This window comes from Coregonus clupeaformis, chromosome 31 (genome assembly GCF_020615455.1).
Source record: "Coregonus clupeaformis isolate EN_2021a chromosome 31, ASM2061545v1, whole genome shotgun sequence".
Lineage (NCBI taxonomy): Eukaryota > Metazoa > Chordata > Actinopteri > Salmoniformes > Salmonidae > Coregonus > Coregonus clupeaformis.
Window position 1 is genome coordinate 13222930 of NC_059222.1, and position 144179 is coordinate 13367108.

Genomic DNA, 144179 nt, shown 5'->3' on the forward strand with positions numbered 1-144179 from the left:
TAGTTAAAACTGTATTTTTGATGAGGCAGCTGCGAAGTCCACCCGCTGTGCTATTCCCTTTTTTATCTTAGCGCATTATTTAATATGTATACTAACTAACACATTGGATTGGGTAGGGGGCTCTTTTCTGATTCTGTGTCATATAGCCTTAGGCCTACGACATTACATTATTTATTATGCATATCACTGAAGCGCATACTTTTGAAGTTATAGGCCTATTTATGACCTATCTGGTCATCTCAAACTCATTATGAATAAATATAATTTTTGCTCGTAGAGATCTTCTTCATTGCCAAATATATGGGGCCCTTGATTGTGCTAAGCACGGTATACAGGCTGCATTATAAGTTAACTATTTTCTTCCATATTTTCAAGGAGAAAAAATATTTTCGATTATTGTGCTTTTCAAGAAAGCTACATCGAGACATAGGCTACAAATGAGTATTCATAACAAAAAGTAGTTTTAACAATGTCGTTTGTTTGTTTTAGCAGAGAACTTGGAGAAGATAGTAGCTATATGCTTGACAATAATGAAGTTGAACTGTTGGTGAAATCAACTTGCAAGTCATTTTAGATGAAGAAATTAGCGGTTGTTATCAAAGGAATAGTAGCCTTTGCCACTTGATTTTTTTACAGTGAACGTAAGTTGTCATTAATTAAATATAAAAATGATTCATACCTTTATTATTGATAATAATAAATTAATTATCAGCAGTTGAATGACAAAAACGACAAGATTATTATTATTAGCCTATTACTATTATTATTATTATTATTATTATTATCGAAAACAACAACACAATGATTCCAATTAGAATTTTGAGTTATGTAAGTCTTGTAAGAAAAAATATGTCTTCATTCAATTGAAGAGGACTTTGGCCTATCAGTTTGTTATTTGTTAATATTAAACTACTTTTATACCATCGGAAATGACCACGTTGGCCTAAATTCAATGTAAATATGCAGAACAATGTCGACTGTAAACGAAAACAGGGTGTGCTGGAATTTCGAACCAGCTTGCCAACAAGTCCCCAAACTTTCTGATCGCGCTGAAGGTGTCTGGCTATTTATGAGGAAATAAACGCATTTGTATACTTGAGAACTTTTTCACTCTCACATGGATATGAATGTTATAATGTGTATTAAGCATGATTTAAGGTTTTGGAGCAACATATGAATGCTCATTCATAAAGGTAGATATTTGTTATTATTTCTTATTGAATATGTAAACATTTTCTTCATAAATAAGTAAATTAGACAAATATTTGGTCAATCAATCAATTATTTTTTCGTTAATTGCAAGGGCAACTGGTGTAGCCTAGTAACATACAGACTGCAGCGCCGCCCAACAGCCTACAAACTCAGTGATGCACGGTACATGAAAACTAAACCCATTCTCCGAGGACAATAAACTATTCTATTTCATGCTTTTAGCATGTTTTTTGTAAATGTTTAAACTATCAAGAAGGACAAACATCAAAAAGATCTTAACAGTGCTAAATTACAGCAATGTTTTAACAACTTTGCACGGCAGACATCAAGTCAATGACAACCCAAACATTTATCAATTTAACTTCAAAGGACATCTAAATTCTATCTAAAATCACATTAATTAGGGGTCCCACCACGGAAGGTAGTGGAAACCTTATTGTAGAATATATTTGTCTTATTCTGAAAAAGAACTGATAAACCAAATGATAAAAAAACGACTGCCAAAAAAGACTAGCCTACTTTAGCCTGAACATTTTGACAAAGACACTTCACATTGCAAAGATTTCAGTGATGTTTATGCTAGATAATTTACAGGCCACTATAAAAAGACATAGGCATAGCTATACAATTCCATACTTTCGAGTCAATGAAATCTTTACACTACTGTGTGTTTTTGTGTCTTGAGACTGAATATCTCACAAGTGAAACATAATTTTCAAAGAAGATCAAGTAATGTGCGCAGGATCTGTTAAAAGGCCCCAAAGTGACTTGAAAAGTATGCTACTTTACCGAGGCATTGGAGGTAAATCCACGACACCAGGGGTAGGCCACTTTACATGACTGACCAGACAAATAAGGCAGCGCGGGGAGAGTCGGCCAGATGTTACCGTCAAGAATCAACTCGGTCCTCCTTCGGGAGTGCATCTCTTTGTAGGGCTGTATGTTCTGTTAATGGAAGCCTATATACGCTAAATTGACTCGGGTTCATTCTTTCTTATGTGTTTAACATTGGGCCCTATAGACTAGCCCTACTAGACAATATTCAAATCAAGAAATCGTTTAAATATTTTTTCATATGTACATTTATATTTAGGCTATACAATTCTAAAAAGTCAAATAATTCCAGAGTCCCAAAATCATGCGGAACAACTACATCCCGTTTAGCATACGCTAATATAGGCCTAACAACCTATGGTAGGCTAGTGAACTTGATCGACCAAATAACATTGAGGGATCGACCCCATCTAAGTTAGAAATGTACAGAACATGAAGAGCCTCGATCTCCTCCGATAGTAAAGTGGAAGACAAAAGGCAACTATTAGGCAAAGTCTTTATACGATCCATCAGCTAGGTTGTCGTGGAATGTGAGCCATTTTGTCGTTTAATTCTCTGAGATCAGAGCCCAGATGTCGGGTCACTATTGACATAAACGCCAGCATGCGTTCACCGTGGATGGCTGGATGGAAAGTTCCTTCCGCGTGTTTATCAATATTTCACTCTTTGTTGTTGACTCTGGCAAAGGCCCTGCTGCCTGACGCTCTGGTGCCTTCAGTTGAGGAATAAAATGTGATTTAAAGGGTGATGTCACTGCACTGAATAAGGGTTTTAAGTCCCAAATGGCACACTATTCCCCATGTAGTGCACTAAATAGGGTGCCAGTTGGGACAGATAATAGGAGAGACTTCCTTTAAATTAATTATTATGCATGCATAACTTTGGGATGAAATAAGGGAATTCTTCTTATAATGAAATACTGCTAGTTCATGAAATCATACCAAACAACATTGATACATTTTCCCCGCCTTATTCCAAATAAAGGGAATAAATAGTGCTGAAATAGTTATATGAAATAAAAACACAGACAACGAGGAAAATAAGAACTTTTATATTTAAGACTATTACTCAAATATAAAACTAGGCTACTTTTTAAAGATGGAACAATTGTTATCCTTAAAGGAGGATATCATTTACCTGTTAACAAGACAGCAGGTGAGGAATCAAGGCTTCTGGTGTGACCAGATCCATCAGCGAAGGGAGCTCCAGGACTGTAGACATCTCAGAGTGGAGGCCTGGTAATACGAGTCATAGTCGCTATACACTTGTCATATTTGCAACAGGCGAGAGCTGTATTAAAAGCCTAGCAAGTTTGTACAGCATCTGAGATTGGAAGGGAGAGCGAAGCAGAGGTCTGTGTATACGTCCCAGGTCAAAAGTAGTGCGCTATGTAGGGAATAGGGTGCCATTTGGGAGGCAACGAGAGGCGAGGAGGAACCCCAGCAGGGGAAAGGTGAGAGGGTAAGGCAGGGGCAGACCCCCTTGCCTCACCGTGGATGGAATCGAGTGAGGTCCAGTCTACCACACTGCTTTCGCAGCCTCGTCTGAGCGGATGTTGTAAACGTGACAGGCAGGCAATCACACTGACTGAGCCCTCAGAAGGTTGGCAACTGACATTTAATCTACACAGAGATAGAGAGCTAGACACAGAGAAACACACACAGACACACATAGGTTGCAGTGGTGTTTTTTCAGCCTATACAGTAACAGCTGTGCCCCAGCCCTTCCCCTCCCTGATATGGAACACTGTATCCATTCTGAGACCTTTAGGAGGATATTACACAGTTCTGTTCCTCTCGCGGCATGCATGTGACAAATCCCACAACCCCCTTTGTTAAGTAAGGAAGGGGAGGAAAATAGATTGTGCCCCCCAAATTGCACACCATTCCCTATATAGTGCACTACTTTTGACCAAAGCCCTATGGGCCCTGGTCAAAAGTAGTGCACTACATAGGGAATAGGGTGCCATTCGGGACACCAACATTGTTTAATGGAAGTGGGTGAGGTTAAATGTAAACAAGCACCAAAACTAGGGGTAAAGAGTGGAAGGGGAGCATGTGTTGGACTAAGTGACAGGTGCAGCAGTGGGTTGGTTGTTGCTAAATAGAAGGTATTGGGTGATATTGATATTCATGTAACTAACTAACAAGTGTGTCTACTGAGGCTATGATTAACCTGAATCTTGACATTACCAAAGTTTATGCCCATGCCAACACAATTATCTAGCTGGCATGTAGTGGTTGTGTATGTGTGGGTGATGAATATCTACATAGATGTAAGACTCATCCCTCTTATGTCAGATAGCGCGAGGACGCAGTCTGCACTGATATGAATGACGCCCCCTGTGGGAAGGACTTGGTGTCAATAATGAAACCCGCTCTATATTGGCTTTAATATGGATACCACAATTATTTCTATGCTTGAAGGACACACAACACACCTTTGATGCAGTATGATGAATTAATTAGACAATCAATTAACTGGCTCAACTCAACAAAAGTAAATCAAATCAACTGGGTAAATCATAAGACGTTTATTGTAAGATAACATTTGTAACCCTTTTTATGTCTTACAAAAATGGTTTACAGGTCAACTATTCTCTTGTGTTTTGGTGCAGGTGAACCATGTAGAGTTAAAGCAGTATGTTGCAGACAGAATAATACCCTCCACTGAGTTTGCTGAACAGCTAACATCAATAGCCATAGGCAATCGTTACAGTCAAGTAACATAGGCAGGTAATAACTTATCATTGCATTTCAGTGGCTAGGTTGCTTTAAACTTATTTCCTTAAATCGATTTAAAAAATGTATGAACAAATATTTACGTAAATCAACGTACTGTTGTCTCTCATTTATCTTACACGTCTTCATTGCCATCACAGTTGACTCATTTCTTTCTTTACGTCATCTTGTGTTGATACAATGCTTTCCTGATTGTGGCAATATTGCGAATCCATAGGAGCAATTTACACTGTACAACTTTCTTATTAATAACAGTCATATAACATGGACAGGGACTATAGTGCAGCCTTCCTTTATAAATAAATATATACACACATTGAAATGATTAATTACACCCTGAAGTCATTTCAGGAATTCACAATATGTGTGGTTTTCGTTGATCAACCATTTCAGCCATGTTGTTGTTCCTCGTCGCCTTGTCTTGAGGGCATGGAGAGCGCAGTCAGTGAGCACCACAAGTCCACACACACTCAGATCAAATGGAGTGTGTCCCTAGTACTCCCCTCTCTCTGGATACAGATAGCAGAGGGAGGAAGACATCGTAAGGTAATATCTCCATTTGTGTGAAGGGCGGGTGGAGAAGTAACGGCGAGTGTGTTGGGAGTTGGAGGTTGGAGGTGGTGGTGGGGGTCTAAGGGACTATCCTAGTTCTGCATGGCGAGGGGCAGGGGTGCTGGGGCTAGGCTCAAGGTCTTCGCCACGCCCTCTTTGTCGGTCCGGGATTTCTTACAGGTGAGCGCCAGCAGCAACAACATAGGCAGGTGCCACAGACTGCAGAAGAAGAGCTTGCGGGCGGAGCTGCGGTCTCCCTTCTGGTAGAAGCGAAAGGCCAGATAACTGATGTAGAGGTTGATGGGCAGGGAGACTAGAGGGAAGGTCCAGGTGGTGACGTCCAGCACGGGGCCCAGGACCGAGAGACCGATCAGTCCCAGGCTGTGGCGCAGGGCCACCCTCTTACACATGCCCGGGTGGGTGACAGACATCATACGGTAGCCTCCCCGGGAGTAGTCCTCACGCAGGTTCCAGCTCAGAGCATTGAAGTGGGGGAACTGCCAGCAGTACAGGAAGCCACCCAGCAACAGAGCACCTAGAGAGGGGGAGGGAGAAGAGAATATATTGACAATGACTAGATAGAGAATTCACAAATCCCTTGGTGTTGCATTTCCCAGTTCCTCTCGCAGGGATTTTGCAGGGATTTTTGGTGATATTTGTGGGCAGAAATTCTTGATTTTGCTGCAGCAATTCTGACATTTTGTATGGCAATGATTTTGTCCAATTCGTCATGAAAATGCGCTGAGGAGGGGAAAATTTGTTGACATGTGGCTTGATTGAACCATATTACCTTCTTTTTGTACTGCGGTGATGGGTCAGTTGTATGCGATAAAACTGCGATGATTTGACGGAAAACAGTGCGGTGCATAATATGCAGGAAATTTTTGATTTTGCTATTTTTTTTGCCAACGCAGAATACTGGAGGGACTGATTTCCTTTTTGACAGCATCTACGTCTTTCTTCAATCAAATTCTCCTTTCTGGACATTTCGCTGCCCTGACCCCTATGACACAGCCTTTGTACAGGATACAGGAGATGTTGTGAGGTGAGAGAGTGAATGAGTAACTGAATACGAGAACATGGATGTTGTAGACACTAGACAGAGAGGAGGAATCCCCCTGTCATTCTGTCTGTTCTGTTCCTCTCAGACCTGTGGTTAAACAGAGCGAAAGAGACCCATTCATCGGCTCGCCTTGCACATCCTGTCTGTGTGTGTGGGGGCAACAAACAGCCCGGGGCCACGTGTACGGTGTGGCGTTGTAAACGCTCCACCAGAGAGCAAGTAGCGGCAGAGAGAGAAACAGGAGACCCGCCCGGTCGCCAAGGCACAAAGACTCACTCGGCAGCACTGCAGAGGCACCCGAGCGTTACATACAGGGTTTCCTTTTGTTTCACTCCGCTCTTCTTGCGTTTTGTAAACACAAGAGTAGCCTAAATCCCCTAGGAAAACAGGGCCATAAGGCAGCTCTACTGCAAACCTCTCCAGTCTCACCAAACACAGTGATCAAACAGGACTATAGTGCAGCCTGTAGTAGCAACTACCAGGACAGATGATGGTATCTATTGTCAGTTTAGATTGACTTTTGTTGTATTATTTTATTACTTTATTTTTTAAAACATTTAAATGACCCCCAATTGACCTTGTTGAAATGCCAATGTCCAAGTCATACTTCTAGCCGAATCTGAGGGGGTCCTTTTTACAGAAAGGGCATGAATGTCATTGTATAGCATGAGAGCAGTCATTGAATCAAGAGGGCCACCAAGGGAAGAGAAAACCCCAGCGGAAGTTCAATGGGAATAAAACACATTCACTCCCACGTGAAAAGCCCATAGATTCATGATTAACATTTTGTTGAGAGCAAGTCCCAAGATATTGGCTTGGGGAGTGTAAACTAGTGTGTGTACCGTACTGAGAGACCCCGGTGACAAGCTGCAACACAGTTCACAGTTGCCATAACAGAACACTTAACATGTCTGCCAAACAATCTGGAGAGGAGAGAGGAGACCCCCCTCTGCTCTGACTTCCTCATCCACTAGAGACATCCACGCACGCACAGACACACACTGCTAGCGCACTCATAAACACACACAATACTGTGTGTGTGTTAGCAACGTGGGACTCCGGGTTGTGGAGTATGTAAATAAAAGTCTGGTCGTAGTGGGGGGGGGGGTCAGGGCTGGTCACAGAGGTACTCGTCAACCCAGTGAAATACATACAAACCCTGTTGTGTTGAATGTCAGTTGTGAAAGAGGTCTCACGGAGTCAGCAGAGACTAATTGTGTTGGAATGACAAGACAAACTATAGAAACATAATTTAACCTATATAATAGCTGCAGTTTAGTGGATATACGGATATACAGTACCAGTCAAAAGTTTGGACTCACCTACTCATTCAAGGGTTTTTCTTAATTTTTACTATTTTCTACATTGTATAATAATAGTGAAGACATCAAAACTATGAAATAACACATATGGAATCATATAGTAACCAAAAAAGTGTTAAACAAATCTATATATATATATATATATATATATATAAAAAATATATAAAAAGTTGCCACCTTTTTCCTTGATGACAGCTTTGCACACTATTGGCATTCTCTCAACCAGCTTCATGATGTAGTCCTGGAATTACATTTCAGTCATTTAGCAGACACTCTTATCCAGAGCGACTTATGTAATCTTTTTATTTTTCATACTTTTTTTCATACCCCCGTGGGAATCGAACCCACAACCCTGGCGTTGCAAACGCCATGATCTACCAACTGAGCTACATCCCTGCCGGCCATTCCCTCCCCTACCCTAGACGACGCTGGGCCAATTGTGCGCCGCCCCATGGGTCTCCCGGTCACGGCCAGCTACGACAGAGCCTGGATTCGAACCAGGATCTCTAGTGGCCTTAGACCACTGCGCCACTCGGGAGGTTGGGAATGCTTTTCAATTAACAGGTGTGCCTTGTTCAAAGTTAATTTGTGGAATTTATTTCCTTCTTAATGTGTTTGAGCTAATCAGTTGTGTTGTGGCAAGGTAGGGGTGGTATACAGAAGAAAGCCCTATTTGGTAAAAAAAACTAGTCCATATTATGGCAAGAACAGCTCAAATAAGCAAAGAGAAACAACAGTCCATCATTACTTTAAGACATGAAGGTCAGTCAATACGGAAGATTTCAAGAACTTTGAAACCGTCTTCAAGTGCAGTCGCAAAAACCATCAAACGCTATGATGAAACTGGTTCTCATGAGGACCGCCACAGGAAAGGAAGACCCAGTTACCTCTGCTGCAGAGGATAAGATCATCAGAGTTAACTGAACCTCAGATTGCAGCACAAATAAATGCTTCACAGAGTTCAAGTAACAGACATCTCAACATCAACTGTTCAGAGGAGACTGCGTGAATCAGGCCTTCATGGTCGAATTGCTGCAAAGAAACCACTACTAAAGGACACCAATAAGAAGAAGAGACTTGCTTGTGCTAAGAAACACGAGCAATGGTCATTACACGGGTGGAAATCTGTCCTTTGGTCTGATGAGTCCAAATGTGACATTTTTGCTTCCAACCGTCGTGTCTTTGTGAAACGCAGAGTAGGTGAACGGATGATCTCTGCATGTATGGTTCCCACCATGAAGCATGGAGGAGGAGGTGTGATGGTGTGGGGGTGCTTTGCTGGTGACACTGTAAGTGATTTATTTAGAATTTAAGACACACTTAACCAGCATGGCTACCACAGCATTCTGCAGCGATACGCCATCCCATCTGGTTTGCGCTTAGTGGGACTATCATTTGTTTTTAAACAGGACAATGACCCAACACACCTCCAGGCTGTGTAAGGGCTATTTGACCAAGAAGGAGCGTGATGGAGTGCTGCATCAGATGACCTGGCCTCCACAATCACCCGACCTCAACCCAATTGAGATGGTTTGGGATGAGTTGGACCGCAGAGTGAAGGAAAAGCAGCTAACAAGTGCTCAGCATATGAGGGAACTCCTTCAAGACTGTTGGAAAAGCATTCCAGGTGTGCAAAGCTGTCATCAAGGCAAAGAGTGGCTATTTGAAGAATCTCAAATCTCAAATATATTTTGATTTGTTTAACACTTTTTTGGTTACTACATGATTCCATATGTGTTATTTCATAGTTTTGATGTCTTCACTATTATTCTACAAATGTAGAAAATATTAAAAATAAAGAAAAACCCTTGAATGAGTAGGTGTTTCCAAACTTTTGACTGGTTCTGTACAACATGCAAAAATGACCTCTACTCTACACTACAGCCTAGCTCCTAACTCTCCTGGGAGTGACCACACAGCATGTTAACTTAGGCTGTGATAAACAGTGTATTTCCCACTAGCTTGATATCTAGTTTGGAAAACAATAATCCCCGTCTGAGTCGCTCTGAAGTGTCAGATTTGAACCACTTGATCAGTTTAACATACGTAACTGTAGGAACGAACACCAATGTATTATCATGAGTCTACACAGAGTCTAATATGGACGTATGAACTTTATAACACACCACAGCTGCTCTTTGGCCCAAAGTTGGAAGAACAAGTGTGGGTGTATCCTTCTATTCTCTCCTCAATCCCCCATTTACCAACATATTCAGTTTGAACAGCTTGTCATAATCCGGCTGCTTCATCGTGAAACATAAGATGGGGTGTATCATTACTGTGTGTGTGTGTGTGAGGGAGACACATAGGACCAAGTATCATGACTGTGTGTGTGGGAGAGGACCATAGGACCCAGCAAACAGAGGTGTACAATAAGTGTGTGTGTGTGTGTGTGTCCTCCAGTTCAGTACCTGGATCCAGAGCACCCGTAGCCGCCGTCCAGCCCATGATGGGGGGAATGGCCCCCACCACGGCCCCCACCCAGGTGTTGATGATGCTGAGCCTTTTCAGGGGTGTGTAACAGCAGGTGTAGAGGAAGATGTTGAGGGCCCCCAAGGCCCCTGTTAGAGGGTTCACAGCCAGGGTCAACATGGTGATACCAGGGACCCCACAGGCTAGGGCAAAGCCCACCGCATGGAGAGGACTGAATGACGGAGGAAGGGAGCAAGGGGTAGAGGAAGGGGGTGAGGGAAGGAGAGGGAGAGAGAGGATAAGGAGGGAGAGAAACCTCTTAATACAACTTCCCCACATGGTATTTCACCAACAACAAATTCAGCATACAATAGCGAGCTAAGCTTCCTTCAAAATACTGAACACCTGGCTTAAAAGACACAGAGAATACTGAACACCTGGCTTAAAGACACAGAGAATACTGAACCCTGGCTTAAAGACACAGAGAATACTGAACACCTGGCTTAAAGACACAGAATACTGAACACCTGGTTTAAAGACACAGAGAATACTGAACACCTGGCTTAAAGACACAGAGAATACTGAACCCTGGCTTAAAGACACAGAGAATACTGAACACCTGGTTTAAAGACACAGAGAATACTGAACACCTGGCTTAAAAGACACAGAGAATACTGAACACCTGGTTTAAAGACACAGAGACAGACAGAAGAGAATAACAATTGCTCTCATGGTCTGATTGAGATATGTGGACTTGTGGAGATTACAGGAGAAGATGATAATAGCCCCACATGCAAAGACACACACACACAGCGAGCGCCACACGGACGGGCCACACACTCTGAGACAGTTAGCTGCGGGCCGGCGGAACGGCGCTCAGTCTGAAAACAGGGGCTTAGAGGCGAGCTCATCTGATAAGCGTTTGTCAGGGATAAAAGTGGCCCTGCAAGACAATGAGTGTGTGGCTACGAGGATGTACGCATTACGCACGCCCAGAGATCAAACCATCCTCAGCCCTAACCACAGAGGCTCCCGCTTTTAACCGGATGAAGACTTCCTCCTCCTCTCTCTGTCTTTTATTGAAAGCAGCTAGCTAGCGACTGACTCCAGGGTTGGTTCAAGTAAATACGCTGTAAATTAGAGGGGGGACATTTGGAGATTTAAATCTTGACCAAACACAGCAGGCCTTCTGAAGTGAAAACAGGGCTTTTATTTTCTGTTGAGTTTGGGAGATAGGGTATTAATGTGATTAGTGGTGTTATGTCTGTTTTATGTGGCAGTGGTGTGTGTGTGTAAGTGTGCGTGTGTGTGTGTGTGTGTGTACTGGGTTTGGGTCATCTCTGTGGGGGTCGAAGTGGGGAGTGCATCACCCGGCCTGAGGGGGGTTATCTGGCCTTAGTTTACAGTTGGACACTGTCCCAGTCATAACGCTGTCAGCCGGGGGGTAAAGTCAGCACTAAACACTTAGCCCATGTAGCTGGCTGGCTATAAGAGGGAACTTACTCTCCACAACTGGGGGCTAAGACAAGTTCTTCACCCAGTTTTAAAAGTTCTTCACCCAGTTCTAAAACAGGGGTGTCAAACTAATTTCATGGAGGGCTTAGTGTCTAGAGGTTTTTGGTATTCCTTTCAATTAAGACCTAAAACAACCAGGTGAGGGGAGTTCTTTACTAATTAGTGACCTTAATTCATTAATCAAGTACAAGGGAGGAGCGACAACCCGCAGACACTCAGGCCCTCCGTGGAATGAGTTGGACACGTTCTAAAAGTTCTTCACCCAGTTCTAAAAGTTCTTCACCCAGTTCTAAAAGTTCTTCACCCAGTTCTAAAAGTTCTTCACTCAGTTCTAAAAGTTATTTACCAAGCTGGAGAGAGAATTAAGAGAGAATGAGGATTTAGGCAAGAGCATAAATTGGGGGGTTGAAGGGGTGTCTTCAGCGTGATGAGAGGGTGGTTGGTGGCAGGCAGGCAAGAAGAAAGGGGCTGGAACAGAGTGTCATGGCTTCTGCAATTAGTTCAATGAAGAGAGCTACACTAAGGAATGTCTCTGTGTTCAATTTAAATAAGATCCACACTCAAGAGAGTGAGGTGCTAAAGGAGATGGTGGTGAGCCGAGTCCTCTCACTCTCTCTCATCCATCTTACTGAATTGGTTATGGCCCAGAATCACCACATGCTGCAACCTCAATGTCTTCAACGTCACACCACAACAGAGAATGAGTTCATCTTATTGAGATTTCAACAAGAGGTTAGAGGGAGAGCTATGCCAAGATGTCCTTACAGATTATGAAAGACATCCCCCAGTATGCTCTGGTATACATTTAGCTATCTAGGGACGGTCTTCTAGAAGATACAGATTAAACTAGACTAAAAAACACAATGAACTTTTCTTCATTGGGCATACTTTATCATCTCAGCTAGGCTTGAGCTGGGTCCAGGGAGTCTCACGGAGAGGATGGAGCGAGAGGATGGAGTGAGAGAAAGGATGGAGAGAGAGAATGTGAGATGCTGAGGGCTTTCTTGACAGGGACTGTAGCCGTTGTCTGCGTCACAACTGGCACCTTATTCCCTATACAGTGCACTACGCAGGCTATAGTCATATTCCCTATGTAGGAAATGGGGTGCCATTTGGGATGCAGCCATAGCCATCCAGCTGGTCCACATCGGGCCACAGGTTACGTGGGTGTCACACACACTCCTCGGTCACGTCAACACCAGGATGTACGGACACAGCCAGGCTGCGCCAGCACCCTGGGTCTGTTTGGAGAACAGTTTACATCCTAAATCTCCAACTCAACAAGAGGAGTGTCCCTTTAAACAACACATCCCATGAGGATTCCACTGTGGACATGACGAGATAAGGCCAGGTCAGGGTTCAACACCAACGCTTCAGCATCTCACAGTTGTTATGGTAGGGGTCTTCTCATTTACCCCGGAGTTCCCCTATGCCAGGGATCATCAACTAGATTCAGCCCCGGGCCGATTTTTTCTTGAGCGGATTGTCAGGGGGCCGGAACAAAATCATAAATAATTTTAGACAGCAAAATGATTGCAAGAAGCCCAAACAGATATAATATTAGACTAAAACATAGTAATTTCAAACCTTGCTTAGATATGTATGCGATCACATATTTGTGGGAATACTTCGAAACAGATTTCCAAAATTAATATTACTTGGAGCTGATTTGCTGGTGTTTTTAGTCTTTTATGTCCAACAATAAAATAAATAAAGGTTTATTTGTTTTGCTTCAAAACCTTGAGGGGCCAAATAAAATGACACGCGGGACACCAGTTGGGGGACCCTGCCCAATGCTGTGTTTGTGTGTGTAGGCTAGCATGGTTCAGAACCAGGACACAACAAGGATCGTAATACTGGCTAGAGCGAGAGGAAGAGCGAGCGAGAAAGAGAGAAAAACAGAGAAAGAAAGAAAAAGAGCGAAAGAGAATAAAGAAAGAAAGCGAAGAGAAGGAAAAACAAAGAAAGAATGGGAGAGCGAGTGAGAGAGCGAGAGAGAGCGAGAGAGAGCTAGAGAGCGAGAGAGAGAGCTAGAGAGAGCGAGCTAGAGAGCGAGAGAAGGTACAGGTAGCCTACACCACCCTCCCAGCCTGGCTCCTGGCTGTATTCTACTACTCTGTATAGACAGCCTGTAGCCTGTCCTGGGCTTAGCACCACAACTAACTGGGAAAAGAGTGTAAATGGATCTGTGGTGTGTGTGTGTGTGTGTCTGCGTGCTCCGCAGAACTATTGTTTAATTGAAGGTGTACCCACGGTGCTCCGTACCTGCCCTCGTTATCATGAGACATGCAATAACATTTACATATTACACCAAGTGGCAGGATCCAGTTTCTCAACTGGTAATACACTTCACTAGATAAGATCAGATTACCTACTCAATATGGAGACGGCATGACAAGGGCAGTGGCAGTGTATTTGGTGATGGTATCCAGATCTCACTCAAAAGAGAGGGTTTTAAAGTCAAGAGATTTTATCCTGGTTAAATAAAGGCCGAATGATTGTGAAATATATATTTTATGCAAAATTGTTGTGAGACAAGCCGGTGAGACAGAAACAGAAGTAGACACAAAAACAGAGGTTACGTCCGAAATAGCACCCTATTCCCTATGTAGTGCACTACCTTTTGACCATGGCCCATTGAACTCTGGTCAAAAGAAGGGCACTATATAGGGAATAGGGTGCCATTTGGGACACAGATAGAGAACAATTGTTAGTTTACCTTATCTGTCCTCTGACCAGGGGCCGGTTCTTTGTGCGGTTCATGTTGGAGTCAAAGGGCACCTCAAAGTACTGTGGAGAGAGAGAAAAAGGAGAGTATGGGTTAGTGGAGGAGTTAAGGAAGGAAGGACACACACACAGAGCTCACATTCAGAGTTGCATTAGAGACCTTTAAAGTTCTTCTCTGTAACCATTAATCCTGTCAACCCACCATTCCCCAAGCTGCCTGGCTCTGTCACCCACCACCACCCACACAGACCCCTGATCTGTGGCACTTTCATAACATCATCTCTCTGGCATAGTTAAGGTCTTAACCAATATCATCTTCTATGGGAGCATGAGAGACTTTAAAACTTTTAGGGAAAAGCTTTTCTTATATATTTTCTTTACCAAAACTAGGCTAAATTGGGGTAAACATACAGGGAAAAATACACAGCAATGCAGGCTTTCGTCAGACATCTGCAGTGAAAGAAAGTGAGGGGAACAGCTCAAGACAAACCTCTGAGCAGAACAACGGCCCTTCACGTCACAAATTGGGGACTGAGGTGGGATGTGGTGAGGAGGGGGTTGGAGGGGTCTAGGGTACATAGGGGGAGGATTATGTGAAAAACAACGTATTTTTCTGTTTTATGATCTACTCTGGGGGAGTCTGCTTCAAAGTGGCCCCAAGAGATCAGCTATGTGTGACTAAAACGCAAACACATGGGGTGCTTAAATGCAGGAACCGGCTAGTGTGTGTACGCCTACGTGTGTGTGTGTGTGTGTGTGTGTGTACATAAATCTCTGAGCCAGCACCCTAATGATGAAAACAGATAGAGCACTCAGACCAGAAGTCCAGACGACCAGAGAATATTAAGATCCATTACTTCTGAAATATGGCTGGAATAAAATAATAAACAGATAATACACTTTTCTCTCCTCCATCTCCTCCCCCTTCCTTAATTTACGGTCCGTTTGACATCAGAAAGCCTCTATGTTTAAAAACACCCCTGTGGTCGGTAATACGTTTCATATAGAGTACATTTATATTTCGCTAGAGGCCTCTGGGATTTGGGCCATACCAATTTAGTTGCACAGCAGGGGGGGAAATGTCTTTGCATTAACTATGACAGGGAAGTCTGTCTGCTTGGCCTGTCCGCGTGTCCCCTCAGGAGACCTAAAGGAATGGATCGTCTGGGCCTGATATGCTTCTTTCTCAGGAAAGGAAAACCTTTTTGGAATAGATGAGGGGTTGCATAGCAACTTGCAGGATTCACCTGTGTTGTGTGTCTGCCTACCAAATGATACCCTATTCCCTATGGGCCCTCGCCAAAAGTAGTGCGCTATAAAGGGGATAGGATGCCATCTGGAAGGCACACTGAATTGTTCCTCAAAAGAATCACTAGTACTACAGAGATGACTAAAACGTTCCTGACTAATTCATGACCAGTCTAGCAGGTAGGCCTAACGAGTCCATCATAGTCCAAAACGTGTAGCGTACGCACAGCAGTGTTCTCTAATATTGGACTGTTGGCTTTCATACGTTTTGAATTCTCCGTGCAGCTCAAGCAATTTCTCCAACTGTCAACACATTCAAATGAATAGAGGATGCGTACCGGAGCCGCGTTGGTTGGGAACGTTTGGACAGCGCGTCCTCGTCGCCCGCGGATGGTGTTCTCAGAGCCGCGTAGCTATGTCACAATGGGATGCTGGACTACTGCGTCTCAGCGTCTGTGGAATATGATATACACTTGAAACAACAGGTGGGCAACTAGTCAGGCCTAGCCTCCATACAGAGTTTAGGGTTGATAATTGATGCATTTCATTTTGTTTCAGTGGCAGGTTGTGTAACAACCCCACAGCCACCCAAAGTGATAAAGTTAGTGGCGGGATAAGCTAAGCTCCAAATAAAGTCAGTCTTCCCCTTCCCTCTTGAGCCCAAGTCTGCTGTGCTGGGGCTGATGAGGGGCTGGCCTGGTTTGGGTTGGGAACAGCTGTGGCTGTGGCTATGGGACCCAGGACCCGAGGGTCAGGAAACGCGTCAGGGGGTCAGGGGCCGCGAGAGAGAGGGAGAAGAGAACTCCGTACTGCAGTAGGAGCGGCAGCCAGGGCGTGAGCAGAACTGTTCCTCAGGCAGACCAAGAGCTCACATGCAGGACTGCTCGCTGGTCACATAAAAACACAATCGTTTCAGTTTCCAATAACAGCATCATTCTGACCTGCACATAAAACTCTGACACCCACATAACTGTACCTCTGTGCTTTGCTCCCCCTTCCCTACAGGCCTGTGTGCAACAATACCAGGAGTGCAGAAAAGTGGAGTGTATCACAGAATACAGCCCTGATGTTTGGAGCAGGGTTGGGCTCAATTCAGAATTTCTGAATTGACTCCCATTCAACTCATGAGTTGAAATTCGAATTGGCCACACCCCACAGGATGTATACTTTTTATTTGTGTTTGAGTGACAGGAAGTATACTTTAATTCAGTGCAATTCAAAGAAATTCCACTAAATCATAGAACATGAGTTTCAATCTGACAGGTCACACTTTCCAATGAATATATCACTTTTAGAGGCAGACCGATAAAATCGGTTGAGCCTTTCACAGTAATATTTGTATTGATCTTTTTTCCATGGATAAAGCGTCAATATTATATACATAGAATAAAGAAATTGCAGTCATTTTTTGACATTTTCCATGGTTGCCTGAAGAGGGCACTCTACAAGCTTCTCATTGAACATCATTCAGCCCTAGGTCACAATGTGAGAGAGCGTAGGCATGGTGGTTTGACGGTGAGTAGCTTGCCACAGCCAGCATATTTGAATAAGTAAATAATCAAAAGTACACTTCACCAAGCAAGCAGCCCTGTCCTCATCACATTCTCACTTAGTTAACATTAGCTGCCTAGCTAGCTAGCTAGCAATCTGTGATACTTATGTGCTGCAGATACTACAGTGCCAAAACTGGACAGGCGCCAAAGTGAACACTCGTCCTTGATACAAGAATAACACTTACTGTTTGGGCCTATTATGTTAGCTAGTGCGCTTATTTTGTTAGTTTTCTGAAATATGCAATCTTCAAAAAGCAAGACAGTCGGCGAAGATCTATCATTCAGGCCATGTGCTTGCATTCATGATGAGATAAGCAGCTAACGTAGGCTAGCTAAATAAGAACGTGTGACAAACCAGTGCGGCAAGCATTTGCCTGGATACATCTCATTATTGTAATCCTTTTTTGAATATTCGATGAGGGTTGTTGACGTCAAACGCCTGTATTCCCAAAAAAATATCTAAAAGTTGCTGGGATGTCACATGCCCTACTTATATCAGTACACTCGTGACAACTTAAGCATAATGAAACTTCTATGCGATCAAATAAACCTCACGTAGCAAATAAGGCATACATTTTTTTGACCAAATTCGACACTCTTTCATTGACCTGCATACAAAAACTCCTTTCTTGGTGGGTGAAATAACAAAAAAACACCACCTGCTGGAGGGAGACAGATTTTCAGCTGAGTTGGGCCTCTCTCTTCCTCTCTGTTATAACGTCCTCTCATTGCGTGGTTGCCATAAAGTGCTTGTTAACATGACCTTTGACTGTAAACACTGTAGCAAATTAATTTAAATGATGATACTGACATTATGAATGGCATGTTACTGCATTTCAATGCTTATTTGTGAACTTGTAAATAGTGGAGTTTCAGATTTACTTTGAGACAAAGTTTAATTCCTTCAGCCAGCCACCCCTTGTGGTGGTTTAGCACAAACACTTTTACATACTTCTTATCCACTGCTATAGATCAACACATATTTAAGTTGTACCTAAGAAGGCAAACTAAACAAGTTTTGTATGTACTGTCGTATTTACAGAGGATATACACTGAACAAAAATATAAATGCAACATGTAAAGTGTTGGTCCCATGTTTCATGAGCTGAAATAAAATCTCAGAAATTGTCCATACGCACAAAAAGCTTATTTCTCTCAAATTCTGTGCACATTTTATTTACATCCCTGTTAGTGAGCATTTCTCCTTTGCCAAGATAAGCCATCCACCTGACAGGTGTGGCATATCAAGAAGCTGATTAAACAGCATGATCATTACACAGGTGCACCTTGTGCTGGGGACAATAAAAGGCCACTCTAAAATGTGCTGTTTTGTCACACAACACAATGCCACAGATGTCTCAAGTTGAGGGAGCGTGCAATTGGCATGCTGACTGCAGGAATGTCCAACAGAGCTGCTGCCAGAGATTTGAGTGAGTACCAACGTCGTTTTAGCAGTACGTCCAAATCGGCCACACAACCGCAAACCACGTATAACCACGCCAGCCCAGAACCTCTACATCCGGCTTCTTCACCTGCGGGATCGTCTGAGACAAGCCACCCGGACAGCTGATGAAACTGTGGGTTTGCACAACTGAAGAAAAGTCTAATGGAAGCTCATCTGCGTGCTCGTCGTCCTCTCCAGGGTCTTCACCTAACTGCAATCTGTGTCGTAACTGACTTAATTGGGAAAATGCTCACATTCGATGGCCACTGACTTTTGCCTCCCTAAAAAAACGGTACCGGTCCCACAAATCCTATATCGGTTGGGCGCTTATCACTTTTCTCTGGAAACAATGTTCTATTTTAACCTTAGTGCTTAGAATAGCCAATTACACTGCTCAAAAAAATAATGGGAACACTTAAACAACACAATGTAACTCCAAGTCAATCACACTTCTGTGAAATCAAACTGTCCACTTAGGAAGCAACACTGATTGACAATACATTTCACATGCTGTTGTGCAAATGGAATAGACAACAGGTGGAAATTATAGGCAATTAGCAAGACACCCCCAATAAAGGAGTGGTTCTGCAGGTGGTGACCACAGACCGCTTCCTGGCTGATGTTTTGGTCACTTTTGAATGCTGGCGGTGCTTTCACTCTAGTGGTAGCATGAGACGGAGTCTACAACCCACACAAGTGGCTCAGGTAGTGCAGCTCATCCAGGATGGCACATCAATGCGAGCTGTGGCAAGAAGGTTTGCTGTGTCTGTCAGCGTAGTGTCCAGAGCATGGAGGCGCTACCAGGAGACAGGCCAGTACATCAGGAGACGTGGAGGAGGCCGTAGGAGGGCAACAACCCAGCCGTAGGAGGGCAACAACCCAGCAGCAGGACCGCTACCACCTCCAGCAGGACACAAATGTGCATGTGTCTGCTCAAACGAACTCAGAAACAGACTCCATGAGGGTGGTATGGAGGGCCCGACGTCCACAGGTGGGGGTTGTGCTTACAGCCCAACACCGTGCAGGACGTTTGACATTTGCCAGAGAACACCAAGATTGGCAAATTCGCCACTGGCACCCTGTGCTCTTCACAGATGAAAGCAGGTTCACACTGAGCACATGTGACAGACGTGACAGAGTCTGGAGACGCCGTGGAGAACGTTCTGCTGCCTGCAACATCCTCCAGCATGACCGGTGTGGGGTGGCATTTCTTTGGGGGGGGGGAGGCGCACAGCCCTCCATGTGCTCGCCAGAGGTAGCCTGACTGCCATTAGGTACCGAGATGAGATCCTCAGACCCCTTGTGAGACCATATGCTGGTGCGGTTGGCCCTGGGTTCCTCCTAATGCAAGACAATGCTAGACCTCATGTGGCTGGAGTGTGTCAGCAGTTCCTGCAAGAGGAAGGCATTGATGCTATGGACTGGCCCGCCCGTTCCCCAGACCTGAATCCAATTGAGCACATCTGGGACATCATGTCTCGTCCATCCACCAACGCCACGTTGCACCACAGACTGTCCAGGAGTTGGCGGATGCTTTAGTCCAGGTCTGGGAGGAGATCCCTCAGGAGACCATCCGCCACCTCATCAGGAGCATGCCCAGGCGTTGTAGGGAGGTCATACAGGCACGAGGAGGCCACACACACTACTGAGCCTCATTTTGACTTGTTTTAAGGACATTACATCAAAAAGTTGGATCAGCCTGTAGTGTGGTTTTCCACTTTAATTTTGAGTGTGACTCCAAATCCAGACCTCCATGGGTTGATACATTTGATTTCCATAGATAATTTTTGTGTGATTTTGTTGTCAGCACATTCAACTATGTAAAGAAAAAAGTATTTAATAAGATTATTTCATTCATTCAGATCTAGGATGTGTTATTTTAGTGTTCCCTTTATTTTTTTGAGCAGTGTATATTTCCACAAAACATTTCATTTGTTTGAGGGTTAAACTAATGCATTCTGAGAAATGTAGCATTTTCCTCTATATTGAACAAAATGTAAGTGATTAATGAAATGTAATAACTTGAATATTCACAAAGGATTGGTTTTCCTTGATCCTTCTTTTTAAGAGATTGTCCTAAAAAGCTATTGTTTCAACAAAATGTTATATGCACGTATATAGCGACATGTTTGATGTTTTATGTACAAGATGTACACTATATTTAGAAAAGTATGTGGACACCCCTCAAATTAGTGGATTCGGCTATTTCAGCCACAACCGTTGCTGACAGGTGTATAAAGTCGAGCACACAAGCATGCAATCTCCATAGACAAACATTGGCAGTAGAATGGCCGTACTGAAGAGCTCAATGACTTTCAACACGGCACCGTCATAGGATGCCACCTTTCCATCAAGTCAGTTCGTCAAATTTCTGCCCTGCTAGAGCTGCCACGGTCAACTGTAAGTGCTGTTACTGTGAAGTGGAAATGTCTAGGAGCAACAACGGCTCAGCCGCGAAATGGTAGGCCACACAAGCTCACAGAAAGGGACCACCGAGTGTTGAAGCGTGTATGGTGTAAAAAACGTCTGTCCTCAGTTGCAACACTCACTACAGAGTTCCAAACTGCCTCTGGAAGCAACGTCAGCACAATAAATGTTCGTCAGGAGCTTCATGAAATGGGTTTCCATGGCCGAGCAGCGGCACACAAGCCTAAGATCACTATGCACAATGCCAAGCGTCGGCTGGAGTGGTGTAAAGCTCGCCACCATTGGACTCTGGAGCAGTGGAAACACGTTCTCTGGAGTGATGAATCACGCTTCACCATCTGGCAGTCCGACGGACGACTCTGGGTTTGGCGGATGCCAGGAGAACGCTACCTTCCCCAATGCATAGTGCCAACTGTAAAGTTATGTGGAGGAGGAATAATGGTCTGGGGCTGTTTTCATGGATAGGGATAGGCCCCTTAGTTCCAGTGAAGGGAAATCTTAATGCTACAGCATACAATGACATTCTAGACGATTCTGTGCTTCCAACTTTGTGAGTGGCGCAAAGGCACTGCATCGCAGTGCTAGCTGTGCCACTAGAGATCCTGGTTCGAATCCAGGCTCTGTCGTAGCCGGCCGCGACCGGGAGACCCATGGGGCGGCGCACAATTGGCCCAGCGTCGTCCAGGGTAGGGGAGGGAATGGCCGGCAGGGATGTAGCTCAGTTCGTAGAGCATGGCACAGAAATGGTTTGTCGAGATCGTTGTGGAGGAACTTGACTGGCCTGCACAGAGCTGTCACGAACCGGCTCAAGTTCGTAACAAAAGGGAGACACGTGGAGACAAGGAATACTTAAAGTATATATTTATTAACTAAAGTAAACTAACTGAAATAACAATGGGGTGTGTAATCAGTAATCAGTAGTGTAAGTGAGTGTTTGCTTGCATAAATGTAATATGGAAAAGTGTTGAGAAGTGCCAAAGCAAACAACCCAAAAAGGCCACAAAAATATCACAACCAAAGTCAAAGTATCTGCCTGGAGAGAGTCTCCTCAATGAATGTGGAAGAGGTCCATTTATGCTGGGACACACCCGGCCCAGGTGTTTACCATGTAGCTGACGACCCTCCCAACTCCGCCCACCGGCATCCTAATAAGGAAACAAGAGCAAAGAGAGAATACGGCAGACAGAGTGGGAGGGTCGTCACACCCCCCCCATAAGACCGGGGACCAACAAGGACCCCGGACCAACGTACCAGCCCCTACGTCCCAAACCGACAATTTGTACATGTTCACCCCTCCACTTGCCCCACCCATCATCCTCCTCTCCAGACCTCAGCAACCTTTACACAGGAAGCAACCTTTAAGAGGAAAGAAAAACACAAGACTAGGAGGGGACAAACAGGAAAGATAGAACATGACAAAATCAAACACTGGTCGGTCACATCAATATTCATGAACAGGGCGCACGAGAGAGCGCATCAGCAATCACGTTATCAGTCCCCCGGATGTGCCGCACATCTAGATGGAAGGATTGTAAAAATAAACACCATCTCATTATCCTCTGATTAGGACACCTCATGGACCTCAAAAATGTGAGAGGGTTATGGTCGGTGTAGACCACAATAGGTACTACACCCGACCCAACATACACTTCAAAGTGTTGTAGCGCCCATATAAGTGCTAATGCTTATTTTTCAATGACCGAATAGTTCAACTGATAATGGTTAAACTTTTTGGAAAAGAAACTAACAGGCCTCTCAACCCCAGCCACATCTGCTTGCAGCAACACTGCACCCGCCCCCACATGACTAGCATCCACCTGCAAGGTAAATGACAAATCCACACGAGGAGCAGCCAGTACCGGAGTTGAAGTAAGCAACCTCTTTGCATCTTCGAAAGCCTGTTGACAATGAGAAGACCATACGTACACAGCCTTAGCTTTCAGCAAATCTGTCAAGGGAGCGACCACAGTAGAGAAGTTCCTACAAAAACCACGATAATACCCAATCATTCCCAAGAAACGCATCAGTTCCTTTTTAGTAGTTGGTAGTGGAAAAGCATCAATAGCTACCACTTTAGCCCGAACAGGACGCACTTCACCCTGCCCAACCACCTTTCCAAGGTATGTAACAGTCGCCTGAGCAAACTCACATTTAGCCAAATTTATCGTGAGACGACCCGCAGCCAGACGTTCGAACAAGGCTTGAATACGGGACAGATGTTCCTCCCAAGTATCTGCATATATCACTACATCGTCCAGATAAACAGCGCACCCGGCCAGACCAGAGACAACCCTGTTCATAAGTCGCTGAAAAGTTGCAGGCGCATTACGCAGCCCGAAACTCATAACCGAATACGAGTACAGACCAAAAGGTGTAATAAAGGCAGAGATTTCACGTGCCCTACTCGTCAGTGGCACCTGCCAATAGCCCTTTAACAGGTCAAATTTGCTCACAAACTTAGCTGCGCCCGACTTGATCAACGCAGTCCTCCATCCGAGGAAGAGGAAATTAATCCGGCTTAGTGACATCGTTACCTTACGGTAGTCCGTACAAAATCTGTTTGTTCCATCCGATTTACTGACCAAGATACAGGGAGAAGCCCAACTGGAGAAAGAAGGCTCTGCTATTTTACTCTCCAGCATGTACCTGACCTCAGCATCCAGACAACGCAGTTTCTCTGAAGAAACTCTATAGAAACGTTGACGAATGGGGTCAGCATCTCCAATGTCAATATCATGTTCTATTAAGTTTGTACGTGTTGGTGTATCAGAAAACAACCCTGGAAATCTCCGAATCAGACCAACCATCTCTTTCCGCCCATCAACAGGTAGATGAGTAAGAAGGCTATCTAAAATCTCCAGTGTCTCTGAATTCTTCAATCTACCCTGCAGTATGCAATCGTCGGGACCAGAAACATCTTCCTGCTCCTGCACAGACCTAGCATGACCAGAATCCAGGGAATAAACAGTATCAGCCAAAAGAACAGCCTTACCGTCCTCTGTAGACTCCCCCTGTTCAGTCTCAGAGGAACGTGCATAATAGGGTTTTAACAAATTTATATGGCACAGTTGGTGTGCTTTCCTCCGTTCTGGAGTGGCAACTAGATAATTTTGCTCAGTGTACTGGCGCACCACTGTATATGGACCTTGAAACTTGGCTTGAAAAGGAGAACCAACAATTGGCAGCAGAGCCAGAACCTGATCACCTGGACTAAAGTGACGAGGCTCAGCTCGCCGATCATATATGCTCTTCATCCTGTCCTGTGAAGATGATAGCTTCTCTTTAGCCATTTCACCAGCGGCATACAAGCGTCGCCGAAAATCACACACATATGATAACAGGGACTGAGGAGGCTCGGGAGACTTCCAGTCATCCTGGAGAACAGATAAAAGCCCACGCACCCTATGTCCAAACACTAGGTCATTTGGGCTAAAACCTGTGCTCTCCTGTGAAACCTCCCTAGCAGCTAACAGTAACCAAGGCAACCCCTCCTCCCAATCCTTATCCATCTCAGTACAATAAGCTCTCAACAAAGACTTAAGCGTTTGATGGAAACGTTCCAGTGCTCCTTGACTTTGGGCATGATAAGCGCTAGACAAGTTGTGTTTAATATGGAGTTGTTGGAGAACCTGTCCAAAGAGATTAGAGGTGAAATTATATCCTTGATCACTTTGAATGACCTTAGGGATTCCAAACAGTGAGAAAAACTGAGTCAAAGCTTTTAACACAGACTTAGTCGTGATAGACCGGAGAGGATAGGCAGCAGGAAACCTAGTGGTCTGACACATCACAGTCAACAAATAATTACTACCCTTTCTGGAACGAGGCAGAGGACCAACACAGTCAATAATCAGATACTCAAAAGGTTTACTGAGTACAGGAATAGGGAACAGTGGTACCGGCTTAATAGCTTGATTAGGTTTACCAGTTAATTGACAGGTGTGACAAGTTTTGATGAAATCAGAAACATCCCTCTTTAATCTTGGCCAAAAAAATGTCGTAATATGCGATTGTAGGTTTTTCTCACACCCATATGCCCAGCAACGTCGTTGTGAGAAGTTGTCAGCACCAACTCACGAAGCTTAACTGGTACCACAACCTGACTAATCGCCTCCCCCAGAAAACAACTACCATGAGACATCCACTTTCTCATCAGGACCTCCTCTTAGAGAAAATAGCCCTGTGCGACATCTCCCAACTGTTCCACAGGCACAATTTGGTCCCGCAACTCTCCTAATGTAGGGTCAGTCCGTTGCGCCTCGATTAAATCGGAGCGGGATACAGATAACGGGATAACAGGGAAAACAGTAACAGACTACTTTATGGTATTCTCGTTAGCCAGCTCCGTGACCAGGTCGTCATGGATCATAGAACGCGTCACTGCACACGCAGAAAACACCTCTGGGAAATTCTGCGCACTCTCATCAGGAATCCCTACAATTGACGGCTTAGTGGAAACCACTAAAGATGGAAACGCGATAGGCCACACACGCTCCCCAGCCATGTTATTTCCAAGGATCACGTCAATACCCTCAATAGGCAATGAAGGACGCACCCCCACAACAACCTCACCTTTCACCAGTCCACAATCCAACATCAGTTTATGCAATGGAACTGACAGAGTGTTCAAACCTATTCCCCTAATTAGAACACTATTCCCCGAATCAGTCTCCGCAGAGAAGGGTAACACAGATTCCAACACAAATGATTCAGAGGCACCTGTGTCTCTTAGGATCTTTACTGGCACTAGGTTCTTACTTCCTACCATAGACACAAAACCCTCCGTAACGAAAGGTAAATAGTCGGGATCAATATAACCCTTCACCTGGCTCTGGGCATGAGACAATGCGTCAGGAGTGAACTGATGTGGAACAGGCGCGGCTAACGCTGCAGGCCTCGATTTACCATAAGCACCTGTACTGAATTTACCCCTAGACCTAAGAATCGGACATTCATTTTTCCAATGACCTAATTCTTGACAGTAGTGACACTCTTGACCAACGTCAGTTTTACCACGGGTATCAGGCTCAACCCTAGTTGAATGAAACTCTGCCCGGGAACCGAAGTATCTCGGCGAGCGAGGCCCAAATCTCTGCGAACGCCCCCACTCACTCCGAATACGGGGTTCTGCAAAAACATTTTTGTGAGTCAACACATATTCATCTGCCAAAACCGCAGCTTCAGCAACAGTCTTTATTTTTCATTCATTAATGTACGTCGCTATACGATCAGGGATTGTGTCCTTAAATTGTTCTAACAATCAGATCACACAGCCCTTGGAAAGTCATAACTGCAGAGGCAGAACACCAGCGATTGAACTGTGAAGATAATATTCGCGCAAACTCAACATGAGTCTGCTGATCATCCCTTTTTAAAGTTCTAAATCGTTGGCGGTAAGCCTCAGGGACCAATTCGTAACTCTGTAACACAGCCGTTTTAACCTTCTCATAACTAACACTGTCTGCTACACTAAGAGCTGAATATGCTTCTTGCGCTTTACCAGTCAGCACACACTGCAACATCAAAGTGCGATCAGAATCAGGCCAACTCCTAGCGTCAGCAACACGCTCAAACAACGAAAAGAATGTCTCCGGGTCCTTTTCATTAAACTGGGGCAACAACCGTAAATTCCCAACAATATCAAATGTGTCTGGATTACGACCAAAAGAGGAACGACCCCTAGGTAACTCTGGGTCACCTTCCCAGAGCAAACTCTCCCTGAGAGCTTTCCTTCCCTAACCAACTCTAGTCGCTCTTGTTGCAGCTTGATTTTAGCACGCTCCATATCCTGTTTAAATTCCAATTCCCTTTCATATTTTACACGATCATGCTCCATTTTAGCTTGTTCATGCTCCAGCTGTAACAGAAGCAGTTCTTTCTGCTGTTCAAAAAGAAGACTACTATGACTAACCGATGGAGCGGTCTTTGTAACATATCGGGGAGACAACGTGTCCTCAGCAGAGGCTGCCCCAGTGGTAACATCCAGAATACCACTCTCCATCAAATTGGCCTTCAATATTAACCTAATATAATTTTTTTGGCGTTTATCACTAATTTCAACCTTGTAGTGTTCAGCAACCTTCAACAGCTGTTCTTTAGTACATAATTCTAACAGTTCTTCTGATGGAAAGCGAATGAACTCATCTACATTAGACGCCATAATCAGGAAAAAAAAAAAAAAAAAATATATATATATATCATAATAATCTTGCTCAACCCCTCTGCTGAGCACACCAGACACAAGAGAAATGACAATCACACCGAGCACCACAGAAGAGAGCTGGGATATGGAGCTTCCCCATAACCTACAATAACTCAACCCTAGTCTTCGTGTGGATTCGCGGTAGGTAATTACGCACTGTAGCCCGCTGGCAAGGAATTAAAACCCCCAGCACGCTGGTAGATTCCACCAAGCCACGGATGTGCCCCCGAGACAACTGCTCAGTCCACAGACACCACACAAAAATAACAAACATTTAACCATGCCCAACGTATCCCAAAACAAAACACGTCACTAAGCCTACCAGGGGAAAAAGCTATAGCTCCGGGTAGAAAATGTCACTACCCTACCCAATCTCCCACTGAGGTACACAGCCGATTGTACTCACCTCCTCAGACCGATGCCCCAACAGCGAGTAGAGCAAGAGTTTCCAGGCTGGGCAGGGACTGGAAACTAACCAATGTACTCTCTCCAACGCAGTACACAACCCAAAGGAAACCAATACTGGGCCTATCAAACTCAAACAAACTAACAAAATTTACACAAAAAAAAACCTACAGAATTGAACATTAACTCCACGTTCTCCCAAACACAACCAGTTCAAGATCCCGGACGAGCCCCCACTTGTCACGAACCGGCTCAAGTTCGTAACAAAAGGAAGACACGTGGAGACAAGGAATACTTAAAGTATATATTTATTAACTAAAGTAAACTAACTGAAATAACAATGGGGTGTGTAATCAGTAATCAGTAGTGTAAGTGAGTGTTTGCTTGCATAAATGTAATATGGAAAAGTGTTGAGAAGTGCCAAAGCAAACAACCCAAAAAGGCCACAAAAATATCACAACCAAAGTCAAAGTATCTGCCTGGAGAGAGTCTCCTCAATGAATGTGGAAGAGGTCCATTTATGCTGGGACACACCCGGCCCAGGTGTTTCCCATGTAGCTGACGACCCTCCCAACTCCGCCCACCGGCATCCTAATAAGGAAACAAGAGCAAAGAGAGAATACGGCAGACAGAGTGGGAGGGTCGTCACAGAGCCCTGACCTGAACCCCATCGAACACCTTTGGGATGAATTGGAACACCGACTGTGAGCCAGGCCTGATCACAGAACATCAGCGCCCGACCTCACTAATGCTCTTATGGCTGAATGGAAGCAAGTCCCAGCAGCAATGTTCCAACATCTAGTGGAAAGCCTTCCCAGAAGAGTGTAGGCTGTTATAGCAGCAAAGGGGGGAAAAACTCCATATTAACATCCATGATTTTGGAATGAGATGTTCACATACTTTTGGTCATGTAGTGTATATTTGTAAACTCAGCAAAAAAAAGAAACATCCCTTTTTCAGGACCGTCTTTCAAAGATAATTCGTAAAAATCCAAATAACTTCACAGGATCTTCATACTTGTTCAATGAACCATAAACAATGAATGAACATGCACCTGTGGAACAGTCGTTAAGACACTAACAGCTTACAGACGGCAGGCAATTAAGGTCACAGTCAGTTATGAAAATTTAGGACACTAAAGAGGCCTTTCTACTGACTCTGAAAAACACCAAAAGAAAGATGCCCAGGGTCCCTGCTCATCTGCGTGAACGTGCCTTAGGCATGCTGCAAGGAGGCATGAGGACTGCAGATGTGGCCAGGGCAATAAATTGCAATGTCCGTACTGTGAGACGCCTAAGACAGCGCTACAGGGAGACAGGATGGACAGCTGATCGTCCTCGCAGTGGCAGACCACGTGTAACAACACCTGCACAGGATCAGTACATCCGAACATCACACCTGCGGGACAGGTACAGGATGGCAACAACTGCCCGAGTTACACAAGGAACGCACAATCCCTCCATCAGTGCTCAGACTGTCCGCAATAGGCTGAGAGAGACTGGACTGAGGGCTTGTAGGCCTGTTGTAAGGCAGGTCCTCACCAGACATCACCAGCAACAACATCGCCTATGGGCACAAACCTACCGTCGCTGGGCCAGACAGGACTTGCAAAAAGTGCTCTTCACTGACGAGTCAAGGTTTTGTCTCACCAGGGGTGATGGTCGGATTTGCGTTTATCGTTGAAGGAATGAGTGTTACACCGAGGCCTGTACTCTGGAGCGGGTTCGATTTGGAGGTGGAGGGTCCGTCATGGTCTGGGGCGGTGTGTCACAGCATCATCGGACTGAGCTTGTTGTCATTGCAGGCAATCTCAACGCTGTGCGTTACAGGGAAGACATCCTCCTCCCTCATGTGGTACCCTCTTCCTGCAGGCTCATCCTGACATGACCCTCCAGTATGACAATGCCACCAGCCATACTACTCGTTCTGTGCGTGATTTCCCGCAAGACAGGAATGTCATTGTTCTGCCATGGCCAGCGAAGAGCCCAGATCTCAATCCCATTGAGCACGCCTGGGACCTGTTGGATCGGAGGGTGAGGGCTAGGGCCATTCCCCCCCAGAAATGTCTGGGAAGTTGCAGGTGCCTTGGTGGAAGAGTGGGGTAACATCTCACAGCAATAACTGGCAAATCTGGTGCAGTCCATGAGGAGATGCACTGCAGTACTTAATGCAGCTGGTGGCCACACCAGATACTGACTGTTACTTTTGATTTTGACCCCCTCTTTGTTCAGGGACACATTATTCAATTTCTGTTAGTCACATGTCTGTGGAACTTGTTCAGGTTATGTCTCAGTTGTTGAATCTTATGTTCATACAAATATTTACACATGTTAAGTTTGCTGAAAATAAACGCATTTGACAGTGAGAGGACGTTTCTTTTTTTGCTGAGTTTATTACATCTAATATAGATGAGAAGAGGCATTTGAAATTCATTGAATGCAACAATATTTCCTTTCATTCAAACTCGAATTGCAATTATGTATCCTTCTTACTACTTAAATTCAAATTCAAGAATGGAAATTTATGAGGCATTCTCAATTCATTTCTGAATGAGCTGGCTGGTTTGACTGTGTGCTAGTCCTACATGGAGCCCTGGTTTGATGTGGTTGTCATATTATAGCTATTCAGTGAGCCCACTGTGTGCCGACTGTGTGTCATCATTTCACAGTGTCCCCCCTCTATTAGCCTTCCTCCTCTCTGCCTTTTAAGTTGGATCATCTGGATTATATCACTACCAGCCCTCTCCTCTCAGCCCCTTGTCATTACTTCCCTACAACCACACAGTCCCATATGCTACAAATATGGGTCCATTGCTTTAAACAATTATGCCATTCCATTCTACTTGTGTGTGTGTGTGTGTGTGTGTGTGTGTGTGTGTGTGTGTGTGTGTGTGCGTGTAGGAGCAGGTAAAGAGAGCCGGAATGGTTCAAAGCTGTTTAAAGTGATGGCGTTTCAAAATCAGCTCTTTATATCTGATTGGCACAAAAACATGACCACCTGACAACTTAATCACTTCCTGTTCTCCTAGTCTCTTCCTGTAAAACAGAATGCTCAGAGGGAGAGACTCCATCCTACTGGCCTAATTCACAACCAATCACATCACCAGGGTCACAAATGTCAATCTGATATCACAATGAACAAGAGTCATTCCACTTCAAAAAGCACAAGAAAATTGACACCCACCATCTGTACTTAGAAACAGATACTAGCATTCCTGAAATATTTTGTTGAAATATAATTTGATCTCTGAGAAATGAAGCTAATTGATTGCACCAAAATTGGCCATTTTAATTTTTAGGATTCATATAATCTTCAATAAATATAGTATCTAACATCCGATTTGGACCTTCATTCTTCCTAACAATAAGACACAAGGAATCCAATAAAATGATCAAAAGCCACCCATGGACCCCCCACAACCCACACCAATCCAACCCCAGACAACCAGTATACAGTATCGGTTCTCCATGTTGACAAGTAGTATGGAGCTGCTGCTTGGAGTATTGTAATGTATTCCCTGTGAATCTGGGGATGTGGTTTTTTTTACCTGTTCAGAGAAATTAGCCATTGAAGTAATCAAAATGTCACTTGCATTATTTACCATAAATTAGTGTGAAAGCACTATGTTTTGCCCACTAGATGTCGCAGTTCCTGCAACTGCCACCACACCCTTTTATCCATATTGCGGTTTCTTGTGTTCATTAAAATGGATCACAACATTTTCTTTGCAACTTTGGGTACAAAAACCAATACCTTTTGCTCATGATCAAAATAGATTGTATGGTCATCCTCACAATTCAATCCAGTCCTCCATGAAAGCAATTTAGTTTGTCATTCTCTTAGGCTTAATTTGTGTCCAGTAAAAGGCCCCTCTGTGTGTGGTTTATTCCCTTCAAAAAAGGTTTAAATTAGTTATACCATTCCTGGTGGACAAGCAAACCATTAGGCAACAGCAGTTCTAATGGTTTCAATGTTATGGTCTCTAATGGTTAGAGATGTGGACTCGAGTCACGTGACTTGGACTCGAGCACTACTCGAGTTGCACATTGTGCGACTTGAGACTTGACTAGGCAAATAGAAAAAAACACTTGCCACTTGACTTCGACTTGAGCATCTATGACTCGTGACTTAACTTGGACTTGAGCAGTATGACTTGAGACTTGTTTGTCATCTTGCGCACTACAGTATGTAAGCCTATCTGTCCTTTATATCGGAGTGCTGCAGGTTCTGCGTCTTTACCAATCAGATTCACGGTAATCACAGGTTGCGCAGGCCGGGCACAAAGCACGTCATCTAGCAAAGTGGGCGCCGCTAAACTGTCCTCCAGTATTTATTTAGCAAACTTGACAACACATCACTCACGACATACACAAGCACAAACTCTTGACAGAAATGTTGCAGCAGCCTACACCTAAACTGTATGGGAAGAAAATGAGAGGATTTCTCAGTCTGATCAACTAGGCTCCTGATAACAACCGCAGCCCACAGCTGCATAAGCTACAGCCAATGCACCCTGTCCCCTCTTGCCCTATGGCCAGGGTAAACAAAGTGGTAATGTTATGTAGCCTATTTAGCCTATGTAGGAAATTTGAACATGATCAAATTTGGTTTAGGCTATATTCAAACTTGAGCTGGCTGGCTAGGCTATGCTACGCTACGCTACATTGACCTTTTCAATCCAAAATGATTAACTGAAATTAATCTAACAAAATACGGATTTACATAAATAGACTGAGTTACTTTTTAATTGCAGTTGCATAGGCCTATATTTTTACATTTTAGTCATAAAGCAGACGCTCTTATCCAGAGCGACTTACAGTTAGTGAGTGCATACAATTGTTTTATTTTCTTTTTTTCATACTGGCCCCCCGTGGGAATCGAACCCACAACCCTGGCGTTGCAAGCGCCATGCTCTACCAACTGAGCTACACGGGGCCCATGATGCAAGCCTGCATAAAGCAAGCTCAGCCCTGCGAGTTCTATTGTCAAATTGCAGTCATTGTGTCTGTGTAAAGGAACGTTTTAAAATATAATTCATATTAATAAGTACAAGATTGCTGCAGTTTGACAGGGTTTTCATCCTCCCAAGGGCCAGGAGTTTTTCCAGAATTTCTTTATGTTAGCAGTTTAGAAAATATCTGGTCAATAGGTTCAACTCCCCGAGCCGACTAGGTAAAAAATCTGTTGCTGTGCCCGTGAGCAAGGCACTTAACCCTGATTGCTCCTGTAAGTCCCTCTGGATAAGACTCAAATGTAAATCTGGTCACACTCCCATCATTGCCCATATAAATACCTTTTTACAACTACTAATTAATCACTGTCAGATCCTATAGGGTCTGGTTAGGTTACCAGATTATGAAAAGCTCCGGGTCCCAGGAAAAACAATTTGCCCCACCACTCTGGGACCTGTGGTGCCACCTCTGCATCAAGGCATCAGTCCCAAAAATTGTTGCATTCAAAGACTATGTGGTTGTGGGGGAAAAAAGGGATGCTTATGGTCTTTAATGGTAAAAGTCCCAAAAACACACACTGCATAGTGTTTTGCAATGGTAATGGAATTGTGTTTAATGCTACATTTCACTAATCACACTACATATAGAGATGTTTTCTAATAATTTTATTGAAAAACATGACTGCCATGCAACGGTTTATAACCTTATAATTTTATTAGGGTTGTCACATTTTATTCACTAGACCATTTCTCCAATAAAGTTTTGGGCTTGTAGGAAAAGTCTTCATATGAGAATTGCACCATACAGATAGCCCTCAGAGAGCTGCCATTTGTTGGACTATTCAAGGAGAGTTGGGTTGAAGCACTAGGTTGCTAAGAGAAGGACAAACTGAATTGCTTTCATGGAGGACTGGCTTGATCACACAATGACCACACAATTTATTTATTTTCCTAATGAGCAAAAGCTATTGTTTTTCTACCCAAAGTTGCAAAGAAAATGTTGTGATTAATTTAATAAACCTGCAAAATTGATAAAAGGGTATGTGGCAGTAGCAGAAACAGTGGCATCTAGTGGGCAAAACCTGGTACCTTCACACTAATTTATGGTAAATAATGCAAGCAACTTCAAATGGCAAATTTCTTTAAACAGGGGGAGGAAAACGGCACCAGATTCACAGGGAATACATTACAAATGCCGAAGAAGCAATACTCCAAGCCACAGCTCCACACTACTTGTCAACATAGAGAACTGATACTGTATGCTGGTTTTTGGGGTGGGATTGGCGTGGGGCGTGGGGGGTCCGTGGGTGGCTTTTAACCACTCCATAAAGCGCTCTGTAAAAAGTCTGTATCCCAAATGGCACTATTCCCTTTATAGTGCACTACTTTTGACCAGAGCCCATAGAGCTTGTGTCAAACGTATTGCAGTGCAAAGGGAATTGGGTTCCATTTGGGACGCAGTCATTAAGAGGCTCACAGCTAAAGCTGTACGTTTTATGTCTAGCCTATTATTGTGATATGATACAGATTCTGTCTCTAGACTGTAGTATTCACATCCTCTGAGGTTTCACATAAAGAAGACAGAGCTCACAGCGATACTCGGTGCGGTTTGATTAATGGACATGGTGTAAAACTGAATGGGGGTCCAGAGGGGAGCTGCACCGGAAGCTATGGAGGGGTTGTGCTGTTTTGATTACACACACACATGTACGTGCACACAAATACACTCCTCCACCGCTGCAGGGACAATTATTCACCAGATGACGAGGGTGGAAAACAGAGGCGAGACCAGGGAGAGCGGGAGAGATGGAGAGGGTGAGCGGGGGGGAATGGGTTACCATACAGACAGTACAGCTGCCAGATCCTGGGGGAATCAAAGACAAAACGTGATCCTCCAACCCCCACCAAGTCTCAATTGATAACAGGCCTTGTGAAGTGTGTGTGTGTGTGTGTGTGTGTGTGTGTGTGTGTGTGTGTGGCAATTCCTCTTCCTGTGGTCGACTTAGAGGAAGAAGATATGTGCTTATTTTCACACTGTGTGATTTATAGTGATGGTAAAAACTCAGCGGGTCTTCTAGAAATGTCATGTCTGGCAAGATGAACACACAAACTGCGCAGTGCCATTGTGTCTAAGTGGGTGAGTCTGGAGGACGCAGCTTGGCCGGAGTATATAATGGCTTCATAAAAGGCTAGATGGAGCATCCCCATCACTAAGGAGATAAACCACGTGAACGACAAAGTCCCACACACAAACACACCCAAGAAGCTGTGTTTGTGAATGTGAACTGTGTGGGCCCCACTCTACCCAGTCAGTCTTGTCAGAAAGGACACTATTACAACACACACACCTCAAAGCAGCTGCCTCCCTCAGGCGTCAATCATAACCACGGTGCTACAGTGGGCATTTGTGTTTAAACAGTAACCCCATACCTGTGTCTATGAGGCCCGCCCCCATTGTGCACCGCTCAATCCCTTCACTCCCGTGGGGAGAGGGGTTGCCCTACCATCCTCCCACACAACAAACACCCCGCCAGCCAGGCCACACAAAAACAACAGGAGCGCGACTGAAATCGGGGAAAGAGAAAAAGAGATATGGTAACATCACACACACACCCATTAGCAGTGTTTATTCAAGTCATAAGAGTGTGGCCGTGCGCGCGCACACACGAGCAGCTGTACAGTATCAACCCCACAGCAGCGGCAGCTGACCTAACATCCTCTCTCATCCTCTCTCTCTCTCTCTTTTTATCTTTGTATTGAGGGGAAACCCAGGTGCACTGTGTACATACGGTAAACTCAACAAAAACACCAAGTCATCACTTGTTGGAGCTGTCACCTGTTTGTACTGTAGTGTACACTGGAGCTCAATGGGAATGGAGACTGTTCCAACTCCAAACATCCGTGGGGGGGGGGGGGTTTCTAGCTTCTTGTATACGCCAGCCCTCTTTAAACACCACCTGATAGCTCTCCACAAACCCCTCTAAACCTGAGGGTGAACTCTCTCCGATATACAGTTTGGACAAACCCAGACACCCAATGATTTAGAATAACTAGCAAGAGCCAACTCTATGGCACTTACTGACATATATGCACCTATGGGCCCTAGTCAAACGTAGTGCACTTCACAGGGAATAGGGTGTCATTTCGGACACACCCCATGATGCTTAAGGCAGAGTCAGTAGTGTACACTGAGTGTACAAAACATTAGGAACACCTTCCTAATATTGAGTTGCACCCCCTTTTGCCCTCAGCACAGCCTCAATTTGTCGGGGCATGAACTCTACAAGGTGTCGAAAGCCTTCCACAGGGATGCTGGCCCATGTTGTGTCAAGTTGGCTGGATATCCTTTGGGTGGTGGACCATTCTTGATACACAGAGGAAACTGTTGAGCGTGAAAAACCCAGCAGCGTTGCAGTTCTTGACACACTCAAACAGGTGCGCCTGGCACCTATTACCATACCCCGTTCAAAGGCACTTAATTGTTTTGTCTTGCCCATTCACCATCAAATGGCACACATACACAATCCATGTCTCAATTGTCTCAAGGCTTAAAAATCCTTCTTTAACCAGTCTCCTCCCCTTCATCTACAAGGATTGAAGTGGATTTAACAAGTGACATCAATAAGGGATCATAGCTTTCACCTGGATTCACCTGGTCAGTCTATGTCATGGAAAGAGCAGGTGTACTTCATGTTTTGTATACTCAGTGTATAGTGTTGAAGCTATGTGTTGGAGCTATGCTGTGGTTTCTCACTAGGGCCTGAAGAACCTGTTTACCAGATTACAGTCTTCCAGAGTGTATATTAAACTGTGAAGCAGCAGGGGGTTAACAAGAAGACTGTCTGGCATTTAGGAGAGGAGAAACACAGAGAGAGAGAGAGAGAAAGAGAGATAAACACAGAGAGAGAGAGATTAGAGCGAGAGGCTGTGCAAAGGACACTATTTATTCAGCTCTACTATACTCGTCAAGTTGCTTTGCCATCAGCGTTGTGTCAATGTGATGATTTACCTGCTACACTGAGCACATTGTTTTGAAAGCGTAGAGGAGCAAAGGGGAAGTGTGTCTTTATTCTATTTTGCCTAATGTACTGTAGCATATTCATCGATTATGCGTAAGCACAATAGCTTTGGTCCAGTTTTTCGCAAGTAGCCTACTCATTAAATTGTTGCTAGTCGAGGTCATATGCAACCAAAATCAACTTTATTTCTCACTGGACGTGACGAAATCGTGAGCGCAACACGGGCAGTGAAGCAGCGGTCATTGAATTCAAAGCAAGCATTTCCTCAACGGCTGATGGCAATGCCGTTAGTAGTGGCCGTGGGGTCAGAGAGATAAAACGACAAACAGACGGCTGGAATGCTGTGGATGGCTGGCAGATGTTCCTGAGGTTCTACGGGTTCTATAGCCAGCCATTTCTATTAAATAGTACCCGCAAAACACCAGTCTTAACGTCAACAGTGAAGAGGCGACTCCGGGATGCTGACCTTCTAGGCAGAGTTGCAAAGAAAAAGCCATATCTCAGACTGCCCATATTAATCTTTTATTTTTATTGGCCAGTCTGAGATATGGCTTTTTCTTTGCAACTCTGCCTAGAAGGTCAGCATCCCGGAGTCGCCTCTTCACTGTTGACATTGAGACTGGTGTTTTGCGGGTACTATTTAATAAAGCTGCCAGTTGAGGACCTGTGAGGCGCCTGTTTCTCAAACTAGACACTAATGTATTTGTCCTCTTGCTCAGTTGTGCACCGGGGCCTCCCACTCCTCTTTCTATTCTGGTTATAGCCAGTTTGCGCTGTTCTGTGAAGGGAGTAGTACACAGCGTTGTACGAGATCTTCAGTTTCTTGGCAATTTCTCGCAAGGAATAGCCTTCATTTCTCAGAACAAGAATAGACTGATGAGTTTCAGAAGAAAGTTATTTGATTCTGGCCATTTTGAGCCTGTAATCGAACTCACAATTGCTGATGCTCTAGATACTCAACTAGTCTCAAGAAGGCCAGTTTTATTGCTTCTTTAAATAGCACAACAGTTTTCAGCTGTCCTAACATAATTGCAAAAGGGTTTTCTAATGAGCAATTAGCCTTTTAAAATGATAAATTTGGATTAGCAAAGACAACGTGCCATTGGAACACAGGACTAATGGTTGATAATAACGGCCCTCTGTACGCCTATGTAGATATTCCATTACAAATCAGCAGTTTCCAGCTACAATAGCCATTTACAACATTAACGTCTACACTGTATTTCTGATCAATTTGATGTTATTTTATTGGACAAAAAAATTGACCCCAAACATTTGAACGGTACTGTATACACATATATAGAGTACCAGTCAAAAGTTTGGACACACCTACTCATTCAATGTTTTCTTTATATTTTTACATTGTACAATAATAGTGAAGACATCAAAACTATGAAATAACACATATGGAATCACGTAGTAAACAAGTGTTAAACAAATCAAAATATATTTGAGATTTGAGATTTTGAAATAGCCACCCTTTGCCTTGATGACAGCTTTACACACTCTTGGCATTCCCTCAACCAGCTTCACCTGGAATGCTTTTCCAACAGTCTTGAAGAAGTTCCCACATATGCTGAGCACTTGTTGGCTGCTTTTCCTTCACTCTGCGGTCCAACTCATCCCAAACCATCTCAATTGGGTTGAGGTCGGGGGATTGTTGAGGCCAGGTAATCTGATGCAGCACTCCATCACTCTCCTTCTTGGTCAAATAGCCATTACACAGCCTGGAGGTGTGTTGGGTCATTGTCCTGTTGAAAAACAAATGATAGTCCCACTAAGCCCAAACCAGATGGGATGGACTATCGCTGCAGAAAGCTGTGGTAGCCATGCTGGTTAAGTGTGCCTTGAATTCTAAATAAATCAAAGTGTCACCAGCAAAGCACCCCCACACCATTACACCTCCTCCTCCATGCTTTACGGTGGGAAATACACATGTGGAGATCATCCGTTCACCCACACCGCGTCTCACAAAGACACGGCGGCTGGAACCAAAAATCTCCAATTTGGACTCCAGACCAAAGGACACATTTCCACCGGTCTAATGTCCATTGCTCGTGTTTCTTGGCCCAAGCAGGTCTCTTCTTATTATTGGTGTCCTTTAGTAGTGGAATAGCAATTCGACTAGGAAGGCCTGTTTCACACAGTCCCCTCTGAACAGATGATGTTGAGATGTGTCTGTTACTTGAACTCTGTGAAGCATTTATTTGGGCTGCAATTTCTGAGGCTGGTAACTCTAATGAACTTATCCTCTGCGGCAGAGGTAACTCTGGGTCTTCCATTCCTGTGGCGGTCCTCATGAGAGCCAGTTTCATCATAGCGCTTGACGGTTTTTGCGACCACTTGAAGAAACTTTAAAAGTTAGTGAAATGTTCCATATTAACTGACCTTCATGTCTTAAAGTAATGATGGACTGTCGTTTCTCTTTGCTTATTTGAGCTGTTCTTGCCATAATATGGACTTGGTCTTTTACCAAATAGGGCTATCTTCTGGAATGCATTTCAATTAACAGGTGTGCCTTCTTAAAAGTTAATTTGTGGAATTTATTTCCTTCTTAATGTGTTTGAGCCAATCAGTTGTGTTGTGATAAGGTAGGGGGGCTTTTATGAAATATGGCTATCTTCTGTATACCACCCCTACCTTGTCACAACACAACTGATTGGCTCAAACACATTAAGAAGGAAAGAAATTCCACAAATTAACTTTTAAGAAGGCACACCTGTTAATTTAAATGCATTCCAGGTGACTACCTCAAGACGCTGGTTGAGAGAATGCCAAGAGTGTGCAAAGCTGTCATCAAGGCAAAGGGTGGCTATTTGAAGAATCTCAAATATAAAATATATTTTGATTTGTTTAACACTTTTTTGGTTACTACATGATTCCATATTTGTTACTTCATAGTTTTGATGTATTCACCATTATTCTACAATGTAGAAAATAGTAAAAATAAAGAAAAACCTGTGAATGAGTAGGTGTCCAAACTTTTGACTGGTACTGTATATATATTATTATATATCTGTATGTATGTATGTATGTATGTATGTATGTATGTACGTACAGTGGGGAGAACAAGTATTTGATACACTGCCGATTTTGCAGGTTTTCCTACATACAAAGCATGTAGAGGTCTGTAATTTTTATCATAGGTACACTTCAACTGTGAGAGACGGAATCTAAAACAAAAATCCAGAAAATCACATTGTATGATTTTTAAGTAATTAATTTGAATTTTATTGCATGACATAAGTATTTGATCACCTACCAACCAGTAAGAATTCCGGCTCTCACAGACCTGTTAGTTTTTCTTTAAGAAGCCCTCCTGTTCTCCACTCATTACCTGTATTAACTGCACCTGTTTGAACTCGTTACCTGTATAAAAGACACCTGTCCACACACTCAATCAAACGGACTCCAACATCTCCACAATGGCCAAGACCAGAGAGCTGTGTAAGGACATCAGGGATAAAATTGTAGACCTGCACAAGGCTGGGATGGGCTACAGGACAATAGGCAAGCAGCTTGGTGAGAAGGCAACAACTGTTGGCGCAATTAATAGAAAATGGAAGAAGTTCAAGATGACGGTCAATCACCCTCGGTCTGGGGCTCCATGCAAGACCTCACATCGTTGGGCATCAATGATCATGAGGAAGGTGAGGGACTAGCCCAGAACTACACGGCAGGACCTGGTCAATGACCTGAAGAGAGCTGGGACCACAGTCTCAAAGAAAACCATTAGTAAAACACTACGCCGTCATGGATTAAAATCCTGCAGCGCACGCAAGGTCCTGCTGCTCAAGCCAGCGCATGTTCAGGCCCGTCTGAAGTTTGCCAATGACCATCTGGATGATCCAGAGGAGGAATGGGAGAAGGTCATGTGGTCTGATGAGACAAAAATAGAGCTTTTTGGTCTAAACTCCACTCGCCGTGTTTGGAGGAAGAAGAAGGATGAGTACAACCCCAAGAACACCATCCCAACTGTGAAGCATGGAGGTGGAAACATCATTCTTTGGGAATGCTTTTCTGCAAAGGGGACAGGACGACTGCACCGTATTGAGGGGAGGGGAGGATGGATGGGGCCATGTATCGCGAGATCTTGGCCAACCCTCAGTAAGAGCATTGAAGATGGGTCGTGGCTGGGTCTTCCAGCATGACAACGATCCGAAACACACAGCCAGGGAAACTAAGGAGTGGCTCCGTATGAAGCATCTCAAGGTCCTTGAGTGGCCTAGCCAGTCTCCAGACCTGAACCCAATAGAAAATCTTTGGAGGGAGCTGAAAATCCGTATTGCCCAGCGACAGCCCCGAAACCTGAAGGATCTAGAGAAGATCTGTATGGAGGAGTGGGCCAAAATCCCTGCTGCAGTGTGTGCAAACCTAGTCAAGACCTATAGGAAACGTATAATCTCTGTAATTGCAAACAAAGGTTTCTGTACCAAATATTAAGTTCTGCTTTTCTGATGTATCAAATACTTATGTCATGCAATAAAATGCAAATTAATTACTTAAAAATCATACAATGTGAATTTATGGATTTTTGTTTTAGATTCCATCTCTCACAGTTGAAGTGTACCTATGATAAAAAATTACAGATCTCTACATGCTTTGTAAGTAGGAAAAGCTGCAAAATCAGCAGTGTATCAAATACTTTTTTCCCCCACTGTATATACACATATATATATATATATATACACACACACAGTGGGGGAAAAAAGTATTTAGTCAGCCACCAATTGTGCAAGTTCTCCCACTTAAAAAGATGAGAGGCCTGTAATGTTCATCATAGGTACACGTCAACTATGACAGACAAATTGAGATTTTTTTTTCAAGAAAATCACATTGTAGGATTTTTTATGAATTTATTTGCAAATTATGGTGGAAAATAAGTATTTGGTCACCTACAAACAAGCAAGATTTCTGGCTCTCACAGACCTGTAACTTCTTCTTTAAGAGGCTCCTCTGTCCTCCACTTGTTACCTGTATTAATGGCACCTGTTTGAACTTATCAGTATAAAAGCCACCTGTCCACAACCTCAAACAGTCACACTCCAAACTCCACTATGGCCAAGACCAAAGAGCTGTCAAAGGAAACCAGAAACAAAATTGTAGACCTGCACCAGGCTGGGAAGACTGAATCTGCAATAGGTAAGCAGCTTGGTTTGAAGAAATAAACTGTGGGAGCAATTATTAGGAAATGGAAGACATACAAGACCACTGATAATCTCCCTCGATCTGGGGCTCCATGCAAGATCTCACCCCGTGGGGTCAAAATGATCACAAGAACGGTGAGCAAAAATCCCAGAACCACACGGGGGGACCTAGTGAATGACCTCCAGAGAGCTGGGACCAAAGTAACAAAGCCTACCATCAGTAACACACTACGCCGCCAGGGACTCAAATCCTGCAGTGCCAGACGTGTCCCCCTGCTTAAGCCAGTACATGTCCAGGCCCGTCTGAAGTTTGCGAGAGTGCATTTGGATGATCCAGAAGAGGATTGGGAGAATGTCATATGGTCAGATGAAACCAAAATAGAACTTTTTGGTAAAAACTCAACTCGTCGTGTTTGGAGGACAAAGAATGCTGAGTTGCATCCAAAGAACACCATACCTACTGTGAAGCATGGGGGTGGAAACATCATGCTTGTGGGCTATTTTTCTGCAAAGGGACCAGGACGACTGATCCGTGTAAAGGAAAGAATGAATGGGGCCATGTATCGTGAGATTTTGAGTGAAAACCTCCTTCCATCAGCAAGGGCATTGAAGATGAAACGTGGCTGGGTCTTTCAGCATGACAATGATCCCAAACACACCACCCGGGCAACGAAGGAGTGGCTTCGTAAGAAGCATTTCAAGGTCCTGGAGTGGCCTAGCCAGTCTCCAGATCTCAACCCCATAGAAAATCTTTGGAGGGAGTTGAAAGTCCGTGTTGCCCAGCGACAGCCCCAAAACATCACTGCTCTAGAGGAGATCTGCATGGAGGAATGGGCCAAAATACCAGGAACAGTGTGTGAAAACCTTGCGAAGACATACAGAAATTGCTAACAAAGGGTATATAACAAAGTATTGAGAAACTTGTTATTGACCAAATACTTATTTTCCACCATAATTTGCAAATAAATTCATAAAAAATCCTACAATGTGATTTTCTGGATTTTTTTCCCTCATTTTGTCTGTCATAGTTGACGTGTACCTATGATGAAAATGACAGGCCTCTCATCTTTTTAAGTGGGAGAACTTGCACAATTGGTGGCTGACTAAATACTTTTTTCCCCACTGTATATCTGTGTGTGTGTTCTAGTGTGTGATCTAACTACACAGAGAAAAACCCCAACTCACTTGCTCACTGTCTCACACTCTGGATCGTGTGTAGAGGTGATGGGGGACATTAACAAAAGGCGCAGATTTCAGAGACACACTGAAACTCTCTCTCTCCCTCTCTCCAACCCTGCTGTGAACTCTATATCAGAGGTCCGCATGGCACCATGTGCATGACATAGGCCACTGTATAGACTGCCTCAGACCAGACATATGGAGCTGGTAAGGGTTACACATCTCCTCTCCGCCTACTAAATCCCTCAACCATGGAGGTATAGTATAGCTGTACTGTGTAAGTCTTATTTTGGGGTACCTAGTGCTAGGCTACATGGCGGTCTCCTGTTGGCTGTGTGTGCTGGGCTAGGCTATACACTCTGTGCCCCTCCCTCTCTCTCTCTGGGCATATAGCCTCAATCTCCTCTCTCTCCGTGGGAATATAGCCTCACTCTCAGTCTCTCCCTTCCTTCCCTCCCTATAACCGTATTGTAACACTGTGTGTTGATAGAGGTTCAGTTGGCTGTGACTTGGCACGGCCCCGTCTCGATTAATTGGTTGATTAATGAGGATAATGATGTGGAGAGGACAGGGATACGGAAGAGATATCGGCTAGAAGGAGGAGGAGGAAGAGATATCGGCTAGGAGGAGGAGGAAGAGATATCGGCTAGGAGGAGGAGGAAGAGATATCGGCTAGGAGGAGGAGGAAGAGAAGGTGGAAGAGGAGGCAGACGAGGAGTGGGTAACATTGGGATATGGAAAACGAAGGTCAGGACAATAGTGTCCTACTACAATTCCCTTTTTTTCTGGCATACTAATGTTTGTCGTTCAGCCCCACTGACCCGATCACAAATTGTTTTCGCGGCTGCCGCTCCCTTTGTTAAGAAAACATTAAGGACATTTCCTAAGCCCTCGACTCCCTCACAGGTGTCTCACGATGGATGAGTGTTGCCTATTCTGGTTGGGCGTTGGAGGCAGTTGGAGACGAGTGTCTTTAACCTCTCTGGCAGGGATCTTGGGGTAGGAGGGGGAGAAGAGCATCCCGTGTTGATGTGATGGAGACCTAGTTCACCATACAAGGAACAGGATGTCATATCACATCACTACGCTCATCGTTTACGGCAACACCACGGCCCGGCTACAGCGCCTCCTATGGAGAGGAAGGGCTCCGGTTACAGTCTACAGTGTGTGTGTAGTCTGTGTGTGCAAGAGAGTGTGAGTGTCATGTATATTGTGTGAGAGCGTGTGCGCGTGTGTGTGTGTGATGTCTCGTGTGTGAGAGCGTCATGTCTCACCCACTGAGCTCTCAGTGGATAGCAGTGGGGAAGATGAGGTGGTGATTAAGTTAGCTATGGCTCTAGAACACCCAGAGGGAGGTATTCTATTACAGGTCATGTTTATATTGTCTCACGCAGCAGGTAGACATTCCTTCTTGTTTTGACCTCACTGCATATTTCAAGTCATCTGTAAACAAACTACCCAAAACAGTCAAATGTGCTTCCCACCATGAAGTTATGGGTGCTATATAGTGCACTACTTTTGACCAGGGCTAATAGGGAATAGGATTCCATTTGGGAGGCAGTTCATGGCTCTGGTTGGCATCAGAGAGAACGGGTATGAATGTACGTACAGTGCAATCAGAAAGTATTCAGACCCCTTCCCTTTTTCCACATTTTGTTACGTTACAGCCTTATTCTAAAATTGATTAAATAAAACATTTTCCTCAATCTACACACAATACCCCATAATGACAAAGCGAAAACAGGTGTTTTAGATTTTTTTGCAAATAAATAAAGCCATATCTCAGACTGGCCAATACAAATAAAAGATTAAGATGGGCAGTCTGAGATATGGCTTTTTTTTGTGCAACTCTGCCTAGAAGGACAGCATCCCGGAGTCGCCTCTTCACTGTTGACGTTGAGACTGGTGTTTTGCGGGTACTATTTAATGAAGCTGCCAGTTGAAGACCTGTGAGGCGCCTGTTTCTCAAACTAGACACTAATGTATTGGTCCTCTTACTCAGTTGTGCACTGGGGCCTCCCACTCCTCTTTCTATTCTGGTTAGAGCCAGTTTGCGCTGTTCTGTGAAGGGAGTAGTACACAGCGTTGTACGAGATCTTCAGTTTCTTGGCAATTTCTCGCAAGGAATAGCCTTTATTTCTCAGAACAAGAATAGACTGATGAGTTTCAGAAGAAAGTTATTTGATTCTGGCCATTTTGAGCCTGTAATCGAACCCACAATTGCTGATGCTCTAGATACTCAACTAGTCTCAAGAAGGCCAGTTTTATTGCTTCTTTAAATAGCACAACAGTTTTCAGCTGTCCTAACAATTGCAAAAGGGTTTTCTAATGAGCAATTAGCCTTTTAAAATGATAAATTTGGATTAGCAAAGACAACGTGCCATTGGAACACAGGACTAATGGTTGATAATAACGGCCCTCTGTACGCCTATGTAGATATTCCATTACAAAATCAGCAGTTTCCAGCTACAATAGCCATTTACAACATTAACGTCTACACTGTATTTCTGATCAATTTGATGTTATTTTAATTGACAGAAAATTTGTTTTTCTTTCGAAAACAAGAACATTTCTATGTGACCTCAAACTTTTGAACGGTAGTGTGTATGTATATATATATATATATATATATATATATATATATATATATATAGTATTCAGACCCTTTGCTATGAGACTCGAAATTGAGCTCAGGTGCATCCTGTTTCCATTGATCATCCTTGAGATGTTTCTACAAGCTGATTGAAGTCCACCTGTGGTAAATTCAATTGATTGGACATGATTTGGAAAGGCACACACCAGTCTATATAAGGTCCCACAGTTGACAGTGCATGTCAGAGAAAAAAACAAGCCATGAGGTGAAAGGAATTGTCCGTAGAGCTCCGAGACAGGATTGTATCGAGGCACAGATCTGGGGAGGGGTACCAAAACATTTCTGCAGAATTGAAGGTCCCCAAGAACACAGTGGCCTCCATCATTCTTAAATGGAAGAAGTTTGGAACCACCAAGACTCTTCCTAGAGCTGGCCGCCCGGACAAACTGAGCAATCGGGGGTGAAGGGCCTTGGTCAGGGAGGTGACCAAGAACCTTATGGTCACTCTGACAGAGCTCCTCTGTGGAGATGGGAGGACCTTCCAGAAGGACAACCATCTCTGCAACACTCCACCAATCAGGCCTTTATAGTAGAGTGGCTAGACAAAAGCCACTCTTCAGTAAAAGGCACATGGCAGTCCGCTTGGAGTGCCAAAAGGCACCTAAAGGACTCTCAGATCACGAGAAACAAGATTCTCTGGTCTGATGAAACCAAGATTGAACACTTTGGCCTGAATGCCAAGCGTCACGTCTGGAGGAAACCTGGCACCATCCCTACGGTGAAGCATGGTGGTGGCACCATCATGCTGTGGGGATGTTTTTCAGCGGCAGGGACTGGGAGACTAGTCAGGATCGAGGGAAAGATGAATGGAGCAAAGTACAGAGAGATCCTTGATGAAAACCTGCTCCAGAGCTCTCAGGACCTCAGACTATGGCGAAGATTCACCTTCCAACAGGAAAACAACCCTAAGCACACAGCCAAGACAATGCAGGAGTGGCTTCGCAACAAGTCTCTGAATGTCCTTGAGTGGCCCAGCCAGAGCCCGGACTTGAACCCGATCTAACATCTCTGGAGAGACCTGAAAATAGCTGTGCAGCGACGCTCCCCATCCAACCTGACAGAGCTTGAGAGGATCTGCAGAGAAGAAATGGGAGAAACTCCAAATACAGGTGTGCCAAGCTTGTATCGTCATACCCAAGAAGACTCGAGGCTGTAATCGCTGCCAAAGGTTCAACAAAGTACTGCGTAAAGGGTCTGAATACTTTTTTTTATACATTTGCAAAAAATTCTAAAAACCTGTTTTTGCTTTGTCATTATGGGGTATTGTGTGTAGATTTAATCAATTTTAGAATAAGGCTGTAACGTAACAAAATGTGGAAAAGGTCAAGGGGTCTGAATACTTTCCGAATGCACTGTATGAGCAAATCCATGATCACAATACGAGTTCCAATTACAAGCTTTGTCGCAGGTTTAAACTTCTATCTTGGCTAGTGCCCTGGTCCTCCTGACCTGATTTGGTACAATGTCCCTACAAGGAACACCAATGAATCCCTTCCCAGTTCCCTCCCAATCAGACTCACTGCAGCCAAACACCCTGGCAAAGTTAACACAGTATAGAACCGAATTAGCTAGGTGATAGGCCTGCCATTATTCTCACTCCACTGTAAACATCAATTGTGCTAATAGGACAAATTCCTTTCTCTGGAGCACTGGCTGGCTGGTCGTATCTATCTCCATCTCGGACTGATAAGTTAACACACACTCTTACTAACAAGAGCATTCCACTGAGGCTCCTGTTAATCATTAACTCTCCACACTAGACTAGTCTTTACCCATACTTAGAGTGTGTGTATGCATGTATGTATTCGCGCGTTCCAATGTTCCAAACACTTCACATGTTTTGAAGGGCAATATACACTACTTTCTGGGGTTTTACTATCACTTGACAATAACTGTGAAGGTGTGTGAGTGAGATGACATGTGTTTTGCAAGCTTGTAATAGTAGGTCTCTTAACAGTTTGGTTGGAGAACAGGCATGTGCATGACTGTGTATAGGGGGAGAGAGTGTTTAGATTATATCCCTCTCCTCCAGCTGTGTGGAACAGTAAGGGGTTCCTAGGAAGGGTTCAGCCCGAATGCTGCAGTCGATCGTATTCATTCGGCACCAGACAGAAAAAACAGACACACTCAAACAGGGAGGAACTACCTGAACTTGCCCAATAAGAAAAACTATTTTGTTTTCTGTTACAAAACATTTTGCTACGGTGTGCCCTAATGAATGCAATGGGCCCTGGTGGTCCAGGGAGGTGGGGCGCTCCTCTTGGGAGTTCTACCAACTCAGTCTGAGGCGACACGTGTCAAACATCTGAACGAGGGCCTCCCTGGTCTGATCTCTCTAAACATGACGGGGCCTGCCAGCACCTCTGGCAGGTTTGTGTTGAAGCCGTGGACACCAGCGACCCACAGTTATATCCACTCATTCACCTGGACAGGGTCATTCATCAAGCTGCTCAAATCACGCTGATGGAACTCTCAGAGAAGAACACAGAGAGAACTAACAGTGTTCCCTAATCCAGGGGTTCACAAACTTTTTCCACTCAGGCCCCCCGCGCTCCCCCAGCGCGCCATGTATATTTTTATGGGCATGAGCACTGTTCATGACAAACTGTTCACACCCCTCTTGTTGGTGGAGATAACATTTTACAGGTTTAAAGCTTACTTCCTGCAATTCTACACATTTTTATCATGGGGTGCAGAGAAAACGTTGCTGTTTTAAAGATGGTTTTCTTGCAATTCTTTACATTTTTGCCATGTCTAATATGCATTCATATGATACTTGAGTGACTCAAACATTACAACAAAATCTATGGGCTAAGAAACCAGGCAAAACAACGTTAGCTGACATGGGGTAGTTGATCTGGACATTTCTGACAAGAGGAAAACTGATGATGCACTACCCCATTTCAAAATGGCACCTTGTGCATTCTACTATAACAACTTTGAAGAGTAAGTTGAAAGCTGGACTGAGATCCCCCTCTCCCAACCCCACAGTTTGGGAACCACTGCTCTAATCCACTAACATGATGGAAACTCTTGAGTGCAAATGCCTGTCCATTTAAAGGTTTTGCTTTGGTTGGATACAGGGCTAAGGAAACATACAAATTGATACAAATCCAATTAGGCAATAGAGAAAACAAACAAAATCTACCATTCTTAGGTGCCTGTCAGGACAAGTTTGTGAGTTTGTGGTAAAAATGTCAAACTGACAGGTTTACAGACATATTGGGTTATTTGGATCTTTTTGAGTAATCCATAATCTACTATAGAAATGCAACGCCTATAGTCTTATGCTTGCTCTCTGACACACAAAACACATATGCACAAGTTCTACATCCCACATAGAAAAACCTATACAAATCTTCTTTATTTTTTTATCAGGATCTTGTGGTAAGCACTATGGCATGCTGAGACATGGGTCACAGGCCTCCAGTGTTCTGCCTTGTCTCAGGGCTCCTTCTGAAAACAGCCATACAGCCCTGCCGCTCACACAATGAGACCCAGCTAATGCTGCCTTCCATCACATTCCTCAATCAGGGCTGCCTTTCTTCTGCCTCCCCCTCTTCCTTTATTTGTCCTCTTTTTCTCCCTCTCTCCCTTTACCCCTGCCTGCATGTTCTGTAAACTAAACAGCTGATAACATAACACAATACAGCAGCCCCAAGCCCAACACAATACAGAACAGTACAGAGCAAAGGCCCCAAGACCAACAACGTACAGAACAGTACAGAGCAGCAGCCCCTATGGGGGTCAAAGGTAGTGCACTAACTAGGGACTAGGTTGCCATTTGGGACACATCCCTGGTTTTGGATGTGTCCTCCTCAACATACTACACAGCCACATCCTCCAGTATAGCAGAGCAGCTTTGATGCTGATGGGAGAGGACATAGAGGATATCGCACCGCTTTGCTTTATCTTGGCCAGGTCGCAGTTGTAAATGAGAACTTGTTCTCAACTGGCTTACCTGGTTAAATAAAGGTTAAATAAAAAATATAGTGTAGTAAAGCATGCCAGAGAGTCAGCCTGCCAGAGAGCACATGGTTAATATCAGGGCTGTGTCTGAACATGGCCAACATAGGGAGGGAGTGGGAGGGAGAGATCCCTTCAACCATCACATGGAGACTGGGGCTGGAGAGTTGAATAAAATAAACGTCCTCCCACCATCTTTATCATCTCTAATTATGAACCAGGATGTATCTGTGGTTCCCCCCACTCTCTCTATGAGGGGGTTGAAAGATTGCATTGATCCGATGCCCCCCACTAACCCGTTATTAGTTTAACATGCGTTTGCTTGACAGGAAATGGAATGAGTTAAAGGTTCAATTAATGCTGGCAATGGGGGTGGCAGCATATTAACTGGTAAAAGCCCAAAGCGGAAACAGGAGTTTGAACTGAGGGGGTAAAAGTAGTGAGGATAAATAATACTGTACAATGATATTCGCAAAAGCAGATGGGAAGTCCCTCCGTGAATAGACAAACAGAATGGCGAGTCCTTGTCATACCCTCTCCGTGTCCACTTCATGAGCGACACCCCAGAGACCTAGGCTCTCTCTCTCTGTCCCTTTCATCTACTCCAGTTAGCTCCTCGGATGGCTCCTGAGACTGAGTTGTCAAGTGTCTGTCCCTTTAAAGCCACAACATGGTTTTTGACAGACATGGTGCAAGAGAGAGCCTTGGGAGGTTGAGTGGGCTCTCTCTCTCTGTCTGTGTGTGTATGTGAGTTAACAGTGAGCTGAGAGAGGAGAGCAGTCAGTTAGAGGAGACCCCAGAGGACAGTAGCCAGGGTCCATGACCTCAGGACTGGGACACATCTAAATGGCTGAGGACAGGCTTGCTGACACACGTGTGATTTTACAGCTATAATGTACTGCGGATAGTGTTGGCTGATGAAACTGGAGCTGCTCCTCTTCTACTACCTACCCTCTATCAGTCAGGAAGCATTTATTAGAAAGAGGAAGTAGGCTATCAGATAAAAGGCATCTCGGCATCAAAAAGCCAGAGTAAGATGACAGAGACCCATTTTAGAAGACACTGTCAAACAGACCGACAGACATAGCGGAAACAGCTAATCCCCAGGATTTGGATAGGAGAAACAAAGGCAGTTTCAAGTCATATCCTCTCCATTACAAACCGTATCTCTCTCAGACACAGACACCTACTAGGAGGGAATAATACAGCTGATCACAGAGTCCCTGCAACTACCACTATGAGGGTAAGAAATGAATGGGCAGAGAGACGCTGTGCCCTACCTGAATGACTGGCTACAGAACCTTTCATCTCCAGCTAAGTGTGGTGGTGGTGGTGGTGGTGTGTGTTTAAGTTCATGAGTCGTATTTTTCTTTGTGGGAGTATCATAGACGTGTCTGTATTGAGAGGCGAGGAGCAGGTAGGCAGATCAAGGTTGAAGATGAGTGGAACGAACGAAAGGCGCTACTGGATCAGGCCCCGTTTGATTATATAACTACTCTCATCACGTGCCAACAAAACAATAACGGATCATGAAAAAGATGACACCAACTCACTGTGTTTAGCTATTGGTTTAGTGAAGCTAGAGAAAACATCACAGACGTAGTGGCAGCAGCTCCTTTAGACAAAGCAACAGCAAATAATGGTGGTGCCTGCCTGCCACACTCCAAAGGCTTTCAGGTTTGTTTTGTTCTTGGTTGACAGAGACAGGGAGATTTCTAAGAGGCGGCGGGCTAGCAGGTGAGCCATGGAGAATCAGGAAAACTGTTATTAAGCATCAGTGTATGGAGAACTAATGTAATTTCACGCTGTTGGAAGGGGGAAAGATTAAGTAACGCAAAAACAAAGTTTTACTACAAAAACAAAAGTGTGGTATTACAGACTCTGTGTGCCCGAGGTGGGGAGAACTGTAATGAGTAGAAGGATTAAAGAGGGAACTTCTACACACACACACACACACACACACAAACTACCTGTCAAGTGGACAGTAATCAGTGACTAGAGCGTGACAGGGTCTGACATTCCTCCAGACCACCTGCAGGTCTACCCAGAGACCAGAGACAGACAGGGGCCTCTCTCCCCTCCACACCACCCAGCCCACCCTTACCCCACCTGGGCCAGCCAGCAAGACAGGGGCCTCTCTCCCCTCCACACCGCCCAGCCCTACATCGCCGCACCCTGGGTCGCAGCTTGGCAGGTAAGTCTGTCCCAGGTGAGAGCCAGCTGACTGGGAGAGGAGCGCAGCTGGGATCAGACAACAAGAGTACTAGACATATCAATGGTAGACTGTAGTAGCGTCACATGTATGCAAGCATCTCACATTTGTTTAGAAAGCAGATGGGAGCTAGTTTGTTTGACACTATCCCATTTTAAAACTTTTTTTGGTCTGCATTGCGCACACAGAACAACGTCATGTCTTCAAAAATGTCAGATGCACAGCAGGTTAGTTATTGCAATCTATGTATCAAGGTAGCTTTTCAGACTGTATAATGTCCTGCTTTTAGTTATCAGTCAACTAAAAAACACAATAGTCTGCACATTTTTTTTCTGTTAAACCTCTAACTTCCATCATGTGCACATTCAGAAAGCCTTCTCCAACTAGGCCTACTATCCTCTCGTATACCTTAGCTGGCAATATTGGTAGTGTGGCTATAACATAGGCTATAAAGCCTTGGCTACAGGTTAAACAATTTCCAGCTCTGATTTTCTCCCCATCATAATAGTCAAAGGGGTAAATAACAGTGGTTTCTAGGGCTGGGAATTGCCAGGGAACTCACAATATGATATTATCACGATACTTCGGTGCCTATACGATATATTGCGATTGTCACGATTCTATACAGTGCCTTCAGAAAGTATTCATACCCCTTGACTTATTTCACATTTTGTTGTGTTACAGCCTGAATTCATAATTGATTGAATAAAAATGTCTTACTATTTACATAAAACATCCCATAATGACAGTGAAAACATGTTTTGAGAAATGTTTGCAAATGTATTGAAAATGAAATACAGAAAAATCTAAATTTACACCTCTACGTATTTACACCCCTAAGACAATACCTTGTAGAAGCACCTTTGGCAGCGATTACAGCTATGAGTCTTTCTGGGTAAGTCTCTAAGAGTTTTCCACACCTAGATTGTGCAACATTTGCCCATTATTATTTTCAAAATTCTTCAAACTCTGTCAAATTGATTGTTGATCATTGCTAGACAACCATTTTCGGGTCTTGCCATACATTTTCAAGTAGATTTAAGTCAAAACAGTAACGCGACCACTCAGGAACATTCACTGTATTCTTGGTAAGCAACTCCAGTGTAGATTTGGCCTGTTTTAAGTTATTGTCCTGCTGAAAGGTGAATTCATCTCCCAGTGTCTGGTAGAAAGCAGACTGAACCAGGTTTTCCTGTAGGATTTTGCCTGTGCTTAGCTCCATTCAGTTTATTCTTTATCCTGAAAAACTCCCCAGTCCTTAACGATTACAAGCATACCCATAACATGATGCAGCCACCACTATACATTTTTTTGCAGTATTACTTTAGTGCCTTGTTGCAACCAGGATGAATGTTTTGGAATATTTTGTATTCTGTACAGGCTTCCTTCTTTTCACTCTGTTAATTAGGTTAGCATTGTGGAGTAACTACAATGATGTTGATCAATCCTCAGTTCTCTCATATCACAGCCATTAAACTCTATTTTGTCCTCATGGTGAAATCCCTGAGCGGTTTCCTTCCTCTCCGGCAACTGAGTTAGGAAGGACTCCTGTATCTTTGTAGTGACTGGGTGTATTGATACACCATCCAAAGTGTAATTAATAACTTCACCATGCTCAAAGGGATATTCAATATCTGCTTCTTTTATTTTTACCCATCTACCAATCAGTGCCCTTCTTTGCGAGGCATTGGAAAACCTCCCTGTTGTTTGTGGTTGAATCTGTGTTTGGAATTCACTGCTCGACTGAGACCTTACAGATAATTGTATGTATGGGGTAGATGCCTTGAAGCGTTGGGACAGTTTGACTCAAGGACCATCTTTATGCTAAAATACACTAGATTCTGGGGGTTTTGCTAAACCACTCTCTCACCATCTGCTGTACCGTAAAATCACTCTGTAATCTCCTTTGTTCTATCTAGAACTGTAACAGCTCCATCATTAGCACATCAGAACAACTCGGTCATTAATAACATCAAGCCTCCCGCAAAAAAAATTCTGACTGTGCCACATCTCTGACTAAACAAAGCCAAGGTTCAGATGGCATCAGGTGCAACCAAAGCTCAAGGACAGTCCCAAACAAGACCCAAGGCATGAGGACAGTTCTTGGTCAATGCTGCCAGACAGCCATCTTGGTTTTCCAGGCAGCAGTGATGCCCTTGCCCCATAAGCTGCTTGACTGAGTTAAAATTAGCATGAAGTGTTGGCTGGCGGGCAACACCATAAAACAGTGCTGCTTTTGTTAATTATCCACGCATCTCAACATTAAATGGAGGGTTCCTGTTTGCAGTTGGCTGTGTTAGCTACCTTCGAGAGGGGAGAGGGGAGTTCTGAGAACAAACAAGGGGTGTCCCCCAAATGGCACCCTATTCCCTATATAGTGCACTACTTTTGACCAGAGCCCTATGGGGGTAAAATCAACCATGGGTAGAAGAAGAGGACTGGATGGAAGTAGCAAAACAGATCTTAAAGTGGTAGACGCTTAATAAATGACCTAGTTTTGGGAACATTGGGTCTCTGTGTTTTTATGGCAACCACTACCTGGTCCTTCCTTAAAACTGTGTCACTAGTAGCCTAGTTCACCATCAATGCCTTGGCTAAGGTTCATGAAATGTGTTTCAATGGAACCAATCCTCTGTGACATCCTTTCCAAACATAAGAGCCTGTAAACAATTACGCCTATGCCTTACAAAAATTATCAAGCGCAAAACAAGATGGCGGAGCTGATTGGAGGGTTTGAGCTTCATCAATACAGAAGCACAGAGGATACTACTGCAATCAAGATTTAAGCCTAGATAGAACTCCCTAGGCATATAACAATGGTTGAGTCTTAAGACCCAAATCTTGGCCTCCGTAAGCTTTGTTTGTGAGCACTCACCTAGTCTAAATTTCCACTCTGGTGCACATTCCACTATGTGCAAATGTTGTTAATTAGAACAGACAAGCAACAACTACCCTGATGCGCCTGACAAGACTAGATATTCATCTAATCTGATCAAATAAGGTAAACCAACCTTGGAAGCAGACCAAAGTGGAAAACGGCTTAATAAATTGTAATCCTTCAACGACGACAGAACTAGTAAGTGATATCATTCATTTCCTATCCTAATGTACTTTAGCTGATCCTTGTAACATAGTATATCACACAGAAGATATGTGTGTTCTCATATTGGCCATCCTAGTATGGTAATTGAAAGTTCTGCACCAGTGCTTAAGTTATTATTTTGTAATTTCATTGTAAAACTGGGCAATTTCTGAATACTCAATTAATAATAAAGAGCAGTCCTTGGATGCACAGACTTGCTAGATCAAATTCGAGTGAACTTGAAGGTACTGTCTTGCTATGCAACACATGTATAAAAAAATAAAATAAAATAAAATGTATTCACTAACTGTAAGTCGCTCTGGATAAGAGCGTCTGCTAAATGACTAAAATGTAAATGTAAATGTATTGTTCAAGAAACGGCTCCCTCATGGATGAGATTACTGTAGTTTTCTGTGCTGTAGTTTGTGGAAAATGTTGATGGGGAATAAAATCGTAAAAACCTTCCTTCCATCAGAGGGGAAAGGTTTAACAGTAGTACTTAAAACACTTGCATTTCAATAACACAACCTTCAACAAGGTGGCAGGTAGCCTAGTGGTTAAGAGTGTTGGGCCAGTAACCGAAAGGTCGCTGTTTCGAATCCCTGAGCCGATTAGGTGAAAAATCTGTCGATGTGCCCCTGAGCAACAGAATGTGAGCTTGCGAGATCAGGATGGTTCGTACAAGGCTACCTGAGTAAGGCACTTAAACCTAATTGCTCCTGTAAGTCGCTCTGGATAAGAGTGTCTGCTAAATGACTAAAATGTAAAACATTTACAATAAGGGCAGTAAATGAACCCCCTCCGATAAGAGACAGAGGGGTCAGGGAAGGGGCTGCCCATTAAAACATGCATGACGTGAACCTATGGCCTCAATGTGTTAGTGCTGCGGACTGAGAGTGCATCCGAGTGCACTGAGGAGAGTCAGAGGAACACTTCTAAAAGGAGTGCATCCTCAGCAGTAGCCCATTATCCACACACACAATCAGGTGCTGAGTGATAGTTGGACCAGTGTGTCCTTTAGACTAGAAAGAGGCCACTTCACCACACTGTCTGCACCAGCAGGCACCTCTAGAGGACTACCAAGGTGCTGACAGGTCATATGTATTTAAATGTGTAAGAGAACTCTCAGACATGAGGTATGGTATACCACATTATCAGGGCCAGTTTTCCGGACCGAGATGAATAATATAAGCCTCTTCTAGGACTAAAAGGCAATTCAGTGGAGATTGTCCATTTAGCATGTTTTTTAGTCCAATAGTTTGTTTCAAATCGGGGTGTGGGAAACCAGCCCTATCCTTTTACTGTATGACTCAAGCAACTGCACTGTCATACAGGTATGGGGTCGGTCTCGTCATTTTGTCACCATAAACTTAAATAAGGAAGTAAGTATTGTTTGTTGTGCTTCTATGTTCAACCATTTGTAATTATATTGACAGCTGTTTCAATCTGCTCAAAATAAAACAGCAGTGGAACAACAACGGAATATGTAACAAATGAAAAAAGAAAGAGAGGAAAACGAGAAATGATTGTACTCAAAGCTGTGATTGCGTTCGCATTGCCTCGCGTGCCATTTCTTGGTCGAATTCGCTGAGGGGAAGAAAAGAGCTTGCTCTCTGGTGACAGACAGATACAGGGTGGTGGTTGGTTTCCTCTGTTGACTCAGGTCCGTAGCTGGTGGCCTGCTGCATGTCTCGCTGGTCACTGAAGCCCATAATTACAGCACTTTGTCAGAACCTGTAAGGCAGAGTTAAGAGACAGAGGGATGCCTGCCCAGTCAGCCAGTAAGTCATGAAGTCTTCCTCTCTGGGTAACAGCTGGTTCAATTGTAGACAAGTGTGTGTACAGTAAACAGACCAGGGTGATGAGCGAGCGGAGACAGAGACACCTCGCGTGCGAGGAAGTGTGTGTCGCTGCAAACACACACACCTTTGATCAAAGAAGATGATGACGCGTCGTGGATCCTCCTGGGGCAATTCCCATGAAAGTAATCTCAGCTGTCTGACTCACAGTTGTAAAATGTACCTGGATAGACACTTTTTATTCTGTCACTTTTTCAGATACATGTGCATTGTCATACGGGGCAACATGAAACACAAAGATGCCCATACTTTAATACTGCAGTCATATAGGTTATGCTACTGTACTACTGTAGTCATATACAGTGTCTTCGGAAAGTATTCACACACAAAAATGTGTTACGTTACAGCCCTATTCTAAAATTGATTACATCATTTTTTCCCCTCATCAATCTACAACCAGTTTTTAGAAATGTTATCAAATGTATAAAATAACTAACTGAAATATCACATTTACATAAGTATTCAGACCCTTTACTCAGTACTTTGTTGAAGCACCTTTGGCAGCGATTACAGCCTCGAGTCTTCTTGTGTATGACGCTGCAAGCTTGGCACACCTGTATTTGGGGAGTTTCTCCCATTCTTCTCTGCAGAACCTCTCAAGCTCTGTCAGGTTGGATGGGGAGCGTCGCTGCACAGCTATTTTCACGTCTATCCAGAGATGTTCGATCGGGTTAGAGTCCGGACTCTGGCTGGGTTACAGTACATTCGGAAAGTATTCAGACCCTTTGACCTTTTCCACATTTTGTTACGTTACAGCCTTATTCATCAATCTACACACAATACCCCATAATGACAAAGTGAAAACAGATTTTTAGAATTTTTTGCAAATGTATTAAAAATAAAAATCTGATATCACATTTGCATAAGTATTCAGACCCTTTACGCAGTACTTTGTCGAAGTACCTTTGGCAGCGTTTACAGCCTTGACTCTTCTTGGGTATGACGATACAAGCTTGGCACACCTGTGTTTGGGGAGTTTCTCCCATTCTTCTCTGCAGATCCTCTCAAGCTCTGTCAGGTTGGATGAGGAGCGTCGCTGCACAGCTATTTTCAGGTCTCTCCAGAGATGTTAGATCGGGTTAGAGTCCGGACTCTGGCTGGGCCACTCAAGGACATTCAGAGACTTGTCCCGAAGCCACTGTGTGCTTAGGGTCGTTGTTCTGTTGGAAGGTGAACCTTCGCCCCAGTCTGAGGTCCTGAGAGCTCTGGAGCAGGTTTTCATCAAGGATCTCTCTTTGCTCCATTCATCTTTGCCTTCGATCCTGACTAGTCTCCCTGTCGCTGAAAAACAACCCCACAGCATGATGCTGCCATTCTACTGCCAGAATAGCATTACTGAAGAGCTTAGTGACTTTCACATGGCACTGTCATTGGATGCCACCTTTCCATCAAGTCAGTTCATCAAATGTCTGCCCTGCTAGAGCTGCCCCGGTCTACTGTAAGTGCTGTTACTGTGAAGTGGAAATGTCTAGCAGCAACAACGGCTCAGTCGCGAAGTGGTAGGCCACACAAGCTTACAGAGCGGGACCGACGAGTGCTGAAGAGCGTAGCATGTAATAATTGTCTGTCCTCGGCTGCAACACTCACTACAGATTTCCAAACTGCCTATGGAAGCAATGCCAGAACAAGAACTGTTCGTCGGGAACTTCATGAAATGGGTTTGCATGGCCGAGCAGCTTTACACAAGCCTAAGATCACCATGCGCAATGCCAAGAGTCGGCTGAAGTGGTGTAACGCTTGCCGCCATTGGAAACGTGTTCTCTGGAGTGATAAATCACGCTTCACCATCTGGCAGTCTGACGGACAAATCTGGGTTTGGCGGATGCCAGGAGAACACTACCTGCCTGAATGCATAGTGCCAACTGTAAAGTTTGGTGGAGGAGGAATAATGGTATGGGGATGTTTTTCACGTTCGGGCTAGGCCCCTTAGTTCCAGTGAAGGCAAATCTGAACGCTACAGCATACAATGATATTCTAGATTATTTTGTGCTTCCACCTTTTTTGGCAACAGTTTGGGGAAGGCCATTTCCTGTTTCAGCATGACAATGCCCCCGTGCACAAAGCGAGGTCATTACAGAAATTGTTTGTCGAGATCGATGTGGAAGAACTTGACTGGCCTGCACAGAGCCCTGACCTCAACCCCATCGAACACCTTTGGGTGTCCTGAAATGGATCACCCACACAGACAGTTTGGTGAAGAAAGCGCAACAGAGGCTCTTCAACCTCAGAAGGACAAAGAAATGTGGCTTGGCACCTAAAACCCTCAAACTTTTACAGATGCACAATTGAGAGCATCCTGTCGGGCTGTATCACTGCCTGGTACGGCAACTGCACAGACCGCAACTGCAAGGCTCTCCAGAGGGTGGTGCAGACTGCACAACGCATCACCGGGGGCAAACTACCCGCCCTCCAGAACACCTACAGCACCCGATGTCACAGGAAGGCCAAAAAGATCATCAAGGACATCAACTACCCGAGCCACTGCCTGTGCACCCCACTATCATCCAAAAGGCGAGGTCAGTACAGGTGCATCAAAGCTGGGACCAAGAGACTGAAAAACAGCTTCTAACTCAAGGCCATCTGACTGTTAAACAGCCATCACTAGCACATTAGAGGCTGCTGCCTATAGACAGACTAGAAATCACTGGCCACCTTAATAATGTTTACATATCTTGCATTACCCATCTCATATGTATATACTGTGTTCTATACTATTCTACTGTATCTTAGTCCATGCCGCTCTGACATCGCTCATCCATATGTATATATTCTTAATTCATTCCTTACTTAGATTTGTGTTTATTGGGTATATGTTGTGAAATTGTTAGATATTATTTGTTAGATATTACTGCACTGTCGGAGCTAGAAGCACAAGCATTTCTCTACACCCGCAATAACATCTGCTAAACACGTGTATGCGACCAATAAAATGTGATTTGATTTGGATGAATTGGAACGCTCACTGCGAGCCAGGCCTAATCGCCCAACATCAGTGCCCGACCTCACTAATGCTCGTGGCTGAATGGAAGAGTGGAGGCTGTTATAGCAGCAAAGGGGGGACCAAATCCATATTAATGCCCATGATTTTGGAATGAGATGTTTGACGAGCAGGTGTCCACATACTTTTGGTTATGTAGTATAGTTTAGGCTACTGTAGTCATAAGGGTTAAGCTACTGTAATACTGTAGTCATATGGGTTAAGCTACTGTAATACTGTAGTCATATGGGTTAAGCTACTGTAATACTGTAGTCATATGGTTTAAGCTACTGTAATACTGTAGTCATATGGGTTAAGCTACTGTAATACTGTAGTCATATGGGTTAGGCTACTGTAATACTGTAGTCATGGGTTAAGCTACTGTAATACTGTAGTCATATGGGTTAAGCTACTGTAATACTGTAGTCATATGGGTTAAGCTACTGTAATACTGTAGTCATATGGGTTAAGCTACTGTAATACTGTAGTCATATGGGTTAAGCTACTGTAATACTGTAGTCATATGGGTTAAGCTACTGTAATACTGTAGTCATATGGGTTAAGCTACTGTAATACTGTAGTCATATGGGTTAGGCTACTGTAATACTGTAGTCATATGGGTTAAGCTACTGTAATACTGTAGTCATATGGGTTAGGCTACTGTAATACTGTAGTCATATGGGTTAAGCTACTGTAATACTGTAGTCATATGGGTTAGGCTACTGTAATACAGTAGTCATATGGGTTAAGCTACTGTAATACTGTAGTCATATGGGTTAAGCTACTGTAATACTGTAGTCATATGGGTTAAGCTACTGTAATACTGTATTCATATGGGTTAGGCTACTGTAATACTGTAGTCATATGGGTTAAGCTACTGTAATACTGTAGTCATATATGTTAGGCTACTGTAATATTTTAGTCATATAGATTAGGCTACTGTAATATTTTAGTCATATAGATTAGGCTACTGTATGTCTACAAGACATGAAGGGCAAACTAATGCAACAAGACCCTTGAAAATGGTCTAATTGTTCAATTGAGGGAAAACCACAAACCCTTGACCCATGTTAAGATTACAGTGCTTTAGGCTGCCCGAAAAGCTGATTTACTTGAAACCACTAATCGTTAACTTGCCTTCACAACAAAACCGGGCCAATCTTGACATCCATAATGTTTAAAAAGTTGCCAAAAACACCACTCTGGCGCTGTATTGTTGCAGGCAGCACAGAGCTGAAAAAGACCAATAGGCTAAAATTGGCTAGACTCCGGTGAATTGGGCAAAGAATGAAAAGGAGGCCGTCAGGGTAGTTCAGGGGTGAGGATATGAAGCTTCATCAGTTCAGCTTCTCCCAGAGAAAGCCTGGACTATGGACATACAGTAAAGGAGCAAATCAATCCTAGGCTATGGATACCAGAAACGACCGTGGTCCGACCACACGTGTTAAAGGTCCTTTTCCTGACCACCTTCCATTTACATATTCTAGAGCCATTTCTTTCTGATGTCATCATAAAAACAAAAACAAAGTACATATCAGTGGAACACATAACAATAATATTGCAGCCCTGCACACAAGTCATTGCAAAGCTAATAATTTAACTAGGCCTATATCTAGCCAAGGCATCTATTTTCCCCAGGCGTTTCTCTTGAGGACACAGATATAATTGGTCTCCTTTATGGCATTATCAAAGGCAAGCATCGGTCTCCTCTGGTCTCTCTCAAGCTGCATAAGATCCAGTCGTGTACAGTTTGACATGGATTGGCACCCCGCAGCTCACACAGACAAAGACAGAATTTAAGGAAATTAACTATTAAACAGTAACGTCTAGTTAAATATTCATTTTAATCCAGCGCAGAATGAAAGACACCCATCGTGGCTGCTCTCGTGCCATCCTGATCCGACCAAGCGATTAAACAAGGGACTTTCCATCCTCATAAGGCTCCCCAGTGAATTCACTTCACAGCTTGGTGGAAAACGAGAGAGAATACAAACATCTAAAAAAGTGGCGAAGGCAAAGGTCAGTTAGCTCTATTGTTTTAACAAAGCTGGTGGAAAACAAGATCTCACACACACGCAGCAGCAGCGTCTGTGCAAAGGGATCAGGGTAGTGTTAAACCTCTCCTTAGACAGCCCACTGATGTATCTGACCTTTACCATCAAAAACCAAAAGAGAAAAATAACCCCCCAAAAAACGTATGTGATGCAGACAAAACACAGTCAAGAGTGGAAGTAATATGATGACCAAATTATGGATTGATTACTACGAGCTAGCAGTCCACCGGTCTTCCTCACGCTTTCTTTGAAGCCCACCATACAAACTATTAGTTAAACAAACAATTTGACCTCAGCATGGGGGTTATTTTGAAACAGTCTTCCAATTCTTCCAAGTGCTGGAGTGGAGGCATTGGGTGTTTAAGCTAAATTGGAGATGGAATAAAACATTTAATGTGTAGAGGGAGTGTGTGTGTCATGGTTTCCGTTAGATGGTAATAGCTGGCTTTTGGCCGATAAATAAAATTGCCGCAGTACAATTGTCCGGGAGAAGAATATTTTCTTAATTTTTGCCTATTCATCGAAGGAAATACCAGTCGATAAAAATACACTTGACCGGTCATGCTTATCGGTCTATAGGTTCATTTGCATAATTTAGGGAAATTAAATGTGTGTCTGTGTATTTTCATAGCTATGCTTATCAAACACGTACAGCATACAGATACAGAGCCTATGAGCGGAAAGACATCCGTCAGACAGCGCGAGAGCTGCTGCTACAGCTTCTCAAACCGCTCATTCATTGCTGCTGGAGTGAAACTTGCTTTTATAAGCACAATCATTGCGTAGCAATTCTAAACGCAATCGCGTGTTAAAAACAGTTCTGATGGCCAAGATTAAAGAGAGCTACTATTTTTATTTCTCAACTGGTCATTGACGTGCGCTTCACATTTGCCATTCAAGTGCATTTGGCAACTTCAGGCAGGATTCAGCGTGTCACACACCACTGACTTTGCAATGAGCTGGAGGCAGTATGCATTTTGAAAACATACACTTAATTGTTTGAAACCTGAATGTTTTACTTCATATTATAAAGGCATGTCTTACCTTGCTTCAAAGTAAAATCTGACCATAGAAACGTGGAAGCAATCATTGAAACCAGTAGCCTATCTCTTATGTTCTATTGGTTTTCAAATCAACTTTCTTTCATTTTCCAGTAGCCAAAGGCACAATCCTAGTCATATTAGCAACCCGTGCTAGTGGTTGCATCTTTAGATTTCCCCTCGTTCTAAATTTCAAATAGATATTTTCATTTTAGTAACATGAAACCACTCGCATGAGTGGTGGGCTTTTAACAATGGTGTTTTCCCGTTAATTGCATTATGGAACGAAAATGTGTGCATAGCCTACTGCCTTGTGTGCATTGCTGTGCTTATAATGTGAAGAAATGAATAATTTATCGACATTTTAAACTAAACGTTCTGATCTGTTGCAGCCTTATTTCTTTTTAAGTATATATATTTTTGGGGGGTAACCTAGGCCTACTGGTTGTATGAATTTGGGATCTATCATCTCACAACTGTCCCAGAGTCTGTTTGGAATAGGCTATTTCTTTCTCGCACAGAACGACAAGCTGACCAATAGACTAGGTAAACGTTTCTACTATGGAGATAGTAGATTGACATAGGCTAGTGATTTTGCTGTTAGTTACTCATCTTCTTGCTGAGGAGAAGCAAATGTGGCAGTTATTCTAACATCTTCAAAGTGCTCATCAGAATTCGGTAAGGAGGACGCATGTTGTTGCATCCTCGAGTTGCATGTTCTTTTAAGACGAATAACCATAATCTAAATGTAATGCTGTCATTCTGAGCACCGTGGGTGAACGCCCTAATCGGATTACGCACCCAATGCATATGGGTCCGGTAAATGTATCAAATGTCTGTTAAATTAAAATGCTGCCGGTCAAATGTCCGGCACCACATTTCCCTAACGGAAACCCTGGTGTGTGTGTGGTGACGTTGTCATGCTAGTGGTATTCATGCTGTTTGAAAGCGTATCCTCTGTCACTACAGCTCACCAGGGGACAGATAAAACTCTTAGAGCAGAGCATTTTCATGGTCTTTGAAGATGAGTGTTCTTGTTGGAGAGGTGGAGAGGTTCTGTTACTGCTAATGGTCCCTCTTCTGGAGGTAGAATATCACAAAGGGTACCCCAAAAGAGATGAAGAGATGAAAACCTTGGAGAGTGTTTGGGCAACCCTGGGAGAGACTCGACAGTTGGAACCTGCTGGGTAGTTGAGTAGGCCTACCCCAGGGAGGGTAGAATGCCGTCTGTGGATGGCACCAATACTGGAAGAGGATACCTAGTTTGACAGTTGAGATTTAAAACTGTGGTGACTTCCAACTGATTGCATCTCAGAAGATATGACAGCAAGGTATCCAACTTCAGTGAACACAAACTGAAGGCTATTCAGTGCCTGATATGACCTTCAATAGCCTAACCATATCATCTAGCATACTGTGTCAATACAACGCCTGAAGGAAAAGCAAATAGCAGCAACAATTGAAAAACACGCAGGAAGTCATTTTAAATTGATGGTGGATATTACAATGGAGAATAAACAAGTGTTCCACCACATTCAAAGATGTATGATAACGTGCATAGAATAAGCCTGCTATGTGGATGTTATTTTCACCATTATATAAAGCATTAGGCTATCCATTTAGAAAATATGCCTGAGAAAAAAGTTCTTTTTTAATGAAAGTCTGTACATTTACTGACTGTATAAGTTGCTCTGGATAAGAGTGTCTGCTGCTAAATATAATGTAGTAATTAAAATAAAGCAAAATATATGACACCATCTATTTTATAAGAGCTCCATATCTAGTACTCTACTAGGCTGTTTCATCGCTCTCACACGCCATATCTCCGAGACACATTACCTCTGACGATGCTCCCTATGCATGCAAATGTGGATTTGAAAAATGCATGGGAAGCTTTGGTGATGCATGCATGAGCCACTCATTCTCCAACTAAATGACAGGCGACACGAAGTGTGTGTGTGTGGGGGGAATCGCCTGTGGAGACAGAGACAGAGGGTGCCTATCCCCATCTATGTTACCATGGGAACCCTCATAAGTAAATTAGTCACTGTAGTCTAATCACCAATCAGCTCATTAAATCAGATCCACAGGTGTTCTAAAACCAGCAACATGCTGATTTTCAATGTTTTGGAATGAGAGAAATGTAGGTAATGGGCCCCATTAAAAATGCAAGCCTTAGCATGCGTCATTATTGCATCTCAAGCTCAATAGCATGATTAGGACCCCCATGCCAGACAAGTCAAGTCCAAATTAAACACAATGATCTGCCCAGTTCAAAGGAGGGGGATATAACCATAAAACCAGACAAAATGTAGGCTCTTGCATGTAGAGGGATTTCTTAAAAAATGCACTTCATTGAAGTACGGCATAACCAGACAAATAAAAAATACTTACAATAATTTATCCTATAATGATTTGTTGATATTTTGCAGTTACAGCAAATTACTAGAAAGTGTGATTTGAAATGGCTTTCATTTGGACAAGATTTAACATTTGCATCAGTATAGCTCTTTAAATACCCTTACAGCCTCACAAGTTAGAGGTGGGGTGCCCCAAGGGGGGTTCAACACATTGTATCCCAGTGGGGAATTTTCGGACTCATTTCAGGGCCCAGTCATTCCAACTAGCTAGCACCTCAATCTGACCTCAAAGCGTTTGGATAAATATGATTAAAACAGATGATTGATGCTGGTGTAAACAATACAAATGTTGGGACTTTGGAAGTTAAAAAGGGTCAACTCTTGAGAACAAAACCCACCCCTAAAATATGTGCTTGGAATAATATACATTCACATCAGTCATTAAATTCGATGTATAAGAAACGTGAATGCAAAGAAAGTGAATGCACTGGAATCAGTAGGTCGAAAATGTTTTTGCTCCGGATCTCCCTGCTCCCGTCGGGTAAGCAGTACATCAAGGCTAAGACAAAGAGACTAATAAATAGCTTCTATCCCCTGGCCATAAGACTTAAATGGCTAACAACTACTGCTCTCCCTCTCCCAGACTATCCACATTGATTCTATGCCAATGCACGTCTCAACCCACTCACACAATCTACGCTGCTGATAAAATGACTATTGATTTGATGTACATTTTACATTTTAGTCATTTAGCAGACGCTCTTATCCAAATGCATACATTTGTTATATTTTTTCATACTGGTCCCCTGTGGGAAGCGAACCCACAACCCTGGCGTTGCAAACACCATGCTCTACCAACTGAGCTACACGGGACTACTGTCCATTGATTATTGATTGCCATTAATATTTATCCTGCTACTGGTCACTATTACTCCTGTTTACATGTATAACAATTAGTATATTATCATATGTATTTACATATTCCTGCTACCAGTCACGTTTCAGCCCTGTTTACATGTACAGTATATCCACTTCATAAACCTCTCCATAGGACAATATAATGTAGGAGGAAGGTGGAATTCTATTACAGCGGCTCCGACGCTCATTGTATGTGACAGGGCTTGCAGACAATAACAGATTACAAAGGAAACTCAGCCGTGAGATGCCCAGTGATGCAGGAATCCCAAACGAGCTAAATGCCTTTTATGCTCGCTTCGAGGAATACAACACTGAGTCTTACGTGAAAGCCAGTTGTTCCGGATGCTTGTATGATCTCGCATCTACGTTTGTTCATCGCGTACACAGATTTGCAGATGTTATCGCAGGTGCAGCGAAATATTTGTTTTTCTTGCTCCAACAATGCAGCAACAATACCTAGAAAACAATACACATAATCCAAAAGTAAAAGTAAGAAATTAAGAAATATCAGAACGAGCAATGTCATTTTTCCACGCTCAACAGTTTCTCGTGTGTATCAAGAATGGTCCACCACCCAAAGGACATCCAGCCAACTTGACAACTGTGGGAAGCATTTGGATTCAGTCCCCAATGAATTGAGGCTGTTCTGAGGACAAAAGGGGGTGTAACTAAATATTACGATCGTGTTCCAAATGTTTTGTACACTCAGAGTGTGTGTGCGCGTGTGTATACAGTACACACACAACAAAAATATAAATGCAACAATTTCAACGATTTTACTGAGTTACAGTTCATATAAGGAAATCAGTTAATTGAAATAAATAAATTAGGCCCTAATATATGGATTTCATATGACTGGGCAGCGGCGTAGCCATGGGTGGGCCTGGGAGGGCATAGGCCCACCCACTGGGGAGCCAGGCACAGCTAAATAGAATTTGTTTTTCCCCACAAAAGGGCTTTATTACAGACAGAAATACTCCTCAGTTTCATCAGCTGTCCGGGTGGCTGGTCTCAGACGATCCCGCAGGAGAAGAAGCCGGATGTGGAGGTCCTGGTCTTCTAGACAGTAGCGGGGTGAACAGGCCGTGGCTCGGGTGGGTGAGGTCCTTGATGATCTTCTTGGCCTTCATGTGACACCGGGTGCTGGAGATGTCCTGGAGGGCAGGCAGTGTGCACCCGATGATGCGTTGGGCTGACCAGACCACCCTCTGGAGAGCCATGCGTTTACATATTGTGCAATTGCCGTACAATTAGTGTACAAAAATATATACCCAAAAAAATTGATAGTTACATATCAGGATATTATTTCTGACAATATATCGTATCGTTTTGACAATGTCGCAATATTATTTTTGCGCTAGTTGGCTGTACCTGCACCAAAACTCCAGTATTTTTCCTTCATACCTTGTTCTCCATCTTCTTTTTAAATAGGGAACCAATTTGTTTTCAGCACTTTGATTTTCATGATTGAACATAACTTGTTTTTTTCATGGCTCTCTCTCGTCCCTCTGCAGCAGACATATGTTGAGAAATATGTTTGAAACATCTAAATCGCAATACATATTGTATCGGCACCTAAGTATTGTGATAATATCGTATCGCGGTCCCTGGCAATTCCCAGCCCTACGTACCAGGCGGTGATACAGCCCGACAGGAGGCTCTCAATGGTGCATCTGTAGAAATTCAGGAGGGTAGAAGTTTGTGAGGGGAATTTCTTCAGCCTCCTGAGGTTGAATAGGCGCTGCAGCGCCTTCTTCACCACACTGTCTGTGTGAAGGGACCATTTAAGGTCATCAGTGATGTGCACGCCGAGGAACTTAACTTTTGACCCTCTCCACTCCACTGCTCTCTCTGCTGTCTCCTGTAGTCCACGATCAGCTCCTTCGTTTTGTTGACGTTGAGGTTATTTTCCTGGCACAACTCCGCCAGGGCTCTCACCACCTCCCAGTAGGCTATCTTGTCATTGTTTGCAAATCAGGCCTACCACTGTTGTGTCATCAGCAAACTTGAGTTGGAAACGTGTAGCCACGCAGACATGGGTGAACAGGGAGTACAGGAGGGCACGCACCTCTGTGGGACCCCAGTGTTGAGGATCAGCATGGCGGAAGGATTGTTGCCTATCTTAACTACTTGGGGTCGGCCCATCAGGAAGTCCAGGACCCAGTTGCGCAGGGAGGGGTTCAGACCCAGGTCCCTGAGCGTAGTGATGGGCTTGGAGGGCACTATGGTGTTCATGGCGGGCCAGCCCGTGGACTACAGGAGAAAGAGGGGAGAGCACGCCCCCATCCACATCAATGGGACTGTAGTGGAGCGGGTCGAGAGCTTTAAGTTCCTTGGCGTCCACATCACTAAGGACTTAAAATGGCCAACACACACCCACACAGTCGTGAAGAGGGCACTACAGAGCTTCTTCCCCCTGAGGAGACTGAAAAGATTTGGCATGGGCCCTCGGATCCTCAAAAAGTTCTACAGCTACACCATCAAGAGAATGTTGACTGGCTGCATCACCGCTTGGTATGGCAAATGCACTGCCCTCAACCGCAAAGCACTACAGAGGGTGGTGCGGACAGTAAATCACTGCCATCCAGGACCTCTATTTCAGGCGGTGTCAGAGGAAGGCCTGGAAAATTGCCAAAGATTCCAGCCACCCAAGCCATGGACTGTTCACTCTGCTACCGCCCGGCAAATGGTACCGACACGTCGGCTCTCGGACCAACAGGCTTCAAGACAGCTTTTACCCCCAAGCCATAAGAATGCTAAATAGTTAATTAAAATGGTTACCCAGACTATCTGCACTGACCCTATCTATGCACACTCACAAAAATATACTACACAACATATATACTAACATACTCACTCACACACATTCAAATATACTACATGAGCGTGCACACACACACATACCGACAACAAACACACACAGTTACACTCATCATTTGCTGCTGCTACTCTGTTCTTTATTTTGCTCTTATTATTATCTAGCCGGATGCCTAGTCACTTTACCCTGCCTTCATGTACATATCTACCTCAAATAACTTGTACCTCTACAAATTCATCTGGTACTGGTACTCCCTGTACATAGCTCCATTCTTGTACATAGCACATACCTTGTGTTCCTATTTTTATTTTTACTTAAAAAAAATTCTGCATCGTTGTGAAGGGCTCGTACGCAATCATTTCACAGTAAAGTCTATACTCGTATTCGGCGCAAGTGACAAATAAATGTTGATTTAATTTATTGTACTACCAGTCACTTTTTATGTATAAACCCACCACAACCACTCCAGTACCCCTGCACATTGAATAAGGTACTGGCACTGACCTGTATATACTTGCATTCTCGTGTTTCTAACTCACATCGTCGTTCTTATGTGGTTTTAATTTCATTTTTTATTCTATTTTCTATTATAATCTTTATTATTATCACTGCATTCAACGTAAGAATTTCACTATACTGATTTACACCGGTTGTATCCTGTGCACGTGGCGAATAAACGTATAAACTTCCACGAATGACAAATGGACTAATGAACAACGCTCCACTACTGACGCAGTCCTCTCTGTCCCTTTACCTGACAACTTCAAAGTGGTTAGTGCCCCCAAAACACACACCAAAACCTGAGTTGGCAAATTGCTGAAAGCAAAGTAATCAGTATGTGCTTCAAAGACCGTTCAACATTCAGCCATGATCCCTACACTTGAAGGAGCCCACTAAGAGGAGTTACAGATGCCAGAGATACTGTAGGACGGTTAATAATACATGCCTCCACAGGACAAGAGCAAAGGGCGTCGCTCAGTAGCGGAAAGAGCGGACGGGCCGGGGGGCTTGTGAGGGCTCGCCGCTCGCGTGCCACCATCCTTAGACAGCACACCGCAGGAGAAACATAGACACAAACTAGACAGACAGGCAGACACAAAAGAACACTCAGCCACCCTTCAACACTAGACGGGAAAAGACAGCCACAAAGGACAACTTATTTTTTTTCAACAAAAAAATAAAATCACACACGATCTTTAAGACTCACATGGTGTGTGTTACACTTCACACACATATACTAGACTGAGACTTCACGCACACGCTACAAGGCTGAGTCCCAAATGGTACCCTAATCCCTATGTAGAGCACCACTTTTGACCAGATACTTATTGGCCCTGGTCAAAATCAAATCGTATTTGTCACATGCGCCGAATACAACAGGTGACCTTACCGTGAAATGCTTACTCACAAGCCCTTAACAAACAATTCAGTAAAAAATTTTTTTAAAAGAGTTAAGAAAATATTTACTAAATAAAAAATAAAGTAACAATAAAAAGAAGGAGGCTATATACGGGGGTTACCGGTACAGAGGCTATATACGGGGGGTACCGGTACCGAGGCTATATATACACGGGGGGGTACCGGTACCGAGGCTATATATACGGGGGGTACCGGTACCGAGGCTATATACGGGGGGTACCGGTACCGGGGAAATATACGGGGGGTACCGGTACCCAATCAATGTGCGGGGGTACAGGTTAGTCCAGGTAATACGTACATGTAGGTAGGGGGAAAGTAACTATGCATAGATGATAAACAGCGAGTAGTAGCAGTATAGAAAAAATATATATATATTATTTGTTCAGCAGTCTTATGTCTTGGGGGTAGAAGATTTTAAGAAGCCTTTTGGACCTAGACTTGGCGCTCCGGTACCGCTTGCCGTGCGGTATCAGAGAGAACAGTCTATGACTTTGGTGGCTGGAGTCTTTGACAATTTTTTGGGCCTTACACCGCCTAGTATAGAGGTCCTGGATGGCAGGAAGCTTGGCCCCAGTTATTTACATTTACGTCATTTAGCAGACGCTCTTATCCAGAGCGACTTACAAATAGGTGCATTCACCTTATAGCCAGTGGGATAACCACTTTACAATGTTTTTTTTTTTTTTTGGGGGGTAGAATGATTACTTTATCCTATCCCAGGTATTCCTTAAAGAGGTGGGGTTTCAAATGTCTCCGGAAGGTGGTGAGTGACTCCGCTGTCCTGGCGTCGTGAGGGAGCTTGTTCCACCATTGGGGTGCCAGAGCAGCGAACAGTTTTGACTGGGCTGAGCGGGAACTATGCTTCCGCAGAGGTAGGGGAGCCAGCAGGCCAGAGGTGGATGAACGCAGTGCCCTCGTTTGGGTGTAGAGCCTGAAGGTACGGAGGTGCCATTCCCCTCACAGCTCTGTAGGCAAGCACCATGGTCTTGTAGCAGATGCGAGCTTCAACTGGAAGCCAGTGGAGTGTGCGGAGGAGCGGGGTGACGTGAGAGAACTTGGGAAGGTTGAACACCAGACGGGCTGCGGCATTCTGGATGAGTTGTAGGGGTTTAATGGCACAGGCAGGGAGCCCAGCCAACAGCGAGTTGCAGTAATCCAGACGGGAGATGACAAGTGCCTGGATTAGGACCTGTGCCGCTTCCTGTGTAAGGCAGGGTCGTACTCTCCGAATGTTGTAGAGCATCAACCTACAGGATCGGGTCACCGCCTTGATGTTAGCGGAGAACGACAGGGTGTTGTCCAGGGTCACGCCAAGGCTCTTCGCACTCTGGGAGGAGGACACAACGGAGTTGTCAACCGTGATGGCGAGATCATGGAACGGGCAGTCCTTCCCCGGGAGGAAGAGCAGCTCCGTCTTGCCGAGGTTCAGCTTGAGGTGGTGATCCGTCATCCATACTGATATGTCTGCCAGACATGCAGAGATGCGATTCGCCACCTGGTTATCAGAAGGGGGAAAGGAGAAGATTAGTTGTGTGTCGTCAGCGTAGCAATGATAGGAGAGGCCATGTGAGGATATGACAGAGCCAAGTGACTTGGTGTATAGCGAGAATAGGAGAGGGCCTAGAACTGAGCCCTGGGGGACACCAGTGGTGAGAGCACGTGGTGCGGAGACAGCTTCTCGCCACGCCACTTGGTAGGAGCGACCGGTCAGGTAGGACGCAATCCAAGAGTGAGCCGCGCCGGAGATGCCCAGCTCGGAGAGGGTGGAGAGGAGGATCTGATGGTTCACAGTATCAAAGGCAGGTCTAGAAGGACAAGAGCAGAGGAGAGAGAGTTAGCTTTAGCAGTGCGGAGAGCCTCTGTGACACAGAGAAGAGCAGTCTCAGTTGAATGACCAGTCTTGAAACCTGACTGGTTTGGATCAAGAAGGTCATTCTGAGAGAGATAGCAAGAGAGTTGGCTAAAGACGGCACGCTCAATAGTTTTGGAGAGAAAAGAAAGAAGGGATACTGGTCTGTAGTTGTTGACATCGGAGGGATCGAGTGTTGGTTTTTTGAGAAGGGGTGCAACTCTCGCTCTCTTGAAGACGGAAGGGACATAGCCAGCGGTCAAGGATGAGTTGATCAGCGAGGTGAGGTAAGGGAGAAGGTCACCGGAGATGGTCTGGAGAAGAGAGGAGGGGATAGGGTCAAACGGGCAGGTTGTTGGGCGACCTGCCGTCACAAGTAGCAAGATTTTATCTGGAGAGAGAGGGGAGAAAGAAGTCAAAGCATAGGGTAGGGCAGTGTGAGCAGGACCAGCAGTGTCATTTGACTTAACAAACGAGGATCGGATGTCGTCAACCTTCTTTTCAAAATGGTTGACGAAGTCATCCACAGAGAGGGAGGAGGGGGGATTCAGCAGGGAGGAGAATGTGGCAAAGAGCTTCCTAGGGTTAGAGGCGGATGCTTGGAATTTAGAGTGGTAGAAAGTGGCCTTAGCAGCAGAAACATATGAAGAAAATGTAGAGAGGAGGGAGTGAAAAGATGCCAGGTCTGCAGGGAGTCTAGTTTTCTTCCATTTCCGCTCAGCTGCCCGGAGCTCTGTTCTGTGAGCTCGCAATGAGTCATCAAGCCACGGAGCTGGAGGGGAGGACCGAGCCGGCCGGGAGGATAGGGGACATAGAGAGTCAAAGGATGCAGAAAGGGAGGAGAGGAGGGTTGAGGAGGCAGAATCAGGAGATTGGAGGGAGAAGGATTGAGCAGAGGGAAGAGATGATAGGATGGAAGAGGAGAGAGTAGCGGGAGAGAGAGAGCGAAGGTTGCGACGGCGCATTACCATCTGTGTAGGGGCAGAGTGAGTAGTGTTGGAGGAGAGGGAGAGAGAAAAAGGATACAAAGTAGTGGTCGGAGACTTGGAGGGGAGTTGCAGTGAGATTAGTAGAAGAACAGCATCTAGTAAAGATGAGGTCAAGCGTATTGCCTGCCTTGTGAGTAGGGGGGACGGTGAGAGGGTGAGGTCAAAAGAGGAGAGGAGTGGAAAGAAGGAGGCAGAGAGAAATGAGTCAAATGTAGACGTAGGGAGGTTGAAATCCCCCAGAACTGTGAGGGGTGAGCCATCCTCAGGAAAGGAACTTATCAAGGCGTCAAGCTCATTGATGAACTCTCCAAGGGAACCTGGAGGGCGATAGATGACAAGGATATTAAGCTTAAATGGGCTAGTGACTGTGACAGCATGGAATTCAAATGAGGAGATAGACAGATGGGTCAGGGGAAAAAATGGAGAATGTCCACTTGGGAGAGATGAGGATTCCTGTGCCACCACCCCGCTGACCAGATGCTCTCGGGGTATGCGAGACCACATGGTCAGACGAGGAGAGAGCAGCAGGAGTAGCAGTGTTTTCAGTGGTAATCCATGTTTCCGTCAGCGCCAAGAAGTCGAGGGACTGGAGGGTAGCATAGGCTGGGATGAAGTCTGCCTTGTTGGCAGCAGAACGGCAGTTCCAGAGGCTGCCTGAGACCTGGAACTCCACGTGGGTCGTGCGTGCAGGGACCACCAGGTTAGAGAGGCAGCAGCCACGCGGTGTGAGGCGTTTGTGTAGCCTGTGCGGAGAGGAGAGAACAGGGATAGGCAGAGGCATAGTTGACAGGCTGCAGCAGATGGCTAAAATAATGCAGAGGAGATCGGAATAAAATTAACTAAACATCTGGGAAAGGAGAGAGCGGGGCCTCCCTCACCACAACTCCCAAATATAACTCTCCCAACTTCCACCTCAGAAACTATAATTGTTGTAAACTACAGCGGTTCAATGTTTTCTAGGAATAGACTAACCTAGTTTATTCAGCTAGCTAACTAGGTACAGTATTATTCCGTGAAAAACGTCCGGGCACCTCGTCATAAGACGCCACAGCCAGCTAGCATGCCGGTCTCCAGCAGCAGGGTTTAGCGCCAATACTCAGCCACAACAACCACCAGTGTATCAACACACAAGCAGATCGTTCGTGTCCGTGTCTAACGTTGTGGGTTAGTCCCGACAGCTTGAGCGAGTCCGTCGTCAACTTATTCAGCCAGTTAGTTAGCTAGAATAGTTAGCAAACTAGCTAGCCATTGCTTTCAGACAAAGAAGAACCCCTCCTTTCACGGCACGAACACACAGAGAGAGCCAAACTAACGTTAACTAGTCACCCATGGCATCTCTCTCCAGCTCTCTCCAGGTTGTTGTGCCCAGTTATGTATTGGGACGTACGCACTACCCTCTGTAGTGCCTTACGGTGGGAATGCTGAGCAGATGCCATACCAGGCGGTGATGCAACCGGTCAGGATGCTCTCGATGGGGCAGCTGTAGAATTTTTTGAGGATCTGGGGACCCATGCCAAATCTTTTTAGTCTCCTGAAGGTGGATAGGTGTTGTCGTGCTCTCTTCACGCCTGTCTTGGTGTGTTTGGACCATGATAGTTTTTTGGTGATGTGGATACCAAGGAACTTGAAGCTCTCAACCTGCTCCACTACAGCCCCGTCGATGAGAATGGGGGCGTGCTCCGCCCTCCTTTTCCTGTAGTCCACGATCAGCTCCTTTGTCTTGCTCACGTTGAGAGAGAGAGGATGTTATCCTGGCGCCACACTGCCAGGTCTCTGACCTCCTCCCTATAGGCCGTCTCATCGTTGTCGGTGATCAGGCCTACCACTGTTGTCGTCAGCAAACTTAATGATGGTGTTAGAGTCGTGCTTGGCCACGCAGTCGTGGGTGAACAGGGAGTATAGGAGGGGACTAAGCACGCACCCCTGAGGGGCCCCCGTGTTGAGGATCAGTGTGGCAGATGTGTTGTTGCCTACCCTTACCACCTGGGGGCGGCCCGTCTGGAAGTCCAGGATCCAGTTGTAGGAGGAGGTGTTTAGTCCCAGGGTCCTTAGTTTAGTGATGAGCTTTGTTGGCACTATGGTGTTGCACGCTGAGCTGTAGTCAATGAACATCATTCTCACATAGGTGTTCATTTTGTCCAGGTGGGAAAGGGCTGTGTGGAGTGTAATTGAGATTGCTTCATCTGTGGATCTGTTGGGGCGGTATGCGAATTGGAATGGATCTAGAGTTTTCGGGATGATGGTGTTGATGTGAGCCATGACCAGCCTTTCAAAGCACTTCATGGCTACAGAGGTGAGTGCTACGGGGCGGTAGTCATTTAGGCAGGTTACTTTGGCATTCTTGGGCACAGGGACTATGGTGGTCTACTTGAAACATGTAGGTATTACAGACTCGATCAGGGAGAGGTTGAAAATGTAAGTGAAGACACTTGCCAGTTGGTCCGCACATGCTCCGAGTACACGTCCTGGTAATCCGTCTGGCCCCGCGGCCTTGTGAATGTTGACCTGTTTAAAGGTCTTGTTCACATCGGCTACAGAGAGCATGATCACACAGTCGTCCGGAACGGCTGGTGCTCTCATGCATGCTTCAGTGTTGCTTGCCTCAAAGCGAGCATAAAAAAATGCATTTAGCCCATCTGGTAGGCTCGCGTCACTGGGCAGCTTGCGGCTGGGTTTCCCTTTCTAGTCTGTAATAGTTTGCAAGCCCTGTCACATCCGACAAGCGTCAGAGCCAGTGTAGTAGATTCAATCTTAGTCCTGTATTGACGCTTCGCCTGTTTGACCGTCCGTCTGAGGGCATAGCAGAATTTCTTATAAGTGTCTTGATTAGTGTCCCGCTCCTTGAAAGCGGCAGATCTAGCCTTTACCTCGGTGCGAATGTTGCCTGTAATCCATGGCTTCTGGTTGGGATATGTACGTACGGTCACGGTTGGGACGACGTCATCAATGCACTTATTGATGAAGCCAGTGACTGAGGTGGTATACTCTTCAATGCCATCGGATGAATCCCGGAATATATTCCAGTCTGTGCTAGCAAAACAGTACTGTAGCTTAGCATGCGCGTCATCTGACCACTTCCATATTGAGCGAGTCATTGGTACTTCCTGCTTTAGTTTTTGCTAATAAGCAGGAATCAGGAGGATAGAATTATGGTCAGATTTGCCAAATGGAGGGCGAGGGAGAGCTTTGGCCGCGTCTCTGTGTGGAGTAAAGGTGGTTTAGAGTTTTTTTCCTCCGGTTCCATGTGACAAGCTGGTAGAAATTAGGTAAAACGTATTTAAGTTTTCCTGCATTAAAGTCCCCGGCCACTAGGAGCGCCGCTTCTGGATGAGCATTTTCTTGTTTGCTTATGGCCTTTTACAGCTCGTTGAGTGCGGCCTTAGTGCCAGCATCGGTTTGTGGTGGTAAATAGACAGCTACGAAAAATATAGATAAACTGTTGGTCTATAGTTTGGTCTACAGCTTATCACAAGGTACTTTACCTCAGGCGAGCAAAACCTCGAGACGTGCTTAATATTAGACATAGCGCACACGGCTGTTTTTCACAAATAGTAGGGCACTATACAGGGAAGAGGGTGCCATTTGGGACACAGTAATACACTACTAGACTGCACTTTTCCTCCTGATTTGACAGTATAGGCCAGGTCCTGTTTTTTTAGCTGAGGACCTCAGGTTACACCCGGGGTCTTTAGGATCACCAGACCCAGCTTGAAACAGTCTTCAGTCCCAATTACCCAATTTGCTTAAATTAGGGCCAGAGAGTGGGGAGTCAGTGATGGGGGGGAGATGGGCCAGAGTGGCCTTCTGATGGCTGGAACACCCGGGGAGTCCTTCCCTGCTGTAACCCCCAGGCGCTTGGAAGGCCAGACCACCTCCAAGTCACTCCAGCACTCAGGGCCCTGTCTCCAGAACCATTACAGAGCTGTTCAACCATCCGGCAGGTTTGCAACAATATAGGGAGCTCTGAGGGAAAACCACAAGCTCAGCCCTCAGACGAGGCCATAGACTCACCACCTCATCCCACAGACCACAATCAGGTTCCTACACTACATAACACTACCACTAGGATTGAATATTTTCCAGTATTTTACAAAATGTTCCATCCAGAGAATAAAACACTTTTTTTTCCCAGGAAACCCGGTATTTCCCACCAAAACCGGAAGTATCATTCTAAAGCATACAAATGTCTGGATTGGATTAGAGCTTTGATCGGCATGAAAATTCAAGCCTGATGCTACCTGAGCCTGATGAGCTATACATGAAAGATATTTTATGAGCTAAAGACATTTGAACCCAAGCCCAAAAAAGCCCAAATGATTGTGCCGTTATCCAGCACATGGATAGCACATTTTGTTTTATACTGTATTATATACTGGAATTACACACCACATTCAAACCATGAAGCTGGGAGAGAACATGCAATTCTGGTGCAGGACATGCGGCCTACAAAGTAAAAATTCTAGGCTAGCAAATTTGATTATATAATAGGAACTATTATACATTTTTATATTTAGTAAGTTAACGGATATATACCTAAATATCATAATATTTCCCCTAATGTTGTGCGTATTAAATGGCGCCGACAGAGAGGGCTGCCTCGGTTCTAGTCCTTAGGAACTTTTGCAGTATTTTATTTTTTTATGTACTATTTCTTACATTGTTAGCCCGGAAAATCTTAAGTGTTATTACATACAGCCGGGAACAACTATTGGATATCAGAGCGGCGTCAACTTATCAGCACTACGACCAGGAATATGACTTTCCCGAAGCGGATCCTTTGTTCGCCCCACCCAGGGCATTTGAACTGATTCTAGAGGCCGACCCAAAACAACGCCACCGGAGGAGAGGGAGCCGTAGCGGTCTCCTAGTCAGACTTTGAAGGCGTGCACACCACCCATTGCTTCTGAGTATATTACTCGCTAATGTCCAGTCCCTAGACAACAAAGTGGACGAGATCAGGGCAAGGGTTGCTTTCCAGAGAGACATCAGGGATTGTAACATACTCCGTTTCACGGAAACATGGCTCTCTCGGGATATACTGTCCCCGTCCATACAGCCAGTTGGGTTTCATGACTAACAACTCATGGTGTAATTGTAACAACATACAGGAACTCAAGTCATTTTGTTCACCTGACCTAGAATTCCTCACAACCAAATGCCGACCGTACTATCTCCCAAGAGAATTCTCTTCGGTTATTGTTACAGCCGTGTATATCCCCCCTCAAGCCGATACCACGACTGCCCTCAAGGAACTTCACTGGACTTTATGCAAACTGGAAACCATATATCCTGAGGATGCATTTATTGTAGCTGGGGATTTTAACAAAGCAAATTTGAGAAAAAGGCTACCTAAATTTTATCAGCATATTCACTGTAGCACTCGCGCTGGTAAAAAGCTGGAACATTGTCACACTAATTTCCGCTATGCATACAAGGCCCTCAACCGCCCTCTTTCGGCAAATCTGACCACGACTCCATTTTGCTCCTCCCTTCCTATAGGTAGAAACTCAAACAGGAAGCACTCGTGCTTAGGACTGGTCTGACCAATCGGAATCCACTCTTCAAGATTGTTTTGATCACGCGGACTGGGATATGTTCCGGTTAGCCTCTGAGAATAATATACAGTGAGGGAAAAAACTATTTGATCCCCTGCTGATTTTTGTACGTTTGCCCACTGACAAAGACATGATCAATCTATAATTTTAATGGTAGGTTTATTTGAACAGTGAGAGACATAATAACAAGAAAAAAATCCAGAAAAACGCATGTCAAAAATGTTATAAATTGATTTGCATTTTAATGAGGGAAATAAGTATTTGACCCCTCTGCAAAACATGACTTAGTACTTGGTGGCAAAACCCTTGTTGGCAATCACAGAGGTCAGACGTTTCTTGTAGTTGGCCACCAGGTTTGCACACATCTCAGGAGGGATTTTGTCCCACTCCTCTTTGCAGATCTTCTCCAAGTCATTAAGGTTTCGAGGCTGACGTTTGGCAACTCGAACCTTCAGCTCCCTCCACAGATGTTCATTGGCAAACTTCAGACGGCCCTGTATATGTGCTTTCTTGAGCAGGGGGACCTTGCGGGCGTTGCAGGATTTCAGCCCTTCACGGCGTAATGTGTTACCAATTGTTTTCTTGGTGACTATGGTCCCAGCTGCCTTGAGATCATTGACAAGATCCTCCCGTGTAGTTCTGGGCTGATTCCTCACCGTTCTCATGATCATTGCAACTCCACGAGGTGAGATCTTGCATGGAGCCCCAGGCCGAGGGAGATTGACAGTTATTTTGTGTTTCTTCCATTTGCGAATAATCACACCAACTGTTGTCACCTTCTCACCAAGCTGCTTGGCGATGGTCTTGTAGCCCATTCCAGCCTTGTGTAGGTCTACAATCTTGTCCCTGACATACTTGAAGAGCTCTTTGGTCTTGGCCATGGTGGAGAGTTTGGAATCTGATTGATTGATTGCTTCTGTGGACAGGTGTCTTTTATACAGGTAACAAGCTGAGATTAGCAGCACTCCCTTTAAGAGTGTGATCCTAATCTCAGCTCGTTACCTTTATAAAAGACACCTGGGAGCCAGAAATCTTTCTGATTGAGAGGGGGTCAAATACTTATTTTCCTCATTTAAATGCAAATCAATTTATAACATTTTTTACATTAATCTTCAGGATTTTTTTGTTGTTATTCTGTCTCTCACTGTTCAAATAAACCTACCATTAAAATTATAGACTGATCATTTCTTTGTCAGTGGGCAAACGTACAAAATCAGCAGGGGATCAAATACTTTTTTCCCCTCACTGTATATGTATACATTGATTCGGTGAGTGGGTTTATAAGGAAGTGTATAGGAGATGTCGTACCCACTGTGACAATTAAAACCTACCCTAACCAGAAACCGTGGATAGATGGCAGCATTCGCAAAAAACAAAGCACGAACCACCGCATTTAACCATGGCAAGGTGATGGGGAATATGACATAATACAAACAGAGTGGTTGTTCCCTCCGCAAGGCAATCAAACAGGCAAAACATCAATATCGAGACAAAGTGGAGTCACAATTCAACGGCTCAGACACAAGACTTATGTGGTAGGGTTTACAGACAATCACGGACTACTTTCTGCCTGACAAGCTAAACAAGTTCTTTGCCTGCTTTGAGGATAACACAGTGCCACCGACGCAGCCAGCTACCAAGGACTGTGGGCTCTCCTCCTCCGTGGCCGACGTGAGTAAGAAATTGTTAACCCTCGCAAGGCAGCCAGCCCAGATGGCATTCCTAGCCGCGTCCTCAGAGCATGCGCAGTCCAGCTGGCTGGTGTGTTTACGGATATATTCAATCACTCCCTATCCCAGTGTGCTGTCCCCACATGCTTCAAGATGGCCACCATTGTTCCTGTACCCAACAATGCAAAGGTAACTGAACTAAATGATTATCGCCCCGTAGCACTCACTTCTGTCATCATGAAGTGCTTTGAGAGACTAGTCAAGGATCATATCACCTCCACCTTACCCGTCACCCTAGACCCATTTTAATTTGCATACCGCCCCAATAGGTCAACAGACGATGCAATCGCCATCACAATGCCCTATCCCATCTGGACAAGAGGAATACCTATGTAAGAATGCTGTTCATTGACTATAGCTCAGCATTCAACACCAAGTACCCTCCAAGCTCATCATCAAGCTTCAGGCCCTGGGTCTCAACCCCTGTGCAATTGGGTCCTGGACTTCCTGATGGGCCGCCGCCAGGTGGTGAAGGTAGGAAACAACATCTCCACTTCCCTGATCCTCAACACTGGGGCCCCACAAGGGTGTGTGCTCAGCCCCCTCCTGTACTCCCTGTTCACCCATGCACGCCTCCAACTCAATCATCAAGTTTGCAGACGACACAACAGTAGTAGGCTTGATTACCAACAACGATGAGACAGCCTACATGGAGGAGGTGAGGGCTCTCGGAGTGTGGTGTCAGGATAATAACCTCTCACTCAACGTCACAAAAACAAAAAGGAGATGATCGTGGACTTCAGGAAACAGCAGAGGGAGTACCCCCCTAACCACATCGACGGGACAGCAGTGGAGAAGGTGGAAAGGTTAAGTTCCTCTGCATACATATCACTGACAAACTGAAATGGTCCATCCACACAGACAGTGTGGGGAAGAAGGCGGAACAGCATCTCTTCAACCTCAGGAGGCTGAAGAAATTTGACCTGTCACCTAAAACCCTCACAAACTTTTACAGATGCAGAATTGAGAGCATCCTGTTGGGCTGTATCACCGCCTGGTACGACAACTGCACAGCCAACAACCGCAGGGCTCTCCAGAGAGTGGTGCGGTCTGCACAACGCATCACCGGGGGCAAACTACCTGCCCTCCAGGACACCTACAGCACCCGATGTCACAGGAAGACCAAAAAGATCATCAAGGACAACAAACACCCAAGCCACTGCCTGTTTACCCCGCTATCATCCAGAAGGCGAGGACAGTACAGGTGCATCAAAGCTGGGACCGAGACTGAAAAACAGTTCAAGGCCATCAGACTGTTAAACAGCCATCACTAGCACAGAGAGTCTGCTGCCTACATACAGACTTGAAAATCACTGGCCACTTTAATAAATGAAACACTAGTCACTTTAATAATGTTTACATATCTTGCATTACCCATCTCATATGTATATACTGTATTCTATACTATATATTGCATCTTAGCCTATGCCACTCTGATAATGACATTGCTCATCCATATATTTATATATTCTTATTCCATTCCTTTACTTAGATTCGTGTGTATTAGGTTTTTGTTGTGGAACTGTTAGATATTACTTGCTAGATATTGCTGCACTGTCGGAACTAGAAGCACAAGCATTTCGCTACACTCGCAATAACATCTGCTAACCATGTGTATGTGACCAATACATTTGATTTATTGCTTTCTCTCTCTAGTGTTGCTTCATTCCTTCCTCACTTTCAACAGTTAAATGAAATTAGTTGTGTTGTCCTCATCGTCATCCTTGTCATGACATGCTTGAATAAAATGTGGACTAGAATAAGATGCAGACGGCCTTCACTTCTCTTCACGAAGATTGAATGGTTATGGGTCTGAATAATAACTGCTAAAGCCTACCGCCGTAGCCTGTTCACTCTTCTTTCAAATGCCTATTGGCTGCTGTATTTACATTCATCAAACAAGATCTTTCATACCTCATTGAATAGTCTATTAATTTAAGAAATGCAAAAAAATGTCCATCAAGCTATTCTAGTGTAGTTTTCCTGGGACTCCAAGAGCTAAGAAGTGTTTTTTAATGAGAGGCCAGTGGAGAGCAGGTGCATATTCCACAAGAGACCGGGGCTATAAGTTAGAAGCTTATGCATAACCCATCATTCATTAGCTAAATATAAGGCTAATACTGGATATAATGTATTACCTGAAAGAGGTAGGGTAGGACATCTATATATACTGTATTAATCTTGAACAGGATTATCTACTGTGGATGACATTTGAATGGAATTGATGGAGAAAGACTGCTCGCATGAGCACTGATTTAAAGCAACGATATTCGAGTGATAGGCTGTTTTAGAACTCTGCAGCTGTAATTTAAAGTAATTTTAAAAAATAAAGGTGACCCCCGACTGATGTAAATTAGACATGCATTCAGTCCTTATATTTCTATAACATACGCTATGCTGCAGCAAATGTAGGCCTACCTGTCACAAGAACAAAAAGTTACCATGAGAGGATACATGCATTGTGAACTGTGCTCCATACTGACATGCGCAGTCTGTCCCCACCCTGAGCGTTGATCATGCAGAGAGAAGGCCGTAGAGAAGCCAGACTCAAGACATCACATATCATTTAACAGTACCATTTTACGTCATGCTGTTTATATAAATACTTTATTAGAATTTACCGGTTTCTTGCAGTTATTTATCCCGGGAAAAAGGGAATGGGTTTGGGCGGGAAATCTCGGTAACCCAGTTCCCGCTATTCAGCCCTAACTACCACCCTGTCTGTGAAATCAATTGGGCACATTTCATCTGGTGAGGTAGTCTGACAGTTTGTCGTGAACCAAAGCTAGTGATCCAACTGCCAAGCCAGCTGTTTGAGTTTTGTTGGGAACTCTAGCGGAAGAGGAAAAAAGCCTGCAAAAGCCCACTATCCTTCTCTGGCTCTCTGACTCGAGGAGGTCAAATCAAATGACTAACTGTCATTGTGTCTTTTCAGTGCAGTGAGAAACTCCAGACGGTGCCATGCCATTGTTACGTGACTCCAGGCACTTACATCCTTGTGTCAGTTTCCCTAAATGGGGTTGTTTAAGAAAAGAAACCACAACATTTCTGTCTGTGAGTGCCTGCCTTCGGGCACTTCCCCCATGGGAAGAACAGCAGCCTTGGCTTTGATAGCTGCACTACTGAAGGTCTGGCCTCCCTTTGCTGCTTCATAGACCCAGGTTAAATCCCAAATGACACCCTATTCCCTATATAGTGCACTACTTTTGACCAGGGCCCATAGAGCATTGGTCAAATGTAGTGCACTATACAGGGAATAGGGTGCTATTTGGGATACCAACCCAGAGTCTGTCAAGTCAGGCATTCTTCTCCCCAAAGACATTTTCTTTTCTCCCTTTCCTGAAGGTAATTCAACCACAGTTGTTTTGTGTGGTCACACTCCCTCAGTCCCACACACACACTCTGTCCGCCGCCGACTCTTCAGTCTTCAGGGCCCAAAACATTAAAGGATTAAAAGGCAGCGGGGGAATTCATAGGAAGTGGATCTTTAGTGGGGGATCTACCCTCTGCTTACTTTGATTTGATTGTCCTGCTGTAGTTTTATTTGTCAAATCAAGAAAATAAGTGTGTGCTTTGATCAAGCCCAACCACAGTACTGACGCTGTGGCACTACTTTTAAAAGATGGGGGAAAAAAAAGAACTTGGCACCACATCTAAAAAAATTGTCTTTTTTTTGTACCACTCCCTTTCTTGTTTTTGCATTATGAAAACCAAAAGGACGACCAAAGTGTTTAGATCAATTACGCCCAGGTGAGGGTGTGTTTCTTTTACGAGACAAAACCCTGTCAGATGATCCGGAGGATCAGAGTCGCCATGGAAGCAAAGTGTGTGTGGCAGCGCACCGTAGTGTTACGTGTCAATGACAACCCCTAGGCCTTTGTGTGTGTAATTACACAAAATAAAATTACATTATTTTCCAAACAAAGCAAAAACAACAACTACTTAGCAGTCACGTGCATTGACATACGTACAGTATAAATATTTTAAAAAGGAGCAACTGCCAACTTGTAATTAACTGGCTTTCTTTGTCTAAGAATTGTTACACCCTATCAATTAGAGAAACAAATACTAATACTGTAAAACCTTAATCTCTCTATGGGCTCATTGTCAATTTTTTTTTCATGAAAGTATCATAAGCCAGCCAGGATCATTGAGCAGGCATGCTCCCAGCATAGGTTAGGTTAGACTGTGTCCCAAATGGCACCCTATTCCCTACAGTGCTATGAAAAAGTATTTGCCCCTTTCTAATTTTCTCTACTTTTGCATATTTGTGATACTGAATGTTATCAGATCTTCAACCAAAACCTAATATTAGATAAAGGGAACATAAGTGAACAAATAACACAACAATTACATATTTATTTCATAAACAAAGTGTGCAGTGTTTGGTTTTCGCCAGGCATAAATGGGAGCCATCTCGTCAAAAAAGTTGACTCAAGTTTGCCAAAAAGCACTTGGATGATCATCAAGACTCTTGGAAAAACGTTCTATGGACAGATGATTCAAAAGTATAACTTTTTGGACGACATGGTTCCAGTAATGCCTGGCGAAAACTAAACTCTGCATTCCAAAGAACATTATACCAAAGGTCAAGCATGGTGGTGGTGGTGTGATGGTTTGGGGATGCTTTGCTGCCTCAGGACCTGGACGACTTGCCTTAATAGAAGGAACCATGAATTCTGCTCTGTATCAGAGAATTCTACAGGAGAATGTCAGACCATCCGTCTGTGAGCTGAAGCTGAAGCGCAGCTGGGTCATGCAGCAAGACAATGATCCAAAACACACAATCAAGTCTACATGAAAATTGCTTAAAAGCAACAAATTGGACGTTTTGGAATGGCCTAGTCAAAGTCCAGACCTAATCCCAATTGAGATGTTGTGGCAGGACTTGAAACGAGCAGTTCATGCTTGAAAACCCACACGTCACTGAGTTAAAGCAGTTCTGCATGGAAGTGGGCCAAAATTCCTCCACAGCGACGTGAGAGACTGATCAACAACTACAGGAAGCATTTGGTTGGAGTCATTGCAGCTAAAGGTGGCACAACCATGTTATTGAGTGTAAGGGGGCAATTACTTTTTCACACAGGGGAATTGGGTGTTGCATAACTTTGTTTATGAAATAAATATGTAATTGTTGTGTTATTTGTTCACTTATGTTCCCTTTATCTAATATTAGGTTTTGGTTGAAGATCTGATAACAGTCAGTATCACAAATATGCAAAAATAGAGAAAATTAGAAAGGGGGATAATACTTTTTCATAGCACTGTATATAATCAAAAATAGAGCATTATGTAGGGAATAAGGCCCCATTTGAGGTGCCCACTAGATGAAAAGGCCTCCTTGAACCAGGTGGCTCTTTTCCTTTAAACTACATTTAATTCAATCCCTCCATCTTGCCAATTAAAACTATGATGGCATCACAGGGATCTGTCACCACAGCAGGACATTGAGAAAGACAAGGAACATGGGGGCAGACAGGGGCTGCCTTGTGTGGAGTGATGCCCTGGTCTGTCTGACAACTGGTGCTGGCCACAAGAAAGACTAGCCCTGGCCTAAAGATGTAATGCCCTCAGATTCCAGACAGAACGGTGAGGAGACTCAGGCTCTGCTTACGTAAGGTCTGAGAAAAACAAGGCCATCCACATAAAAAAAGGGAGGAAAACAACATGTTGAGTTAAGACAGTCCAACAAGAGCTCTGTATTTACTTTCAAAGACAATTTACCGCGATCCAATGACACCTCAGATTCTGTGGCATTTCTACCTCATCCACAATTTTCTTCCTGTGTGTCTCTTTGCCAGCATGAATAAATGACTGTCAGTTGGCCAAGTGCACACCACCACCCACCCATAATGCACTAGCCTGGCTGGCTGGCCCATTAAGACTTCAAAGCGGAGGCACATCAAACAAAACAAATCAGCAGGACTACCATTTGTCCTTCTCTACTGTAATACTACCTCCCAACTCTACTACTTAAGACTACTACCACTCATGTCCGGTTGAGGGTAGTCTACATGTTCCACACTGCCCACTTCAGAACAGCGGCCAACCCACACCCAAAACCTACCCAAACTACAGCAACACACTCCCCTCTAGTACCTTAAAAATTCTGTGTTGCGTAGAAGGCAGACGGAATCAAAGAATCCAGACATTAAAACGGAATTCAACAATATTCAAAATTGTATTGAACTTAGTAGGAAATGCATTAATTTGCCCAAGATTATCATAATACATTAACAAAATGCATCAGTGTTTCATATTTTCCTTCAACTTTCTTAAGAGGCAAGGGCACAGGAATGCACGCGTCTATGTGTGCGTGTTGAATGATCTCATGATTATTTGCATCAATTCAGTGGCCATTTGTTTTACAAACGCTGTAATCACATGAGTGCTACAGAAACATTGCTAACGTTGGTCTTATGATTTTGAGAGCGAAAAACGGAAACCTGGAAAAACTAAACGGAATATGGGAAAAAAATAAAACCGAATCGGACAAATTTAACTGATTTTGCAGGGCCCCAGACCCCTCACCTACACACAGTCTTAGTGGGTGGCACCTTGGACTTCACCTTCACCCAAGCCCCAGGCTTCTGTTCTGACTAGGCCAGGCTGGTGACTGCTGTGCTGGGAGGAAATAAAGAGGGGATGGTGAAAGGAGAAAGATCTAGTAATCTAAATGAAAGATGGATCATTATGTCCTTCCTCGCCCCGAGACATTTCTATAGCGAAAATGAAGATTGACAGCGGCTGACTTGAGTGGGCCCACTGATCCAGATACAGGGAAGGACACGATGTAGCTACTGCCTCACCCATCCCTCAGCACTGTGAACTGCTCAGGGCTGGGGCCCTGGAGCCCTGCAGCTGGGGCTTAGAGACTACCAACCTGCCCCTGCCTTTAGAGAAGGAGACATAACTGTCATACCTGTAGGATATTTACACTCCTGCTCTAGTGTAAGGTAGATAGGTAAAGAGGTAAATGGAAGAGGAAAGGCAGGCAGAGCTTAGTTCCAAGAAGTCATCAACTGGACAATGCCATTTTTTCCAATAAGGATTTAGGTTTGATAAATTGATATTCCCACCACAACGGTAAACATTTGCACATTCATATCTACAGACGTCACCCTGACGATGACACACTAGACTAGAGAAAATAATACTACATGCCTGCACGGAACGGTCAGGTCCAAGAGCTTTGGATTGTTGGGACAAATTGTAAGTTCCGTTCATTGTGACCCAGTTGAGAAAATAACCTAATTCCAGCTCTGAACGAGAGGGAGGAGGAGGATACTGCCTGGAACTTGGCTGTTGAAGGCTGGGCTAGTGTTAGGGCTAAGGGAGGTTTCTGCAACCGAAAACATTTTGCAACAAAAACAAGTGTTTCTCATTGGACTAGTTCAGGTTAGCCCCTCCCAGTTTTAGTAGTTTTTCTTCTGTTTGGTGCCTACCTAGTGAACATGACCCTGCTATCTGGCCCCTAGGGCAGGAACCTGCAGTGTAATCACGGCCCTGGACAAATTACAGGCAGAGGGCCGCAGATAATTTGGGTTCAACCCAGGGCTGAGGGAGAGGTTGTCCATTAAACGAATATTCTTAAGTCATGGAGCGCATTCCAGCGCACAGCGTCAACACTCTGCAACCCAGTGAGGTCTGATTATTCCAGGCATTTTAAGTGTCCAGGCACAGCGGCCCCTCTATTTTTTGTTACAAAAAAGCTTTCAGCAGGCAAATAATAACAGTATTACAGTTTGAGTCGCCTGTTAATACATTTTTTAGATACGCAGCGAGAGAGGAATTTAACTACAGTTCAAAGGTGCTGTCAATGGCTCCCGCAATGTTTTGTAGAACAACAAGAAGGGCACGATGAGGGACAGTACCGTGTGTGTGTGCATATCTGTCAGCCAGTGAGTTCATGTTAGTGTAAAGTGTAATGGAAATCTATTACGCGTTGCAGAACCCAACTGTAATCTTGCCCGCCGTTGAAATGAGGCCTCTTCCATCTTTCAGAGAAACAACTTAAGTGGGAGAAATAAAATAAAAATAGACCACTCAGGGCCGATTACAGTGATTTTAATGTTTTTTAAGTTTGGGGTTGACCAGGAGAATCATGAAAGTTTTCTGAGCCATTACCCACCCATACAGAGCCAGAAACCAAAGACTTCTCTCCATGTAAAACAAAGGTCATCACGAGGGTGATATAGTCCACATTAATAATACAGCAGGCCTATATATACAGCTAATTGTGCTTTTCTTCACAGTCCTTTACCGACAGTCATATCCCACTGCAATAACAAGACAATGTCTGAAACCAAACCAAGACTGCCCAGGCAGACTACTCTGCACCACAATTTGGACAAACACGCACATACAGCTGTGACGTAACTGACCTGGTTGATGGAGTTGGCGGTGCAGGAGGCGAGTCCTGTCCCGAGGGATGCCAGGAAGAAGGTGGCAGGGTCAAAGGGTACTGGAGCCATGGCAAAACCAGCTGCTGCCGTCCACACTACTAATGCTGAAACAACCAGACAACAATATCAACATCATACCTACACACAAGCAACATGCATGCTTATCATCCTTGAATACCCAACATAATTTCCATATCAATTATAGGCCTACAGCTTTGGGCAATTACTTGCAGAACAGTACCAGGAATGCAAACTGGTGAGTTCCCAAAAAGGTGACAAGGAAACACTAGAAACAATTCTGTGTAAACTGCTAAAAAGTTTGCTTATTTTCAGAGTGGGGTTGTCACGATACCAACCTTTTACTAACGATGTGATACCAGGTCAAGTATCACGATACTGTGTTCTATACGTTCTGCACGTGTGCTACACAAAAACCTGTCCCTCATATTCACACCTCTACTCAATACAACACATTGAATGGGATACTGCAGAAAATGGCCGATTTGCTAATATCCAAAGGTCCATCTGTGATTTGGCAGGAGGAATATATCAAGGAATAGAAATGCATAATGATCTGCATTCTCATTGTGGCAGTAAGGGGGAGAAAACACTATATGAAACCATATTTAGTAGGGCTGGGAATTGCCAGGGACCTCATGACACGACATTATCACAATTCTGTGATTTTATTGCGATTCGATGTTCCAAACATATTGCTCACCATATGTCTACTGCAGAGGGACAAGAGAGAGCCATGAGAAAACCATTTTTTTATCAGTCATGGAAATAAAAGTGCTGAAAACAAATCAGCTCCTATTTAAAAAGAAGATGGAGAACAAGCTATGAAGGAAAAATACTGGAGTTTTGGTGCAGGTACAGCCAACTAGCGCAAAAATAATATTGCGATATTGTCAAAAGGATACATCGTCAAAAATAATATCCCGATATGTAACTGTATCGATTCCCCCCCCCCCCCCCCAATCACTAGCCTACTCTTCAGACAACTTTACACACATAGCTTACACACTCTTGCTCTCACACACAGGCACAGAGACACACTCACACCACTCTTTTTCTCCATTCCCCCCTTCACACACAGCTCCCAAATGTTAGGCACAAAATAGAATTTAAGTAACACCAGAAAAAAAGAGATTGATTTTTTTATTCATTGATTAGGCATATGCATCCTACCTTTGAAGATATTGTATAAAGAACTAATTCTGATATATCTGACATCACACTCTGAACTGTTTGATATTCCCATTGAAGGACGCGTAGGGATTAATTCTGTGCTCAGTCAATCATTTCAATACGAGAAACATACCCCACCACACCAAACTTATTTTCTTAGGATCTACACGATTCATGTGGACGACCTATTTTGAAATCAAAATGGCGGATATCGCCGGAAAGTGACGAGTTTGCATCCCTGAGTATATGCAAATGATACAAGTTCCCATCTTTGTGAAAGGCGAAGCAATACCCTAGGCCAAATTGTGCCTATCCTTGACAGAAAATAAGAAATGCTTTCATACATGTTCCTTCGGTTTTATGGACAAAAAAAATAAAAAATACCTTTAATCATAATACTGTCAATGCTTGCTAAAGCTTGATCACTCAGCAATTAAGACTTTAGTTTAGTTACCGAGTAGTCTGGTGTGTTTAGCCTAGTCCTTGCCATACCATACCTGTGAGTTTGATTTTGGCAAGTTTGGCATACACATCCGGAAGCTCAGCCAGGTCCACCTTGAGCTCCTTCCACTGCCTCTCCAGCCGAGCCTCCCTGGCTTCATCCGACTCCACCTGCACATGGGGCACCTCTAACATCTCAGTCCCAGACCCAGCTGCACTGGATACAGCCTTTGTCTGTGGTGGTGACACAGTCTTGCTGGAGGTAGGTTTCAACACAGCAAGTATCTCCTGTGCAGCCACAGTCGAGACATGACTTGAGACAGGTGTTGCAGTCACATTTGTGGTTGTGGTCTCTGGCTGTGGTGGAGGTGGTGTGACATCGGTGACCATAGGCACATGGTCGATGGTTGGGACCTGCTGGATCTGACTGTCATCACGATTGTCCTCGAGGACGGTCAAGATGGCTGTCTGCTTAGGTTTAGCTCTCTGATAGAGGGCATTGTTACTCCTCATCACATACTGGGGAGAGGGTGGTAGAGCAGATAGCGTGTGTGAAGATAAAGGTGGTCTGTCATTGGCACACATGTAACACATTTAGCTAGTCGTTCTCTTATTTTTTATCAATAAGTGGCGGCTGCCCATGACGTAGCCTATACGGCTGCAATTATAAAATAGCTAATCCTGTCTACATGTCCTGACATTACCTGGTACAAATAGGTAAACTAGGCTACATGAGCATGGACTGAGAAGTCAATTGGTATGATAGGGCACAATCTAAGGACAGAATGTTGTCCATCACTCACGTAACAGCGTTGTTGTTGACTGCTAATATGGGCTGCATGTGACTTACCTGGCGCTTCAAGAAGTTGAGGTGCTGAAACGTCATCCATTGTGATGGGTCTCTCCTTGGCATCTGGATGAGGCTGCGAGCACTCTGGTGATTTCTAATGGCATTTCTACCTAATAGTTTCTGGTTCACACTCACACCAACCAGACCTAAAACACAAAGAAATACTAAACAAACCTGTTCATAATCATTACAACAACAATGGCGTGAAGATGCATCATCTGGCTACACGATTTCCATTGTTCAGGACTTGCTAGAAAGTAATTAATGCTTCTCTGTTATAACAGTGTTATTGCTGACAGGCTAGCCCAATAATGGACTAAAGGAGCCTAACGTTACTCCTTATAGTCCAAGGACCTTACATGTTTTGTTTAAAGGCGAATTGTCTCTGGAAGAAATATGAACTCCGTAAGGCAATCAAAGTGGCAAAACATCAATATTGAGACAAAGTGGAGTTGCAACTCAACAGCTCAGAAAGGAGACACATGAGGCAGGGACTCCAGACAATCCCGGCTTATAAAGGGAAAGCCAGCCACATCTCGAACACCGACGCCTCACTTCCGGACAAGCGAAACACTGAGCCGCCGACGTGGTCCGCCGCTCACAAGGACTGTGTGCTCCCGATCTCTGTAGCCGACGTACTGTAAGTAAGACATTTAAGAGTGTTAACCCTCGCAAGGCTGCCAGCCCAGACGGCATCCCTAGCCGCGTCCACAGAGTATGTGCAGACCAGCTGGCTGGAGTGTTTAGGGACATTCAATCTCTCAGTCTGTTGTCCCCACTTGCTTCAAGATGTCCACCATCGTTCCTGTACCCAAGAAAGTGAAGGTAAATAAACGAAATAACTAACTATCACCCCGTAGCACTCATTTCTGTAATCATGAAGTGCTTTGAGAGCCTAGTTAAGGACCATATCACCTCCATCTTACCTAGATCAACTACAATTTCCATACCGCCCCAACAGGTCCACGTAGTACGCAACCGCCATTGCACTGCACACTGCCCAAACCCACGTGGACAAAAGGAATACCTATGTAAGAATGCAGTTAATCTACTGCAATTTAGCCTTCAACAGCATAGTGCCCTCCAAGCTCATCACTAAGCTCAGGGCCCAGGGTCTGAACCCCTCCCTGTGCAACTGGGTCCTGGACTTCCTGACAGGCCGAGCCCATGTGGTGAAGGTAGGCAACAACACCTCCGCCACACTGATCCTCAACAAGGAGGCTAGAGAACTACCGATATGGATCATTTAGGGCCGATGCCGATTTTTTGGGGTCAAGGAAACCGATGGACAATATTTTAGGCCAATATTCAATATCATTACATTTGAAAATGTTGAAGACAAACATTTCCCAGACAGCCATGTATGCATTAACGCATCAATTTTCAAATCAAACAATACATTTTACTTTGTTTTTACCAAACTACATAATGGTAATAATTTTATTTGAATGATAAATCTATTGATAAACTGGGTAAATTAAGATGGCATGAGAACTATGAGAACTAGCTCAATGGCGATTACATTTTCTACCAAGCCATACATGTGCAGAATATCTAACAAGAGCGAGGGTAGGAAAAAAATATGAAACGACGATGCACGTTCTGTCTGAATGACTCAAATCTGCTCATAGATTGTGAAAGCACACACGCACACTGATCTACAGCTTTCTTGGTCCATAAACATGCAAAAAGAGTCTTACTCAAATGTTATTTACCACATGCGCCGAATAAAACTGGTGTAGACTTTACAGTGAAATGCTTGCTTACGAACCATTCCCAACGATGCAGGTTAAATTAAAATAATATAAATGCAACAATTTCATCGATTTTACTGACTTACAGTTCATGAGGAAATCAGTCAATTGAAATAAATAAATTAGGCCCTAATCTATGGATTTCACAAATGAGAATACAGATATGCATCTGTTGGTCACAGATACCTTAAAAGAAATGGGCCTCAGGATCTCGTCACGGTATTTCTGTGCATTCAATTTGCATTCGATAAAATGCAATTGTGTTCGTTATCCGTAGCTTATGCCTGCCCATACCATAACCCCAACACCACCATGGGGCACTCTGTTCACAACATTGAAATCAGTAAACCGCTCGCCCACACGACGGCATACACGTGGTCGGCAGTTGAGAGGCCGGTTGGACATACTGACAAATCCTCGAAAACAACGTTGGAGGCGGCTTATGGTAGAGAAATGCAACAGCTCCGTTGAACATTCCTGCAGTCAGCATGCCAATTGCAAGCTGCCTCAAAACATCTGATGCATTGTGTTGTGTGACAAAACTGCACATTTTGAGTGGCCTTTTATTGTCCCCAGCACAAGGTGCACCTGTGTAATGATCATGCTGTTTAATCAGCTATGTCATATGCCACACCTGTCAGGTGGATGGATTATCTTGGCAAAGGAGAAATGCTCAATAACAGGGATGTAAACAAATTTGTGACAAATTTGATAGAAATAAGCTTTTTGTGCCTATGGACAATTTCTAGGATCTTTTACTTCAGCTCATGAAACATGCGACCAACACATGTTGCGTGTACACACATATACCGTACATATCACAAAAGTATGTGGACTCTCCTTCAAATTAGTAGATTTGGCTATTTCAGCCACACCCGTTGCTGACAGGTGAATAGATTCGAGCACACAGCCATGCAATCTCCATAGACAAACATTGGCAGTAGAATGGCTCATACTGAAGAGCTCTGTGACTTTCAAGGTGGCACCGTCATAGGATGCCACCTTTCCAACAAGTCAGTTCGTCAAATTTCTGCCCTGCTAGAGCTGCCCCGGTCAACTGTAAGTGCTGTTATTGTGTAATGGGAGCAACAACGGCTCAGCCGCGAAGTGGTAGGCCACACAAGCTCACAGAATGGGACCGCCGAGTGCTGAAGCACCTACCGCGTAAAAACGCCCGTACTCGGTTGCAACACTCACTACAGAGTTCCAAACTGCCTCTGGAAGCAGAGTCAGCACAATAACTATTCTTCAGGACTTTCATGAAAAGGGTTTCCATGGCTGAGCAGCCGCACACAAGCCTAAGATCACCATGCACAATGCCAAGCGTCGGCTGGAGTGGTGTAAAACTTGCCGCAATTGGACTCTGGAGCAGTGGAAACGTGTTCTCTGGAGTGATGAATCACGCTTCACCATCTGGCAGTCCGATGGACGAACCTGGGTTTGGCGGATGCCTGGAGAACGCTACCTGCCCGACTGCATAGTGTCAACTGTAAAGTTTGGTGGAGGAGGAATAATAGTCTGGGGCTGTTTTTCATGGTTCGGGCTAGGCCCCTTAGTTCCAGTGAAGGGAAATCTTTACGCTACAGCATACAATTACATTCTAGACGCTTCTGTCCTTCAAACTTTGAGGCAACAATTTGGAGAAGGCCCTCTCCTGTTTCAGCATGACAATGCCCCAGTGCACAAACATCTAGTGAAAAGCCTTCCCAGAAGAGTGGAGGCTGTTATAGCAGCAAAGGGGGGACCAAATCTATATTAATGCCCATGATTTTAGAATGAGATGTTCGACAAGCAGGTGTCCACATACTTTTGGTCATGTATCGTACACACACATTCATACATAGTAACTAATACGAGAAATAAAAACACACAAGAATGGAGCTACAGTGGGGGAAAAAAGTATTTAATCAGCCACCAATTGTGCAAGTTCTCCCACTTAAAAAGATGAGAGAGGCCTGTAATTTTCATCATAGGTACACATCAACTATGACAGACAAAATGAGGGAAAAAATCCAGAAAATCACATTGTAGGATTTTTTATGAATTTATTTGCAAATTATGGTGGAAAATAAGTATTTGGTCAATAACAAAAGTTTCTCAATACTTTGTTATATACCCTTTGTTGGCAATGACACAGGTCAAACGTTTTCTGTAAGTCTTCACAAGGTTTTCACACACGGTTACTGGTATTTTGGCCCATTCCTCCATGCAGATCTCCTCTAGAGCAGTGATGTTTTGGGGCTGTCGCTGGGCAATACGGACTTTCAACTCCCTCCAAAGATTTTCTATGAGGTTGAGATCTGGAGACTGGCTAGGCCACTCCAGGACCTTGAAATGCTTCTTACGAAGCCACTCCTTCGTTGCCCGGGCGGTGTGTTTGGGATCATTGTCATGCTGAAAGACCCAGCCACGTTTCATCTTCAATGCCCTTGCTGATGGAAGGAGGTTTTCACTCAAAATCTCACGATACATGGCCCCATTCATTCTTTCCTTACACGGATCAGTCGTCCTGGTCCCTTTGCAGAAAAACAGCCCCAAAGCATGATGTTTCCACCCCCATGCTTCACAGTAGGTATGGTGTTCTTTGGATGCAACTCAGCATTCTTTGTCCTCCAAACACGACGAGTTGAGTTTTTACCAAAAAGTTCTATTTTGGTTTCATCTGACCATATGACATTCTCCCAATCCTCTTCTGGATCATCCAAATGCACTCTAGCAAACTTCAGACGGGCCTGGACAGGTACTGGCTTAAGCAGGGGGACACGTCTGGCACTGCAGGATTTGAGTCCCTGGCGGCGTAGTGTGTTACTGATGGTAGGCTTTGTTACTTTGGTCCCAGCTCTCTAGGTCCCCCCGTGTGGTTCTGGGATTTTTGCTCACCGTTCTTGTGATCATTTTGACCCCACGGGTGAGATCTTGCGTGGAGCCCCAGATCAAGGGAGATTATCAGTGGTCTTGTATGTCTTCCATTTCCTAATAATTGCTCCCACAGTTGATTTCTTCAAACCAAGCTGCTTACCTATTGCAGATTTAGTCTTCCCAGCCTGGTGCAGGTCTACAATTTTGTTTCTGGTGTCCTTTGACAGCTCTTTGGTCTTGGCCATAGTGGAGTTTGGAGTGTGACTGTTTGAGGTTGTGGACAGGTGTCTTTTATACTGATAACAAGTTCAAACAGGTGCCATTAATACAGGTAAGAGGGCAGAGGAGCCTCTTAAAGAAGAAGTTACAGGTCTGTGAGAGCCAGAAATCTTGCTTGTTTGTAGGTGACCAAATACTTATTTTCCACCATAATTTGCAAATAAATTCATTAAAAATCCTACAATGTGACTTTCTGGAGAAAAAATTTCTCAGTTTGTCTGTCATAGTTGACGTGTACCTATGATGAAAATTACAGGCCTCTCATCTTTTTAAGTGGGAGAACTTGCACAATTGGTGGTTGACTAAATACTTTTTTTCCCCCACTGTATATACAGGGAGTATCAGTACCAGATCAATGTTTAGGGGTATGAGGTATTTGAAGTAGATATGTACATGAAGGCAGGGTAAAGTGACTAGGCATCCGGATAGATAAGAGTAAAATAAAGAACAGAGTAGCAGCAGCAAATGATGAGTGTAAAAGTGTGTGTGTGCGTTTGGTCAGTATGCGTGTGATGTGTACATGTGAATGTGTGAGGGTTTTGTGTGGGAGTAACAGTATAGTGTGTGGGAGTGAGTGTGTATATGGTGTTTATATAAAGTATACTAGTGAGTGTGCGTAGGGTCAGTGCAGATAGTTCGGGTACCATTAATTTACTATTTAGCAGTCTGGCTATTTATCAGTCTTATGGCTTGGGGGTAGAAGCTGTCTAAGAGCCTGTTAGTCCGAGAGCCGATGCTCCGGTACTGTTTGCCGGACGGTAGCAGAGTGAACAGTCTATGACGGGTGGCTGAAGTGGGCTTTCCTCTGACACCGCCTGATATAGAGGTCCTGGATGGCAGGGAGCTCAGCCCCAGTGATGTACTGGGCTGTCCGCACCACCTTCTGAAGCGCTTTGCGGTCAAGGGCAGTGCAGTTGTCATACCAAGCGGTGAGGCAGTCAGTCAAGATGCTCTCAATGGTGCAGCTGTATAACTATTTGAGGATCTGAGGGCCCATTCAAAATCTTTTCAGCCTCCTGAGGGGGAAGAGGCGCTTCCATGACTTCTTCACAACTGTGCGGGGGTGTGTGTGGACCATGTTAAGTCTTTAGTGATGTGGAACCTAAACCTATTGCCAACCTTTAAAACAATTCATTTTTTCCCTATTATGACAATCCCTATTATCTGACTATCAACTGTCAATTTACGGAGACGATTGCGACTGGTCAGATCAGTACAACAGTAAATAGCTAACGTTACACTGCAAGTCAGACGGCTCGTTACCGAAAATGGTGCATGTTAAAAATAATAACCAGCTAACGTTAGCTAGCTATGTTGGCTATTAGCTCATATCTGACATCTTAGCACCAAGTTCACCTAACCAGCTAGCTAGCATAATGGCTAATATAGCTGGCTAGTTAACACCACAGGTGAAAGGGTTAGTTATTGTAATCTTTGCTAACAGGTCACATAGCTATTTGCTTAGCTATTTGCATACATGTCCGGACACGTCGACACAAGCTTTGTTTTTAGTGACTTAACTAAACAAATATTTGCAACAGGAGTTCAATTTTGGTCACTGTGCCAATTAATTCATTTCGCAATACTTCACATTTCTGTTGGAGAATGAGTTAGTTTGAGGCTTGCTGCTGCTGATTTTCCCAGATAGACATTCCTCAGCATTGTGCAGTACTCGTGGTACAGGCAGTGAGTGGTGGCTGGCATAGCAGCAGTTTTGCTATATAGAGGGACTATCGGCAAAGACCATAGAGAAAGGCTGAGAGCCGATAGACTAGAAAAGGCTAATATCAGCCCGATATATAAACTTGGCCGATTATCGGTCGTTGTCTAACAGGGGTGCGTGCTCAGCCCCTTCACTCCATGTTCTCCCATGACTGGGTGGCCACGCATGTCTCTGACTCAATCATCAAGTTTGCTGACGACAACAGTGGTAGGACTGATGACCAACAATGACGAGACAGCATACAGGGAAGATGTGAGTGCCTTGGCGGAGTGGTGCCAGGAAAACAACCCCTCCCTCAACATCAACAAAACGAGGGAGCTGATCGTGGACTACAGGAGACAGCAGAGAGAGCACGCCCCCATCCACAGGGCCGCAGTTGAGAGGGTCAAAAGATTCAAGTTCCTTGGCATAAACATCACTGACGACCTGAAATGGTCCCTTCACAAATGGTGTGGTAAAGAAGGTGCAATAGCTCCTCTTCAACCTCAGGAGGCTGACAAAATTCCAGTGCCCTGAACCTCAGACGCCTTAGCCGCACCTCTGGCCGTGTCTAGACATGACATTTCATGCAGCTTTAGTATTCTGATCATAGAGTTCTGATCACGGAATTCCGAACGAGTCATGCCTCTACACCTACATTTAAATGTGTCTACCGTGTCCACAGTGTGTCCGGATTCCCTTTTCACGCGCTATATTCAAAATGCCAGTATGCATTCTACAAATGGTGGAATAGGCAAAATATGATAACGCAGTAACAACTGATGGCAGTAGCTAACTACTGTAGCTAACTAACCAGCTAACCTCTGTAGCTAGCCAGCAAGCAACGCTAAAAGGATTGCAAATGGGTTAGCATAAGTCCAGCCCAACAAAAAATTGTTTTTCTAAACATTAGCTAGCTGGCTAGCATTTATGAGGCCAGCAAACACGTTCCTCACACGTTAGGATCGCATTTCCTCCAACGTTATAATGAAAAGGTGCCTCTCGATCCCAAAACACCAGTGTTCTGGAGACCACCGGGAGGAGTGCTGTTGACGTTGCCCACTGTAGCTTCCACTGTAGCTTTCGGTAGCCTAATTGCGTCCAGACTGAGGAGAAATCCGCACACAATGCATCCATGACTACCTCTCCTAAAGTGGTCAGCCAGATCTGAACACAATCAGACCACAAAGCGACTTTTGTGTGTCTAGACTTGTCTTTTCAATGTGATCTTCGTATTCTGATAGCAGAATGTAAGTGTCAAGTGTAGACACGACCTTAGAGACCGCTGTACATAGTAATTGAATACTGGTCACTTTAATAATGTTTGCATACCGTTTTACCTACTTTATATGTATACACCGTATTATAGTCATGGCTAATCCTATATAACTACTGTTATACACACATTTTCTATCCACATACTGTCTATACACACCATTCACATAATTTATATTATTTGTATTCCGGAAGCTAATTTCCTGCAATTCTATTCATTTTGCTATGGGGTTTTGTACTGTGTATTTATATACTGTATTCTCGACATAGCTCAATCTAATATGTCTACTACTTTACATTGTATTTTAGTTATACTGTTTATACACACCGCATATTTACTTATATACTGGATTCTTGACATACAGTGGGGAGAACAAGTATTTGATACACTGCCGATTTTGCAGGTTTTCCTACTTACAAAGCATGTAGAGGTCTGTAATTTTTATCATAGGTACACTTCAACTGTGAGAGACGGAATCAAAAATCCAGAAAATCACATTGTATGATTTTTAAGTAATTAATTTGCATTTTATTGCATGACATAAGTATTTGATACATCAGAAAAGCAGAACTTAATATTTGGTACAGAAACCGTTGTTTGCAATTACAGAGATCATACGTTTCCTGTAGGTCTTGACCAGGTTTGCACACACTGCAGCAGGGATTTTGGCCCACTCCTCCATACAGACCTTCTCCAGATACTTCAGGTTTCGGGGCTGTCGCTGGGCAATATGGACTTTCAGCTCCCTCCAAAGATTTTCTATTGGGTTCAGGTCTGGAGACTGGCTAGGCCACTCTAGGACCTTGAGATGCTTCTTACGGAGCCACTCCTTAGTTGCCCTGGTTGTGTGTTTCGGGTCGTTGTCATGCTGGAAGACCCAGCCACGACCCATCTTCAATGCTCTTACTGAGGGAAGGAGGTTGTTGGTCAAGATCTCGCGATACATGGCCCCATCCATCCTCCCCTCAATACGGTGCAGTCGTCCTGTCCCCTTTGCAGAAAAGCATCCCCAAAGAATGATGTTTCCACCTCCATGCTTCATGGTTGGGATGGTGTTCTTGGGGTTGTACTCATCCTTCTTCTTACTCCAAACACGGCGAGTGGAGTTTAGACCAAAAAGCTCTATTTTTGTCTCATCAGACCACATGACCTTCTCCCATTCCTCCTCTGGATCATCCAGATGGTCATTGGCAAACTTCAGACGGGCCTGGACATGCGCTGGCTTGAGCAGGGCGACCTTGCGTGCGCTGCAGGATTTTAATCCATGACGGCGTAGTGTGTTACTAATGGTTTTCTTTGAGACTGTGGTCCCAGCTCTCTTCAGGTCATTGACCAGGTCCTGCCGTGTAGTTCTGGGCTGATCCCTCACCTTCCTCATGATCATTGATGCCCCACGAGGTGAGATCTTGCATGGAGCCCCAGACCGAGGGTGATTGACCGTTATCTTGAACTTCTTCCATTTTCTAATAATTGCGCCAACAGTTGTTGCCTTCTCACCAAGCTGCTTGCCTATTGTCCTGTAGCCCATCCTAGCCTTGTGCAGGTCTACAATTTTATCCCTAATGTCCTTACACAGCTCTCTGGTCTTAGCCATTGTGGAGAGGTTGGAGTCTGTTTGATTGAGTGTGTGGACAGGTGTCTTTTATACAGGTAATGAGTTCAAACAGGTGCAGTTAATACAGGTAATGAGTGGAGAACAGGAGGGCTTCTTAAAGAAAAACTAACAGGTCTGTGAGAGCCAGAATTCTTACTGGTTGGTAGGTGATCAAATACTTATGTCATGCAATAACATGCAAATTAATTACTTAAAAATCATACAATGTGATTCAGGATTTTTGTTTTAGATTCAGTCTCTCACAGTTGAAGTGTACCTATGATAAAAGTTACAGACCTCTACATGCTTTGTAAGTAGGAAAACCTGCAAAATCAGCGGTGTATCAAATACTTGTTCTCCCCACTGTAGCTCTCTAATATATTAACTGCTGTACATATAATTCCTAGTAGCCTATATCTTGTGTAAATTCATCCGGTGTAGATACATAGAGTCCATTTGGATTACTATTACAGTGCTATTTGGGTTGATTGGATTCGTAGTGACATTTTTTTAAATGGATTAGTTGTGTACCTGTTTGACATTTTACTGCATTGTTAGGAGCTTGTAACATAGCTAAACTTTTCGCTGCACCCGCTATAACATCTGCTAAACTGTAAGTGACCAATAAAGGTTGATTTCAAAAAGCCAAATATTTAAAAAGGTGTGTAGTAATTTAACCTTTAACTTTTGAAAATTATTTCTCGCTGATATGAAAGATACGTTCCTTGTTTCCCAAACCGTACCGCAACGATGCGTGTTAACGTTTAGACCAAGCATCCGGGCTCTTAACAAAACTCCCATGGTCAGAATATACTATTGTTAATGGGGTATCGAGTTACTGACAGCCTAGCTAACATCAGCAAGTTGTTATGGTGCTAGCATTAGCGAGCTAGTCTGCAAAGTGTAATTGACGGGTTTGTTGCTGGCACTGCAACACTACACAATGTGTATGGCGATATGCCAAATGACTAGATGAATCCAGATTTATTCGAGAGAAGATTGGCTGGATTAAAAATAAGGTCATACAGCATTGCTGTTAAATAAAGGTTAACATACCGGTACGTAGCTAACATTTATCATGCTAGCTTACCTAACCGAGCAAACCTGTTTATTTTTGACCCGCAAAAGCAGAATAATTTACATTCAATACGGGTGCATCTGAACGATAAGCACATTATCTATGTGTTTACCTTTGAGTACGCTACATGTCGATTTGTACATGTTTTTGTAGCATAAAGCCGGTTCCCTTATGTCCTCTTCACATGTAGCAAGTCGCCATTTTGACCTCGTCTGAGCGTGGGAATCACTTCCGGTGAGACAGACAGCGCAAGAGTATTTCAGATGCCTCTTTTGAACCCAAAATCAGTGAAAGTCATACGTGCACCTTGGCAAACACAACACAGGTATGTGACACTGGCAGGTGTTATAACATTCGACAGAGACAAACATGGTTCTCATATAGCACATCTAGTCATTTTCTTTTTTATTACTAAGTAGTGGCTGCCCATGATAGCCTATATCAGGTTGAAATGATGTGCATGTCCTGACCTGCATGATCTTATGGCACAAATATGCCCACTAGATTACATGGGCCTTGCCTGAAAAAGAGCACACCATTGACAACAGTTAACAGGAATTCCAACACAGGTAAAAGGGGAAACATACATTTTTACGTTTGTTTAAAGTTTTAAAATCTTCAGGTCCTGGAGTCCCGTAGTGGTGCATAAAAACAATGTGCACATTTTCCCACCAGGGATGTTTCCATCAAATTGACTTGTTGCAGATAAAAGGCTGTGCGTCATGACGTAGTTCACATAAAAATGCCTTTTGCGGTTAAATCCCCATGTACTGAATAAAAAATACAAGTTTAAATGGGTTTCCATCAGGTTTTCAACTCTACTGATGGTTTTCTCACAAAAAGCGCTATATAGTGAGTGTGCCAGCTCTAGTATTGGCACGTGCGCTCCAACAGCGCTATCTGTGATACTGATTTCTGTGTGTGTGTGCGTAAGTAGAAAAAACATGTTGACTCACCCTACTTGTACAGAAACGCCAATGCCATCCTCCTCTCTCTCATGTTGCCGAAATGGTCTATGACTCTGTCATACAGTACAAGCTTTTAGTTTTTGTTGTCCTGGCTAAAATGCTTGCTCGCTAGCCTAACTTCCTTTCATGGGCAACGATTAGCCAGCTTACATTAGCCTACTACATCTAGCTACATATTGAACTTTCATCCTCTCAGGCCAGAGGCACAATGTATTAAGTTATGGTTGGATCAGAATCACCATTATAATCATTGGCCAGTACGGATAATTAAGTAAAACCACAAGTCCAAATCCCTATCTCCATGGCTAATTCAGGAAAGGGCCAATTTTAGCTAGCGAGCTAGCCACTGGAGGACAACAACACGAGGAGATTCAACATTGCTAATTTTGTTCTGTCAATGACATTTGGCTTTTGATGTGATGTGATTGGTGTGAAGCCAAATCCAAACTGGCTTCGCTTGACACTTTTATTTGGTGTGCCAGGACCATTCACAGTTGAGCTCACTCAGTTTAGCTCAACGCTGATTGGCTATTATTGTATTTAAAAAATATATAAAGTGAGGCCAAATGCTCGCTGCCTTCCCTTGCATTCAACGTTACGGGTGGCAACAATATCATATTATTTTTGACCAGACAGCCTCAGATAGTTGGGCTACACATACAGAGACAGAGGGGCGCTGATGCTTTCTCTGGTGAGATACATTCAGCCTCTTGCGAATTGAAGGAAAATTATGAAACACAGAGAGATGAAAGATACATTATTTTGCATTCATGAAGTAGACTGCAGACCTATCACATATTGATAAGCCTCTTTTCTGCTCTATTTTTATGTTCCAAGTCAATAACGATACTTTAATTTTCTTAATATATCAAAATTATTAGTGTTTTGTTTTCACTCTATACCCTCGAAAGTCAGAACCGGTCATTTTTTATTCAGTCTATTCATTTGACAAATATTCCAGATATTATTATTGAACATGATCACTTGAATCCCTTGTTTAGCCATCAAGCCAATCATATGAATTCCTATAGTCATGATAACTTTGAGTCTTATCCCGTCCATTACTGTGTAGATATTACTTAACCCATCAAGGGCAACACATCCACTGTGTGTTCCAGATCAAACAACATATTCATTGCAGCAAGTTTACCTGTTTATTTAGATATATCAGTTGGTTTTTCATTTTGTTGGAACTGAACTGGGGGCTTACCAACCAGACAACCCCTGTCGCTGTCCAATAAATCTGAGTTGTGGCTGGGATTCGTTTAACTCTAAATTACCTTCTAATTCGATGTCTGGCCTTTTGCCTCCCTGCCCTTGCGTGTCCTCTGTGTAGCCCCACTGCTTGGCCTGTTATTTATGTGTGTGATCATCCTGATGGCCTGGGCTGCCAATGGTGGCTGCCTGATTAATATCCTCAGCTTTCCTGCCTTGACTTTGCAACCTCCGTTAACTTCTGTAGTAACACTGGGGGTCGGTCAGAAAATATATCAATAAAGCCTAATATACTGTGTAGGTGAAAATCAAATCAAGTTTATTCGTCATGTGCACAGGATACAGCGTAAACGGTGCAATGAAATGCTTACTTGCGAGCTCCCTCAACATACAGTGGGCATCCAATACAGTGGGTATCATAAAACCCCTTGGATTTTTTCACATTTTGTTGCGTTACAAAGTGGGATAAAAAATTAATTTAGATTTTTATGGCCATTGATCTACACAAAATACTCCATAATGTCAAAGTGAAAAGGGAATTCTAAACATTTTTACAAATGAATAACATTTTTATAACTAAAATAAAGTTGTTGCATAAGTATTCACCCCTTTATTTAGGCAAGCCTAAATTAGTTCAGGAGGAACATTTGGCTTTACAAATCACATAATAAGTTACATAGAGTCACTCTGTGTGAAATAATAGGGGTTGACATGATTTCTGAATGACTGCCCCATCCCCTGTCCCCCTTACATCGGTAAGGTCCCTCAGTCATGTATTGAATTTCAAGCACAGATTCAACTACAAAGACCAGGGAGCTTTTCAAATAAAAGTTTATTGGTTGCATACACAGCAGGTGTTATAGCGCTTGCAGTGAAATTCTTATGTTACTAGCTCCTAACAATGCAGTAAAATGTCAAAGAAGTACACAAATAATTAAAATGTAAACAAAAAATACAAAAGAAACAAACTTTTCGGTCATAGAAAATTAGACTACACTCTTAAAAAAAAGGTTCTCCGGCTGTCCCCACAGGATAACCCTTTTTGGTCCAGGTAAAACCCTTTTTTGTTCAAGGTGGAACAAGGTGGAAAGGATTCTTCATGGAACTCAAAAGGGTTCTACCTGGAACCAAAAAGGAGTATTCAAATGGTTCTCCAATGGGGTCAGCCGAATAACCCTTTTAGGTTCTAGATAGCACCTTGTTTTCTAAGAGTGTAGAAACTGTCTGATCAAATAAAGTACAAAATAACACTAAAATAAACAAAAGACTGCAAAGTTGGCTGGGAGCTAGCAACAGGCCGACCATCGTCGGCACCTTCTTGTCACACTAAGCATCATAAAGAAGGGCAGTGATAGATGGGCAACAATAACAAATCAGACATTGAATATCTCTTTAAGCATGGTCAACTTAATAATTATGCTGTGGATGATGTATTAAACCACTCAGACACATCAAAGATACAGTCGTCCTTCTGAACTGATCTGCAGGACAGGAAGGAAACTGCTCAGGGATGTCACCATGAGGACATTGGTGATTTTAAAACAGCTACAGAGTTCAATGGCTTTGATGGGAGAAAACTGAAGATGGATCAACAACATTGTAGTGACTCCATAATAATGACCTAAATGAAAGTGAAATGAAGAATACAAATACAGTGAGGGAAAAAAGTATTTGATCCCCTGCTGATTTTGTACGTTTGCCCACTGACAAAGAAATGATCAGTCTATAATTTTAATGGTAGGTTTATTTGAACAGTGAGACACAGAATAACAACAAAAAAATCCAGAAAAACGCATGTCAAAAATGTTATAAATTGATTTGCATTTTAATGAGGGAAATAAGTATTTGACCCCCTCTCAATCAGAAAGATTTCTGGCTCCCAGGTGTCTTTTATACAGGTAACGAGCTGAGATTAGGAGCACACTCTTAAAGGGAGTGCTCCTAATCTCAGCTTGTTACCTGTATAAAAGACACCTGTCCACAGAAGCAATCAATCAATCAGATTCCAAACTCTCCACCATGGTCAAGACCAAAGAGCTCTCCAAGGATGTCAGGGACAAGATTGTAGACCTACACAAGGCTGGAATGAGCTACAAGACCATCGCCAAGCAGCTTGGTGAGAAGGTGACAACAGTTGGTGTGATTATTCGCAAATGGAAGAAACACAAAAGAACTGTCAATCTCCCTCGGCCTGGGGCTCCATGCAAGTTCTCAGCTCGTGGAGTTGCAATGATCATGAGAACGGTGAGGAATCAGCCCAGAACTACACGGGAGGATCTTGTCAATGATCTCAAGGCAGCTGGGACCATAGTCACCAAGAAAACAATTGGTAACACACTATGCCGTGAAGGACTAAAATTCTGCAGCGCCCGCAAGGTCACCCTGCTCAAGAAAGCACATATACAGGGCCGTCTGAAGTTTGCCAATGAACATCTGTGGAGGGAGCTGAAGGTTCGAGTTGCCAAACATCAGCCTCGAAACCTTAATGACTTGGAGAAGATCTGCAAAGAGTAGTGGAACAAAATCCCTCCTGAGATGTGTGCAAACCTGGTGGCCAACTACAAGAAACGTCTGACCTCTGTGATTGCCAACAAGGGTTTTGCCACCAAGTACTAAGTCATGTTTTGCAGAGGGGTCAAATACTTATTTCCCTCAATAAAATGCAAATCAATTTATAACATTTTTGACATGCGTTATTCTGGATTTTTTTGTTGTTATTCTGTCTCTCACTGTTCAAATAAACCTACCATTAAAATTATGATCATGTCTTTGTCAGTGGGCAAACGTACAAAATCAGCAGGGGATCAAATGTTTTTTTCCCTCACTGTATACAGAATAAAAAATATTCCAAAATATGCATCCGGTATGCAAAAAAGTACTAAAGTAATACTGCAAAAAAATATATATTGCAAAGGAATACACCTTTTGGCCTAAATGCAAAGCCTTATGTTTGGGGCAAATCCAACACATCACTGAGTAACTGCATCCTTATTTACAAGCATGGTGGTGGCTGCATCATGGTATGGTATGCTTGAGATCAACAAAGACTGGGGAGTTTTTCAAGATAAAAATTAACGAAATTGAGCTAAGCACTGGCAAATTCCTAGAGGTAAATTCACCTTTCAGCAGGACAATAACCCACAACATGAGGCTAAATCTACACTGGAGTGTCACGATCGTCATGGAGAGACCAAGGCGCAGCGTTGCGGGTGAACATATTTATATTTATTAACTAGATCACACGATCAAAACAATGAACGAAACGTGAAGTCCTTCGATACACAAACCAAAAGGAACAAGAAACCACAACACAAAGTGAAAAACCAGACAGTTAAATATGGCTCCCAATCAGAGACAACCAGCTGACACTCGTTGCCTCTGATTGGGAGTCACTCAGGCCAACATAGAATTCCAAACATAGACTCACACACCCTGGCTCAACATAACATAGTCCCCAGAGCCAGGGCGTGACAGTACCCCCCCCCAAAGGCGCGGACTCCGACCGCGCCAAACAACCACAACAGGGGAGGGACCGGGTGGGCACTCCGCCTCGGCGGCGGATCCGGCTCCGGACATGACCCAGGCACGGGTTGTGCTGGACTGACGACGCGCACCCCTGGCTTGATGCGTGGAGGAGGAATGGGCCTTACCAGGCTGACGACGCGCACCACAGACTTGGTGCGGAGAGCAGGAACGGGCCGGACAGGGCTGACGAACCGCACCACAGACTTGGTGCGGGGAGCAGGCATGGGCCTTACCAGGCTGACGACGCGCACCACAGACTTGGTGCGGAGAGCAGGAACGGGCCGGACAGGGCTGACGAAACGCACCACAGACTTGGTGCGGGGAGCAGGAATGGGCCGGACTGGGCTGGCGACGCGCACCACAGACTTGGTGCGGAGAGCAGGAACGGGCCGGGCTGGGCTGGCGACGCACACCGTAGGCTTGGTGCGTGGAGCAGGAATGGACCGGAATGGGCTGGCGACGCGCACCACCAACTTGATGCGAGGAACAGGAACAGGCCGGACCGTACTGGGGACACACACCACTGGCCCTACGCAGGGATCAGGAACGGGCCGGACCGGACTGGTAACACACCCCAGTACCTCTCGCCGTGCCTCCACACTTTCCCTCTCCTCTGTGACCAGTGGCCCCCTTAACCTGGCGGCCTCCTCTTCACACCCGCTGGACCGCCTCCATCGCGGCCTCCTGCTGCCCGTCGTCCACGTCGTGAGCCCCCCTAAAAATTTTCTGGGGTTCTCTCCTCCCCGTGGACCAGGCCTCCCTAGCTCTCGCCAGACTCTCGATCCATTGCTTCATAGACCAGCCTCTCTCCTCTTCACTTAGCGTGGCCCAGCCGAAACTCCTACTCCCCTGATCCCAGGTCCTTCCTCTCTCCTCTTCACGCTGCTTGGTCCATTTTTGGTGGTTTCTTCTGTCACGATCGTCATGGAGAGACCAAGGCGCAGCGTTGCGGGTGAACATATTTATATTTATTAACTAGATCACACGATCAAAACAATGAACGAAACGTGAAGTCCTTCGATACACAAACCAAAAGGAACAAGAAACCACAACACAAAGTGAAAAACCAGACAGTTAAATATGGCTCCCAATCAGAGACAACCAGCTGACACTCGTTGCCTCTGATTGGGAGTCACTCAGGCCAACATAGAATTCCAAACATAGACTCACACACCCTGGCTCAACATAACATAGTCCCCAGAGCCAGGGCGTGACATGGAGTTGCTTACCAAGAAGACAGTGAATGTTCCTGAGTGGCCAAGTTACAGTTTTTACTTAAATCTACTTGGAAATCTAGGGCAAGAGTAGAAAATTGCTGTCTAGCCATAAACCCCAACACCTGACAGAGCTTGAAGAATTTTGAAAATAATAATAGGCCAATATTTCACAATCCAGGTGTGCAAAGCTCTTAGAGACTTACCCAAGAAGACTCACAGCTGTAATCGCTGCCAACGGTGTTGCTAACATGTATTGACTCAGGGGGGTGAATACTTATCTAATCAAGGTATATTAGTGTTTTATTTTAGCTTTTCTTCCACTTTAAAATTACAGAGTATTTTGTGTAGATCGTTGACAAAAAAAGCACTGTTAAACCTATTTTAATCCCATTTTGTAACACAATAACGTGAAGAAATCCAAGGGGAGTGAATACTTATGATACACACTGTTATAAAGTGTAGGCTAGTCTTTGCTAACGTTGCAATGTTTCCATGTGTTGTTATGAGAAATAGCCTATTTGGCTGGGTTATCAACATGATTATGATAACAGAACATAAATCAGTTAAAGTAGACATAAAGGAAAAGTGTTGTGATAAAAATAATCAATATGTTCCGACTGAGCATACCGTTGCTACAGAGTTGTTACCATTGGAATCTAGCCTACATGATTTATTTATTGCAGTCAATGTATAGCTAGGCCTACAGTACATAGGCTACTTTTTGCATACATGTACCTAGGTATGCTCCTTTTTATTTATTTTATTATTACATTGTTTTGCTGAAATGGCCAGTATCAACTATCTTGTATCTTACACCATCACGCTGTGGATATTTTGTATGATCGTAGATGGTTTCATTGAGCACAAAAGGCACTGTGCTGTAATCCAATCAGATCCGGGCATCCCATCCCATTCCAGTCATCCCATTTCCCTGATTCATCTAATTCATTACAGCTTCATGCTGCATGGCCCCTCCCCTCCTCTCCTCTTTCCCTGGTGAGATTACACCATGTAATCTGGTTGCTCCATCAAGATGCAGGGGACTGATGAATGTCAACAATACACACTAGGGTTGCGTTCCAAATGTCGCCCTATTCCCACTTTTGACCAGAGCTCTGCGGGGCCTGGTCAACTTTTGACCGGAGCTCTACGGGGCCTGGTCAAAGTAGTGCACTACATAGGGGAATATTTGGGACACAGCCCATCCCAGACCCAGCTTCACATAACCTTAATTACAGGAGATAATGATTATGTGCTGTACTACAAGATTTTATTTGGCTCTGAACTGGTCAACCTTTTTTGTGTGAGTTTTGATATGTGTGATAAAATGTTTTATTACGTTGTTATACACCACATTTTTTTGCAGTGGAATTCATATTGGCTCCTGTCTTGTTTGATATTACCTTTCTAATGATGTCTGTAATAAAGTTGTGGAGGGTCGAATCTATTCTGCTAATGTTTGAACCATATCTTCATGCTGTGTGTGTGTGTGTGCACGCGTGTGTTGAGCTGTAACCTTACCTCAGACCCTGGAGTTTCAGTAGAGGAAAGACAGAAGCTCGGTAGAGGTCAGTAACCCAGACATGCCTCCACTTCCTCCTCTCCTCTCTGTGCTGTGGGGTTTCCTCTCCTCCTCCTGTACTACTATCCTACCCTCTCTTCCTCCTCTCATCCTCTCCTTTCTGTGATGTAGGGTCTCCTAGCCTCCTCCTCTCATCCTCTCCTTTCTGTGATGTAGGGTCTCCTAGCCTCCTCCTCTCATCCTCTCCTTTCTGTGATGTAGGGTCTCCTAGCCTCCTCCTCTCATCCTCTCCTTTCTGTGATGTAGGGTCTCCTAGCCTCCTCCTCTCTCCTCTCTGTGATGTAGGGTCTTCTCGCCTCCTCCTCTCTCCTCTCTGTGATGTAGGGTATTCTCGCCTCCTCCTCTCTCCTCTCTGTGATGTAGGGTCTCCTAGCCTCCTCCTCTCTCCTCTCTGTGATGTAGGGTCTTCTCGCCTCCTCCTCTCTCCTCTCTGTGATGTAGGGTCTCCTAGCCTCCTCCTCTCTCCTCTCTGTGATGTAGGGTCTTCTCGCCTCTTGCCCTCTCCTCTCTGTGATGTGGGGTCTCTCCTCCTCTCCTCTCTGTGATGTGGGGTCTCTCCTCATCTCCTCTCTGTGATGTGGGGTCTCTCCTCCTCTCCTTTCTGTGATGTGGGGTCTCTCCTCCTCTCCATTCTGTGATGTGGCTTCTCTCCTCCTCTCCTCTCTGTGATGTGGGGTCTCTCCTCCTCTCCTCTCTGTGATGTGGGGTCTCTCCTCCTCTCCTTTCTTTGATGTGGGGTCTCTCCTCCTCTCCTCTCTGTGATGTGGGGTCTCTCCTCTCCTTTCTGTGATGTGGGGTCTCTCCTCCTCTCCCCTCTGTGATGTGGGGTCTCTCCTCCTCTCATCTCTGTGATGTGGGGTCTCTCCTCCTCTCCTTTCTGTGATGTGGGGTCTCTCCTCCTCTCCTCTCTGTGATGTGGGGTCTCTCCTCCTCTCCTCTCTGTGATGTGGGATCTCTCCTCCTCTCCTCTCTGTGATGTGGGGTCTCTCCTCTCCTCTCTGTGATGTGGGGCCTTTCCTCCTCTCCTCTCTGTGATGTGGGGTCTCTCCTCCTCTCCTTTCTGTGATGTGGGGTATCTCCTCCTCTCCATTCTGTGATGTGGGGTCTCTCCTCCTCTCCTCTCTGTGATGTGGGGTCTCTCCTCCTCTCCTCTCTGTGATGTGGGGTCTCTCCTCCTCTCCTTTCTGTGATGTGGGGTCTCTCCTCCTCTCCTCTCTGTGATGTGGGGTCTCTCCTCCTCTCCTCTCTGTGATGTGGGATCTCTCCTCCTCTCCTCTCTGTGATGTGTGGTCTCTCCTCCTCTCCTCTCTGTGATGTGGGATCTCTCCTCCTCTCCTCTCTGTGATGTGGGGTCTCTCTTCCTCTCCATTCTGTGATGTGGGGTCTCTCCTCCTCTCTGTGATGTGGGGTCTCTCCTCCTCTCCTCTCTGTGATGTGGGATCTCTCCACCTCTCCTCTCTGTGATGTGGGGTCTCTCTTCCTCTCCATTCTGTGATGTGGGGTCTCTCTTCCTCTCCATTCTGTGATGTGGGGTCTCTCCTCCTCTCCTCTCTGTGATGTGGGGTCTCTCCTCCTCTCCTCTCTGTGATGTGGGGTCTCTTCTTCTCCTCCTCTTCTCTTCAAGCTGTTGGGTCGACAGCGAGGCAGGTCCAGGACCTTAAGAACAGATGGGCACCGTGTGGAAAGACAATGCCCACAAGGCCCAAGAACAATAGGCTGAATTGGAAAGGTCTGCTCAACACAAGGAGCCTCTCAAAAGGCCTGTACAATGATTTAATCCACAGCCGACGGTGGTCTCAATGTGCAGGTTTTTTATCACGCCACTTTAGCATCTTGAAAAAGACTGTAAACATTCTCTTTGAGAGAGAAAGAAACAAGAGGAGCCCGTTAAGGGTTATAACATGTGGTGACGGATCAGTGTTTCACCACAGTAATTTAACAGGTTGCTGAGGGGATGTACAGCACCGTAGGCTATGTCAGTGAAAGGGGAAAATACATCTGTTGCAAGCGGTACATATTTTCCTCGCAAGATTAATATGCCTGGTTGCCGTCTTTGAGGTAAACAAAACTGGAACATTGCAGATCTCAGAGAATTATGAAAACAAATGGGAACACTAAGATAGCTGTGTGTTGGAAAATAACTATAAGCATCTTTAAAAAATGTAAAATAATAATCCTCTATTGGTCATTGGATAACATCTGATTAACTTCTATTAATCTATGACAAACTAACTATTAATAAAAGTCCACATGTCTCGGCAGGGCTGCGTAGGCCTAATCTGCATGCTATTGCTGAGACTGCTATAGCCTAATATCTTGGTTTTAGTTATTTTGTGGGGGGGGGGGGCTAATTTCTCCCTAGCGGTAGACCAACCTTGCCCAAATGTGCAGCACCATTGAGATTAAAAGTGAACAAACATGATCCATTCTAAATGGGAAAGCAGTCGTTAGGAAGATTGATGGGCCAGGACAATGTTAGGGTCTCTTCAGTTGTCTGGGTTGCTGTGAAATCGATGTGGCCAACGGGAAAAGGGGGTCTCTATAGCGAATTTCAAACGGCCGAGGAATTTACCCAGCTTGCTAATTTAAACACAGATCCCTGGCGCTCTGCGGTGAAAAGGTGACATGTTGAATCAATTGAAGGTAACTTTGGCCCCAGGTTGTGTAAGCAAAGCACTGAAGGGCCATTAATAGACTTCAATACTTAGGGGCCTCTCTAGTCTAACTCCAGTCCAGAGCAGCACCCCATATGGCATTCTTCAACGCCCAGCAGTCCAACTTATTTAGTAGTTTTTGTGTTACACGTCCAATGTAGCAGAGAAAGCACTGAGCACAGATAACGAGGAGGAACCCCCCCCTTTCTCTCGCTGTGTGTGTGCGCGCGCGTAAAACCCTCTAATAAATGGCCCAGTGAAGTAACAGTGGCCTCCTGGACCTGTCATCACCCCAGTTCATCCTGCCTGATTTACAAGCACTGTCCCACAGGCTTAAGTGCCATCACTAATCCCTTGGGGATGGCCATTTCAACTGCTGTTATGTGGAGTCCGATCTTTAAAAAAGAAAAAAGAAAGGGGTTAGAAGACAGAGACAGACAGACAGACAGAGACTGGCTGCTACTAAAGTCCCAAGCAGAAACAGATGCAGCCAGGTCAGTCCAGGCAGGGAGGGAGGGAAGCGCCCCTGTTTATAATTGATTTTCAAGGGCAGCGTCTTGTTGTCAGAGTTTGTCTAACAAGCCTCCCGGCTGGCGCCTCTGGAGCTTGTCAACTACAGGGTGTCAAATGGAACAACTATCCCACCCTCCACCCCCCTTCCCTTCTGTTGGAGATGATGGCACTGTTCCGGAATACCGGGATCAGCCATGGAATTAGTCTGAGGCTGGGATTGTCTCCTATCTTGGTTTCATCTTATGGAGGAGGGGAAAAGGAGACATGATGACTTTTGTCCAAAGTATTTTGAGGCGATTAAGTATTTGAAACCTCCCAAACAGGGCTTGTGTTGTTTTACACAGCAGATACAGTGTGCCTGTGTGCTTGTGTGTCTTGTCTCTCAATTCTGCTTTATATCCCAGAAGAACACATAGACGCAGGAAGTAGGGGTACTGAGGGTGCTGCAGCACCCCCTGATAAATCAAACCATTTAAAAAAATCATAATAAATACATAAATTAAATATATATGTTTTATTCCCCCCACAAAATTAGGGAACTAGGCCTTTATTACTCCTGTATTAGCGGAGAAAAATACTCCTCTGATTTTGATCTCTTGATTGAATCTCATCATGATGTCTCCAAAATGGTCATTCAGAGGAAAATGTATTGTCCATCTGTCTCCAATCCACTAGTCCTTTATTTGGCTGTTTTCACTTGAAGTTGTTTCCCTTCTGTTTTATGAACTGGGTGAGAACGAGACTGTTTTCTTTCATTTCACTTTATTATCTTGGTTTGGATGCTAGCTGGACCTGTCTGTAACTGGGTGGAGGGCCTTGAGGGCAGTTCCATGTGGTGCTGGAGAAGGTGACAGCCTGTGGACTTCTAGGGTCAATGAGTCCAGCCCATAAGCCAGAATCATACTCCATACTGGGTCTAAAGGGGTTACCCTAGAGCCACTGTTCTGTTCGGGGTCTATATGGTTTGGCTGAACTCTCACTGTCAGTCCAGGGTTTGAGGCTACGCACAGTGAAACGTTGCAACGAATGGCCCACAAATTTGTCAAAAGGAAGAGGGGGAAAAGTACCACAGCCCATAAGGTTTCTGCTGGGGTCACAGCAATGTCTCCACATTTCTCCACATCCATCCACAGAGATTGCCTGCATGTGTACTGCAACCCCTGGCTTGCTTCAATGTGGCTTTCCCATCAGTCTGTACACGTTATTTATTTACCCGAACAAGTCCAAGTTGGCTTGTATTTGTCCAACAACGGAGCCTTGGTGCTTCAGTGGGCGTGGCGGGGGGTTAGGTGGAGGTTGGGTGGGGGAGTGGGAGGGGTGAAGCCACCTTTCTCTGGAGGATAAGGTGAGGATGTGGGGAGGACGAGAGGAGAGCAGTCTGCAACATTGCCGTCCCTGGTCCATTCGTCCTGTTAAAAAACAGGACAAAGCTGAAACTGGTCCCATGTCCAATTCTCCTCAGTGTCCGAGAGTAATCAGCTGTGTCATTCTTGTCATAAATCTCCTCTGACCAGCGGTGGCTCCCGGCCCAGATGGGAATGAGCTCTCCTCACTCGTACTCTCCTCCATGTCATAAATCCACAACAATCTTTAACAGAATCTGTTTTCTCTGCTGTGTATTTCCCCTGAACCAACCGAGGGATGGGGGAATGAGCAAGGATATTGCAAGACCGCAGTCTCCTCCTGAAAGAGTCAATAAGCAAAATTGACTATGTCTTTATGCTCTTTCTAGAGGCGATGTTGGTGTGCGATTGAATGCAGATTCCAAAGCTTGGGGCCTGTACTATCGCTTGAATCACAACAATTGAAAATAATGAGAACAACATGCATGCTTTCAATTAATGCATACTGTACATTTCATTTTGAAGCTTATTTTTTTATTAAATGAGTTTTAGTCAATAAACATAGCTGAATAGTTCTGATTATAGGACTCGACCAATGTCTCTGCCACAATAGTAAACTTCATAACAACTAAAGCTTTCATTCACATAGATGGAAAACATATCTGTCTTACTGCTTGTCCCTTTTGTAGCCCTCTTAGGTAAAACAAACAGAATTCACAGACATGGAGAATCGACAAAAAACAAAAACAGATACCGTAGTAAAATGTCATTTTTATAGAAGTCTGTCCCCAGTTTGTTTGATGTTTATTGGTTCAAGAGCGAGATAATTTCCCATCAATAAAACCATAACCTAATCCATGCTCTTTTCAGTTTGGATTTCAGAAACAGCTGTGGACGTCTCCATAACCCAGTTTTACATCCCTGGGTAATCTAAATGTCCCTTTTATATGATAAAACATATCCATTAGAGGACGCTAGATTTAGGCTACATGAAACCAAGCTTTTCTGTATAGTATCAATATCAAGCATCTTGTTTGCAGAATATTCCTCTGTACAACAGATATGTGAGGTTCGGCTTTATTTGATAGTTGGAAATATATGGGGGCTTGATTTCAGTATTGATGCAATCCACCTGGTCCTTCATGCTGGTCTTGTACCAGGACGTTCCCTATGAAGAGGTTTGAGTATTGTATAGACCACCATTGTGGCTGTGTACCAAATGGCACCGTATTCCCTTTATAGTGCACCATTTTTGACCAGGGACCATAGGGCTCTGGTCAAAAGTAGTGCACTACATAGGGAATAGGGTGTCATTTGGGACATACCCCACTCCTGTGACCCCAGGTCAGTGTGCATGGTTAGCCTTATGAAGGTTTAGTCTGAGCAGCTGTGGTCCATGGAGTCCTGTCTGTCGGAGCGCGACAGCTAGGAATCATTCCTGGATTCTGCTCTCATTCAACAGGGACCAAGCTGTTTCACACATTACATTACAGTATTCCCACCCTGCCTCACAGTGTGACTGCACAGCACCCCCTGTACTGATGGTGTAAGGACTGTATTGTACATCAGGTACCAACGACCCCAACACCACCCTGATTCAATGGCTGTACTCTGCTTTACCACGACCCCCACCCACCCTCACCCCTGATCCACTGGTGTTCTACTGACTGTAGTCTACATCATTTAATTTACCAAGACCAAGGTTGGGGAGTAACTGATTACATGTAATCTGATTACAAAAAAACTGTAATCAGTTACGTTACAAGCTAAAATATCATGATCAGATTGCAGATACTTTTGCAAAACTAGATAAGTACTTATTGGATTACTTTTAAATTTAGAAAGGATGTTTGTGAAAAAATTCATTATAGAAAGGATGTTTGTGAAAAAATTCATTATGACACATTTCTGTTTTCTCAATGACATTCAATTCAGCATTGCAAAAGGTGCAAGTTTAAGTTTGTTCCACCTGAGCGAGTCTGACCACAAGTCAGAGACCACTATAATGATATTGCCTCTTAAGGGGAAAGTAATCAAAAAGTAACGCTACTGATTACAATTTTGGACAGGTAACTAGTAACTGTAAAGGATTACATTTAGAAAGTAACCAACCACGACCCCCACCCTCACCCCTGATCCACTGGTGGTGTACTGAATGTACTGTAGCTACATCATTCACCACCCTGTTCCATAACCACTACCCCCTTTGTTACTCCAGTTCCTCCAGTCGCCTCGACCCCGTCTTCGTTCAGAGGAGAAAGTGCCAGAATGACAGAGTGCACCAGAGGGGCAGGGTGGCAGAAAACAAGAGGATCCTATCAGTGCATGAATTTAATTACCCCTCCAACGGTTTGGGATAATGAGGAAAATGTGGATATGCAATGGTCTCGTATAATTCATTCATTGCACTTTTTCTCATTTAAACTTTTCTCTCTACCCCCTCCTCCCCTCTTCTGCCTTCTTCCCTCCATCCTCCTCACTCCCTTTCCTTTATTTTTTATATGACACTACATTTCTCTGGTCAATCATTTATTTATTTACAGAAAATGTTTGCATAGTGGGAATTATCAGTGTGCCATGCGTGTCACTGAGATGTAATGTGCATGCCTCGGCCCGGGAGGGAGCACAGCACAGGTGGTTGAAATCAGCTTTTCTGTTGTGTTCTCTTCCTCTGCTCCTAGTTGATCTTTTCTTCTGCAGTAATTGATTGCAAAGTGGCACTGCGCTGTAGTTAGTTTCCTGTCCTTCCTCCAGATTCATAGCTTGAAGGATGTGGGCTCGAGCCCAGCATTGCTTCTGTCCTTTGAAGAGGGCCAGGGACATACAGTTCTGGATTAGTTGTAGAATGAAACCCAAATGTGGTGTTAGATTGAAGCACCAACTGTTTTTTTTTGTAGCTAGTTTTTCAAACTGCCCCATACACGCACACATGAGAAATTGTGCAGGATAAACAACATACAACATATCGTTGTCACGGTTTCGGCCGAGGCTGCTCCTCCTCCTTGTTCGGGCAGGCTTCGGCGGTCGTCGTCCCCGGAGTACTAGCTACCACCGTTCGATGTTTCATGTTTGTTTGGTTTTGTCTGTTTGTACACCTGTCCCTTGTTAGTGTTTGATTTGGTTTCCTATTTAGTTATCGTGTGTTGGGTCAGGTGTTATGTGTGATTGGTTATTGTCTAGCTGTTGCTCTCGTATTTACTCTCGTGTTTTGTTGTTTTCGAGAGTCCGCACTGTGTGCGCTATTGTCCTTTTACGCACGTTGTTGTTTGTGCGTAATTGGTATTTTGCCTCCCGGTTGGGTTGGCTGTTCGCCTGTGTGGTGCTGCCTTTATTTTACTAAAGTCTGTTCACGAACGCCCGTGTTTCCTGCGCTTGATTTCCACACCGCATCTACACTCAGCTACTGACAGAATCACACATCACCCATGGAATCAGCAGGAGCAACCGCGCCAACGGACATCATGGAGGACCGTCTGCGTGGGCAGGAGGACAGGATCAACCAGATCGGTCACGCCCTGGATCGGGTGATGAACACTCTCCACCGATGGGAAAGCAGCGGGTACCCACGCCCCCACCTACCGGACCATCCCCATCGGTCAGTCCTCCTGTCCCCCTTCCGGAACCCAGCGGGATTCGGCTCTCGCTCCCGAGGGCGTACGACGGCTCCGCTGCCGGGTGTCAAGGGTTCCTGCTGCAAGTGGAGCTCTACCTCGCCACCGTACACCCGGCGCCCTCGGGACACGAGAGCATCTCCGCCCTCATCTCCTGTCTCACCGGCAAGGCGTTGGAGTGGGCCAACGCCGAATGGAGGAGAATAGACGCCGCTACTATTACCTACGCGGAGTTCTCCCGCCGCTTCCGTGCCGTGATTGACCATCCACCAGAAGGGAAGGCGGCGGGGGAGCGTCTATTCTACCTCCGACAGGGGATGAGGAGCGCACAGGATTTTGCTTTGGATCTGGGTTAATTAGGGAGGTCACAGCGCCCCTTAGGATGAAGACGCAGGGGGGTCATGAGGAGACGATTCAGCTCTATCTGATTGACTCTCCTGCGTATCCGGTGGTGCTGGGACTTCCCTGGTTGATTACCCATGATCCTACTATTTCGTGGCGAGAGAAAGCTCTTAAAGGGTGGTCTGTTCAGTGTGAGGGGCTATGTCTGGGTGTTTCCATAGGGGCGACCTCGGTGGAGAGTCCAAATAAAATGCCCGCACTGCATATTCCCCCCGAGTATGAGGATTTGACACTGGTGTTTAGTAAGACCAGGGCGGCGCAGCTGCCGCCTCATAGACAGGGGGGATTGTGCGATAGATCTCCAGTTAGGAGCAGCACTCCCGCGGAGCCATGTGTATCCCTTGTCTCAAGAGGAGAGGAAGGCGATGGAAACTTACATCGCTGAGTCTCTGAGACAGGGATACATACGGGCCTCCACTTCACCCGCTTCCTCAAGCTTCTTTTTTGTGAAGAAAAAAGATGGAGGTTTGCGCCCGTGTATTGATTACCGCGGTCTCAATCAGATTACGGTGAAGTACAGTTATCCACTTCCTCTGATTGCGACTATGACGGAGTCATTACACGGTGCTCAGTTCTTCACAAAATTGGATCTCAGGAGCGCATATAACTTGGTGCGCATTAGAGAGGGCGATGAATGGAAGACAGCGTTTAGCACGACCTCCGGTCATTATGAGTATCTTGTCATGCCATATGGGTTAATGAATGCTCCCTCAGTCTTCCAATCCTTTGTAGATGAGATTTTCCGGGACATGCAGGGGCAGGGAGTAGTCGTGTACATAGACGATATTCTGGTGTACAGTTCTACCCGAGCTGAGCATGTAGCCCTGGTGCGCAGAGTGTTGAGGAGACTGTTGGAGCATGACCTATATGTCAAGGCAGAGAAATGTCTGTTCTTTTAGAAGTCAGTCTCCTTTTGGGTTATCAGTTGTCTGCGTCAGGGGTGAAGATGGAGGTTGACCGGGTGTCAGCTGTGCAGTAATTGGCAAACCCCAACCACTGTGAAAGAGGTGCAACAGTTCTTGGGTTTTGCGAATTATTACCGGAGGTTTATCCGGGGGTTTTGGACAGGTGGCAGCTCCCATAACGTCTCTGTTGAAGGGGGTCCGGTGCGCTTGCGGTGGTCAGCTGAGGCGGACAGGGCTTTTGGGGAGACTGAAGGACCTGTTTACCTCGGCGCCGGTGTTGGCGCATCCGGATCCCGCTTTACCATTCCAGGTAGAGGTAGACGCGTCCGAGGCCGGTATTGGGGCCGTCCTCTCACAACGGTCTGGCACACCACCTAAGCTCCGCCCCTGTGCTTTTTATTCTAAGAAGCTCAGTCCGGCGGAGCGGAATTATGACGTAGGGGACAGGGAGCTGTTAGCCGTGGTACAGGCCCTAAAGGTGTGGAGGCATTGGCTTGAGGGGGCTCAACACCCTTTCCTCATTTTGACGGACCACCGTAACCTGGAGTACATCCGGGCAGCTAGGAGACTGAATCCTCGCCAGGCTCGATGGACTATGTTTCTCGCCCGGTTTGTGTTTAAAATCACTTACATCCCTGGGTCCCAGAACGGGAAGGCAGATGCCCTGTCTCGGCGGTATGACACGGAGGAGAGGTCCGTTGAGCCCACTCCCATACTACCAAAGTCTTGTCTGGTGGCACCGGTGGTATGGGAGGTCGATGCAGAGATCGAGCGGGCGTTACGCACCGACCCAAGTCCTCCACAGTGTCCAGTGGGTCGGACGTACGTTCCGCTCGAGGTACGCGATCGCCTCATTTATTGGGCTCATACGTCCCCCTCCTCTGGACATCCAGGTATCGGCCGGACAGTTCACTGCCTTAGCACTAAGTACTGGTGGCCAACGTTAGCCAGGGATGTGAGGGTTTATGTCTCCTCCTGTTCGGTGTGTGCACAGTGTAAGGCGCCCAGACATTTGCCCAGGGGTAAGCTACAACCCCTGCCCGTTCCACAACGACCCTGGTCCCACCTCTCGGTGGACTTTGTTACAGACCTTCCCCCTCACAGGGGAATACTACCATCCTGGTCGTTGTGGATCGGTTCTCGAAGGCCTGTCGTCTCCTTCCCATGCCGGGTCTCCCTACTGCCCTACAGACCGCTGAGGCTCTGTTTACCCATGTCTTCCGGCATTACGGGGTACCCGAGGATATAGTGTCTGATCGAGGCCCCCAGTTCACCTCCAGAGTGTGGAGAGCCTTTATGGAACGGTTGGGGGTTTCGGTGAGCCTTACCTCGGGTTACCACCCGGAGAGTAATGGGCAGGTTGAACGTGTCAACCAGGATGTGGGTAGGTTTCTGAGGTCTTATTGCCAGGGCCGGCCGGAGGAGTGGGCGAGATACGTTCCGTGGGCCGAGATGGCACAGAACTCTCTCCGCCACTCCTCCACCCAACTAACCCCTTTCCAGTGTGTGTTAGGGTACCAGCCGGTTCTGGCACCTTGGCACGAGAGCCAGATCGAGGCCCTGCGGTGGATGAGTGGGTGCGGCGCTCGGAGGAGACATGGAACGCTGCCCACGTTCATCTGCAGCGGGCCATCCGTCGGCATAAGACGAGCGCCGATCTCCACCGCAGTGAGGGGCCTGTATACGCACCTGGAGATCGAGTCTGGCTCTCGACCAGAAACCTGCCCCTCCGCCTGCCCTGCCGGAAGCTGGGTCGGCGGTTTGTGGGGCCATTCAAAGTCCTGAGGAGGTTGAACGAGGTGTGTTACAGGTTAGAACTGCCTATTGATTACAGAAATATTAACCCCTCGTTCCATGTGTCTCTCCTCAGGCCGGTGGTGGCTGGTCCACTCCAGGACTATGAGATAGAGGAGACTCCTCCGCCCCGTTGGACATCGAGGGGGCTCCGGCGTACACTGTGAGGTCCATCCTTGATTCGAGACGCCGGATGGGGGGTCTCCAATATCTCGTGGAGTGGGAGGGGTACGGCCCGGAGGAGCGGTGCTGGGTGCCGAGGAGGGACATATTAGACCTGTCCCTGCTGACCGAGTTCCATCGGGGTCATCCTACGCGCCCTGCTCCGCATCGTCCTGGTCGTCCCCGAGGCCGGGATCGGCGCACGGCTGGAGCCGCGCGTCAAGGGGGGGGTACTGTCACGGTTTCGGCCGAGGCTGCTCCTCCTCCTTGTTCGGGCAGGCTTCGGCGGTCGTCGTCCCCGGAGTACTAGCTACCACCGTTCGATGTTTCATGTTTGTTTGGTTTTGTCTGTTTGTACACCTGTCCCTTGTTAGTGTTTGATTTGGTTTCCTATTTAGTTATTGTGTGTTGGGTCAGGTGTTATGTGTGATTGGTTATTGTCTAGCTGTTGCTCTCGTATTTACTCTCGTGTTTTGTTGTTTTCGAGAGTCCGCACTGTGTGCGCTATTGTCCTTTTACGCACGTTGTTGTTTGTGCGTAATTGGTATTTTGCCTCCCGGTTGGGTTGGCTGTTCGCCTGTGTGGTGCTGCCTTTATTTTACTAAAGTCTGTTCACGAACGCCCGTGTTTCCTGCGCTTGATTTCCACACCGCATCTACACTCAGCTACTGACAATAGTTTTTTCAAACTAGCTAACAATATATGTTGTTTGTCCTGCACAGTTTCTTAATAAGGGTTGGTGATCTGACATAAGTTGTTCAAAATTTCATGATGATTTTTTTTTGCAGAAAAGTTGCTTATTTAGGCCAACTTTATGAGCTGGTATCAAAATGTATTTTAGCCAGTGACCTATCTACAGTATGTGTATACCTATCTTGCTAAGTGTCTTTCAGAAGACCTCTGGGTTCATTTTACCTCATTTACAGCTCAGTTAAACATTTAATTAGGCTGAATTCCCCTGCTTGTTACAATAAACTGACCATGGTCTGGCTGATGTCCATGTGTCCACTTCGTTTTACACAGGAATGGTGTGTGCATGTGTTTGTGCATGTATGGGGATGGAGGTTAGAAGTGGTTGTTTGAAACGTGATGCTGCAGGGGGCAGTTAGATCCTTATAAAGGCACTCTTTCATGTCCTGTACCCTTCCAGACTTTGTCCCAAATGGAGTGCACTACTTTTGACCAGGGCCCATAGGGTCCTCTGTAGCTCATTTGTTAGAGCATGGCGCTTGCAACGCCAGTATAGTGGGTTCGTTTCCCAGGATCACCCATACATAAAATGTATGCACACATGACTGTAAGCCGCTTTGGATAAAAGCATCAGCTAAATGGCATATAATATTATAATTAAGTAGTGCACTTTAAAGGGAATAGAGTGTCATTCGGGACACAGCCCGAGAGTCCTGCCTGACTTGTCCAGCCTGAATCAAGTGCTTCCTTATGCCAAAGTGTTTACCTACTACTTAAGAAAATGAAACAAGCCTCTCAGTGCGTAGGTGTTGGGTGACAACATTTATAGTGTGCGAGTGTATATATGAAGGTGTCACTCAAACGCCTGCGGCTTTCAAGAGAAAATAGTCACAGTGTCATGATGTTTTTCTTCTTCCTACCTAAATTACCCTCTCTCTGACCGCGTTGCCCTTTCCCTTTCCTCACTGAAGACCAGTTTATCATAGCTGAAGTACAGAGACCCATGAGGAGATTTCATAAGGCGTAGATGGATGTTGACATCAGCAGAACAAATTGGATTCATTTTGTTTTTATAGTTTCTCAAACTTTATTCTGTTTCTGTTTAGAACTAAAAGTGCCAGGTGGAATAGTCATTATGTGGAGGCTCAGCAGACTAGACAGATATCTGGAAGGGAGGAAGACGAGAGGGATACCGACGGATATTCCATATACTCAGGAATGCTGGGATATTTTATGGGCTGTGGTTCTCCTGTGACAGTGTCCCGGACGGTCAGTGAATAAGAGCCCTATAACCTAACAATCCGTCCCTCTCCGAAACATCAGCAACACCGCGTGTCTGTCAATATCTGTGTCTGGGTCAGATGCTCTCCACAAGGGTACACCAAGCTGAGAAGGTAAAGATGTCCACAAATGTACCTTACTACTGCCTCACAAATTATGTCTGTGTCACAAATGGCACCTTATTCTCTATATTGCACAGAGCCTTGATCAAAAGTAGTGCGCTCTGTAGGGAATAGGGTGCCATTTTGGATGTAACCTTTATCACTGGGTCATAGGAGGAGGTGACCTAGGATTTCTCCGGTGTTCTCCCCTGGATTTTTATATCAAGGCAGTGCTGATTATCGATGTGAGGGGGAGGCCCGTAGGCCTTTGGACTCAGAGATGTTTGTGTTTTTGAACACCTGTAACTGCCATTTCCTGCAATCTAGAGCCTTAAATGATAACAAATAAAATAGCAAAGTAAGGAGACTCCTGTTTAACCCTTACGGAAAAACCACATGAATTTCACGTGATCACATGTGAAGTGTTCCAAAAACACGTTTTCATGTGATCACGTGATCTTATGTGAAGTTAATGTGATAACATGTGACAACATGGTAACATTAAACTATATGTGAAAACGTGATCACATGTGAAGTGTTCGAAAAACATGATTTCACATGTGAAAGTTCATGTGAATTCATATGATTTTTCTGTAAGGGAAGCCCATGTGTGAGCACATACATTTACATTTTAGTGATTTAACAGATGCTCTTATCCAGAGCGACATACAGTTAGTGAGTGCATACATTTTCATACTGGTCCCCCGTGGGAATCAAACCCACAACCCTGGAGTTGCAAGCGCCATGCTCTACCAACTGAGCTACACGGGACTACAACAAGACGCCTCCTATAAATAGTGGAGGGTTAATTTGATTTAAACTGAAATGGAAACATGTTGTGACCTGTGTGAATTACAAACGGCTGTGTGCTGGGCCTGGTAGCCAGGTTGAGTACTGTAGGGTTTTTTACTGCAGTGGTCCATCGTGTCCAGCTGTTTCGCTTTTAGCAGGATACAGCAGGGCTCTTTGATAGTCTGGCCATTTTGTTACACTTGCAGCTCATCAGGCTACAGTCTGGAGTTGGAGAAATTGTTAGCAGGTTTGGAACACCTGTGTTCTGTTCCCCTCAGCTCCATGTTGCTTCAGTGCTCTCTGTTCTTTAATGAACAAAGAATGTTTTAGATGGCGGTTTCAGATGGGTATTTTTTCCTTCCTTTATTTTCATACTGTATGATTTATTTGTATAATTAATCAAATTATTTATTAGCTTGTTATGACAGAGATGGAAAGAATGTTGAGTGGAAGAATGTTCCGTACAGGTTGTGAGTGCCTGGGCATACAATATGTTATGTGCTCAATTGATCGTCATACGTCATACTGTTTGCTCTTTTTTGAGATGACGTGAGATAGCAACGGTAGAAGTAGAAGAAGCTCTCCGCAGATGTTCTCTGTTTCTGTGGTCTATTGGAACACATCACCAGGGAGTAAGGGAAACCCCCCTCCAAGGACCCCCTCTCCTGCCCCCTGCACCAATCCCAGGGGCCTGAGCCTCAGGAGACAGGAAGGAATTGGAGAGGATTGTTCATGTTTTGCCACCGTAGCGTTTCGACCTCTGCTCACCGTGTGAGGGGCGTCCGTCAACTGCCTGTCTCTCCGATTGATTTATCAGCATTGCGGAATGGTGTTCTCACGACACCCGGTGTGTGTGTGTGTGTGTGTGTGTGTGTGTGTGTGGCTCACCGCTCTCACCCACATAGAGTATCAGTTCTCTTCTTCAGGGCTATTCAACCTATTCAACTGTCTGAAAAGGAATCAGAAATCACGGATTGTGTTTTTAACCTTGGGCCATTTTTCTTCTTCCTTCACAGAAGGGCAAGGTGAGGCTTGTTCCTGACAATGTGAATGTGTAAACTAACATTGTTTTGACTGTGATGCTCCCAGGCATGACAATATTATTCTATTAATCTTTGTTAACAAAATAACAGAATCATGTTAAACAGTTTGAACTGCTCAATAAGACATTCTGGTTGGTAAAACTTTTTCTTAGATATCTGTACACAAATACAATATTTACTGGCAGTGTTTCAAGCTTAAAACCTTCATGGAAAAATGACTCCCAATGTCTCACCTCCAACTCTGAGAACGGAGCTGAGAGTGATTGCATGTTGTAGGCTACAGACAGAACACAAACGCAGTGAAACAAAACAGTCCCATATAAGCATTGACTACCAGGACCACATAACTAAAATCCATCCATCCAGCGCCGACATTTGTGCCAAAAGGAAATCTGTTTGGTGGAGCTCAGTAATGGATGGGGTGCATGAATAGAACCTAGAGACAGGTCCAACCGAAGGCAACCCTTCTCTCCCTTACCATGAATGGCTATCTTTGGCTCTGAACAAGCTTAGACATTTTAATTGGCCAATATGGTTCTTTGGAGCATGATTGGGATTCTGGAATTCCACTGGGATGCGGAATTCGTCCATCATTAGGCATTACAGGAGGCTGTGCCAGTGGATTGGAGCCCGTTCAAATGGGGCCTTCTGGAGTTGGCCGGCCAATCAATTGGCTGGGGTTTGGGGAGGTGGAGAGAGAGCTTTGTCTCAGAAAGGAGTGAGACTGTGTTAGGGAGACTAGTAGGAGGTGGAGGTCAACAATATGACTGAGACTAGGCCTCTTAGCATCAATCAAGCCCCCTCATCTCTCCTCTCAAGAGGAGACGGGCCATTATGAGGCTACACTGGAGAGTTTTATTCTAACTAGTACTGAGAGCCTTCGTTCAATGGACAGCTATTCAAGAGAAACGAGAACTTGACAGGATCAATGATGGCCTTGTGCGTCTGCTCAAACACTTGATGTGGTGGCACGTTGGATCAGTCTACCCTCTTTCTTTGACATCTCACTATCTGATTTCAAAGCCACTTGAAGATTCCACACGTGACATTCTGTTTTCCACTTCTCCCTTGCTGGACCACACAACCAGGAAGTGTGTTTCTCATCCTTCTTCATACAGTACCGGACAAAGATCCCCAGTTGTCCTCTCCACAGCCATCCTCTGTTTCCCCTGTAGAGGAAATGCATTACATATAATTTTAGTTTACTGTATATATTCACTAGAGCAGAACATTTATCATAAAACCACCAATATCCTTTATATCCGTCTAGTGCAGTGGTCACCAACCGGTCGATCGATCTCCAAGGAATTCCTAGTCGATCGCCAAACATTTCTGTAAAAAAACAACAACGATAAAGCCTTGCGTTCCTATTTTCTTTTATTAGTCTCGTGCTGTTGGCGGTAGGTGCACTCGATTCAGCTGCCCTGCGCGGCGGGTAGGCGAAGTGTTCCCATTTTGAACAATTTCATGTGTCTGAAGGTACAAACTCTGCCCTCCTGGCAGAGTTGCATGTTCTTCCTATTTCCACTCGCGCTACAACAAGCACTGCAGCAGTAATGAATGAGCAGGAAAGTGAATCTATAGGCTTGCGTTGTTATTATTAGCGGCTTGGGTCTTTTTTAATATCAAGGAATATTTCACTTTCTCTGGTCATAGTAGTAACAACATGAAATGGTGCATGAGGCAGAAATAATGCGGTGCGACTCGAGTTTCGCCATCAGCTGGAAGACAGTGTCCCTTTTTGGTCAGTATCAGCAGAGGAAAGGGAGAGTGGAGGGATGTTGAGAGGCGGACCCCCAGTCTGCTGCTCTCTCCGTCTGCTGAGACTGACCATCAAATGCAGGCACCATCAGCCCATTAAAATTAAAAGCAAATTATTTAAACGTATGCTCACTCAGCTGTGCTTCACAAGTCATACAACAACGTCTCTATTACCGGTGTGATCATATAGTCTACCTCAATTTTGTAAATATAATTTTAAAAGACCAATTAGTGGAAAAAATATCAGAATTGGGCTGCCTGTGTAAACACAGCCATGGAGTCTTACATGCTTTACACCATCCAAATAAAATTTAAATTGTCACATGCTTCGTAGACAACAAATTCTTACTTACGGGTCCTTCTCCAACAATGCAGAGTTAAAGATAAGATACAAAAATAAAATAAAACATGTTAATAGTGACACAAGGAATAAATACATAGTGAATAACAAATAAAAATGATGAGTAAAAATAACATGGCTATATATAGGGAGTAAAAAATAACATGGCTATATACAAGGAGTACCAGTATAGAGTCGATTTGCAGGGATCCAGCCAGCAGACCAGATGCCATGGCATTGCTTTTTATTACTCTTTTATTGTCTCTCTGAGTGAGAATAAAGCTCCAGTTCAACACAGCTATTACAAAACAACTCTGTCAGCTTGAAGATGCTTCTTCACTTAAACCATTTTAATGTTGCTTCTCTAGATGCTTATTTTTCATAGTAGCCTCTTCTTGGATCCAATTATCAATTGTATTTGTTTGTGTGTGTGTGTGTGTGTGTGTGTGCGTGCGTGTGCATTTCTGTGTGTGTCTGCATCTGTGTGTGTATAAATGTGTCACAGCAGCAAGCGGTGAGGAGAGGACGCAGCTAATGTAAAGATATTGTTCTGGCTGGGTGGGCTGGGACCTCAGGATATTAGCTCTGCAGCACAGCTGCCAGCTGCGGCGGACAGAAAACATTGTTTAAACGTTGGTTAAACGCCATCAGGTGGCTGGGGGATTTGCCTGACACAGGTGTCATGTTTAATATCTTTCATATATCATTAAGAGGGAAGAAATAAAAAGGAAGAGTGTCATATGGCCCCAGGCAGAACCCAGACACAGACAAGGCCTCCTAGACAATTGCTGTGTTCCTTTTAGTATTTTAGTATTTATTAGGATCCCCAATTAGCTGCTGCCGAGGTAGGGATACTCTTCCTGGGGTCCAAACAGCAAACAACATAACAAATAACATACATAATATACATAAATATACATAGCACTACATTTACATTACAATTTAGACATTCAGCAGACACTCCCATCCAGAGCGACCCACAGCTAGTGCATTCATCTTAAGATAGCCAGGCGAGACATCCACATATCACAGTCATATCACGTACATAATACAATACATAATACAATGCAAAATACAATGCAAAATGCTTTAAAACATGTGTGTGTCTCTTCACAGTCCCTGTCGTGCCGTAAGGTGTTCTTTTATCTGGTTTTTGAATCTGGTTTTATTGCTAGTTTGAGTTACCTGGGGTGGCAGAGAGTTCCATGTAGTGATGGCTCTATTTAATATTGTGTGTTTTCCAGCCTCTGTTCTGGACCTGGAGACTGTGAGTAGACCTCTGGATGCATGTCTTGTGTGATACCGATGAGTCTCCGAACTGTGTGCCAACTGCTTGAACAGACAGTTCGGTACCATCAACACACCGCACAAAGACCAATAGTGATGCAGTCCATTTCTCCTAAACTTTGAGCCAGGAGAGATTGACATGCATGTCATTTACATTTGCCTTCCGTGTACATCTAAGTGTAATATATGCGGCTCTGTTTTGGACCAACTGCAATTTGCCCATGTTCTTCTTTGCCACACCTGACCACACAACTGGCCAGTAGTCCAGGTGTGACAAAACTAGGGCCTGTAGGACCTGTCTGGTTGACAGAGATATCAAGAAAGCAGAGCAATGCCTTATCATGGACAGACCTCTTCCCATTTAAGCAACCATTGAGTGTATATGTTTTGACCATGACAGCTTGCTATCTAGGGTGACACCCAGCAGTTTAGGTTCTTCAACTTGCTCAATAGCCACATTATTCTATAATACACTGAGTATACAAAACATTAAGAACTCTTCTTTCCATGAGATGGACTGACCAGGTGAATACAGGGTTTGGTATACTCAGTATAGATCTAGATGAGGTTTAGGGTTGAGCGAGTGATTGGTCCCAAAAATTATGCTTTTAGTTTTTGAGATATTTAGCACCAGCCTATTGCTAGTTAACCATTCTAAAACTGACTGGGGCTCTATGTTAAGGGTGTCAGTTATTTATTTTACTGTTGCAGCCGACGTGTATACTGTTGAGTCGTCAGCGTACATGGACACACAGGCTTCATTCAAGGTCAGTGGAAGGTCATTAGTAAACACAGAAAACAATAATGGTCCAAGCTGGCTGCCCTGCGGTACACCACATTCAACCGAATTTGCATTAGAGAGGCTTCCATTAAAGAAAACCCCTCTGTGTTCTATTGGATAGGTAACTGTCCATATATGATAAGGCGGAGGATGTTAATCCATAACACCTATGGATTTTTTCAGCAATATGTTATGATCAATGATATCAAAGGCTGCACTAAAGTCTAACAAACCAGCTCCCACAATCTTCTTATTATCAATTTCTTTCAGCCAATCATCAGTCATTTGTGTCAGTGCCGAGCATGTTGAGTACCCTTATCTATAAGCAAGCTGAAAATCTGTTGTTAATTAGTTTTCTGTAAAATAACATTATATTTGGTCGAACACCATTTCTTCCAAAAGTTTACTAATTGGTCTGGTGTTTGAACCATTAAAGTGTGCTTTGCTATTTTTGGGCAGCGTAATGACCTTTGCCTCCCTCCAGGCTTGAGGGCACACTCCGTCTTCTAGGCTTACATTGAAGATGTTGCAAATAGGGAGTCTCAATGTATTCCGCTAATAACCTCAGTCATTTACTATCCAGGTTGTTGGTTCCAGGTGGGTTGTCCTTATTTATAGATAGCAATAATTGTTTCACCTCTTCCACACTAACTTTGCGGAATTCAAAGCTACAGTGCTTGTCTTTCATTATTTGGTCCGTTAGGCATGAATATGAAGGCTCAGCATGTGTTGTTTATATGTCATGCCTGAGTTTGCTAATCTTGTCAACAGAAAAGTTATTATAGTGGTTGGCAATATCAAAGGGTTTTGTTATGAATGAGCCATCAGCCTCAATGAAGGATGGAGTTGTTAGCTTTTCTCCCTAGAATTTCATTTAAGGTACTCCAGAGTGTTTTACTATCATTCTTTATATCATTTATCTCTGTTCCATAGTATAGTTTATTCTTCTTTTTGTTTAGTTTAATTACGTGATTTCTCAATTTACTGTATGTTTGCCAATCTCCTGTGTTGACAGTCTTATTTGCCATTCCCTTAGCTTCATTCCCCTCAGCCATACAGTTTTTCAATTCATCATCTTTCTATGGGGATTTGGCAGTTTTAACAGTCAGTTTCTTTATGGGCACATGCCTGTCAGTAACAGGAAGAAGCATTTTCATAAATGCTTCAAGTGCAGCGTCAGGATGTTCCTCATTACACACACCAGACTAAAAAATATTTTTCACATCTTCAACGAGGGAATCATTGCAAAAACTCTTGTATGATCACTTATTTACTATTTTAGGTCCAGTCTTTGAAACTTTGGTTTTCCTAGATATGGCTATTATATTATGATCACTACATCCGATGGGTGTGGATACTGCTTTAGAGCAGATTTCTGCAGCATTAGTAAAGATGTGGTCAATACAAGTGGATGATTTAGTTCCTGTTTGTAAATACCCTGGTAGGTTGACTGATAACCTGAACCAGGTTGCAGCACTGGTTACAGTTTGAAGCTTTTTCTTGAGTGGACAGCTTGATTTACATTTTAGTCATTTAGCAGACGCTCTTATCCAGAGCGACTTACAGTTAGTGAGTGCATATATTATTATTATTTAATTTTTTCATACTGGCCCCCCATGGGAAACAAACCCCCAACCCTGGTGTTGCAAACGCCATGCTCTACCAACTGAGCTACATCCCTGCCGGCCATTCCCTCCCCTACCCTGGACCAATTGTGCGCCGCCCCATGGGTCTCCTGGTCGCGGCCGGCTACGACAGAGCCTGGATTCGAACCAAGATCTCTAGTGGCACAGCTAGCAATGCCTTAGACCACTGCGCCACTCGGGAGGTCGATGAAAGCCGATCAATATTTAGGTCACCCAGAAAATATACCGCTCTGATGATATCACATACATTAACAAGCATTTCAAACATATTATCCTTATACTGACTGTTAGCACTTGGTGGTCTATAGCAACTTCCACAAGAATAGGCTTTAGGTGAAGCAGGTTTACTTCAACAGCATTTGACATGAGATCCTCTCCAAGCTTTACAGGAATATGTGACCGACCGGCTCGATTCGGTCTTATGTAGTAAAATTTTAAATGTATTTTTTTTTTTTTACATTGGATAAAAGTAGAGACTCTGAGCTAGAAAATGGTATATCACACACAGTTGAGGAACAATGGGAAAGTCATTCTGCTTTGAAAGTTGATAAACTTGTAACCCCACTTTTGAGAAAATGGCCATTGAATGCTTGGTACACCTACTGGAGAGCTCCTCTTTGTCTACACCCATTCAGCATCGTTCACACCCTCTTAAGCCTTAGCCCCACCCGTCTCTTTAAGGATTCACATGTGAGGCTGTGTGCTAAACAGAGTGAGTACGGTAGTGAACTAAACAACCAAAGATTTCAAGAATAAAGGCTGGTTTATACTATGTCTATCGACATGTCTGTTGACAGTTGTCGCAGTGACATCATGAACATTCTATTGTCATTCGACATCAAACTTGCCGTTGTCGTTATGAAAAAGTATAAACACAAAAATGACAGGCTGCATGACATCAACAGCCTGGTGTTCCAAAATAGCATAACTGGGGTATTTTAGCACCAATAAAAATGAATTTAGTATATCAATCTAGCAAACCAGGCAACTAAAAGCAACTTTCTAAACAATGTTTTGGTTAATTTCAAGCTTGTTAGCTGGCTAAGTTAGCTGGCTTTTTAAATAATGACCATATCATAGCTGACAACGTCTTAACTTTAGCTAATTTTTATTCATTATTACAGGAAAATAAACTCACAACAAGATCATTATTTACAAGTTAATGGTGAGCTAATTACAGAAAACAGGTTACGGTTGTGAGTGTGATGAATATAAATGTATATAAAAGGAGGGCATTCTACCAGAGAATTTTAGAACTTGGACACTGTCTCGTTGGCCTAACGTTATATCTTGACTTTGGTGCAGGTCATGTCATTCTTCACATTACCGTCTCTGGTGAACACACACTATATCAAATAAAATCCAAGTTTATTTGTCACATGCACAGGATACAGAAAGTGTAAATAGTACAGTGAAATGGTTACTTGCATAGTGGAGTCTTTGGTTTAGACATTTGCTAGCTAGCTAAACAATGAACCATAATCCGAACTCATAACGTTACTACCATGCATGAATCTGCAGGTATCTAAAGCTAACCAACTAGGTTCAATGTTAGCTAGCTAGCTAACATTAAGCTATAACTAGCAATGCAAATGGATTTCTGAGATACAAATAATATTACTACACAGATCATACATGTAACGTTAGCCTAGCAAGCCAGCCAGCTAACGTTAGCTAGCTAAATAACAGTACGCTTTAACTTGCAATGAAAACGACTTTCTGACAAAATTAGAAATTTATAATATCTGAAAATGTAGCTAGGTAGACTCTCTTACCCATATACATGGATGAACGTTTCTCCCTCTCTGTCACTGATGCCATGGTTGCCCTTAGTTTGAAGATGTAATCGGGAGACAGTTGTTTTATACAACAGCCTTCTGTGTGTTCTCTTTTCGAATCCCTCCGCATATTTGCAATCAAACGGCAGAATTTTCTCCATCTCCTTAGCTATCATACTCTGCTTCCACCGGTTATTCCACTGATTTCAAAACTCGGTCAACTGTTAATCAACATTGTTTCACTGTTACAATGTCTGGTTCAATGAAAATATTTTTACCTAAATCAGGGATTTCCTCATCATCTGATTCATTTCCAGAGTCAGCAAGCAACACTTTTGCAGTTCTTCGTGATATCTTTCAAAAAATCTGTGTTAGAAAGGATTACCTACACATACTGAGCAGCTCATGTTATAGACAGAAGCATGCTACATGGCAGACCAATCCAAACTCTTCTCTCGGCATGTCCAGCCCATCCATTATCTCAGCCACTCATGGCTAGCGGGAAGGTTCCTGTCTTTTTCCGTGGCTAAACCCACTAGGCTCTTAATTTAACCGTTTTATTCATATTTACAGATGGCATACAAGTTTGTTATTATGGCACATGAAAGTTCACATGTTACATAAGGCATTTCTGCCATAAACGCATTTTGATAAAAAATTAATGTTTACGTTCAAATGCCTCTCCAGTGACGTGCGACATACGCCTAGTTTCCTGAAACGAGTCACATACTGTATTACTCTGAATTTAAACAGCAAAGTCGATGTTATAACCATATATTGCTACAGTGGGGAAAAATGTATTTAGTCAGCCACCAATTGTGCAAGTTCTCCCACTTAAAAAGATGAGAGAGACCTGCAATTTTCATCATAGGTACACATCAACTATGACAGACAAAATGAGGAAAAAAATTCCAGAAAATCACATTGTAGGATTTTTTATTACATTTACATTTTTACATTTTAGTCATTTAGCAGACGCTCTTATCCAGAGCGACTTACAGTTAGTGAATACATATTATTTTTATTAATTTTTTATACTGGCCCCCCGTGGGAATCGAACCCACAACCCTGGCGTTGCAAACGCCATGCTCTATCAACTGAGCTACATCCCTGCCGGCCATTCCCTCCCCTACCCTGGACCAATTGTGCGCCGCCCATGAGTCTCCCGGTCGCGGCCGGCTGCGACAGAGCCTGGATTCGAACCAGGATCTCTAGTGGCACAGTTAGCACTGCGATGCAGTGCCTTAGACCACTGCGCCACTCAGGAGTTACACTCAACAGCCTTTATGAATTTATTTGCAAATTATGGTGGAAAATAAGTATTTGGTCAATAACAAATGTTTCTCAATACTTTGTTATATACCCTTTGTTGGCAATGACACAGGTCAAACGTTTTCTGTAAGTCTTCACAAGGTTTTCACACACTGTTGCTGGTATTTTGGCCCATTCCTCCATGCAGATCTCCTCTAGAGCAGTGATGTTTTGGGGCTGTCGCTGGGCAACACGGACTTTCAACTCCCTCCAAAGATTTTCTATGGGGTTGAGATCTGGAGACTGGCTAGGCCACTCCAGTACCTTGAAATGCTTCTTACGAAGCCACTCCTTCGTTGTACGGGCGGTGTGTTTGGGATCATTGTCATGCTGAAAGACCCAGCCATGTTTCATCTTCAATGCCCTTGCTGATGGAAGGAGGTTTTCACTCAAAATCTCACGATACATGGCCCCATTCATTCTTTCCTTTACACAGATCAGTCGTCCTGGTCCCTTTGCAGAAAAACAGCCACAAAGCATGATGTTTCCACCCCCATGCTTCACAGTAGGTATGGTGTTCTTTGGATGCAACTCAGTTCTATTTTGGTTTCATCTGACCATATGACATTCTCCCAATCCTCTTCTGGATCATCCAAATGCACTCTAGCAAACTTCAGACGGGCCTGGACATGTACTGGCTTAAGCAGGGGGACACGTCTGCACTGCAGGATTTGAGTCCCTGGCGGCATAGTGTGTTACTGATGGTAGGCTTTGTTACTTTGGTCCCAGCTCACTGCAGGTCATTCACTAGGGCCCCCTGTGTGGTTCTGGGATTTTTGCTCACCGTTCTTGTGATCATTTTGACCCCACGGGGTGAGATCTTGCGTGGAGCCCCAGATCGAGGGAGATTATCAGTGGTCTTGTATGTCTTCCATTTCCTAATAATTGCTCCCACAGTTGATTTCTTCAAACCAAGCTGCTTACCTATTGCAGATTCAGTCTTCCCAGCCTGGTGCAGGTCTACAATTTTGTTTCTGGTGTCCTTTGACAGCTCTTTGGTCTTGGCCATAGTGGAGTTTGGAGTGTGACTGTTTGAGGTTGTGGACAGGTGTCTTTTATACTGATAACAAGTTCAAACAGATGCCATTAATACAGGTAACGAGTGGAGGACAGAGGAGCCTCTTAAAGAAGAAGTTACAGGTCTGTGAGAGCCAGAAATTGCTTGTTTGTAGGTGACCAAATACTTATTTTCCACCATAATTTGCAAATAAATTCATAAAAAATCCTACAATGTGATTTTCTGGAAAAAAAAATCTCAATTTGTCTGTCATAGTTGACGTGTACCTATGATGAAAATTACAGGCCTCTCTCATCTTTTTAAGTGGGAGAACTTGCACAATTGGTGGCTGACTAAATGCTTTTTTTCCCCACTGTACCACTGTATCATCAAAGGAATTATCTAAGTGAGTTTCAGAGATAGCCAGTATATGAACGCTTTCGGTTGCTAGCAAGTTATCGACTTCATAAACCTTGTTTCTTAGGCTACATATGTTAATGTGGGCTATTTTTAGCGCTTTTCTGGGATTCCTGATTGTTTTTTATTGCTTTACTCAGAGGCTTATGAGGCCCATTTAAAGACCCATTTACCTTTGGTCAGCTACAATAAAATGGCCATTGTTACTGCTTCCCCGCCCTCCTTCTCTAAATTGGGATATTTTGTGCACACCTTAAGGTCAATGAGATTATGTATAACTATTTGACCCCTGAACTCACTGCAAAATGAGGTGGATTGTGGATAATGGAAATAAAATTGAGGACGAGATGCTCTTATAATGTAGACTTCTTTATGTCTTCCTTCCGTACCAGTAGATGTAAAACTAGAGAGATACGATACAGTGGGTTTAACACTAACATTACATGGGACCTCCACATTCATGGGAGGTCCTATCATGTTTGACACTGACAGATATAGAACATTTATATTGGACATTTTACTTTTTTGCTGGTGGTGGCAGGAGGTTTGTTTCATTTCCTAGATATAACAGTAGCCTGTAGCCTTTCATCAGTGCTGCTGAGCTCTGGTGTCATGATGTTCAGGAAACAATGAGGTCATGATGTCTAGAAGTCAAGGATATGACATCACAATGTGTTTAATTACAGTTGAGCCCTAAGGGCCTGGTAGTGGCATCTAACATAAGGACTACACATCATTACATGTGGTAATTGGAAGACATTACGGGCTCCGGACACAGCCTTGCTATCACACAGAAACTAATGACACTTTCTCTCTTCCTCCACCTCTCCTCTCCTCTCCTCCCCCTCACCACACATCCATCTCCCCTCAGCCCTGTTCCAGACAGTTGCGCACACACGCACACACACGCACACACACGCACACACACACACACACACACACACACACACACACACACACACACACACACACACACACACACACACACACACACACAGAGAGAGAGAGAGTAGTATTAAACTCACTGCATTATTTGTGTTATCAGTATTTTACGTCGCTGCCGCCTGCCCAGAGCCTCCCCTTTCCCTCCACTCTGCAGTAAGATGTCTAAGACTCTGTCATGCTGGCCATTTTCTCTCCACTAATTTAAAGCTACTGTACAGATTCCCGTCGAAATCCCCAGACGGATTTTACCCCTCTCACTCTCGGCAAAGAATCAATCCCTTTTAATTGCTCAATTACTTTGGTGAGAGGGCACGGGACGAGAAGAGAGAGAGGGAAAGAAAAACTGGAAAGATAATCATCACTTACATTTTTCTTGTGGTTTGATTGGTTTAGTCTGCTTTGGTAAACAGACAGGGCTGGAGTGATAAAGAGAGAAAGCATCCTCCTAGAGGACATTGGGGGATGAGGAAACCTAATGAATACAAACACTTGGCATTATGGGCTGGGGCATCCCACATATACAGTACACGCACTCACTCACTGTCACATACCCACACGTTAGCACACTCAACTCATAGATGTTAGGCTACTCAATGGGCAGTTATGAGACAAATCAATTTATGAGTCATTTTTATGTTTGAATCATGTTTAGCCTATATAATGTCGCAACGCGCATGCCCCGCCCATCTAAGGATCTGTCTTTTTCAGCCATTTCCTGTGTTTTAGGGGTGCAAAATCCACTTATCACTTAAATCTTGCTGGATTGATTGCTTTTTTTTTTACTGCTGTGACTCTTTCATACTCTTGCTTCTGCCTGTCATTTTTCCCACGGAAATGTTTGTAATGACCCCGGTAATGGCTGAAATAGGCTCAATGGAGTACATTGTCTTTCCGTTGAAAGAACGCTAAAGCTTCTAAGGGGATTTAACTCACCATCTCGACACTTACATCACAAGAAAGAGAAGAAAGATAACTTTATTTTGGATGTTCATTTTTGGTGGAATTGCAAAAATAAATCATTTAATACAGTGGAATTGTTTACAAATTACATGGGCTGAAATGGAAGCAATTTCCGAAAATGAACACTCAGATTATAGTGATATTATGTCTAATCTCGCAAACAATGTAAAGTATATTTATATAGGTGTAATCTAGAGCCAAGGTTGTTCATTTTTAATCTGAGGGTATCCTGCTATTGACACACTTGTTGAATTATGCAAGAGAACGTGACAACAACAGTAATTGATGAGGCAGTCTAGACAGCGCAGGTAGGGTAGACAGAGAAAGTGTTTGGTGGTTGCAGCCCTGTTCCAACCTGTTATGTTAATTTATTAATATATACAAATACATATTGCATATATACAGTGGGGAGAACATGTATTTGATACACTGCCGATTTTGCAGGTTTTCCTACTTACAAATCATGTAGAGGTCTGTAATTTTTATCATAGGTACACTTCAACTGTGAGAGACGGAATCTAAAACAAAAATCCAGAAAATCACATTGTATGATTTTTAAGCAATTTATTTGCATTTTATTGCATGACATAAGTATTTGATCACCTACTAACCAGTAAGAATTCCGGCTCTCACAGACCTGTTAGTTTTTCTTTAAGAAGCCCTCCTGTTCTCCACTCATTACCTGTATTAACTGCACCTGTTTGAACTCGTTACCTGTAAAAAAGACACCTGTCCACACACTCAATCAAACAGACTCCAACCTCTCCACAATGGCCAAGACCAGAGAGCTGTGTAAGGACATCAGGGATAAAATTGTAGACCTGCACAAGGCTGGGATGGGCTATGGGACAATAGGCAAGCAGCTTGGTGAGAAGGCAACAACTGTTGGCGCAATTATTAGTAAATGGAAGAAGTTCAAGATGACAGTCAATCACCCTCGGTCTGGGGCTCCATGCAAGATCTCACCTCGTGGGGCATCAATGATCATGAGGAAGGTGAGGGATCAGCCCAGAACTACACGGCAGGACCTGGTCAATGACCTGAAGAGAGCTGGGACCACAGTCTCAAAGAAAACCATTAGTAACACACTACGCCGTCATGGATTAAAATCCTGCAGCGCACGCAAGGTCCCTCTGCTCAAGCCAGCGCATGTCCAGGCCCGTCTGAAGTTTGCCAATGACCATCTGGATGATCCAGAGGAGGAATGGGAGAAGGTCATGTGGTCTGATGAGACAAAATAGAGCTTTTTGGTCTAAACTCCACTCGCCTTGTTTGGAGGAAGAAGAAGGATGAGTACAACCCCAAGAACACCATCCCAACCGTGAAGCATGGAGGTGGAAACATCATTCTTTGGGGATGCTTTTCTGTAAAGGGGACAGGACGACTGCACCGTATTGAGGGGAGGATGGATGGGGCCATGTATCGCGAGATCTTGACCAACAACCTCCTTCCCTCAGTAAGAGCATTGAAGATGGGTCGTGGCTGGGTCTTCCAGCATGACAACGACCCGAAACACACAGCCAGGGCAACTAAGGAGTGGTTCTGTAAGAGGCATCTCAAGGTCCTGGAGTGGCCTAGCCAGTCTCCAGACCTGAACCCAATAGAAAATCTTTGGAGGGAGCTGAAAGTCCGTATTGCCCAGCGACAGCCCCGAAAACTGAAGGATCTGGAGAAGGTCTGTATGGAGGAGTGGGCCAAAATCCCTGCTGCAGTGTGTGCAAACCTGGTCAAGACCTACAGGAAACGTATGATCTCTGTAATTGCAAACAAAGGTTTCTGTACCAAATATTAAGTTCTGCTTTTCTGATGTATCAAATACTTATGTCATGCAATAAAATGCAAATGTATTACTTAAAAATCATACAATGTGATTTCTGGATTTTTGTTTTAGATTCCGTCTCTCACAGTTGAAGTGTACCTATGATAAAAATGACAGACCTCTACATGCTTTGTAAGTAGGAAAACCTGCAAAATCGGCAGTGTATCAAATACTTGTTCTCCCCACTGTATATATGTAAATGAGGCACATATCATTTTCATTATTTTTACACAAAATCTTTTTTTTTATACCTGTTACAAGAAGAAAATGTATATATGAGTGCATTCTAAGAAAAGAAAAGGTGATATTTTACAATAATGTAATGCTTGAATTCCCTCCAACATTACTGAACTCCGTTCATTATTTGTCCATGCCAGTAAAATAATGTATGTGCTATAATTAAATCAATATCTGATGGAGTATAACAATTCTAAATGTTTGGAGTAACTTCATCCATTGTCCAACTGTTACCGTTCAACAATTTCGATGACCGTTGCTAATATAATGTGCTTTAACACATATTCAGTGTTTTAGAGTTGACGATACCTTCCTTCTGAAATGTTCAGTCCCTAAAAGTGTATTTTATTTAATGGGTTGGTTCAGTCAGGGTTGTGTTCTCCTGTGGTTTGATGACCCTGTTAGTTAAATCTTATGCAGAGCTTCATCCTGTCTGTGAAGTTGGCACTGGTCTCTCTCTCTCTCTTTACCTCTTTCTCTTCCCCTCTCCCTCTCTCCTTCTCTCTCTCTGATTCCTTGCCCCTCCCCCCAGTGGTGTAATGTCTGTAGTCAGTCTGTGTAGTTGGCACTGGTAGTGAACCCTCAGTATGTCTGTAACTCAGTCTGTGTAGTTGGCACTGGGAGTGAACGGTGTATTGAGTCTCTGGCACTAGCCTTTATTAATGCATGTATCTCCTGGCCAATAAAAATGACACGTCCAAGTAAAGCATCCTTGGAGGCAGCGAGGTCATTTAACTAATCAGCATCACTCTGTGTACTGTATGTGTACATCTGTCTGTCTGTCTGTCTGTTTGTCTGTCTGTCTGTCTGTCTGTCTGTCTGTCTGTCTGTCTGTCTGTCTGTCTGTCTGTCTGTCTGTCTGTCTGTCTGTCTGTCCAGTATGTCTATGTGTGTGTTGGCCTGTCTGGCTTTTGGTATTGATTGTTTTAATTGTTCAGTATTCTAATGTCTTAGTTACTGCTCATCCTTGCCTTAATTGTTAATTAGCAAAAAAACACATCCTCAATTTGTCATATTTGCATACCATTAGTATTCTCTCTTGAGACACCAATGTTAGGAAATTTAAGGACAACATCCGTATGTCCTTGCAGCTTGTTCTCGCCTTCATTTAGACAGGCTGATTAATCCGAGGGGGATATGTCTGTTAGATGTGTATGATTTATCTACTGCCTGTCCGTCCTTCCTTCCTTTTACTGTAAGTGACCAACATATTTTGGACAGAGAATATCTTTTAGCTGCCTGTACGCTCTTAGATAAAAAGGTGCTATCTAGAACAACCAAAAAGGGTTCTTCGGCTGTCCCCATAGGAGAACCCTTTAAAGAACCCATTTTGGTTCCAGGTAGAACCATTTTGGTTCCAGGTAGAACCCTCTTTCCACAGAGGGTTCTACATGAAACCCAAAAGAGTTCTATCTGGAACCAAAGGTGGTTCTTTTGGAACCCTGTGGGCCAAAGAAAGCAGAGACAAGGAGGAGTAGTTTGAAGAGCCGTGACGAGGGGGAGTAGGAAAGAGGAGAATGTACGAAGGTGTTTTGAGAGTTAGCAGCACATTGCGTGGACACCCCAGACGAGACACCCAAGACCCGAGAAAATCAATGATTAGATCTTACGAGGGTCAGGGGGTTTCGAAAACATTTTTGGAACGGCTTCATGTTTGACCAGTATCAGCACAGTATGTCTTTTCAATGGACTCACAGGAAAAATCAACAGAGAAGAGAGTGAAAGTGTAAGGAGAGTATAATTCTCCTCCATTCAGGAACAAATTAAGTGGCTTGGATGGCGTCCAGGAGTCTTCCTGCACTTGGTGATTGCAGTCCTTGTTAATTGATTTTCAGCTGGGCACACCATCAAGAAAACATTACGTAACGGGATTAGGGCCAACGAGAGGCCTGGGGGGCGACTGTGCTATAGGTGGAGAGACCTTGAATTAAATCTCCACCACCCTAACTGGCTAGGAATGTCACTGAAATATTACTGTAGTGTTGAGTTAATGTTTGGTACTTTACGTTCTATACACAACTTTATACTTATATTACGGCTGAGAAAGTTTATAATACAGAACAGAAAAGTGAATCTACAAAGTTTAAGGGAAGGAACATTGACTGGAACAATGTTTTATCCTGTCTCTGTCACTCTCTCTCTCTCACTCACTCTTTGTCTCTCCACAGAACCACAGAACAGAACGTTACCTTCCTCTCTACTCTGAGCCCGTTCTGACCCATCATGCCTGTGCAGTCAGTGCAGCAGTACATTTGACTCCCTCCCTCCCTCTCTCCCTCCTCTCCTCCTCTCTATCTTCTATAAAAGCCTTTCTTCTGCTCAGTGCTGATTAAGGGAGTCCTGCCAGACTGAGTGGTGATGTGAGGGAGAATGGGAAGACCTGCATGGCCGTCCAAGAATTCAGCTGCCTCAACACGCTCCCGGTCCAAAAATAAACCAAAACAACACAGTGACTTCCTCAGGCTCAAAGTGCTCTTCAGGGCCCATCATTTAAAACACAGTGAGGCTTACAGATGCTTTCTATGGTGAGAGAGCAATAGAGGGCCAAAGGAATGGAAAGGGGTGAGGTGCGTCCCAAATGGCACCCTGGCCTGTTTCCCCTTTAGTCCACTACTTTTGACCAGAGCCCTATAGGTCCTGGTCAAAAGTAGGGCACTAAGGAATAGGATGCCATTTGAGACACAGCCGTGGTATGTTGCGTATCCCTCCGACTGAGCAAACAGTCTGGGTGATGAGGGGAATGAAGGGAATCGCTGAGGGAAATAAAGGACAGAGAGAGTGTTTTTATCAGCCCCTCTAGTCTGTTACATTAGAGAGTTATGAGGCTAGCAGCAGACAGTGGTGCATAGTTCAGGGTTCTGTCCCAAATTTTACCCTATTCCATATGTAGTGTCCTACTTTTGATCAGAGTTCTTTCGGCCCTGGTGAAAAGCGCCATTTGGGACGCATCCCAGTTCAGACTCGATCAATTTAGGGACTTTAATGTATCTCCAAGACATACAGTTAGAAATTGTTTTCTTTATATATAGTTGAGGGAAATTGGAGTATAATAGTGGGGTCTCTGCAGTAAAGAGAGAGTGCTGATGTTGGCAGTTTTCCCTTACAAGGAGGCATTCATTAAGTTTATCTTTTTCCCCTGTCTTTCTCTTTCTGTGTCTGATACTCTCACTGGTCTGGTTCTGCTCTCTGTGTCTCAATAGTATCAGTTCACCCCTCCTTCCCCATATGTGTAGGTTTCCCCCACCTATCCAGCCTAACACCTTACTTTACAGTAAAGGTCTGCTATATTTCTGTGGAGTGTTGTCCTTAACCTCACAGTCTGACGTTGTGTTGTTATCACCAGGGGTCTGGCGACCACCATATTTCTGAAATAAATTCAAATAAATTGATTTGCGAAATCGACCACCTACTGTTGAACAACAACTTCAAAGTCATACAACAACAAAAGACACTTCAACAACTTAAAGAGAAACACAGCACTGATAACAAAGAATATATAATCTACCTTGAAACTGACTTTGGCGCAATGTATGAAATAACAAGGCAATGACAAAACAGCAGATTCAAGCAGCTAGTGGAGTGGGTAATTCCTGCTGAAAACAACAACCCTGGTCTTAATGACCATTGTTATCATCACCACTGGGGACCAGCAGATAATTGTGTTTTGGACCTCCAGTACTCAGTCCTCTTTGACAATGCCTGGTATTGTGCCCTGTTCTTCCCTAACATTTACTATGTAAGACTGGACAATGTTTGCATCCCAAATGGAATCCTATTCCCTACATAGTGCAGTACCTTTGTCCAGAGCTTCATGGGCCCTGGTCAAAAGTAGTTCACTACATAGAGAATAGGGTGCCATTTGGGATACAGCCTATGTAAAACTGGACTATGAGCACCTGCTGTCCCCCTGAGCCCACCAGTCTATTCCTTATTGACTGAGTACATCCCCCTTAGTGCCTTTCCCAGGCCCCTGTCAAGCACAAAATAATATTTTGCTTTGGGAAAGAAAATGTTAAAAAAAAAGTATTTTTGTGCATCCCCATGCATCGAACTGTCATTGCAGTTAAGGCATTCCGCCTAGAGTTTTCCAAAACACCATTCTGGGTATTTTCCCATCAATTTCCCCCTGAGTGGAATGAATCTTTGCTTTGGCTGTTTATTTATGATGAAGTCTATTTTAACAGGTAGGTGATTGGACCTAATAGGGGCGTTTGGGTGATTCTTCAGGTGCCTGTGGAT

At 44.3% G+C, this 144179-nt stretch overlaps 1 protein-coding gene across 2 annotated transcripts; it reads right to left on the reverse strand.

The window, feature by feature from the left end:
* Window positions 1-4564: 4564 nt before the first annotated feature.
* LOC121547576 (protoheme IX farnesyltransferase, mitochondrial) lies at window positions 4565-102070 on the reverse strand. Of its 2 annotated transcripts, XM_041858918.1 has the most exons (8): window positions 101976-102044; window positions 91681-91959; window positions 91322-91467; window positions 90528-90990; window positions 88819-88943; window positions 14371-14441; window positions 10136-10368; window positions 4565-5874 (listed from the first exon to the last, which is right to left on the reverse strand). In XM_041858918.1, the coding sequence occupies exons 3-8, from the start codon at window positions 91382-91384 to the stop codon at window positions 5432-5434; spliced, it is 1398 nt and encodes a 465-aa protein (XP_041714852.1). In that variant the 5' UTR covers window positions 91385-91467; window positions 91681-91959; window positions 101976-102044; the 3' UTR covers window positions 4565-5431. The 2 variants fall into 2 exon arrangements, with proteins under 2 accessions (XP_041714852.1, XP_041714851.1); XM_041858917.1 differs by lacking the exon at window positions 91681-91959 and having other exon boundaries at window positions 101976-102070.
* Between the last annotated feature and the right edge of the window lie 42109 nt (window positions 102071-144179).

Bases quoted from the DNA above. Each gene is read 5' to 3' on its own strand.
- LOC121547576 (XM_041858917.1), bottom strand. From the start codon at position 102,006: ATGTACAAATCGACATGTAGCGTACTCAAAG. The intron at 91,468-101,975 runs GTAAACACATAG...TTTGTGTTTTAG, and splicing joins GACATGTAGCGTACTCAAAG to GTCTGGTTGGTGTGAGTGTG. The intron at 88,944-90,527 runs GTATGGTATGGC...TGGTTGTTTCAG, and splicing joins TGCCAAAATCAAACTCACAG to CATTAGTAGTGTGGACGGCA.